Below are 144,179 nucleotides of genomic sequence, written 5' to 3' on the forward strand. Positions count from 1 at the left end.
TTAAAGGGGTGGATCCCCTTTAAAAATAATTCGCAACACCTACCCCAATTAAAAATCTTAAATGGCAATGGTAACAATGGATTAGATTACTTGACAACCCAAAAAAAAATAGATTTTAGTTTAAAGAAAATTAAAATCCGCACACCCCCTTCGCTCAGTAGGTACAAAAAACTATTTTGGATAGAACTTGTTTTAAATTTTAGTCTAACAGAAATAACTATAAAATTACGTGATAATATTTCTTAAACCATTTAAAATAATCATAATGGTTTAAAACACAAATGGTTCACAGTGGATTAAAACTGTGAAAATTATTTTTTAAATTACCAATACAAAAGTTTTGCCCTTAAATGTTTTCTAAATTTTCAAGGGTTGAAAACTTTAAATGAGATGATATAGCTTGTGACTCATTGGAAGGCCCTTTGAATGACAAGTAATTTGGTACAAATAAAATAAAAATTGGTTTGTTAGTATTGAAGTTATGGTTAAAATGTTTTTTTTTTTAATATTAATTTTTTTAGGTTATGTTGGAATACAGTGTTACTGACCCAAAGCATTAGGTCTGAAATCATCTGTTCTTTTAAAAAAATACGGGTTTTATATTTCTCCAACATTGAAATAACATACCAATAAACACAGCATTATAACATCAGTTAAACATACGAAAAACCAAAAATAAGGTACCTACTTTCTTTGCTAGCAACATGTTGAAAACTTGATTACCAGATAAACTAATTAAATAAAAACTAATTCATAAATGAATAATTTTTAGTCAAAAAATAATTAATGCTTAAATTCTAATGATTATTTATACCATCAAAATCAGCTGTCATGCCACAAAAACTCATAAAGAATGAAATAACTTCTGCTGCTACAAGTGGCGAAAATTGAAACTAGCACTATGGCAAATGTAAAAAATAGATTCCTATGAAATCTATAAAATAAAAATTTTTTAATTTATAAAATCTATAAAATTAAAATCGATTCCTAAAGTGCACATATGGTACTTGTGTACTTTAGGTGGGACCACAGTTTGAAAAGTATTTACATTGGGTTCAGCACATAAACTGGAACTGAGAGAACATAAGATAAGTCCATAGGATACAGCTACGTGCAGCGCTGAATGTATGTCATATGTCCATAGGCCTGATTGTGTTAAGTTCGTTCGCCCTTCTTTGTCTTGAAATCCAAAATCAGAATGTTTCCAATTTTGAAGCATTATTTTTAAATGGATGTCACAAACATCAGATCACTAATTTTTACCCTTTTCTTTTTATATGCTTTTGATGAATTTGTAATATTTCTGCATCTACAAATCTTCTTGGATGTAGAACAAACTCTGTTGCCTTCATTACAAATTAACTGTCATAATTAAATAGCAAACTTAAAATTTAGAGTGAATCTGTATATACACTTTAAAAACTTAGGGACCACTTTCTTACAGGCTTCACTGAACATTTAAACTGATTTTAACATCTAAACTGAACATTTTTTAAACTGGTTTAAAATATTCAACCTGAATTTAGTTATATTTATTGACATCTCAAGTCTCATTGAAAAATACTTAAAAAATTAGTATTTCTAAACACAGTATATCAGTATTCTTTAACTAAAAAAAAAAAAAAATACAATTACAAACATTTAAATCTAGCTCAACCTAACTCATTATTACCAGATTTATGTGATCAACTCATTTGGCTCAAATAATTTTGTGCTTGGCATCATCACTTTGCCTCATATGAGTAGGAGTTTCCCACTTTGCATAAACAGAGTGAAACAGAACATGTTTCTCAGCCTGAAATTCAATGTTTCTCAGTTGAATTCAAGTGATGTAGATTTATTGTAAGCATCTTTTGCTTTAAGACTGAATTGCTCTTTTAAATTTTTTGTTTATTTTTAAATTCAGATGAAGTTTTCTTTGTATTGGTTTACTTACAGATTTTTTCTTTTAAAACTCTATTATTTTTTTAAACTTAATTTTTTATTAAAAAGAAACTATACAAACATAATAAAGTTTGGATAAACATTGAACTAAATAAACTTATATATCCCTTACATGAATTTGTTGTGAAATCATATCTAACTCTCAACATAAACAAATTCAGTGTTGGAGCCATATGTAACAGGAGCCATATGTAACAGAACAGTCCTACAACAAAATAAACAACTTTAGTACACCCACAGAAAGCTACTTAACTGACGCATTGAAATTATTGTCAATCACATTAGAAATTCACTGCTACAGAATTCAATCTAAAAATATAATTATCTTTTGACTAGAAAAGCAGTGCATAAAACTGACAACTTTAAAGAAACATTATTTGTTCATAAATTTATTTATAGTTTACCAGTTATATAAAAGGTAGATTATAGTAATCTTTATGGTTTCATATTTGAGTTACTTTAATAAATTTACTTATTTTAATTCAATCCATCAATGCAAAATATAAGGAAATTACATTATGACATACTAAGATTTTAAACCTCACATTCTAGTGCCCTTAATTTTTAACAAAGGGCATAGGAGTCATCATAGAATCTGTATACATTAACATAATTTGATATTTTATAACCTTCTTCAAAAAAAAAATATGGAAAATTTTAGTTTTAGTTTATAAGATTATCATATTTAATAGATAAACATTGGAAATAGTTAACAAAAAATTTTGATGTGGATATCACATGATTTTCTTGTACACCTATTACATATACAGATTTTTTGTCACACTTCATTTCATCTGAAAGTGAGATACAATCCTTCAATACTTTAATAAAGTGGACAATTGCTGAAATATTAGTTTTTATTTACATAGAATAATTTATACAACTATTTATTCAACAATCGTACATGAAATATTAGGATAGAGTAAAAAGTCCCTTAACCCTTTATTACTCGTATTACTAGATCAGTATTATTCATATCTTCGTGAATTGCTGATTGACAAAAGTTTTAGATTTCTGGTGTGTTGTATAAATTAAAGTTAATAATAATTAAACTATTCTGTTTAGTGAACTCCTGTAAATGGTTACAAATGTTAATTTCGACCTTATGGAATAAAATATTCAGTTTTTATTATTAGATTATTTGGTGACTAATCAAAAATGAAAAAGAAACAAACACACAGGAAAAAGAAAGATAACATGAAGAAATATATCTCAAAAAAATGACAAGAAGATGAATATGAAGAAAATATTAAAACCAAAGAAAGAATAAAAAGGAAGAAAATGTTGCAAACAAAGAAAGAATAAAACCATTAAGAGATTTTTTTGTTGTCTTCAGTCATTTGACTGGTTTGATGCAGCTCTCCAAGATTCCCTATCTAGTGCTAGTCGTTTCATTTCAGTATACCCTCTACATCCTACATCCCTAACAATTTGTTTTACATATCATTAAGAGATGATAAATATAAATAGGAGGAAAACGTTAAGACCAAGGAAAGAATAAAAAGATTAAGAGAGGATGATATATATAGAGACAAAATTTGAAAACTAGAGAAGGTAAACACAAATTAAAATCAGAGGAAACATAATACTTGGAAACATATTTCTTCTGACACCTTGACTACAGAGAATGTGGATGGTGTAGAAGAGATGTGAAGAATTTTCTGAAAATGTAAATAGGAGATGTACGAGAGCTAGTAAAGGATAAGGGAAACTAAATGCATGGAAGAGAAATTGATCAAAGTCTTGCACAGTGAAAAGTCAGGAATATTACAATAAAACACAAAAGTGGTTCCAAGAAATTTGTGAAACGGCATTTAAGACAGTTAAAAGAAATATGCAATTCCAATACATGCTTAAACTCTAAAGATAAAATGGAAGTGTTCATCTACTAATGAAGAGCAAAAAATGTAAATACATTAATAAAAAATAGAGAAATAAGGGATTTTCTCATCAAGCTCCCAACATTGCAGTCACATTATTGTAGGTCATCTTCCAGTAAACTTTATTCAGAGAATGTTTTCCAGTCATACAGTGAAATTTATATAAAAAAGACACTGGAAGTAGCTGTCCCTGTAAAGATGTTTTCATATCCTGAAATGATAAAATTGAACATTGATATTTTTCAACCAAAGAAGGATCAGTGTGATCTGTGTTTTAGTTATAAACTGGGTAATATTGATTCTCACACTTATGAAATACCTCTAAAAGACAGAACATGAATAGAAAAAGACAATGGCAAAGAGGAAACTAAGAATGGAAAAGTTTTAAGTTTACTGTTGGCGTACAGGCTACACAACTGGTTTCATGCTTGCAAGCTGGCCAGATATATTTAAAGTATAAATTAATCACCCATAATTTTACAGTTTATAATTTAACAAATGCTATTGTTTGCTATGCCTGGCATAAAGAAGTGGATGACAACTCTTTTACTGGAAAATGAAATTCAAGAATACAAAGGGACAACTAAAATTAATTAACAGTGATGGGAGCTATGCAAAACCTGCAACACAATCTTATCTAATGCTTTGCTGCACTTCTGCAAAAATAACAATGAAACCTTCATTCAAAAGTTTTTGATGACAAACCCAAATGGAATGTGAGTGTCCATTCTATTACTGAAAGAACTAAAAAACATAAAGAAATATATTCATCATCAAATTACATCCAAATAATTGAGCAAGCAAGGAACAAAAATTCATGTAAAGTTAAATACATCAATCATGACTATTTCACTGATTTTACCTAATTACAATACTGCAAGTCAATTTGGCCTGGTGCCGAAGGTCGTGACCCTTAGGTTACTGACATTGGAGCTATGAAACATTCTGACTGGAATTAATTATAAATTTGATTTCAATTATGAGTGGTCTGTTCTACCACGAAGAATAGCACATAATAATGTCAAACTGTACTAGTCTCCCTAGCCTATTACAAAGGGCAAGTACAAAGATTTACAAGACATACAAAGTATTATTCATAAACATTAAAACAGTTTTTTAAGATTTTTTGGATCACTGAACTTGCTCTTGAAAACAGAAGAGTTCTTCTGTTTTCATTAGGCTATGAGTATCTTTGTTCAATTAGTGTCAAAAATATATAGTGTCATATTTTTTTTTTTAGGAAAGAACGTATCTTTTTTATCTTTAGTTCATTAGTTGTTGAGCAGTTTTTTTTAATAATTATAATTTATTTAATAACTGAACTTCGTTTATTATTACATTGTGAAAAACAAAATGATATAATATGATAAGGTAATTTCAAGTATTTTACAGTTTTGATTTCACTTCATTGCTTTAAAAAAAAAATATATATATATATATAATTATTTCCCAATATTTTTTTTATTAATTGTGCATTTTTTTATTTTTTTTTAATAATTATGATAAAGGCAATAGGCAGAATAGTGTATTTATTTTTTTATTCTGAAAGCCAAGGATGATGGTGATCTGACAAGGGGTAGTTTTAAGTTTTACATGAGAATTAATATTTTGTTGATAAATTCATGTTTTATTTTTTATAAAATCTCTGAGTAATCACAGAAATGTACTTTTTTCAAAAGCAAACTACTAATATTCTCTTTTATTAGTTTTTGAGCCAACGTTTGTGAATAAATGAAATAATATACCTTTTAAGATAGCATAGGTTATTAGGTTTCAGATAATTTAGTAAGCCTTTCTGTTCATGACTTCAATATCTTTTAGCAATATTTTTCAAGTATTTTTATACTACAACAATTATTTTTTATTACATTTCTAGAGTTTGGTTTTGAATAGTAAATGAATTTTATTAATTTACTTTACACAAAACTGTCATTTATTCATTTCCTTCACAACCTTGTAAGTGATAATAATAATAATAATAATACAGTGAAATGCAGAAACTTGCATCATATTCTTGCCTCTCTATAAATAAAGTAAAAATGTTATTATGGAAATATACACTATATTAGGCATAAGTATTTAAATTCTTAGACAAGATGAAAATTATAGAAATCACACTTCTAAGTTTTAACAGTCTCCTGAAAACCTTTGACTTAGTTCGAAGTTTTGACTTAGTACCAACAATATATAACACAATTTTCTTATCAGTAAGAAAATTATAATGATTAAATAATGACAAAACTGGTGCTATAACAATTATTAACAGTGACTACTGATGATTGAACACAATACATATGATTGAGATCCAAATCTTATTTTTCAATTTATTATGGGGATATAGTATGAATACAATAGATATATACATATATATATATATATATATAAGAACAACTTATTCTCATAAGCAGAATCACAGAGCTAGATTCCCAACTATACTCTGTAATCCACTAACCAGCTCTGATAAGTAAAATAAATATCAATAAATAATGATAAGTCAATAAATATCAATAGATCATAAAATGATCAACAAAAAAAATACCCAAATTATTTTACATATAATTTATAAAAATGATATACTATTATTTTTACAGAATTATAAATATACACCTATACATACTTATAAATATACATAAATATATATATATAAATTATCACAGTCATCCATCTTCTGGCATGTCAATTTCTTCATTATCACCACCGATAGCTTTCCAAAAAGCAAGAACCACTTGTTCAGCACATGCCTTCCTCTGATCATTCGACAATGATGACACTCTTTCTTTCATTTCTTGTAATTGACCAAACAGTGTTGAAAAATCCATGTCTCCTTCAGATAAATCACCTCCTCCAAAAAGCTCCTCTAAATAAATAAATAATATCAATAACATTCCACTGACATAATTTCAAATAAAAACAAAATTTTAATTTTTAAAGATTCAACTAAATGACCTCTGTACCTGTACCACATAGTATTTATATTTGATAATGTTTTAGTGCAGCCACCAGACAAAATGCGTGGTGTAATGTTGGTCCTAGGAAGTTTTAATTTTTGGTACTATAAAATAATACATCTGTCCTCCTTGATTTTTTTTTAAATAAGTAATTAATGTAGACATTAATTTTTAGATAAAAAATTTGTTATACCTATTTGTTATACTTATATAAAAAAATAAGAAATTTTTTTCAGTGGGTTGTGTTGAACACCTATAATGGCTACAGTATAGTGCATGATATAAATTTAATTCATTTTTTACTCTGTAACAACTGCAGTTGCTATTACAAAACAGATCTTATATTATAATGTTTATTAGTATGAAAGCCTTATGTTTATTATTACAAAGCAAAAGCCTTTGACAAGAAAAGATGACCCTACTTTTCAAATTAAATGAATACAATTATAAAAATTGTCATTATACACATCAAAATAAATTCATTTTCATTCATACCATATCTAATTTTATAATTTCTGAGAATTTACTTAGGACGGTGTATCAATAATAATATAATTTACTGTTTTTTTTTCTATCTGTAACTGAACTGGTAAAAATACCTCTACTTTAAAAACTGTTTTTTATCATATATTTATTTTTCATAAAAACTGACAAAGCAGAGCTCTCTGCAAAAGTGCTCAACATAAAAAAAAGAAAAAAAACAATTTTAATAAGTAAATTGAGAATTTTATTTTTAATAATAAAATAATGTAAATTATTAATAATTTACATTGTATTATTAAAAAGAGATATTTATTTTTAAAAAGGTAATATTGACAACTTGAGAAGTGTTTCTTTTAAACAGTTACATCTTCCATTAGTTAAACATGAACATAATAAGCTAAAATTAAAATTAAATAATGATACTACAAAAAACACTGCATACATAGGACTTAAAGATCTACAAATAAATGAACTGATAAAAATATCTGAATGATGTAGGAAAATATTTGTAACCTGAAGAAAAAATACTGTAACTAGAGCAATGCTTGATTTGCTGACATATAATAATCCAATGAAAATACTTTAAAAAAACGTTTATTTATTAACCTGCATTTAGAACAAGTCGTTTTAGTACAGATTTCAATTAAAAGAGGATGATGGGATATAAAAACACACAGGGATGACAAAATGTAGTGCATATCCAGCACAGCAAAATACATTTAATGAGGTAATAATTCAGTTTGCTAAAATCAATACAATAAAATAAACATATTAGTATTATATAAACACTCTGTACAACACAAATTCCTATAATTATAATAATAATTATTATAGCAACAATAAAAACATACCAATTTTTCCTTCTATATTTGCCTGGTCAAGACCAGTGCCTAAGTGAAGATCTTCCAGTTCTTCACTTAAATTATTATCATCAGAACATGTTAGACCACCGTGAAGAAGGCCATTAAAACTTGTGGGTTCTTTTCTATCTATAAAAACAAAAATTTAAATCATAATTGTGACATGTAAACATTCCTTACACAAATCAAGTTGCACACCTCAAATGCATACTTGTAGATTGTGTCCAAGCAGAAAACTAGAGAAATAAATTAAGAAGAAAAGACCACAAAAAAAATTGTCTTTTTCAAAATAGTTATTAAATTTAAAATTGTTAAATCCGAGTTTTACATGAAATATAATTATCAATTTTCTATGTTTAGGATGTAATAGAAGTCTAGTGATGCCTTCCTGCTGACTTAAATTTGTTAAAAGGCAATTAGGAAGTACGGAATGTTCAAAGGCTTTTTATCATAGAGAACTTTTTCATAAATCGTTTTTTTAGTATCGTTTTGGATAAACTGTACAAAATTTTGGAAAATTTGCCATTCAATTTAATATAAAATGTAATTTGATGTAGATTAGAAGGTGTAACCAATACAAGAATAGATTTGGAGGTATAACCAGGGTGAGCAAAACCTTTTTACTTTCCTGCTAGTAATTTACCTTATAACAACTGTATTGGACTTCATCATATCTGAAATTAACAAAATTTTGATGAGGTACAATAAAAATGATCATGCAGTATTTAAATACAATCAGTTCTTATTGCATTTTTACATTAATAAAATAATTTTATTCATAGTTTTTAACATTAGCAACTTTGAAGTTTACATTTTTCTGATATATGTTAATTCATTAATAGTAGTCATTAACATAAGTGTATAAGTCTATAAATTTTAATATTGCATTCTTGCTTTATATATATGGTTTTAAATTAAGAATTATTTATGAATTTATATACATTTGTAAAATATGTTTTATAATACATAGTTTTTTAATTTTAACATTACCAATTCAAATATGCTGCACATATGTTTAATGAGGACGATGAGATGGATAAAACCTACATAAAAAATACTGTGAGTATACTACACAGCATTTCCTTGCTGTGAATTAAATCAAAGATCAGCTGATCTAGGAATTAACATGCTGACTTCTACCCAATTGGCTGGTCTTAAACCACTACAACTCCTCACATGTAAACAAACACGACCTAAAAATGAAGATACCATCTGGGTAGTGTATTCATTCTAACTCATATCAACATCTCATTTTCTGAAATGCATATAATTAATGACAGACCGCCTGCAACAATTATAAACCTGACTATATTATAGTATCAAAGAAATATAGTGTGTGTAGATATATATATATATATATTTATGGCTGGTATTTACAGCTTTAGCAGTAAATTCCATTTGTGAATCTATTTTATATTTACATCTAAATAATCTATTATGTAGTATACACATTTCCTCTTAATACTTTCTCAGGTAATCAATTTCTCTATTATTTTGGTTTATAGCTGTGATTTTCCATAACTTTTTCTCTAGTAATCATAATCTTAAATGAACCCTTTTTGATGGTTTTATTAATTCACATTTATCATCAAATTTATAAATCTAACACCTTTCCTGGCAATTTGTGTTTACTTTGCTTTATTTCTATGATATTTTTTTATTATAAATGTAAAATAATATTATTCTCCACACAGGTTGTTTTTACATAAATAAAAACGGTTTTTAATTTACAAAAACACAAAATAATATTAGCAGAAAATATATAGAAAATCTTAGAAATAAACCAAAATTTATATAAACCAATAGAAATTTAAAGATAAATATGAAATTATAAACTATCAAACTGAATTCAACTATGAAGGCTATAAACCAGCAAAACTATAATACGTATATATAGGCTTAACTCAGTCTATTTCAAGTTACGACAAGGTTTTGCCTATTTCAAGGTTTACACAGAACCTTTTAATAAATGAATACTACTTTTATGAATTAGATAACTGTGTAACAAAGGTATTTATTTAAAAAAAATTAAAAACATAGTTCTATATGTATATACTAAGTTCTTGATTTTTTTTTAAAATATGATATCTGTCAAATATTTCATCCTCTGTAGATAATCTTCACATGCACATGGAAATGCATATTATGTATGTTATCACACAATATGTCACAATTTAATCTGCAATCGAGATTTCTTCCTTATAGGTTTTATTACACAGTAGTAAGGTTTAAATTTATTAACAGAAATAATTGCTTATATCCAAATACTCTCAATAAATGCAATAATCACCTTTTACATAATACAAATTAAGAAACAGAATAAGTAACACAATATTAATTTACTACAAAATTATAAAAAATATAAATAAGTAATAAATGGTATAAAATTACCTTTCATAGTCAAAACTGGCCAAACATGAGCATGAAGAGCCTGAATAACTCTTTTAATGCCAGTAGTTTCAACAAAATCTTGTTCAGCTTCCCATTCATCATCAACTTCAGGATCAAGTTCAACTAACTCAAAACCTTTTTTGACACACCATTCTTGAGCTAAATATGACAAATATATATTCCAATACTTAGCAAAACAGTTACACGATAAATAATAGGTTAAAAATTAACAAAACCTGATTAACTTTAAAAATAAATTATTCATTAAATATGCAAGCCTAATCTGTGGACAGAATCAACACAAAAAATCAGTCATACAGAAGCTTTTTAACAGCATTCAAAACAAACAAATTTCATTAAAATAAATAAAGCCAGAGAATCCAAATTTAATAAAAATAAATATAATAAGCACAGAATATTCAATAAAATAACCTGTATACAATGTCAAATAATAGCACGGATCAGAAACTCATTATTACAAAAATATTTTTGTTTGCACATACATATGATGTGAATTCTCACCAATATTACAGTGATGAAAAAACACATAAATGAAGCAAATAAATGAATGTACACACATAAATAATTTCATTCATTTAAATGAATGAGATCACTTAAATGAATGTAAATAAATGAAACTATAAGGCAGTCCTATTTAGAAATGCCTCTAAAACAATACGGAAAAAATCATCCTGCATTATTGTATACGTTGAGCTTGGAGAAATCATAAATGTAGGACACTGATCATACCTTTATACAAGATATTATATTTAAATTCTTTAACTACATTTTCCCAACTGCATTTTCAAAATTCACATTTCCAAACTGCTACTTGACTGCATTAAAACATTTTTTTGAAAGTTTTAAATTACAGGTTTAAATGTTTTTTGAAAGGTATTAAATGCATCTATTCATTTCCACACCTATGTAGCAATATTATACAATATATCACTAAATATAAGATAGATTAAAATTAATTACAGAACTCACAAAGAATAACGTGTACTTGTTTGACAACGATCAGTTTTTTATTTATTTTTTTTACTTATAAATAATGGTTAGTCAGAACATAATGGAGGTATTAATAAATTTTGTCTACATTTTTCTGACCTAATAGACCAAACTGATGATATACCCTTTTGAGAACAAAAGGATCTAGACATTACTCTCAGCTTAGTACTGTACAGTAATGGTTCCTGGCTTTGTACAACAGATCTTAATAACAATAGTTTAGACCAAACAAGCTGATAACTCAAAATTTCACAATTTTAAAAACCAATTTTTATTTCATTGAATAATTATTACGGCTTTAGGAACAGATGAGCTATTTATAATCTATATAAAAATCACATAGCAGCGGTAAGGGAAGAACATGAAGAAAGGTTCTGGTTCTGACACAGCTATAATTTGGAAAGTGAGAAAACAATACAGTCTATCATGTGCCCATATGAGTTTTTAACTTTTACATAAAAGAAGCTAACAGAAACGAAAAGGAAATGAGAAAAATACTAAATAGCATAAATCTGCTGCTAGGAGAGAAATTCAGTCTGAAAGTAAATCATTTTAAAACAAACATAATCAAATGAGTCAAATAAGGATGAAGAATTAAATAATAATTTAACAGAACAACACAATACAGTGGAAGCAGGATAAATTTGTTACTTTGTTACTGTCTTTAAAAATTATATTACAGAAAGTTTTTGAAAATTAATGGGGAAATCTGATAAAAATTTAAGTTGACAAATAAGGAGAGGAGAGAAATTTATGGCAGAATCTTCTAAGGCAAACTAAGTAGATTTAATAAGATGTCCAAGTTTAATTAATTCGGTGATGGAGGGACATATAGAGGAAGACTAAGACTGGTAAATATTGAACAGCACACAGAACAGAGGGGAGAATGGAGAATAGCACAAAATCATTCAATGACTCCAAAAAAAGATTAATAAATAAAAAATGTGAAATTATTTATTACAAAAACTATAATTTATTGCAGTAGCACAATAACTATCTATTACAAGCCAAATGGATTTGGAAGGGGTTATTTAATGTTTCACATGTGACCAAAGATAAGGCAATACAGCTATATTTGAAGATAATGCTCATCAACAGTTAAAACTCATAAAATTAATTAGCAGATTCAAAAATTAACACATTGACTTTAAAGTGACTAAAGCCACACCAAAGAAATACCAACGTTAAAAATAAAAATAACAGAAGGTCCGTGTAATTTAAATAGCAGACAATAACAGGTAAAAAGTTAGAAAATCAGAATTTTCTACCCATATGTGTGTGTGTATATATATAATTTTTTTGTTGAAAATTCAAATAATTCATCAACATATTGACCACTGTAATAATGAAATTCAATAATTTAACCATTAAAACTGTGCAACTTAACCACTAAAACACAATAACAGATAAAACCTAAAAAAACTAATACCAATAGTTGATTTTAGCAGGATCCTGCATCAACAGTCAATACACAAATTCTATATTTACAGAAAAACAAATATTAAAAAACTTAAACTTTAGAAAACATAACATTATTATCACAATATCTGTATAAACAACATAATTTCACTGCCACTATTAGAATGATGTAAATCTAAAACATCATACTTTGCTTTGTTCATAAAATCATTGATGCAAACCACTAACCCATCTTATCTTTAATTAAAACATCATCCTCAAGTACGATCTGATGGTTTGTAATTTCATACTTTTTGTTTAAATTGATAAATATATTTTTCAATTTTAACTATAAATGTGTTGTAAATGAAATGGTTACAAAGTCATAAATAACTTAAATTCCATTAAAGTTAACTTAACACTAAAATGGTAAGTTATGATATCACTAACATACCAGTTAATAAAACAATAGAAACATTAAGAAATAGTTTAAAGGAAACCCCCAGGATACACTAATGCACTAATCACCATTATTAGGAATATTTGTCTTCAAAATTTCTTTTCTAAGAACACCTGGTTTAAAACCTTATCATTGCCGGATCATCATTGCAGGATATGGTGAATGTTTCTTGATAATTTAAATCTACAATGTAAGGCTGCATAACATATTCATTCCACAAGGATATGGTGCACAGTCAAGGAGTAGTTACATTGTACACAGAGGGATGTGTTTTCTGATGACATCAGATACCTGTGAGTGGCTCTGGTATGACCTAATTGCAATCGGCAAATAACTACTTCCTCTCAAAGAATTTTTCTGTATGTTTTAAAGAAAATTAATAGTGTGTTTTATAAATTAAACAGCAGTAGTAACACGGGTGATGAAGTACAGTTGACTAAATGCATCCTTAGCAGCAGAATCAGCACATTCATTATCCAGAATTCCAATGTGGCTAGGGATCCAGCAGAAACTCATTTGTGTGTTGACGGTTCAACTCAGTGACTGCATTGTAGATTTCATTGATAATAGTATGTCTAGAAAACAAATCTAAAGATTGGAGTGCACTACACAAGTCGCTACAAATAAGGACATGACAGTACTTTGGGTTAATGATATTCAAAGCTTTATTGACAGTATACAGTTTGGTAGTGAAGACACTTGTGATACTAGGCAGACTGAATATACAGGTTCTGTCATTAACAACAAATACACATTTAGGTGTCATTCTATTTCAACCCATACGTGTATACTACTGCATCTGGATTTGTCTTGAGAGAAATTCTTAAAACATTTGCTGAAAAAGATAGTAGTTAATTTTTTATTATATATGGTAAGGTGAAAATTAAAATTTAAGGTGTAGAGTCTCCATAGAAGGATATGAAAAGTGATAGGTGTAAAGTGATAGAAGGTGTATCAAAATTTAAAAGGTATAGTAAATGTCAGGTACAGACACCTATTGGTGCTGTATAACGTGGATAGTCTTCATACCATTGTAAATGAAGTTTGTGAAGACTGCTTTAAAAATAGGGTGACTCAGTTGTCCTTAAGATGGGCAGAGTAAGATGTTAGTAACTGGTTCTGTCTATCCCCAAAATGCAGGTTCACCACAATGAACAAGTATGGTTTCCACAAAGCAAGATGAAGGTAAGTGTGATATAAACCATCCAGCATCTTAAGCATGGTATGACGTGTTTAAGAGTAAGCAATGCAACCGTAATCCAAACACGACCGAACTAAAGAATAATAAAAACGCAACATACATGATTGATTGGCTCCCCACTTCATGTTGCTAAGAACTCGTAGAATATTTAAAATTTTTAAACATCTTGTCTTTAACTGTTTTATGTGTTTGACCCACATAAGAAGGCTATCAAAAACAATCTAAAAACTTAATGTCTGGAGAGATGGCAAATGGCTCTGTTGAGAAAAAAGGGTCTCGCAGTCAAGAAAAGATTACACATTTTGTTTTCTTAGGCGACAAGATTAAGCCAGTGAGATATAGTATAGTGTAGTATATATTGAGATATAGCTTCAAGGCAAGATATAATATTCTGTAGTAGTCTCTCGGCTATATATATATATATATATATATATATATATATATATATATATATATAAAAAGGCCCCCAAAATCCAGGGTTGTCTTATAAGACAGATATAAAAAAAAAAATTAGATTGAAATTTATATAAATTGAAACTATTATAAAATAAAACAAATCACTCACCAATGTATTTAAAATCCTGCAAAATCCTCACATTCAATTCTGTACATTCAATTCAAGTACATCCTCACTTTCATTGTTGAGAAGCTCATCATATAGGTACCATTCTGTACCTAGCAAGTCATTTTCCACTTCATCATCAGTATCCCATAACAAATCATCCTTAGTACCATCCACAGCATTAGAAATCCCACACTTTTTGACGGACTTTATCACTGTTTTTACTTTCACTTTTCTCATGATGTGATCATGAAATCATACAGCACATCAAGTGACGCAGCTCGCACAGCTCCACCATTCATATAAGAGTTCTTGCCACTTATCATCCAGTTATTCCATTGTTCACACATGTGATCTTTGAATAGTTTATTCAGAAAGACATCTAAAAGTTGTAGCATCGAAGTTAAACCACCCGGTATAACAGCAATCTTAATATTGTTAGTACTGTAAACCTGGTCTTTTCATTAACTGTACTTCTGCTTTAACACCTTTTATGCCTTTTTTCCACATTTCTATTGTTTCTTATGTCAAAGTTAATCAGTGTTTCATCCATATTTCCAATATTAGATAATGGAAAGTTGTATTTCTGCCTCATACGAATAACAAACTTGTGAAAAGTCGTGACTTTATGGTCAAGATTTTGTGGCAATTTCTGAAGAATTATTGTTTTGTCGTATTACCAAATTTTTTCTTTCATGAAACGAGTGCACCAACCTACTGTTGCTTTAAATTCTTTACTTTTTTCTGGAGTGACTCATGCCCACTTTATTATTGCATAAGCCCTAATCGCATTTCTTGTAACAACATAACAAAAGCCTCTGTTCTTGTACCCATTCTGCAATGTTATTTTCTAAATCTGGCCAGCAAACTATTCCTCTCCTCATGAATATTTTTTCATTGGTATTTTTTTAACAGCATCTTCATTCTTTCTTCAATTGCTTAACATCTTCTCTGTTATATTGAAAGCCCCTGCTGCAACATAGTTGTTCAATTCTTTAGCCTGTTTTATGACTTTTAACTTGAAGCTTGCTTCATACTTTCTTCTTTTGTTGGTTCCATGATTAGGGCCACACTTAACAAAGTTTACGCTGATTACACTTATAGTACAAATTGTTCGAACACACGACATAACCTACAATGAAACTATAACATAACAATGCTAACAGAGGCTTTTCCTTTTTCCGTGCAATCACCGACTGCAATTGATCTTGATTACAACTTATTGAAAAATCTATCATATTATTTAAATACGCTGTATGATAATACATCACATTGTAATCGTAAAACAATACTAAAATAAAATAAAATAAATATTAAAAGTTATGTTTATTGAGCTATTTAGGAAAAAACAGACAAATCGTAATTATTTTCTAGTACAGGGTAGGGTATATCCATAAAATAGAATAGCACATATGACGCTTTTGTGAAGAGTCAAGGTTATTACCCAAAAGATCAAATCAGTCTAAATAAGACATAATTCCATACAAGCTATACAGTATTATTATCCAGATGATGATTGCCGATCTAAACTAAATTCATAGGCTGCTGATAGTTTAGGGGTCATCTTATAGGACAGATATATGCTAAAACTAGAAAACTTGGATGAAAATGTATACCTCATCTTATCTGAAGGTTGTCTTATCTACAGAAATATACAATAAGTTTAATGTCTAGCATTTGAATATTCATTTGAGCAGGTTTAGGTTATTATTGTTGGTCAGTCATCCACAATACTACAAATTTGTTTTTATTTGGAGAGTTGATGAACATGTTGTTCATTCATGGTAAAGTAAATAAAAATGGATTGGCTGCTGTGCGTGAATACCAGGAAAATTATCCAGATCGTAAAACATTTGATGCTTTGGAGAGGCGAGTTCGAGAAATAGGTATGCTTAAACCACAACGATTTGATGCTGGTCATGAATGTTTTGTGAGAAATGCCAATCTGAACCTTGCTTCATGTAACTTTTTTCTGCTCTCTTACCTGAAATCAACACTGCAGGAATAGCATTTCAACTTCTCAATATCCAATCTGAAGAAGATGGAAGCGGTTCTGAATACAATATAAAAAAACAGATTCTAGCATCTCTTCCAGCATTGACAAACAAATTTGGCCTAGTGCATATATACCACAGGGGCTATTTAAAAAAGAGTCATCAAATCAGACTCTGCCTAATATATCTTTCTTTCTTTCTTTTCCTGTTTAGCCTCCGGTAACTACCATTTAGATAATTCTTCAGAGGATGAATGAGGATGATATGTATGAGTGTAAATGAAGTGTAGTCTTGTACATTCTCAGTTCGACCATTCCTGAGATGTGTGGTTAATTGAAACCCAACCACCAAAGAACACCGGTATCCACGATCTAGTATTCAAATCCGTGTAAAAATAACTGGCTTTACTAGGACTTGAACGCTGTAACTCTCGACTTCCAAATCAGCTGATTTGGGAAGACGCGTTAACCACTAGACCAACCCGGTGGGTACCTAATATATCTGGAACATAACAAATTCATTCTTACTTATTTTTTATCATAAATAGACCCTGGTAATAAGCAGACATCACTTTTAATACTCGCATTTTGATAGTTATCACTTCTTACTCTGTGAGCCTTTTGTTATGAAAAAAAAAAATCTGATGACATACACAGTAGGTCTGGAAAGTTCCTGAATTAAATTTCTGTAGTTGATACAAGTAGCGCCATCTCTCGGATAACCAAGGAAATATGTAGTATGATGTCTAACAAGTGTGTGTACAAAATTTCATCACGCTTTGTCACTCCAGTCTAGTTATATTCGGTTGCTTAAGCTGTGTTCATGTGACCTTATGCAAGCTCACCACATGAAACAGAGAAGCGCAATAAAATTTTGTGTTCGACTTCAAAAATGTTTCATTAAAACTTATTCTATGATACAGCAAGCATTCAGTGATGAAGCCACATCTTGCACTACAACATAAACATGGTGGAAGTGTTTAAAGACATTACAAAGTCACTGGATGATGATAAACAAGTGGTAGGATGTCAACAGCTATTCACGACGAAAACGTTGCGTATCTTACCCTTCGAGCCATAGCAGAAGAGCTAAACATTGGTAAAGACATGGTACGTACAATTCTAACAGAAAAAATGAACCGCTGAAAGGTGTGCTACGTTGAAACTGCCAACAGCAACCCAAATTTTTTGAAAATAACTGTAACTGGGGATGAATGCTGGTGCTGAATGTATGATCTGCAAATGAAGCATCAATTTGCTGCTTGGTTGTGTCCTGGAGCACAAACACCAGCGAAAGTCAGGCAGCAAAAATCAAGAGTGAAAACAATGTTGATTCCTTTCTTCGACTCAAAGGGCCTGATTCATCATGAATTTATCCCAATTGGTCAAACCATGAATTTTAAGTTCTATTTGGAAGTAATGAAATGCCTGATGTGTTGCATTCGTCAAATCCGGCCCGAGTACTGGGATCTGGGCAGTTGGACTCTCTTGCACGACAATGCTTCGGCACACATGGCAACAGTTTTAACACTTCATTATGCCACAAATCAAATCACTGTCTTATCCTACTTACCCTATTCACCCAACTTGGCTCCAACAGACTATTTTCTGTTCCCGAAACTCAAGTTGAAAATGAAAGGCTGTTTTTTCGACAACATTTCAGCCATCCAAAAGCTTGCACCGAGCAGTTGAAGGCGATCCCACAAAATGATTTCTCCAGAGCATTTGACAGGTTCTACCGGTGCTGCAATGAGTGTATAACTAGAGAAGGCTTCTATGTAGAAGGCTGATATGAGTAAATTTGTTTATCTTTAAATCTGTATTTTTATTTAATTTAGTTTGGGAATTTTTCAGACATCTGTCAATACGTTTAATGATATGAACAAGATGTGATAAAAAAAATGAAACTAAATTTTAAATTTTATTAAAAATCATTTACTTATTCTTCTACAGAAGCATGAAAATTAATTCAAACACCTGGAATTTTTTGTTTATTTCTATGTTGTGGATACACACTTGACCACACCCATTCTTAAAGTTGCCTGTGTAATGTGAGGTTATTGTTCTTTGGTTATTTAGCAATTTTCATGTTATAAATAGTGTTTTACAAAACTTTATTTGATTTTTTATCACAAAATCATATTTTTGAATTTTTTGTTCTGTATGCCTTGAATATGTAAATGCCAAGAAAGTGTTCAAAAACTGTTTCTCTTCCTGAATATGCCAGTATGATGCAACGACAAATAGCTTCTCACTGTGGTGTTGGACTTGGGGCAGTGAATCCCATTATAAAACAATTTAAAGAAACTGGTTCTTTTTCATCTGAAAGGAAAAGGAGATGTGGCTCTAAAGAAAAACTACTTCCAACACAGAATCAATTTATTAGTGAGAAAAGTAAACTTTATCCTAAGTTATCTGCTGTGAACTTAAATTGAGAATAGCAGCCAGTGGAACAGATTTACACATGACAACTGTTATACGTTGTTTTCTTGCAGATGAACAGAAAATGTTATAGTTTCCAACAAGTCACATTTTTAACTTCAGAGGAAAAGGGTTCATATGTTAGAAAAGCAGCAGATAAAAATACATCAATGGGCTCATACCCAACCATCAGTAAAACCACCCAGAAAAAACGTTTTTAGGGTTGTTGTTTCACATTTGTAGGCCCTTGTTCATTACTTCCAGTAGATAGAACGTTGAAAGGGAATGGATACATCAAGATTCTGAAGGAAAGGGTTATTATAACTTCAAAACAAACTCCCAAAAGGCAATGGAGTGTTCCAACAAGATTTGGCAACATGCCATACAGACAAAAAGTGGAAAAATTTTTCAAAGAACACAACATTAAGGTGTTCCATGGTCAAGCAACTCCTCAGACTTAAATCCAATTAAAGGTTTTTTGGCAATAGTCATAAAAGGACTCTCAAAAATGAATTGTACCACAAAAATTGACCTCAATAAAGCAATAATAGCGGTACAACTTCATGATGATGAAATCAAAAGTATGTGTAGTGCACTTGAATATTTTTTTCTTTTAGAGGGCAAAAAACACTTGCACTGATCATTGCCCAGATTAAAATACTAACTAGGCTCAAAACAAAAAAAGAAACAAACAAAAATTTACAACTAATATCACATATAAAATATCACTTAAAACAGACTTAAAATTAATATCACAGTTGTAAACAAAAAATTAATATAAACGTAAACATAAAAAAAAACATAAATAGAACTTAACAAAGTCTGAGAGGGGTGTAAAGTGCCTCTTCTAGGATAACACACTGATTAAAGAACAAAAATAAAAACTGAAACTAGGTTAAAAACTAAAAATATTTAAAAAAATAAAACTTAAAACTAAAAATTTATAGGATTCTTCACAGAGGGTATGAACATGGAAAAATAGGTGTCCAAATTTAATGGGTATGGTAAATGCCAGGTATGCTGTATATCATGGATTACCCTCATACCTTTGGAAATGAGCATTTTCTAGGGTTGCTTTAAAAACTGGGTGTTTTGGTTATCCTTTAAGACAAGTAGTGTAAGATGCTAGAAGCTGGTCCTGTCTATCGCAAAGTGATGGTACATCACAATCAACAAATATGCTTGCGAAAGGGCTTGATTTAAAGGCACCTGTAGCAAAAAGGAAAGCATGATGTACAGCATCTAGCATTTTTAGTGGCAGTATGACGCCCTGAAGAGTAGGCCACACAACCATAATCTCAACGGGAACAAACTAAGGAATAATAAAAACGCAACATACATGATCAATCAACTCCCCAACTGATACTGCTAAGGACTCATAGAATATCAAGAAGTTTGAAACATTTTTTTTTTAATTGTTTGATGTTTTTGTCCCACATAAGACAGCTATAAAAAATAAACCTAAAACCTTGAACTCAGGAGAGTTTTTCTAAATAAAATTAGTTTTTATTAAATAACATCTGTGTTCAGATTAATTTACACACTACTGTATATTAATACTGTTCCCTTCAAAGTAGTCCTCCAAAGCTGCATCACACTTATGTTTTACACTTTAGGTTTCTTCCAATTCTCATAAAATTTATAGAAAGCATTTTTTTATGGCTTTAAGTTCACTTAGCATTTTCTTCTTTATTTCACCTACAAAATTGTTGTTCTTTTAATGTTCTCTTCAGTAAGAACAAGAAAAAATTGTGGGATGCCATGTCTGGAGTATACAGAACCAATGACATTAGTATGGTGTTATTTTTGGCTACAGTGTAAAATTGCTAAGTAATACTTTTTGTGACTGCACAACCTTGTGATAAGAATTCATAATGGAAGAAGTCATTGCATTCCTAAAAACCAGTAAAGAGAACCTTAATATTTGATCGAACTTAGCATGTTTTTTTTTCAGTCTTTGTTATTCAGGAAGCTTCCATTGTGATAATTATACCTTTGTTTCAATATCCTAACCATACACCCATGTTTCATCACCTGTAACAAAATGTTTCAATAACTCTGAATCATCAGCAATATCAGCTAACAACAATACAGGTCAACAAAAATTAATAATTTGGAACCAAGATAAAACTAGATGAATTAGAATGTATTTTTTATACTAAATTTTAAAATCAAATCAGTTTTTCATCACCTTCAGATTTTTAATTATGACCCTATAAAATATTGAGAAACTTCTTAAAAACATAATACAAAAATAATAATAATTACAATTAAAATTCCTATCTTCTTTTTGCAGACATTTACATTTATCTTAAGTTCTTTTTTCTTATTTTCTTTTTGTGTTCACTGAAGTCTTCTCTTTAAACATCCAGCAGTAGTAACTAATCATAGATTTATCCCACCTGACTTGATAATGTTGTTCCATCTGCAATATATCTTGGTGTGGAACCATCCTCCATGTTCATTGCTGATGTCACACAAATTTAAAGAGAAAAAGTCCAAATGAAACTGTAAAAAATGAATTTTCAATGACATTCTGCAGTCTATATTTTTATAGTTCACTATAAAAATAGCTGATCATTGTTTTCAGCTTTTTTGTTTCCAAGAAAACCAATAACGACATCTTGAATGACTTCCATGCTGCTAGTTCTTTAGGATTCAGTTTGCTGTCAAATATATTTCCATGAATTAGTTTTCTTATTTGTGGCCCAATAAATAATCCCAATGTGTGTATGTATATATATATAGAGGCCTAATTTATTATCAGCTCAGACGTATTATCAGTAGCAGCTCAGACGTCAGCTGGAGCACAGTATATGAACGCACTGGTAGAAGCATCACTTCCACCACACAGATGGCCCACCACTGCCACACTGTAGTGGGGACCCAACTGCCACTGATGGGTAGTCCAGTCTGATTTCAATAGACAAGTTGCAACTCCCCAACTTTGCTGGAGACCAGCTACCAGACCCAGCAGCTCTTCTGAGACCTAATGCAAAAAAACGGCCCTTTTCAGGGCTACCACAAAGTTATAAATTATGAGCCATCGAAGCCATTCGACGACAACAGCCCTTCTCAGGGCTACCATAAGGTTATAAATTACAAGAAGCCATTGAAGCTGATCAACGACAAAAACGGCCCTTTTCAGGGCTACTATAATGTTATTAAGTGCCATCAAAGGCATTCGGTGACTATATATATATATATATATATATATATATATTCACAAAGTATATGAGGTGAGGTTTAGTAATTGATTCCTCTGGAATATAATTAATATCTATTGAAGTTGAAGATTTAACAGTTAAGCTATCTAGGAAATTAAAAATTTCTCTCCAAGAAGTTGAAGCAATCGAGATCAGTAAATCAACACCATGAAGTACCTGAACAAACATTTGGGTGTGCAATACTGATTTTACTCTATGAATTGAAACTAGTACAATTTGTTAAGAAAAAATAGCAGTATTAAGCATAATGGTTAGTAGGGTCTTGCCAAATCATAGGTAAACCTAAAGGCCCTTTTTTTCCTTTTAACCACTGGATTAGTTTAATCAAGCATGTTAGATGTGGAACACAGGATTTATCTTGGATAGTCAAAATAATGTTTGTAAGCAGTTTTCAGCAGATTCAATACTGGTATTTGTGGACTTTTTGTGGTAAATTCTCTGCAAACGTAATAAAAAATATTTGGAAAATTTTTACAAGCCTGATTTTAATTCATTGTAAAATTCAAAATGTTTTAACGAATGAAAGTAAACAGATATACTACAGAAATACTTATTTAATTATAAAAATAATTAAGTTTTAATCTATAAATACTTAATTACTTAAAATACTTCATAAAATTGTTTCACCCCGGAGTGGCAATAAAACACAGCACAAAACACACACAACATAACAAATCTTGATGTTCAATAAAATAATACCAAAAGTTGTTCTGTCATAAAAATCTTTCATTACATCTATGGTATCACTTATGAAACATTCTTTATAATATGTGTATGATAAATGCACTACCACAACTAAAGAACACAACAAGTCATACCAATAGCTGAACTCATAGTGAAAAAAATTTATATATGTTATAGACAGTGCTGCCATCATGTGATGAAATACAAAATCAATGGAAAAGACCTAGCGCACAAAATTAAAAAATTCTCTTTTTTTTTACCACATTGTAACAATTTAAATGATGGGTGGATTTTAATGACTGGATGTTTTTCATAACATTAATCAACTCAAGGGAATAATGTTACATGTAAATTTTTATAAATGTTATAAAATGCTATGCCCAATTAGCATTTGTATCCAGAACCTTTAGATAAAAGATAAAGATGCAACCTCTTTTTTACAAAGGTTGAGTTTTTGGAGAATACTGCCCAGTTAATACATTTTTCCAATAATCAGTCTTATAAACAACATTTTTTAATGATTTATCACTGCTGATAATGTAAAAACATTTATTCTACATAAATAGGATTTCTGTACAGAGAATATGAAATTAATTACTTACCAGACAGTTTAGTTATTCCATCAACAGGTTTTTCATGACACCTATTGCATAGCATGATTTTGACTTCAGCATCATATTCATTCAGGAATGGCAACCAACCCTCTGCTGTTTCAAGACCATTACTCTATAAATACCAAAAAGTGCCATGATGTACATAACTTCTCACTATATTCTAAGTACATTTATATATAATAAATAATGCGATTTAAGTGTAAAATAAATATAGCACTATGGTTTTTGTGTATGTGATGCTTGTATGAGGGTTATTCTTTAAGTAAGGTCCATTTTTTAATACAAACAAAACTAGTAAAGATATTGTCAAAACTTTTCTTTATTTCAATCTTTACATTTTATGCTACTTTTCTACATAGTTACCTTGTTTGTTTAAAAATTTATCATAGGGTTTTACTAAATTGTTTATGCCCATATCATAGAAATCAGCCGCCTGTGCAGACAACCAGTCTTCAATCCTTGTTTTCACTTCCATATTGGTGTCAAACCACTGATCGCCAAGAAACTCCTTCAGGTATCGGAACAGCTGACAATCGCTTGGCAAAAGGTCCGGGGGCTGTACAGTGGGTGGTCCATTTGCCATTCAAAAGATCTGATTACCTCTAGAGTTTGGGCAGATCTTTGAGATCTGAGTTTGAGCCTCATTCTGCGGTTTAAGTTGCAGAATCCTAAACTCAGGTCTAGTGGTGAACGCGTCTTCCCAAATCAACTGATTGGGAAGTCAAGAGTTCCAGTGTTCAAGTCCTAGTAAAGTCAGTTACTTTTACACGGATTTGAATACTAGATCGTGGATACCGGTGTTCTTTGGTGGTTGGGTTTCAATTAACCACAGATCTCAGGAATGGTTGAACTGAGACTGTACAAGACTACACTTCATTTACACTCATACATATCATCCTCATCCATCCTCTGAAATATTATCTGAACGATAATTACCAGAGGCTAAGCAGGAAAAAGAAAGGCTTATTACAATGAGATATAAAAAGTCAAAGGTCAATATAGACAACTCCCGTTAAAGCCCATCAGGGCTAGGAACGGGGGAGTGGTATGGCAACCGGAACATCACTAGGCGGGTCTCTTCCCCTATGGGGTTGGGATGTTGGCACTGTCTGTTTGGCTTTCACTTTGACTGGAGATGTGTGTCAATATTCAATTAACTGCTGCTTTGATGCTGGAGTGATGTCTCATCCTCTGTGACAATGTGGTCCAAAAGATCATCTCCTTTCTCACTGTATTGGGTCAAAAATGTTAAAGCACTAGCTACTTTTCTTTTTCGGTGTTCTTCAAAAAGAAGCCTGGGTCCCATTGCAACCACAGTTTATTGAACTGCAAGATTTTAAGAAACGATTTTGTATAGCACTGACCTTGAAACATGTGGGAATATCAGTGATGAAGTGGAAATTGTGAATTGCCAGTCCTCTTAATTTTTGCATCAACTTCGTGTACCAAATTGTGTGATTTCAGAAGGTTACCCAATTGCGATTCATCATTGATATTGTCCCGCCCATCCTTGAACAGTTTTAGTCATTTATGCACTTTGCTGTCACTCACTGAAGCAGGCCTGTAAACCAACACATATCTGGTGATGAATGTCCACTGCTGACACGTTCCTTGTGGTCAAAAATTGATCACAGACCGTATTTTACACAATCGAAGGGCCACTCAATTTTTGAAACATTTCAACTTCACAATATAAACCATAGGCAGTGACGCTATAATTGCAAATGCCATCTGCATTTGTGCAAAGCATGCCAGGAGCAAACGCAAATACGCATTTTGACAGCCATTCAAAATTTACACAGCTACAGCTATTTTTAATTTGTTAATATCCAAAAGATTTTACAAAATAACACAAAACAGATTAATTAAAAATACTTATTTTATCTATGGAAATAAATGTAATAATGTGAGTTGGAAGATAAGTTTTTAAACTCCCTCCTTGATAACGTGATATTCCATAAGAAATATAAAAACTCATAAAATAGCATCCTGTATAAACTGAAAAACATAATTAAAAAATTGTTTGTTCACTTTTTCAAAAAACACAAAACTTACTAAAAAAAAAAAAAAAAAAACAGAAACCTAAAATTTTACTTACTAGTAGATAATAATAATGTTTTATTTAATTTTTTGGGCATTAAAATCTTTTAATCTTAAATTGCTTGTTTAATTTGTACATTCAATCATTCATTTAAAATTATTTCATCCGATTAAATACAGGCATGAAATACATATTCTGACAATTAACATCAAAGATTTCAAGTAGTAAGCACTGGTTTAAATAGAAAGTAAATTCAAATTAGCTTGTAAAAGGATCATGCTCTTTGATTCCTTCTTTTACGTGCATGCTGATAGTTTCTTATAGATTTAACATATCTATATTGAACTGAATGAACAAAAACAGATCAAAGAATATTAAAATTTTTTATACTGAAGAATCTAAAAGCACCAACAGCAATGACAGAAATAAGCTACATTTGAAAAAAAATGGTGAACAAGACTTAGTTTAGTAATTTAAAACATAAATGCAGGTATAATAAAACAAATTACGAAAACCGGTTACAATGAAGAATAATTTGTATTAAAATTCAAGGTCTACTTCATAGACTAGTTATAAATAAAAATTCTAAGAAACTGTTACCTAGTCAGAAAGTGCTAGCAATGACATGACTAAACAGACACATATTCCTCATGCTCTGGAAAGTAATCTACTTCTTATTGATAATTATAATTAACTGTGACTTCAAATTCACATTCTGGAAGGGTTGTAATATATTAATATATTTAAGTTATGGAGTATATTGCAAAATAGTTGATTGCTTTTCAGTTGATACATTTAAATTACTCAATATTAAGTTACTTTGGCAATGTTGATTTTTACATTTCAGCTACAGCTGCTGTAATTTATACATCACCACAGTACAAGTGTTTTATTGATAAACTTAATTAAATTTTGGAAACCGATTTGATTTTCCTTCAAATATATTTGTGGGAGAACAATAATCAAGCAAATAAGGATATATAAACAACAGGTCTGTTTACTCCCTAAACATAGTCTAAACTCTAAAAAGACAGACAGTCAACAGTTTTATATTAACGGATCTTGTTTTTCAAATGTTAAATAATAAACATTGTCATACTGAAAAGAAAATAAGTGATCACCAAGGTTTGAATATTAAAAAACAACATCTTTAGTGCAGAAGAAAAATATAAATATATTCAGTTACAGTAAAGAAGTGAAGGCACACATACAAAACTACATTAAATCAGTAAATGAACATCTTTCAGGTAATGACAGTGAATACAACTAATTTGCATTAACACATTCATAATTAGATTTAGGTTTTAAACAGTGTAGCTGCAAAAAAACTGTCAGGTCAAGTTAAATAATGAAGTGGTTTAATGATAAAATTCAAAGAGGTGTAAATAAAACATTGGAAGGTTTTTGTAAATCTAAAAAATATAAATGTGTTGTAATTAGTAATTATATAAATTAGAAGTAGGTAGATTACTTTCAACATTAAAAGGTGTGTATAATCAACAAAAATTGTAAAACATCAACATGATATTAAGAAGCTGTGGAAATCAATCTAAAAGATATATGGATAACAAATGAATTTCCAAAGGTGCTTGAAACAAATGGTCAACTGTTTCAACATTCTTGAAAGAGGTAAGCTAAATACATTTTTGAAGAAAGAAAGACAAATATTGTTGAATCAATTGAGAACACTTTTAACATAGTATAGCATAAGGAGCAACCTGTCAATTTAATCTGATAAAATTAGAACTATAAAATCTTAACAACAAAAAAATCATTCAATTTTCACAGTATTACTTTTAAGCTGATAAAACATAAATTCTGAATGTTTTTCAACAGATTACTATTTTACTAGTAGATTTCACTTTAATAAATTTAATAACAATAATATGTATCTCTAAAAATATTGTGAATAAATTTAGAATGCAACAGTACACATTTAATACTGAAATATTCACTTGTTTGTATATGATATATCAGGTATAAATAATATTGCTGAATTATTTAGCAACATAAACAAATTTAAGGAACATTTGACTTTGTAAAATTCTAAATAAATGTTTGAAACTGATAACAAATATAACTTTCCTTACACGTGTCATAAAATTTATCTATATTAGTCACATTAATTTATTTTCATTAATATGAATTGATTTATATTAATTCCTCATACCGTTTAATTGTATGATTATACAGTTAAGACTTTTTCAACATCCTGACCCCATAGGGGAAAACACCCTCCATGTGATGGTTTTGGTCACGACACTACCCCCTCTGTAACTAGCCCGTATGGGTTTTACCAGAGGTCAACTTCAGTACCTCAGCAATGACATCTTTAGTCAAGCCACAGCCAGGATGCCACCGATCCGAATGCCACAAGCAACGTTCCCATCTGTGTACTAATAACAGACTTCTCGGACATAAATGATTTCATCTGTTAAAATGTTTTAGTCTTTATTCACAAAATAACAAGACTGTTTGAATCATTCTATCTGAAGATATGGTAGCAAATATAGAAATATAGTTACAAAACCAGAAGTAAAAAAACTATTATAGATAAAAAACCAGTTAAACTTAAAAAAAATGTTTGAATTAATATTATAAAGAATTCTGCATAAAATAATTGATTCTAAAAAGATTAAAAATTGGTTGTGATACTTCTTTTAGATTAATAATAGCAAATCAAGTGATTAATTATTAAATTCTTGAAAAGTTATATGCAATAGATCGTAAGCATAAGTAAGTAAAAACATAAATAATGCTACGTTACTGAATATTTTCAATTACCTGATTACTATCAAAATAAAACACGATGGCTTGCACAGTAGATGCAAAATGTTGTGGTGCTAAACCTTTACCAGCCATTGAACACAGATGTATATCAGCTACATAATATTTTGTATTAACATGCCACGGATACGCAGCTATGCTGACACCATCTTCAATATGATATGGTGTATTACAGATTCCATCTCCAATAATTACTGAAATGATGACGATATAATTAAAATGAATACATAATTGAATGTAACAACTTAACTGAGCAATGATCTTAACTTTTTTTTTTTTATAAATCTCTATTTGTTACATAATTTTAACATATATCAGACCCTGAATATACACAACAAAAAAAATACAATTTATGAAAAGAAGTTTATCTATTTTATTTAAACAGAACATATTATTTTTACTCATTATTATTATTATTTTATTATTCATTCTATTCCTGCCATTCAGATGCATATTCATATATTATTTGTATTCCTTTTAAAAAAATGATATTACATCACTTACTTTCTCAACATTCACAACAGCTCAGCAGTTCTGGAACAACAATGATGGAAGATTAAGAAAGTGAAAAAAAGTTTCAACTATATCGTTTGACTTGAATTTTAATGACAAATGTTTACGAGCAATGCACACATGTCAAAAAAACACTACTAGTAGATTTACCTTTTAATGTTTCTGCTAATATGATTCCTCTAACGTATTACCAAAGTGGGCTACCAAAAGAAGTAATAACTTAATGTAATAATAATAATAATAATAATAATAATAATAATAATAATAATAATAATAATAATAATAATAATAATAACTTTAAAAAATTTCCTAACAGAATGGTGACATTATTTCAAATATACAGAATTACAATTTAAACAAGATAAAGGTAAAATGAAAATTACGTTTTCATATAATATATTAGTAAGTGTTGAAAAATATGAATGTTCATCAATATATATTATGTACTATAAAAATTAACATGAAAAAATTTCATGTTTTAAAACAAGCAATATCAAAATTTATATAATTTTATACTACATTTGGTGAAACTGAACTTTTCATTTAAGGTATGTTTTTTGTACTATGAGAACAAAAAAACACAGACAATATTTTTTTTATAATTGTTGGGTAGCTTGAATTTGACAGCTCCCTAGTAAAGAAGTACAGCACCAACTCCGCTCAAACTTTTACACAAGCTGTTGTCTACTAAGCAATAAGTAATCAAACAATTGCTGTATTTATTTTCATAACTTTTTTTTGGACAAATGTAAATTATTCATACTAATACTAATTCATTCTCCTGTCACCTTTTCCTACGTGAATTCAGTTATTATTTATAATAAGAATATGTATGTTAAGCATAAAGTGATGCTCCAAACATATACTTTCAAAAATCTTTTCCTGACATTTAAATTAATTTTTGATGTAAACAAATTATATTTCTGACTGAAAGCTCGTTTCGCCTGTACTATTCGGCATTTTTAATGCTCCTGCTTCGTCCATCTTTAGTAATTCTACTTTCTAAATAACAAAAGTCTTCTATTTCCATAATCTTTTCTCTTCCTATTTTCACATTCAGTGGTCCATTTTCATTATTTCTACTACATTTCATTATTTATGTTGTGTTCTTGTTTATTTTCATGCGGTAGTTCTTGTGTAGGATTTCATCCATGCCATTCGTTGTTCCTTCTAAATCCTTTTTACTCTCAGCTAGAATTACTATATCATCAGCAAATCATAGCATCTTAAATATAAAGATAGCATATATTTAGCATCATATTTCATAAATATTACACACAAGTTTGTATAATCTATCAATCGCTTCCTCACCTGCACTGCGCAGTAATTCTAAAGGTATTCCGTCTATTCCAGGAGCCTTTCTGTCATTCAAATCTTTTAATGCTTCTTAAATTCAGATCTCAGTATTGTTTTTTCCCTTTCATCCTCTTCGACTTCCTCCCTCTTCTTCCTCTATAAAACAATTTTCTAATTCATTTCATATGTATAACTCTTCAATATATTCCACCCACCTATCGACTTTGCCTTTCATATTATAAATCATAAGATGGTGTACCATCTTTGTTTAACACATTATTAGATTTTAATTTATGTACCCCAAAATTTTGCTTAACTTTCCTGTATGCTCCGTCTATTTTACCAATGTTCATTTCTCTTTCCACTTCTGAACACTTTTCTTTAATCCACTCTTCTTTCGCCAGTTTGCACTTCCTGTTTATAGTATTTCTTAATTGTCTATAGTTCATTTAACTTTCTTCTTCAGTAGCATTCTTATATTTTCTACGTTCATCCATTAGCTGCAATTTATCGTCTGAAATCCCAAGGTTTTCTACCACTTCTCTTTGTTCCGCCTAAGTTCGCTTCTGCTGATTTAAGAATTTCCTTTTAACATTCTCCCATTCTTCTACTTTATCTTTTTTACTCAGACCTCTTGTGATGTCCTCCTCAAAAATCTTCTTTACCTCCTCTTCATCAAGCTTCTCTAAATTCCACCGATTCCTCTGACACCTTTTCTTCAGGTTTTTAAACCCCAATCTACATTTCATTATCACTAAATTATGGTCGCTATCAGTATCTGTTCCAGGGTAAGTTTTGCAGTCGACGAGTTGATTTCTAAATCTTTGCTTAACTATGATACAAAAAAAACTAAATCTTTGCAATCTATCTGATACCTTGCAGTATCGCCTGACTTTTTCCATGTGTATATTCTTCTATTATGATTTTTAAACTGGGTGTTGGCAATTACTAAATTATACTTTGTAAGTTGGTTCCCTCTTTCATTTTGCCCTGCCCATATTCACCTACTATATTTCCTTCCTACATTGCCTAGCCTTTTTTAATTTTTATACTGGCTACTTGCACAACCACCGAAATAAATTATCTTCTTTCTGTCACAGGCCACATCTTCAACCGAACTATTTTCAAATATATGTTTGGTAGCAGTATTGCAATCTAAATGGTGTAAACCTTGTTTTCTTCTGCAGTTGTATTGTGTAAAATTTTAAGTAGGAAATCTTTTCCTGCACAAGACTGACAATCTTTGAAGATATTTTCAGTTGCAAGCAAGTAAATTTAGTAAGTCTTTAAAATTAACATTGAGTTTTGATCTCTCAGTCATTACTTTCACATCTGATAGTATTTGCCTATGCATACAGTGAATGTTCCAAGCACACCAGGAGGTACACACTACTTAGGCCTTATAGTGTGTGTGTGTGTGTGTGTGTGTGTGTATGTGCATGCGCGCGTGTATATGTTTAATTAATATCTGCCTATTTTATCTGACAATAAAAAATATGTATTAATCATTTTTCAAGATGGTAAATGTGACAAGAAATACAGAAGAGCTTATGTGAAGCTGGGAATTGTACAATAGTAGACCTCCACATAAAATGGTATAACATGCAAATCAAAATGTTTTACCTTCAGTGATTACTGATGTTCCATTTTATTTTCAAACATGTATTCAAAAGTTATTGCAAGATTAAATACACCAACTAATGAAACCTGAAATTACAACAAAAAAATAAAACTATTTTAATTAAAGAGAGTGAACGCCATCCACTTTGCAAGAAATACTAGAATTTCCAAGGTTTTATCATTGGAATCATCGTAATCTTCACTGTCACTTTTACTATCTTCTTGTAAAGAAATATTAAATGATTCCATAATACTGTCAATAATTTCTTCTTGTCATAAGCTTCTATTTCCTTAACTTTATCACAATATACCTTACAATTCACTTTTCATTCATGACGACCAGCTTATTTCCACACAGCCCTTGAGCATCTTTGTTACGACTTGCTACGTATCTTTTAACTTTTGACCAAACAATTTCAATAGGATTTAAATCCGGGTGGAATGGAAGTAATCGGAGAACATTATACTCTTCTTTTTTTTTTAAAACTTTGTCAAACATGTAGACATCCCAATCCCTTAGGGAAAGACACCCTTGTGATGCTTTCTTTCCTAGCCTTGATGGGCTTTAATGGGAGTCATCTTTCGCCCTTTAACTTTTTATATCTCATAGTAATAAGCCAGGCCTCATTGGGATGCCACTGATGTAAATGCCTCTGTAGACATTTACATCAGTGATTTATTTCTATGCTTTTGTCTTTGCTGCAGGCCTCATCCGGACATCTTGAATGCCTTGCATCATTCCCCTCTGAACTAGTAACCGAGTTCGAGGAAGCATGAACCCCACGCCTAGTTATATACTTCACAGAGCCAATTTGTGTGTAAATGTCTCATATTATTTGAGACAATTGAATAAATAACATACCACCAAAAATGTTATACGCAAAAATGAAATTTATTCCTAGTTCCCTTAGTGAACTCAACTTTCAGTTCATACCCCGCTGACTTTCATTTATGGATTCCGGTCTGGTCTACCAGGGAGAGGCGGACACTCCCTGGACATTCCTACTCCCACTCAGCTTCATTGCAGAGTCCCTTGTGACATTTGCTTTCACTTACTACCATTGTTGAGATGCCGCTACATCTCACGGCTGCATGGGAATCTATGCCCTTGGCAGTGTAGTCACTATCTCGCCGACAGTGATGCTTGCTCATTCAAAATTGCCCTCATCAAAACGACACTACATCTCACGGCTGCATGTTTACCCATACCCTCAGCAGTGCAGTCGTCGTTCCACCGACAGCTAACATTTAACAATAGTCACCATTACTTTTACAGACTAGTTGTGGCTCGATGCCAACACGCCTACTTCCGGCCAATCAACTGTCCAGGCGGTCTCTAGCCACCTGGGGTGCTACTCTACTTATACCCGTTCAGTCGTTCTGCTCAGGGCGAGGAAATGAAGGAAGCCAGGCCATTCTCTGCGAGTCTTCCAGTTGACTCGCAGATCAAGAAAGGAATTTACTCTCTTGAGCTTCCTAATGACTCTGGTACATTCAGCCTTGTACCGGGGACAAACATAAAGGACATGGTTCTCAGTGTCATTGACCCTACAGTCCAGGCACAAGCCCGAATCAGTCAAACCAAACCTAACCAAACTATTACTAAAAGCACCATATCCTGAAATGAATTGAGTTGTGTACCGGTTGGGGGAGATCCACCTAATTGCTCGCAGCTCCCAAACATTTTGAAATCAAACATGTAGCCAGTAGACTTTTGTTTGTTTGCTTTTATCAGTTCCTGCAAATGTGGCTTCAATATTGAAAAAGAATAAGAAACAGAATGTTTCTGCAGCAGCTTTATCATAACTTTTTTTTTTTAATTGGAAATTGGTAACTTTTTAAAACGGCTTTGTGATAGTGTTGTTCGAAATTACGGCGGAATTATCGGGAAGGCTTGGCATTAACATCTTTTCTGACCATATGTTTAAAATGACTGATATAAAACAGCATGTTAGTGTGTTTTCAATAATGTTTTATTCATCAGTTATTATAAAACATGATATATTAAGTAATTTTATATGAAAAAATGCATAAAAGTGGGGGCATACCAACTTAAGTTCACTCATAATTACAAATACTAAAAATTCACAACCGATTATAAAATGTGATTGCTTTTGTCAATCAAAATTCGATTAAAAAGAAACGGAATTTGCACAAATGATCTTACAGGCTCAACAAATACAGGACAAATAGTAATTTGATTATATTCAACCAATCACTAACTAGGCTTATGAGTAATTATTTATTTTTACATTGGCCTGCTGTATTTGAAAACTATGAGCATATAGCAAACAGCATAGCTATATTGTTTCGTGGTGTGGTTCTAAGAAAGGCGACTCATTTCCTGAGTTATACTTGGCTGTCTTGTCCATTTTGATTTTTACAATAAATAGAATCACAGTAGATTATAAACTATGTTTATATATGTCAAACAATTATAATGATAATTAATTTATCACTTAGCGTTGTCTGCGACATAATTATAATACTTGTTGAGAATAGGCCTACATTTTTATAAAATTAAAAATATACCATAATATTTCTCTTTATGGCAAAATATTTAATTATTTGTAAACTATAAACAGCAAAATTAGAAACTATTTAAAAGTAATCCCCAATACCATCCAGGAACTAAAATATTAAGTTGTTTTTACAAGAAAGCAATCTACTTCTGCGAGTGAAAACTAAGCTGAATGTTTTCAGTTTGGTTAACAGGCACTGTACTAGTCTTTCATAGTCCAACCTTCAAGATCCAGTGCTGCAGCGATACAAACTTCAGTGATACAAAAAGTAGTGGTGTATTAAAGATATAAATAGAATTTAAAAAAATAAAAAGCCAGTACTAATGTTATTCAGACAGTAAAGTTTACATATCTTTCTTGAATTCACTGTCAAACTGTAAATAGAGAAATTATGATTTCATAATTTCATTGGTAACACAAAAATCAGCTGACCAACAATACATTTTTCATCGTGTCATCTGTGCATTCCATGTTCTGTGTTACTGCTGTGAATTGTTGCCAGTACAGTGTAGTGCAATTAAGTGTATGTGCTTATTTTAATTGGTGTCATACTACATCAATGCCTTTGTTATTTATGACTGAGGAATATGCCAACATGGTATTTATCTTGAGGGTGTGTGATAAAAATTCCTACCAAATGCATCTGCTGTTGTTTCTGCAGAATATCAAAGTCATTTTCCCAACCGCAGAGTTCAAAATCCTAAAGCAATTAGTGGAACATTTCATATGCTTAAGAAGCAGGGTCACTTCCCAGCATTAGTTCTCACTGCAACCATTCTGCTCATCATGATGCCAATATTGCTGAAACCATTATCAAGGCTATTTAACGCAGCCGAGGTGTTAGTAAATAACGCTTTTCCAGGCGGTTCAGAGTTTCCCAGTTCATGATATGGAGGACAGTTTGTAACAACAAGCTGTATCCTTTGCATAATAATTGAGTTAAATCTTTAACCAAAAGATCCTCCTCTTCGTTTGCAATATTACAACTGGTTGAATATGAACCGCTGATTGCACAGGTTCATTGTATTTTCTGGAAAGTCTCAGTTTACTTTAGATGGTATCAGTAATCTTCACAACGAACATACTTGGACAGAAATCTATCCAAATCCACCAATGACAGTAGAACTTTATTCCAACAGCAATTTAGTGTTAATTTGTGGTTTGGTCTATTTTACGATCAACTAGTTCGACCATTCAATCTCCCAGGACATCGAAATTTCAACATTTAGTTGAAATTCCGTAAAAAACAATTGCTACTGCTATTAGAAAATGTTCCACTAGCATCAAGATACCATATGCACTTTCAACATGATGGTACACCTCCTCACTTCTCTTATGCCGTATTGGCATACTTATATGAGCAATTCCCACAGTGATTGATTGACTGGGATAGGCCACAGTCCTGGCCATCAAGATCACCTGATCTAAATCATTAGATTTTTGTGTATGAGGTGGATGAAAATATTACGTACAAGAGAAAAAAAGGTCATACGAAGAGTTGAGCTGGTATTACAGATGCCGTCACACAAATTAAGGAAAGCTTTGCCGCCTTGCAGAATTGTGAAGATTAATGCTAGCAATCCAAAAGCGTGTAGCCAAATGTGTAGAAATAGGACAGATTTTTTAATGTAAATTTTATTATTAAATGTGTCAATTAGGTTTTTATATTTTTTAACATTGTATCAATTGTATGTTAACTTCATTTTCTGTAGTTGAACATTTTACATCAATTTTCTCAAAATTAAATAGCCTACTAGTGTTTAGATAATAAATTTTATGTATTTATTATTCATTCATCAAAGTTTTTGTATTACAAATGTAAAAAAAAACATGTGTTTAGACAGCACATTTTTTCTGTTTTATGTTGAATGTTATGAAAACTACCGAAGATATGGTTCTGGAACCTGTTTCATTCGTCAGGTCAAAAACCATAAGAAACTATCAAGTCTGCCCCTTAATTTGGGTTCCTAGAATTTCAGTATGGTTTTATTTCACTCTTTGCTCAGGAATCAGGGTGAAATCTTTCGCTAGCTTGTAATCGTTAATGGATTGTTTCCAGACTGATGTTAATATGAATTCTTTTTCATTACTTTCACTAGTATATTGACCTCAGAATGTAAACACTATGTGAATTGCTCTGTATATACTACTTTTTTGGGATTGTAGTTAATTTTTAGACCAATTTTTTTATTACTTATTTTTTTTAAATTTAAAGTGTTTAGCCTCCTCTATGAATCATGAGATCTTGCCGTTGGTGAGGGGGCTTGAGTGCTCAGGGATACAGAGTAGCTGGACCGAAGGTGCAACCATATCGGAGAGGTATCTGTTGAGAGCCAGACTAAGGAATGATTCCTGAAAGAGGGCAGCAGCTCTTTCAGTAGTTGTTAGGGGCGTGAGTCACAATGACTTAAACGGCCATATCAACATCACTCAGTCCTCTGAGTACTGCCCAGCTGAAAGCAATGGAAAACTACAGCTGCTTTTTTTTCCAAGAAAATGTGGTTCTCTGCATTTTCATATAGCAATGATGGAGGCGCCTTCCTTGGTAAAATATCCCGGAGGTAAACTAGTCCCCCGTTTGGATCTCCGGGTGGGAACTACTAAGGAAGGGGTCACCAGAAAATTAAAAAATAACATTCTACGAGTCGAAGCGTGGAATGTTAGAAGCTTAAAAAAGGTTGGTAGGCTAGAAAATTTAAAAAGGGAAATGGATAGGATAAATGTGGATGTAGTAGGAATTAGTGAGGTTCGGTGGGAAGAGGAAGGCGACTTTTGGTCAGGTGATTTTAGAGTAATTAACTCAGCTTCAAATAATGGGCAGGCAGGAGTAGGTTTCGTGATGAACAAGAAGATAGGGAAGAGAGTAGAGTATTTCAAAACGCATAGCGATAGAATCATTTTAATAAGGATAAAATCAAAACCTAAACCGACAACGATTGTTAACGTCTATACGCCTACAAGCGCCCATGATGATGATGAGGTAACGTGTGTATACGAAGAGATTGATGAAGCAATTAAACACGTAAAAGGAGATGAAAATTTAATAATAGTTGGAGATTAGAATGCAAGCATTGGAAAAGGCAAGGAAGGAAATATAGTGGGTGAATACGGGCTGGGCAAAAGGAATGGAAGAGGGGACCGACTTATAGAGTTTTGCACGAAGTATAATTTAGTAATTGCCAACACCCAATTTAAAAATCATAATAGAAGAATATACACTTGGAAAAAGCCAGGCGATACTGCAAGGTATCAGATAGATTATATCATGGTTAAGCAAAGATTTAGAAATCAACTCGTTGACTGCAAAACTTACCCTGGAGCAGACATTGATAGCGACCATAATTTGGTGATAATGAAATGTAGATTGGGGTTTAAAAACCTGAAGAAAAGGTGTCAGATGAATCGGTGGAATTTAGAGGAGTTTGAGGAAGAGGAGGTAAAGAAAATTTTTGAGGAGGACATCGCAAGAGGTCTGGGTAAAAAAGATAAGGTAGAAAATGTAGAAGAAGAATGGGAGAATGTTAAAAAGGAAATTCTTAAATCAGCAGAAGCAAACTTAGGCGGAATAAAGAGAACTGGTAGAAAACCTTGGGTTTCAGACGATATATTGCAGCTGATGGATGAACGTAGAAAACATAAGAATGCTAGTGATGAAGAAAGTAAAGGGAACTATCGGCAATTAAGAAATGCTATAAACAGGAAGTGGAAACTGGCGAAAGAAGGGTGGATTAAAGGAAAGTGTTCAGAAGTGGAAAGAGAAATGAACATTGGTAAAATAGACGGAGCATACAGGAAAGTAAAGGAAAATTTTGGGGTACATAAATTAAAATCTAATAATGTGTTAAACAAAGATGGTACACCAATATATAATACGAAAGGTAAAGTCGATAGATGGGTGGAATATATTGAAGAGTTATACGGAGGAAATGAATTAGAAAATGGTGTTATAGAGGAAGAAGAGGAAGTTGAGGAGGATGAAATGGGAGAAACAATACTGCGATCTGAATTTAAGAGAGCATTAAAAGATTTAAATGGCAGAAAGGCTCCTGGAATAGACGGAATACCTGTAGAATTACTGCGCAGTGCAGGTGAGGAAGCGATTGATAGATTATACAAACTGGTCTGTAATATTTATGAAAAAGGGGAATTTCCGTCAGACTTCAAAAAAAGTGTTATAGTCATGATACCAAAGAAAGCAGAGGCAGATAAATGTGAAGAATACAGAACAATTAGTTTAACTAGTCATGCATCAAAAATCTTAACTAGAATTCTATACAGAAGAATTGAGAGGAGAGTGGAAGAAGTGTTAGGAGAAGACCAATTTGGTTTCAGGAAAAGTATAGGGACAAGGGAAGCAATTTTAGGCCTCAGATTAATAGTAGAAGGAAGATTAAAGAAAAACAAACCAACATACTTGGCATTTATAGACCTAGAAAAGGCATTCGATAACGTAGACTGGAATAAAATGTTCAGCATTTTAAAAAAATTAGGGTTCAAATACATAGATAGAAGAACAATTGCTAACATGAACAAGAACCAAACAGCAACAGTAACAATTGAAGAACATAAGAAAGAAGCCGTAATAAGAAAGGGAGTCTGACAAGGATGTTCCCTATCACCGTTACTTTTTAATCTTTACATGGAACTAGCAGTTAATGATGTTAAAGAATAATTTAGATTCGGAGTAACAGTACAAGGTGAAAAGATAAAGATGCTACGATTTGCTGATGATATAGTAATTCTAGCCGAGAGTAAAAAGGATTTAGAAGAAACAATGAACGGCATAGATGAAGTCCTACGCAAGAACTATCGCATGAAAATAAACAAGAACAAAACAAAAGTAATGAAATGTAGTAGAAATAACAAAGATGGACCACTGAATGTGAAAATAGGAGGAGAAAAGATTATGGAGGTAGAAGAATTTTGTTATTTGGGAAGTAGAATTACTAAAGATGGACGAAGCAGGAGCGATATAAAATGCCGAATAGCACAAGCTAAACAAGCCTTCAGTAAGAAATATAATTTGTTTACATCAAAAATTAATTTAAATGTCAGGAAAAGATTTTTGAAAGTGTATGTTTGGAGTGTCGCTTTATATGGAAGTGAAACTTGGACAATCGGAGTATCTGAGAAGAAAAGATTAGAAGCTTTTGAAATGTGGTGCTATAGGAGAATGTTAAAAATCAGATGGGTGGATAAAGTGACAAATGAAGAGGTATTGCGGCAAATAGATGAAGAAAGAAGCATTTGGAAAAATATAGTTAAAAGAAGAGACAGACTTATAGGCCACATACTAAGGCATCCTGGAATAGTCGCTTTAATATTGGAAGGACAGGTAGAAGGGAAAAATTGTGTAGGCAGGCCACGTTTGGAGTATGTAAAACAAATTGTTGGGGATGTAGGATGTAGAGGGTATACTGAAATGAAACGACTAGCACTAGATAGGGAATCTTGGAGAGCTGCATCAAACCAGTCAAATGACTGAAGACAAAAAAAAAAAAGTGTTTAGGTAATTTTTTACATTCATAAAAAAATTAAGGTTTTTAAAATTTAGGTGAATTAAGGTTTTGTTCTTATTTTTAAACTAAAAGTTTTGTATTATTTAAGGTTTTTTATATTTAAAATTTTTTTTGCTTGTATTTTTTATAATTTTGTTTAAAGAAAAAATTTTCTTTTTTTTGTTGTTATGTTACTTATTATTCAAAAAAGAAACATGATAAACCCATTCAAAAGTATTAAAGTGTACCAATATCTTTATTGTACGTTTTAAATTCTATGAGCATCTTAATGAAAAGTAAATAGATGAAACACAAAAACATAATGCACATGATGTGGGATAATAGCAAAATAAAATCTAAAGTGACTACTTTCAAACAGACTAAGAAAGTTACTGGATGGTGCACAACACTGATAAAAAATTTGGACGATCAGAGTACCTGAGAAGAAAAGATTAGAAGCTTTTGAAATGTGGTGCTATAGGAGAATGTTAAAAATCAGATGGGTGGATAAAGTAACAAATGAAGAGGTATTGCGGCAAATATATGAAGAAAGAAGCATCTGGAAAAATATAGTTAAAAGAAGAGACAGACTTATAGACCACATATTAAGGCATCCTGGAATAGCCGCTTTAATATTAGAGGGTCAGGTAGAAGGAAAAAATTGTGCAGGCAGGTAATGTTAGGAATATGTAAAACAAATTGTTAGGGATGTAGGATGTAGGGGGTATACCAAAATGAAACGACTAGCACTAGATAGGGAATTTTAGAGAGCTTCATCAAACCAGTCAAATGACTGAAGACAAAATGAAAAAAGAAAAAAAGGGGCAATGTTTGCCACCAGTTTGTGTTGAAACAAGGTAGAAATAAAAAAAAATCTGTAGTGACCAGATTCTAACATCAAAAGTTGGTGTACAAATTTTACTGCAACAATATCTCAAGGATAATTTTTCTTTATGACACAACAGAATAGGTATTGTGCGATGTAGAGCTCTGTGAATATGGGTAGTGAGTAACAGTATGCATGATGTAACACATTATAATGACATTCAGCAAGTAGTAGTGCATTTGTGAAAACATGTTTGTTACTGTACAGTTGTATTTTAAAGTACTGTTAGCTTTCATGTATTATAATACTATGCTATCAATTCTTTGCTCTTCACTGATATATATGCTAAATCAATCAAATTTTATTGTAATTATTATTATTAAATTATTCAGCTTCAGTTTTCAGCACATGAATGTTTACGTGTGTTATGTCAGTTCTTTCATTTAATATTTAATTTTTTATTATTGTGACATGTTATTTTGAGTACGAACAATGGTTGCCCAGCCTGAACCAAGTATGATACCTAAGAAAAAAAGAAGCTTTCACAATCATAGTGAAGCTCAACAGTTAGCACAGCAACTGAAAAATGTGACTGTGAATCAAACTGTAAAACCTTTCTTAATTACCTGATCTGTCAGGCAACTAAGAGGGCAACTGATAACTGTAGAAAATCAGGATATGTTATTATTAATGTCCATAAAGAAGCAAAACGATTGCAAGAATAAACACTGATGATGCCACATTATCTTCTACAACTGGACAAAGGTTATGCAGTCTGACCAAGTAATATCATCAAAACACACTTTATATACCCAGAAAAATAAGGGACACTCGAAAAGAAGCCCAGAAAATCTATGTCAATGATATTGATATATGTCAAATTTGCCAAATTATTCAAGAATCGTCGTAAAGAAAGTAATAACAAGCATCAAAAAATTGCTTCTTTTAGTAAAACATGAATTCACTTCCCTTGGGATCTAGATTCATTAATTAAAATTATGAAAAGTATAGGATTCAGATGGTGAAAATATCAGACAAAGAGAAAGATTTTAACTGAAAAACTGAATATAGTACTATGACAGTACAAATATTTGATCGAAATAAAAGCTCTCCAAAAGCTATTTTATTTAGATGAAATATGGTTGGATATCAATCTCACAGTGACTAAATGTTACAGTCAAATGATGTATGTGGCATAGTTGGGAATTGTAGTGCAGGATATAGGCTGATTTTGTTACATGCAGGCAGTAAATCTGGGTTTGTGGAAGATACAATGCTCTTGTACTAAGCTGGTACCACTAATGGAGATTATCATGGACAAATGAACAGTACAAATTTGGAAAAAATAGGTGAGAAAAACTTTTATTAAAACTTCCCAAGTCATCTGGTATTATCAAGGGCAATGTGCTCTAACAAACCTAATTAACTGAAAAAATTCCCACAAAATATTCAAAGAAAACATAGGCAAATTTAAAAAATGCATTTTGTAAGATGTAATTATATATCAATTTATAAACCAAAAGGTAAGTTGTATAGAATCAAACAGTACATTAATAATTTAAGTCACATGATTGTTAGACTTCCATTATATATATTTAACTTACACCCAATTGAAGTAGTCTGGACCCAAATAAAAAAATATGCATTAGGAAAAAACAGAATTACTTGCAAAAGAAGGAATTGCAAATTTTACACCAAACAACTGGAATACATATAGTAATAAAATATTATGTATAGAAAATGAGTACTGGAAAAATGATGGAATAGTTTCGTAAATGATGAATTAATTATACATCTCAGTAATGAAAATTATAGTGATTATGAAGCCAGTGAAAACTGTAATGATTCTATAAGGATAGTGATTTAGCTAAACCATTAAAATTAAATCGTAAGTAGCAGATTTTAATACAACTTGTAACATAAGTTTTAAACAATCATTTATAATGAATTCTGTAATTTTACTTTAATAAAAAATTAACCAAAGTAACAAAAAAATGTCTATTTACCGCAAACATAATTATTAACTACTAAGTATTTATTTTAACTGTTAGGAAGTACATAACAGATGCTTTTAACTACTAAAGTAGATTTAGTGTATAGTAATTGCTGTCCTCACCCTGCCTACTCACTTAATGTTATCGACCAGATTCATGGTGCTTATCATCAGAAATACAAGCAAACAGCTTGAAATTAGCTTTGATATACGAAAGAAAATTTCATGAACAAAATCTAATCAAGGATTTCCACTTCAAGTGCAACAGAAATTAAATTTTACAGACATTCAAACTTTTTACAATGTGTAGTACTGTATTTCCAAGAACAATATATTTTCATTTCAAAACACTGAAAGTGGTTTGGAAAAATGGAGGGTGAACGAGAAAGAAAACAATGACTTGTTAACACACTTCTTTCACCCACATGGTCATAAAACTTAATTCTTGATCTCCAGAAATGATAGGGTGTAAATACCAATTATAGTAAAAAAAAAAAATTAACACTAAAAATTCAGTATTTCTAGTAGCCATAAATTTAACATAAGCAACAAATGATATACTGAAATAACTCAGTTGTTTACTTGATTTAAGACAGAAAAGGTAATCATAATGGTTTTTATTTTGAATATAACTGTTTGTTAAACAAAATAAATTACTGTCAATTGTGTGATTTTTAACTTTTTGGTATGATTTAATAATTATTTAATAATACTGGCAATACAATTTTTTTTTTAACCTCCAGGACCATTGTTAGGTACTGTCTCTGAGGATGAGATGAATGATTTGTAGCGTGTGTGAAAATGCCATAGCTGACTGGGATTCAAACCCAAGACTTCCAAATGAAAGATCGATTCCATTCGCACCACGGAGGCAAGCTAGCAATACAATTAAAATGCGATTTCACCATATTTCAAACATATGCTGCTCTTATAAGCTAAGTGCCAGGATTCAAACTTAAATTATTACACATATAAAATGGGACTGGTAAAAATGTGATATTTATGTAATGTTAGACTTTTGAGATTTTAAATTTTAATATGTTCAATTTTAGGCTATTGCAGTATTTGCTCAAAGAAATTTGACACCTATGTCTCAGACTTTTTCAGTAAGAACTGTACTGAAAAAAAAAACTTGAAGATAAGTCTCCAAAATATTTTGTTCCAAGGTTGAGGTTTTGTCTTGTAAGTTTTAAATTAGTTTTTTAGCTATTTCCTTCAGGATAAGCAAAAAATAGATCCCGGACATAAAATACTTCACACTTAAAAAAGAAGGAAATTTAGTGTTATTACAGAAGGAAAATATTAAATTTATATAATAAACCACAAAAAAGTCAAAATTGATTGTTAAATAAAATTAACCCTATTTAATTTATTATTTATTAAATGTACAGTGTATTCCATTACATGATGCGTCCACTTTTACAGTTTGTTTATTTTATCTTGAGATAAGTGTGCATTAATCTTGTTTTAGTTTATGATGACTTTAAATATATTGATAACTGCAATTCTTACTGGCTGTTGACAAGTTGGATCTACATGAGCCAATTTGTTTCATACTTTACCAAATTATGGGCACTTATCTAAATTTTAAAAATTCTTCGTAACTTATGAAGAACACACTATACCTGAACATTTTTTTAAATATACATATATAAACAATATATTTACTTATAACTGCACGTATTATTTATCATAGATAATTACTAATAGAAATAAAATTCTCAATATACTTCCTATTTTTTTTCTTTATGCACTTTTTAAAAAAAATCTAATTTTACAAATTCAAGGAATTGTATTTTTAAACATATATATCTATATTTCCATATGTTCCCATGAAGTAGAGAACACTAAGAAAACATTTAAAAAATACATTACTGAAACGAAACAAAAAACATATACAATGAACAACATAACCTATAATAGCAAATTACCTACATTTGATTATTTCATCAGGATGTTTACTAGCAGAGCTAACAAACAGAGCAGACTGACTAATGCTACTGGGATTCATTTTCGCTTTTAAGGAGTAATTAGAAACTTAAAAGAGTTCTTACTGTACCAGATTACAAATACATCACGCCAACGCACTACCTAGAAACGACCACACAACTCCCGTTTAACATCATGATATCGATACCGCACTACTTTAATCGATACAATTACTCTAATATAATATACATTCGTTCGAAAAGTAATCAAATTCTACACTTTTGATCTATACGGTTTTACAAATAGGTTATTAAAAGTTTTAAAACAGGTAAAACTTACTCACAATGTCTTCGCGTTAATAGAATGTATTTAAGTTTTAAATATTTCATCGCTTAACATCATACCCTTTACAAATGTCGTCATAATCGATAAAACTAAAGTAATTACCAATCAAGTAAGCATTGAAACGAAACTTCTCAAAATTATAAAGACCACTTCTTTTGTAGGTGTGCTGCGAATTGGTTCGTGATGTCCGCCGAAGAGCAAAACTTGCATAAATCATCTGGGAAGAGGCTGGGGATTTTTATTAACGCATTAAAAAGTAACACCATAGAATTAAACAAGGATAAAAACATCCACGGTTTATTTCTGCTAAACTACATTCATTGAATGAATATTTAGAATTTCTGAAGGAAATGCAGCAATAGAAGCCCTCGATTTCAAAATCATCTCAAGTTATCATCTGGGGAAAAAGTCTGTATTAACTTAATCGGCGTCTAATAAAAATGTCTAAATGTAAAGTAGAATTTCTGGAAGGAAATGTTGGAGCAGTTGAGAAAAACTTAGCAATAAAGAGAGTTTCATTAAGAATAATAGATGTAAAGATGATTGCTACAGAAAAAAAAAATGTTATCTGAAAAACAAATGTGGCAGTAGAGCGAGTTACGTGAAATTCAAATAGAAGTTGATACCATATCCCAACCTCGTAGGGGGAAGACACCCACCTTGTGATGTTACCGGTCGCCACACTACCCCCTCCGTTCAAGCCCTGAGGGACGTTACCAGAGGTCGTCTTTAGACCCTCTAACCGATTACATCTCACAGTCATCAGCCAGGCCTCGGTCGGGATGCCACCGATGTAAATGCCTCGGCAGACATTTGCATCAGTAAAATACATATCAAATTTCGCCTTCACGTAGGCTTCAAACGGACATCTTCACATCCAACCTAACATGATTCCTTCAAACTAACTGACTGAAACCGCGGAAGCGCAAACCCCGCGCCTAGTCCAGATTTGACGTCACCATTCGTGACTATGAATGCCCCAGAAAACGAACGAGTTTAAAGTTAAATCAGTGCTACACATACCAATCAAAATTATGTCATACGCAACATAGAAATTCAGACCTATACCCAAACAAGTCAATCAATTTAGGTCACCTAACATGGGGAACGCAACCTCATTCCGGTCCACCCAGGAGCCGGGGACAAACCTCGCACCACCACCCGGTACCATCATGGTATCTCGCGTGGCATTACCAAGTCACGATCAGCCAAGTCACCGCCACCGGCGGAGGGAAGCCACGCCCCCGGTCGCACGGGTTAACATATCCCGTCGGCGCGGCCACCTCCACCAGGGTAGCTCCTGGCCTACCCTGGTGGATTGGGGTAGCCCCAAATCGAATCACAAACAATACCGGTATAATCGTGGCATGATGCTAATGTGCCTACCTCCAACCAATCCAGTGCCTAAGCCGGAACCCTAGCCTCCAGGGATCCTACCATGATCGAGTACCTCGATTAAACTCCCTCTGCAGACCTGCACACCCCAAGGGTGCGAAGAAAACCAGCCACTATAGACCACTTTTTGCAGATTATCCAGTTAATACAGAAATCCAGAAAGGAATGTATTCTTTCAAGTTCTCTAGCAGTTAGTGGACGTTCAACCTTGTATCGAGGACAGATGTAGAGGACGTGGTCCACTGTATCATCAGTCCCACAATCTGGGCATTGACTTCAATCCAAGAAATAAAACCTAGCCAATCTCACCCGAAAGGCACCATGCCCAGAGAGAAACTGTGTGATATACCGATTGGGGGAGACCCATCCAATCGCACCTAAATCAGACACTATAGGAAATATACCACGTATGTAGCGACCTGTGGGGGATTCATCCCACCTGACCTGCCAAGACGCGAGGTCTTCAATCTCTTGCTTTCGTTCTGATGTCAAAATGTAGCATTCCTTATGCTCACTAGCCAAGATATCTATTGGTTTGACTCCGGCTATAACATAGACTGCCTCCCGCAAAACTGTTCTGTAACCGCCTATAACAGCCAGCAAGAGGAGTCACTGGCCCTGCAGAAAAATGTCCACACAATACCTAAAAGCCATACAGTGAGCCCAGACCGGCACAGCACACAGCATAATAACTTCGCTGACACCTTTGTAAAGGATACTCATGGTATGTTAATTTAACCTCCAATCGTGATGAATGAGTCTACGGGTTCCATAAAAGCATCAGTGGCCTTTTCTGCTACAGCAAAACAGCATAAACAGAGTAGCTAAAATCAATCAAGAATCAAATAAAAGTTGATGGCTCTTATTACTGAAAATATAAATTCAAGCAAGTTCAAAGAAAGAAAAACACAATTGTACAAAAATTTTTATAATAGATGTAGCTAGCTAAAGAATAAAGTTTAGATAAAGAGATTACAGAGAAAATTACATTCATTACTATTATCCTACAGAATCTAGCAAAAAAATAATAATTTAGGTATGACTACAACTTCAGTATATTCTACTAGCAATATTACACATGATTGTTATGTAATATTATAGCAACTCATTAACCCTTAGTTTTTATTAATCTAAAATTCTTTTCTTATCCAACTACATTAACATTTTAAAGGAAGTTTATGAGTGATCATGTTAAGTAGATTCATTTTAAAATAGAAATGCCCAGCAATTAATTTGTTTTCATCTATTTTTTTATTAACTTTAAAGTTGCTCCACGTTGGTGGTTGTGGTGGTTAAGAATAAGCAGACACAGTTGAAATTTTTGTATACCAATTTATGTATAATAAATAGGCTGTTATTAAATATGTATGATGTTGTTCCTGTATGTTAGATATGATGCAACAAATAAGGAGTTTATTTTGTCTTTTTCTTTAACAGTTATTTTATATAATAAATAGGCTGTTATTAAATATGTATGATATTGTTCCTGTATGTTAGATATGATGCAACAAATAAGGAGTTTATTTTGTCTTTTTCTTTAACAGTTATTTTAAAGTTTTTTTTTTTTGCCAGGCATGGGAGGGTTTGTTTGGTTAACAATCATGTTTTTTTGTGAGCTACTTTTCCAGAATTTTAGAATGTGTAATTCACATACTTTTTGTTTCCTTTGCTTTTATTTTTTAATCGTGAATCAGTGTATGGGATATTAAGGTTATTGCCAATCTCTGTTGCGGAGTGGTAACATCTCAGCCTTTAATCCGGAGTTTGAATTCTGGTCAGGGTGGTATTTTTCATATGCTACAAAATTTCCATTTCCATATCCCACAGCTTACTTGTATGTGGCGAAATCATCAAGCAAAAAAGAATAAATAGAATGTAATTCATTTCTTTTTATATATGATTTAATGGTTATTTAATGGATTAATGGTTTTAATATGTAATTAATGGATTTTATGTTTTTTGTTTTTTTTTAATAAAGCTCTACTACAACAGATTGTTACACTAAATGTATGATAACTAATAATAAATTGCAATACAATTTAAGTAACACTCAAGTAAAACAAAAAAATATGAAGCTTAGTTAACAAAACATACTTGAAGTTAAAAAAAGATACAGTACATAGTCATTTACTGCTTTCAAATATATTTACAAATGTTACGTGATTAACAATGTGGTTGTAGATATGTTAAAATGAAACAACAGCCACTTCTGAAAATCAGAACTGAAAAAAATTATATTACTCACAGAAAAAAAAACTCTAGATCTGGCTGTAAATTATATACTTACAGGCATCACAACTATAAGATTAAACAGATATTATAAATCAACAAATGAAGTACTTCTTTCAATCATAAAAAAGAATAATTTTAATTTTATGTGTTTTTCACTGAAAATTAGCTACACAAATAAATAGATACCATATAGGGAAGAAAACTAAACATATACATACAGCCAATCAGCCCTGAAGTTCTATAAATACTCATAGGTTTATGTATTTATAATGTTATGCTTCCACTCCACATTGCATGAATTTTACCACAAACCTCTTTCCTTATCTCTTTTTTATCCTTCCATTCCATCAAAAAGAAGTGACGACTCTGATAAACATACTACTTTAGAGAGGAAGCTTTAAGAAGAGTATGATGAACCAATCCCTTTTTTTAGAGAAACAAACTTTTCCCATAAATAGAAATGCCAGTTTGGGCAGATATAAAGACCACAATGGATTATTAGTTAATGATATCAATAGTTAACAGTTATTAAAGAAAATTCCTATCAATGTGAAGAAAAAAACAGATGTGATCAGGTTTTCTTACATCTTTGGCTTGGACAGTTTTCAGTGTAATAAATGAAACAGAAAAAAACTATATTATACATGTATAAATTACAAATGGTTTTTTAACTTTTATTTTTTAGAAGCTACTGTGCATGTACAAATAACGTAAATGATACTTTCATTCAAAGTTGCAATGAAAATTAGTCTGTTAAAAAAGTGTTGCTCTACATGATGACTAAAGCCTTAACCCTTGAAATTTTACTAGTATATCACCAATTGTTATACATATTCAGATGTTATAATTATTATTTTACTAAAATTTGAGTAAAGGTACATTAACTTTTATCAGAATTTGAATGTTCACATAAGCAGTCTGCTTATTGTGGTTCGTGTAACAGCACAAACTACAAATAATTTGTCTCATGAAACTATATCATGAAACCAATATATAACATTATGATGATTCTAATTTAATTTGGTGCAATCCATCCAAGAAAAAACACTTCTCTTTATTTGTAACATAAAAATGAAGTAAAAATAATTTTTTTTACAAAAATGAGAAAATTGTGATAAAATGATATGTTTACCAACCATATTAAAGTATATAACCAACCATATTAAAATTTCATCAAGTAAAACAGAAATAAATATTTGTTATCTCAATTTATTTCTTCAATACCCAATAAATGCCGTCTGTTGAACTATTGTCATCATTTCCCAAATTTATCACAATATCTTCAATAATATTTTCACACAAAGTGCTTTCCATACTTTTTTTTTCTTAATTATAAGTTGAATACAAATTTTCCAAGCATTTACATCTCTGAAAAAAATTATTAACATTACCAATAAATCTTTTACATCACTTAACTTAAATGTAGTGTTATTACTACGGATTAGCCTTCAACTTGTGTCCATATTGGGTTATTGGGTTATATTGGACTTATTGTCCATATTGGGTTAACATTGCAGTATTATGGAGGAGACACAACATTGCACAATTTTTTGATTTTCTCATAGCATCTACTTGATAATAAATGTATTTTTGTTCAATTAATATTACTATTTTTAAAAGTTTTACTTTTAAGATGTCTTTGGTGTATGCAGTTTTTTCCATTCAGCATCTGATTTTCAGGTTAAAGTGTTTGGAAATTTTTCAGATTTCAGACACTGGTGCGGCACATTATCCATTACTATGACGGACTCTTCAGCTACATTTCAACAATTTAAACTGCATAAAAATGTCACCATTCATTTCATCATGATACTCTTGGAAAGATCTGGATTCAAATACCCATAAACCATCATTCAAAAAACACATTTTCACTTCCCATGTGTACTATTAATTGTTTACCTTTTCCAGCCAGAGTTTGCACCCCAGTTGACAAACCTTTCATAAAAGCACTTTTTAAGCTTTATTTCTTCATCCATAACACCTTTTCCTATACATGTCTCATGTTCCTCATTAACCCATGTTTCATCTAGATAATAAATTATAAAATAAAATCACTTATTTTTCTCTTAAATATTCCCTATGCTTTGAAATAACATGTTCATGTTCAGCTAATAAGAATTATTTTTTCTGGACATGAAACAACAATTCATTGATTTAAAACATGATGTAACACACCAGAAAAATTAGGTAGTTCTGAATCAGTCCTCACTGCATTTAATAATTTGTTCAAGTTAGCAAGCTCGTTACTGAAATAAAATGAATGAACTTCTTTCTGACAGTGGTTTTAGGTAAAATCATCAAACTTTTCAATCTTTTTCACATGCTTTTTGAGTCTTTTTAGGGCTAACGTGTTTACCATCAATTTTTTATTTCTCTATAATATTAAAAGTTATTTTTTTGTGAACACCTGTTGCTCTACTTGCTTTCTGAGCAAACTCAAGTCAAGACTCTGAGTACAGTTTCAAGGTTATCTTGTTTTAATGTTATATACTTATTTCTAGTGTACATTGCTGATTTTTTTATTCAATGCTACTAAAGGGTTATCCTGGTTTATTTTCACAACAGAATCACTCATTGTTAAATCCTGATTGGCAAAAAATACAGGATAAATTAAAATTAATGAAAATAACACTGAAACAGGCTGTTATAAAAATGAACTATATCACTCTACTGTCCTGTATAGAGTAACACAATAATGTAGGCTGAAATACTTTCTTTCACCGAACTGAATAACAGTGTGAAGCATTACCATGATGTTGTCGTTATTAAACATCAATAACAAAGGCTCATCAAAATTTTTAATAGCATATCATTGGCATGCCATGGCACCAGATAAATGATAACTTAACAGTTCATTATAATACGTATAAAGCAATAATTGCACTTGCACATAGGAATGACATAATGATTCAGCCTAAACTACTGAGTTATTACTCATATATGCTGAATTCATAATTATATCTGCTGCACAGTTTGGTTAAACAAAGATTAGTTCCCCTTAATAGTAACATAATAGTGTCAAACCACCGTATGTTATTTTGACACAGTCTTAATTACCAGAAGTTGCAAATGCAGTGTATAAAGGATTAACACATTTCTACACGTTTATAATACTCCAAAAAAAACTTAAAATAAATTTAAAAAAAAAAATACACACTTGATTTATAGAACACGAACTTCAATCAATTCATTAAAAAAAATCATATGTGGACAATAAGTCTTATTATGACTTCCTTGTACGTAGATTAAAATACTTTACACATTTAAAAAAAAATGAAAAGTACATCAAATTTTATTTCATTAAAAACTTCTGACATTTTTTTATAATTTTTTAAAAATTATTATTGAATTTATATTCATTATAAATTTATTTTACAATGAGATGTTGATTTTTACAATGAGAGAAGTCTGATTCAAACCGATGTGCCTTCCCCTAAGATCCAAATATTTCATTAATTAAAATTTTATTTGGCTATAACTCTGGAACCAATGAAAATAAGTAACACTTATGATATATCGTCGAAATGCTCTCTCAATGAGGGCTTATTACTACAGTTAAGAAAAAGTCCAAAATCCAAATGTTTCAAAATTGAAAACCCGCTTTATTTAGAGGTCTGACTGTAAACACATTTTTGGCCCAGTCGATTGTAATCAAAAGGGGATGTGCATAACTAGATCTTACAACATACATAAATACAAAGTTTTAACATTCTACGGCTAATCGTTCTTGAGTTATGCGAGATACATACGTACTTACGTCACGCCGAAATTAGTCAAAATGAATTCAGGGGTGGTCATATTGGATATTTCCGTTCAAATCTGAAAACCGAAATTTTTTGCGATTACAATACTTTCTTTGTTTCGTACAAGGAAGTAAAAAGTAAAAAACGACTATTATGTAAATAAACATTACAAGCATGTGATGAGAAATACGGCCAACATGTACGTCATACCGTGGATAAGGAGGACACAGCAGAGACTATAATTTTTTTCCTTTCTAAACGTAAGCAATTTCGTAGAGAAATCTACTTCATAAGAATACAAGAAAATATAAATAAAAGATTAGAAACAATTAAAAAATTTTAAATCTCGTATGTTCGATGTTAACGTTTTTTTATATCACGGTTTATTATATATTTATCTTTTCATAAATTGTGACAGAAAAGATCACAGCAAAAGTTTTTAACGCATCGGTAAATAAGATATTAAAAAGTACTGAGAATTAAACTTTTGAAATAAAGTAACGAACAAGTTTGTTGGTCACTTTTTAAGCGGCTCCAAAGCTAAATGAAAATCTCACACAGCTCCTGATGGTCATCATGATATCATTACCGCACACGACTACATAAATAAAATCTATTAAGCGTTACCTTCGTCAAAAAAGTAACAATTTTTTTCTTTAGATCGATTCGATTAAAAACATATTTTAAATACAGTAAATGAAAATAAAGAGCTAAGACGTATTAGAATGTTATCATATTTCTAAAATGATTTCAATGCTTCAATATATCACATCGCATACCGTAACATAATACTTCCTTCTTGTGTCGTATAAGTTTTAAAAACTAATGTAATTACCAATCAAGTAAGCCGTGAAACAAACCGAATAAACTTTACTAAATATTTGCGACCAATTCTTGTGCAAGTGTTCCGCAAATCGTATAGTGATGTTCATCGTAGAACAAAAATTGCGTAAATCATCTACGAAGAAGGAAATGTTTTTAATTAACGCAATCAAAAGTAACACCATAGTATAAATTATAAGTGCTTTTATGAACAAACGTATATTTAAAATGCCCAAGTATGAAGTAGAATTTTTGGAAATGATGCAGGAGTATGATAAAACCTTGATACTAAAGATAGTTTCTGAACGAATGATAGATGTGAAGATACTTCTTACAGATAAAGAGGAAAGTTATATGAAAAACAAAACTGGCGAATGGACCAAAAACCTCGGCGGCGATATTGCAACCATAACGTAGCAGATAAAATCAATCAAGAATCAAATAAAAAATTGTGGTCTTGTTACGGATATTATAATTATATTATATTATAATATAATTATATAATATAATATAATTATATTATATATAATTATATTATATATAATTATATTATATAATATAATTATATTATATTATAATTATAATTATATTATATTATATTATAATTTTACAATATTTCAATAATACATGTAGCTAAAAAATATTGTTTAAATAAATAAATTATGTAAAAAATTACATTTATTATGTTTTCCTGATACATCTAAATCCAGAAATAACAATTCAATTTATGCCCCACTAGCAATATTTCCCAATAACAAAGTGAATAATTTTATTATTATTTATCATTGCAGGCTACTCGTATTAAATTTATTTCCGCACACTATTAAAAACAGTTTCTGACGCTTTCCTGCTAATATTGAATAGCAGTTATTGTAATTCCATATTCATTCCTGATATACTCAGAACTAATTAAGTTATTATTTTATTATAATAATTAAATTATAGCATCTTACTAGTATTACTTTTTATTAGTGTAAAATTATTTTCTTAATCGACTACTTTAACATTTTAAAATAAGTTCATTAATGAACTAATATTAATTTAAAAAATGAAACAGTCAACCAGTTTGTTTTACTCTATTTTTTTTTCGTTTAAATTTGCTTCAAACCGGTGTGGTTAAAACTGAGTAGATACAACTGTAATTTTTCTACACCAGTTTATGTAGAATAAATATTCTGTTGATCGAGTATTTTTGATGTAGTACCTGTGATGCAGCAAACTGGGACCTTATTTATTTAGTTCGTTGCCGGAAATCGAATTCTTTTTGTACTTTTTCGGAATCAGAGCCATTTTTTTTAGACCCATTCAAACATTGTTCTTCCAAATGTACCTGAGAGAGGATCAGGATAATCATTATTACTTATAAGTAAAAATTTTAAATATAATCTAATTAGACTTGGTTAGATTGTATTTATAATTTCTCTGCAAATGGTAAAATTATTAAAAATCTAAAAAAATTAAAATTACCTAAGCGTACTTGAAAAAACAGGAAAAAAGTGGTTATTCGATTCTGAAAAAGAACCATTCTTTTTGATGAGCTACTTTTCTAATATTTTAGAATATGTAATTCACGTGCTTTTTGTTTCCTTTCTTTTATTTTTTGAGTGAATCAGTTTGTATGAGATTATAATACAAATTAATTCACTTCTTTTACATATGATTAATAGACCTTTTTTTATTTTTTTGGTTGCAAAAGTTTTTATACATTAATTTATAACAATAAATATGAGATAACCATAAAGAAATTGCAACATAAATTTAAGTATTCACTTCTTGCATTCAAGTATATCCGTATATATATTAAGCTTAGCTAACAAAATATTACACTTAATAAAGTGTACAAGTTAATAAAATATGTGAGACATTCACTGTTTTCAAATATATTTATGAATCACATGATTTAATAGTGTGGTTGTACGTGACTTAACATTGAGACTCCAGCCACTTCTAAAAAATCCAACTGCTATTTTCCAAAATAAAATCCTTTTCGTGGCAGGCTTACTATTCTCGGTTTGTCTAGTAAGCCTGCCACGAAAAGGATTTGTCACTGAACTGTGTTTAAAAAGTGTTACCCAAGTCTCTGAAATTTGAATCAGCTGTATTACTGATGATTGGAAGTAAAAAGTGCAAACTGCCCTTCTTATTAGTTGATGAAGTGGCATAATGATATGTGGATCTGTGTTTTTTTTTTTTTGAGAATTGTTTAACAATGTTTAGTATCATTTCGTGATTCTTTGATGAAGTGATAATTAATTACATAAATTAGTTATAGCAATGAATTTACATCAAATTTTATTTTAAACAGAGCAAGTCATCTGTACATTCAACAAATAATTAGGGAAGCATTCAGTGTGTGTGGGCACGCATGCGTGTTTGTTAAGCTGTACACAATGTACAGTTAGTAAAGATCTTTTTAACAGTCAACAGACAATGATGTTCAAACAAAAACATCCTTCAAAGTAGCAAAAGTACCATGATGCCATTCTACAAGATGGAGAGAAATCCAAAATCAGCAAACTGTTGTGGGATCCTAACATCCAATGCTTTAACAAATATTTTTTATAAGGCTGCTCAGTAATGAACAAAAACAAATTTGTGTTCAAAGAAATTGATCTTAGCATTCCATACCCTCTCTAACTTTCGCCCATGCAATCTCCTCATATTTCTGAAGATGGAATTATGACCACACATTAAGGATATCCATGAAGGAATTGTGGAGGTAATGACCACTTAATGAGTACAACTAAAAGTAGTAAAAACTAGCACACTTTTAATATTAATCTACAAATTGTACACATACTATATATATTTAGGAGGGTGAGTAAAAAATTATCTACACTTCTCATTCTACAATTTTACACAAAGGAAGGGGTTCAAAATGTACACCATATTTCTACATAGTCATCTCCCTTGTCAATGCACTTGGTCTAGTGGTCTACAAGCTTGTATATTCTTTCCAAGAAGAATGTTTTCGGCTAGTTGTGAAGATGCATTTGCATCACTTGCTGCATGTCTAACCCTGTGGAAAATTGATAACCTCGCAAAGCATCCTTGAATAGCCCAAACAGATGAAAGTCAGAGGGAGCAAAATCTGGACTGTAGGGAGGGTGTTCCAGTACCTCAAAATTCAACTAGTTGTTGATTTAAATGGTATGGTGAGCGGTGTTCAGGCAAGCATTTTGTGTAATCAGCTGATTTGGAAAGTCTCGAGAGTTACAGCGTTCAAGTCCTAGTAAAGTCAGTTATTTTTACATGGATTTGAATACTAGATTGTGGATATACCAGTGTTCTTTGGTGGTTGGGTTTCAATTAACCACACATCTCAGGAATGGTCGAACTGAGAATGTACAAGACTACACTTCATTTACACTCATACATATCATCCTCTGAAGAATTTTCTAAACGGTAGTTACCGGAGGCTAAACAGGGAAAAAAAGAGGCATTTTGTGCAAGAACATTGTCTTGATACCCATTGTATGCAAAGTTTACGGAAGTGAGCTCATAATGGATGATTTGATGGGCAAAACCATATCTGATGTTTAAAGAAGATACTACTTCATGGTAACATTTATCTAGACAAGTTACCATTGGTAACTTGTGAAAATCTGCCAGAACCATCTCTCAAGCTTACTGAATGTTGTCCATAATGGAGGTTGACAGGCATCCTGCTCCTCTTTGTGTCACACTTATCTGGCCACATTTAAAGTTATCAATTCATGGAAAAAATACTTTTATTTGAAAAAGCAGTGTGCTCGTATTGTGATAAAAGTCTACAATGAATTTCAGCCTCTTCCATGCCTCATAAATAGATCACTGCTTGGTGCAAATTGCTAGTGGAGCAGATATGATTACACTGTTTAGCCGAAAGGCAAATGTCATGATCGGGATCAAATTTCACACATGTCATCACAATTGTACCAACTCAAAGCATGCAGGCACAGAAGGCAGTACACCAGAAGGCAAAAATGTAGATAATTTTTGACTTGTCCTCATGTACATGCTTAATGCAAAAGCAGGGGAAAAGTTGCAGATTTAGAGGCAAAAGCCATAGACAACATTTTAATTATCTTAGGTTCTAATGTTATAGTATAACATTAAACCTGTTAGTTGTATTTAATCCAAAAGTTCTAAATATATACTAAGACTTAGTGTTAACAATAGTTCTTTAACAAAAATAAACATGTATCTTCAAAGGTTACAAAGCCGTAATACTAAAATGAAGCCAAACTAGAGAGTCATCCTAATTCAGTTTTTCTCAAGAACCACTGGGTTAAATGTTTTTAGTTATGTTTATATAATCAAATTTTTTATGCGAAAGATCCTACTGAAGAATTGCCTTATCTCAAAGAAATAATTTGTCAAATCCAGGTTATTAGAATAATTTGGATTCTTTCAAATGGAAAGACTTTCAATTTCAACAGGCGATCGACAACAATCTTCGGCGAGGTTCAGGAATAAGATTGTTCTTTCCTCTATGAAAATATTTGAGAATATAGAACCAATCTGTTGCAGACAAGCTTTAGATCTTAGCAACATCGACATGTTGGTGAATTTGCTCTTGGTATTTTCACATACCAAAGTATTCCTTTCTCATTCAAAAATAATGTATATGGTAGTTCCAATGTGCATCACCCTATAATTGTGAAAGTAAATAAATAAATAACTGATAAAGGATGAGTAGATTTAAAAAAAAATTATTATTAAGTTAGAATATGTTGGAGAAGATGCACTCATGTTTTAATGATTTTTAATTAATTTCCAAATCAAAAGTACGAAATTCCGGTACGAAAGTACCGGAATGATCTTCATGAATGTTTGGTAATTTTGGTGTAATATAACTACAGGAGCAGTTTTGTTTACAAGATCTATACATTTTTAATCATAAAAATAAAATTAAAAGCGACAGAGAAATATAACAAAAATTATTCTCAACAATTATTGAAATAAATTTCATTAAAAAAAAATTTGTGTGGCCATTTAACTTTAAATAATCATTTCCTGCATATACTGAGATAAACCCATATATTCAAAGCTCATCATCTCACTGTAGGATTTTTATTGACCATCTAAACTTGTGGTGAACTACAGTTCACATAAATTTGAACCGTATTATCTGAAGGTGTGATAGCCAACAAAGAAATAAACAGTTATAATACCAGTAACTGAATTAAACTGCTATCTAAAGAAATTAAAAATTGGCTGTTATGCTTCTTTCACATTAGTAACAATAGTCCCAAGTGAAAATTTATTAAATTATCAAAAGGTTAGTACCAGTAGGTACAAGTTTTTATTTATACGCTTTTATCAAACAAAATATGCAAGATATTCAGTTTCCTCTAAAAATACAAATAATACTATGTGAATAGATTTGATTACCTGATCACAATGAAACTACATTAATATGGCTTGTACAATACATGCAAGCTGTTGTGTGATCATCCAATGAACACAGATGTATATCACTTACATGACTTTTTGTGTTAAATGCCGTGGATATACAGCTAGATACTAATTTTTTTTTATAAATCTCTATTTGTTACATAATTCTAACATATATCAAACAATGATTTTAAAAATTGAAAAAAAAATTACAGTTGCAGTTTGTCTTTTTAATTAATTGCATGATATATTTATCCATTATAATTTTTGTTTTTTATTACTTTTTCTTTTATTCATTGTATTCCTCCCATTCTGGTGTGAATTTTTGTATTCATGTACTACCTGCAAAAAAAAAAAAAAAAGTCATTTTTTTCTTCCTATAAAAAATGACATTACATTATTTTCTTTCTACATTCACAACTCAACAAATTTTCTAATTGTGGAAAATTAAAAAAGTGAAAAAGAATGGCCAGCAAATCGTTTGTTATTTGAAATTTAATAAAAAATGGTTATGAGCAGAGATGCATGCAAAATGCAAAAGGCTACAATGTAGGTTTAATCTGTTTCTGCTAACAAAACTGCTCATGCTCATTAAGAGTACAGTAACAATTCTAAACATAATGATCTTAAAATATCTTCAAATAAAATGAAGATACTATTCCAACTTCGTAGAATTACTCTTTAAGCAAATTATTTAAAATGAAGATTTCACCTTTACTGGAGATTTTTTATGGATACATTAATAATGAGATTTTTACAATTGATGTAAAGAGAATGAGTGTTCATCAGTAAATACTAGAAAACTTAAATTGAAGTAATCACAGCGATTATTGATTTAAAGAAGTACACATAAAAAGTATATTTATATATTTCAATACTCGAAATCAGTTTCACAAATTATTAACTTTTTATATTAATTGCTTAATCAACTGTATCCAGTATAAATGCAGTACAAACATTACATAATCCTTTTGCACATAATTTGGAGCATCCTAATTAATGCTTGTTTTTATAAATATGGAAAAACAGTTTGGTAAATAAATACTATTATGTTCAAACTGATTTCAAAATAAGTCACAACAAAATATGAATAGGTTTGTTCCCAATTTGGTGTTACTGAACTTATAATCTTTAAGATATGCTTTCACAGTGGGATAGAATAAACACCATTTTTTTTTATAAATCTTATGTTGATGGATGATAGTATGAATTTGACTGCTAGCCATTAACTAAATATTTTATTTATTTGCAAAAGTACAAAATACAATACAATAATATAGAATTAAACTTTGCTATATATTACTTAATTAATCAACTAATGATGAGGAAATTCCTTGGAAGTGCTTTTGATTTATAAAAAAGTAAAAGAAAAACAATAAGATAAGGTAAGAGCTCTTACTGATTCTGTACTTTGGTGGATTGTGCTGAATTTTGTTTATATTTTTGGTATCAACTGGTACAGAAGGAGATATGGAAAAAAAAATTTTACTAAATTAATAAATATATATATATATATATATATATATATATATATTTATACATGAAATAATTTGTTATTAAAATTCTATTACTGAAACAGCTAATATAATAGCAGCTTAAGTTGGAAATATGATGAATCACATTTACACTTTACCCTCTCTTTTTCTGTTTATCTTCCGGAACCACCGTACGGTATTACTTAAGAGGATGATGTGTATGAATGTAAATGAAGTGTAGTTTTGTACAGCCTTAGATGTGAGATATGAGAATTGAAACAAAATAACCGAAGAACACTGGAACCTACGATCTAGTATTCAAATCCGTATAAAAGTAACTGCCTTTAGTAGGATTTGAATGTTAGAACTCTCGACTTCAAAATCAGCTGATTTGTGATGATGAGTTAACCAGTAGAGCAGCCTGGTGGGTTCTGAAGTCTACTGGCTCAAGTAAACGCACACTCATTAGACAAGGAAAATGGTTACCGTTTTTGAACATTAAGGATTTTAGAAAAGCTTTGCAACAAGTTTTCCTTAAAGCCTTGTTGCAGACAATTAACATGAACAGGGTTAAAGTTGTTAGCTCTTAAGAAATTTTTCAGGTTGGCATAAAGACTAGATTGCACATAGAATAACTCAAAAATTCAATAGAATGGAAGGACATCCAGATCATTTCACTTTGAGGATTGATCTGGTGGAAAAGCCTCACTTTCCCACTTTTGTAATATTAGTGCTTATGGATCTTCTTTGATAAAATGCAGAACAAATTTGTATTATGTTTTCATTTGTATTTGTACGCTGGTGCAGCCAAACACAAGCAACAAGTTTCTAATCAACTGAATATTCGATCGTGACTGCTGTATTAACTTTATTTCTTTTGCTGTTTATTTCCGGAACCACCATAAGGTATTACTTCAGAGGATCAATGAGGATATGTATGAATGTAAATGTAGTGTAGTCTTGTACAATCTCAGGTCGACCATTCCTGAGATGTATGGCTAATTGAAACCAAACTACAAATGAACTTTGGAAGTCGAGAGTTACAGCGTTCAAGTCCTAGTAAAGCCAGATATTTTTACGTGGATTTGAATACTAGATCGTGGATACCGGTGTTCTTTGGTGGTTGAGTTTCAATTACCCACACATCTCAGGAATGGTCGAACTGAGAATGTACAAGGCTACACTTCATTTACACTCATACATATCATCCTCATTCATTCTCTTAAGAATTATCTAAACGGTAGTTGCCGGAGGCTAAAAGAGGAAAAAGAAAAAAAAGAAGAAGAAACTACAAATGAACACCGATATCCACGATTTAGTATTCAAATCCGTTTAAAGTAACTACCTTTACCAGGATCTGAACTTAAGAAATCTCGACTTCGTAATCAGCTGATTTGCGTTGACGAGTTCACCACTCGACCCGGTGGGTTAAATTACCCATGTACAGAGTTGCTGTATTAACTTAACAATGCATAAAACGAATTCTAACTGCACATGAGAAAATCACTCAAATTCTAACAAATATTGTACTTTGTTGATTAAATAAAAGCAGTGATTAAGCTTTACCATCACCAGATAACATAAATGGTAATTTCACCACGTTAACATTTTCGTAGAGAACTCTGCATGATTAGAAACAAAAATGTAAAATATCGTTGTTTACAACCTGTCATAGATTTAAAAATTTGATTTTTTATGATGTATTAATATTTTCATATGTTGTGACGAAATCTTTTAAAATAAATAAAGTGAAATATTAAAAAATAATGAGAATTAAACTTTTGAAATGAAGCAAAAACTGGGTTGTTTACTTTTTATACGACTCCTAAGTCGTACGAGAAACCCCACGTAAATAGCTCCTCACGATCATTATGATATCATTACCACAAATTTACAGAAATAAAATCTATTATTTCGGTACATCTGCGCGAAAAAAAATTAAATTATTTATTTTTAACAAATAATTTTAAAAGCGTGCTAAAAATGGATACACTTTAAAATACATTGCATAATATCTTCTTTTGGTGTTTCAATGCATGTAGCAAAAAATAAGATAATTAGTAACTGATCAAATAAGCCTTGAAACAAAACGTATAAAAATTTATGAAATATTTGGTTCATTTCATTAGTAGGCGTTCTGCGAGTGGTATAAAGATGTGCATCGGAGAGCCAGAGTTTCGTATATCATCTATGAAGAAGGAAATGCGTTTAATTAATGCGATAAAAAATGCTATTGTAATAAAGGAAATATTTCTTATTAATGCAATAAAAAATAACACCGCAGTATTAAACACGAATAAATCACCTACGCTGGATTCTGCTAAAATACTTGCATGGAATGCAATATTAAGAAGTTTTCAAAAAAATACAGGTATAAAAATAACCACCCGTAAACTGAAAAAATATCTTAAGAAGATTAAGAATCGTGTAAAGAAAAAGGTAATTAAGGCCATGAACGGTCATCGCAAATTAAAATTTTCCAATTGGCAAATAGAATTTTTGGAAATGTTGCAGAAATATGACAAACTATTTCAGCTAAAGAGAGTTTCTGAAAGAACTATAATTATAAAGATGCTTCCTACATTAAACAATAAGAAAAAACACAGTCATCCAAAAAACAAAACTGTAAAACCCAACGTTTTCTAAACTGAAGAAATTAATAACTCAAACGAAATTGTGATCAAAAACCAGTCAAGAAGAAAAAAAACACAGGACAAAAAATAGACAGTTAAGCAAATTTTAGTAACATAAAACAATTGTACAATAATTTCAAAAATACATGTAGTTAAAAAATATTTTAATAAAGTTTGCTGGAAAAAATTACATTTATCTTTTTTCTGATTTAAACTAACACCAAAAATACAGTGCAATTTCATGTTATGCCCCAATAGCAATATTAGACAAAAAGTTCCTAATGAATAATTTTGTTATTACAACTGCAGAATTAATATAATCACACTGTTCATAATTGTAAATAAATTAAGTTATTTAATTATATTAACTCATTATTAAGTCCTATTTACCTTTTAGTCTTATTTCATTAAGACTCAAAACAATTTTCTCTCCAATTACATATATATTTTCAAAGTTGCTGACAAATGGTCATAATAAACAGAATTGTTTTTTAAAAAAGAATTTGATACTTGCTTGCTGCTGGTTTAGAACTTAGAAAGTACTGTTGTAATTTTTGTTCCAAAGTTTATTTAGAATAAATAGCCTATTAATTAATGTCTTTGATATGGCAAATACAGATTTGTTTGTCCTTTGTTTAAACATTTAGCCATCATTAAAAATATGATGGCTTTTGTGAGCTACTTTTCTGGAATTTAAGAATGGATATTTTATATACTCTTTTGTTTTTATTGTTTAGTAATGAAACATTATTACACAAAAAAATTATTCAATTTTTACATATGAGTAAGTAGGGTTTTCTGTTTTCATATATTACTTTCTTACAATAAATATAAGAATACAGATATTATATTTTTATATTATAATAAATAATATAATTATAATTGGAACACAATTTAAGTTATATTTCATTTACTTCTTATACTCAAGTAATAAAAAATGAGGGGCTAGTAACAAAATATTATACTTAAATGTAAAATGATGAATTGTGAAAACTGTTAAAAAATTACAGATTAACACAGTTCATCAATTCATCAGTAACAAATTAAATTATTGAATTTCTTCTTATTAAATTACTTTTTATATAATACATTTATTTTTCAAAATAAAATACATTTTAAAGAATGATTGTTTGATTCTAACTTATTTTGATTTGATTTAATAATAAACTTTTATAGTAAAGTGTAAATGAGATTCATCATATTTCAGACTTATGTTGCTATTATATTAGCTCAGTTTTAGTAATTATGTTTTTCTTTGTTGCTTCTTGCTTGATTATATATTTTCAGCAACAAGAGCCATCATTTTATATTTGATTCTTGATTAGTTGTAGCTGCTCTGTTATGGTTGCCGTTTCACTGAGGTGTCAAATTCTTATGTTTGAATTTTGTGAAACTCGTTCTACTATCCAGATTATTTTTCAGATAACATTTTTCTTTTTCTGTAGCAATCATCTTTACATCTATTATTCTTTCCAAAACTCTCTTTGTTGCTAAATTTTTCTCGTATTCCTATAACATTTCCAGAAATTGTACTTTACATTTGGACATTTTTATTAGACACTGGCTCATAGTTTTTCCTCTGATGATGTTTAATTAACTTGAAATGTTTTTTTCAATCAAGTGATAGTTATTTTTATTCCTGTATTTTCTTTTAAACGTCTCAATACTGTATTCCATGCATGTGGATTAGAAGAAACCACTAATGTATGCTTTCTTCTTTGATTAATTCTATGCTGTTATTTTTTATTGCCTTAATAAAAATCACCAGCCTCTTCTGGTGATTTATGCAAATTTTGTTGTTCGGCAGACATCACAATCCGATTTGCAGCACCTTCAAAAGAAATGATCTTTATTCAAAATTTTTGATGTGTTTTGTTTCAGTGGTTACTTAATTGGTAATTACTTTAGTTTTTTCCACACAATGTGGAAAAAAAGCATTAATTACAATTTAATAACACAAATATATTTTGATTAATATCCTTAATTTAACATACTTCCTGACATTGCCTATTGATGAAATTTTGCACAGTTACTACTACAGATGACAATACAATATTCCACCATTACTTTTGCAAACATCCCCCTGTTATGAGGTAAATTAAGGATGAGGTGTAAAAAATTGGAAAATCTGCTAAACGGCTATGCAGGGTTTTTGGGGTTGTAGATGACACAGCTGTTTGACATAAAAAAATGACAAAAACTTTGTATGGGAATTTTTGTGGTTTTGAATTTGACATTTTGTCATCACATATATATATACATATACATACAGATTACAGATATATATATATATATATATATATATATATATATATATATATATATATATAAAATCAGTTATATAATCTGTATATATATATATATAATCTGTATATATATATATATATATATATACAGAATATTTTTGGTGGGCAGTATGTTGAGACACAGCTCCTGACGGTTCACTCGGCTCTATACCATTCACACAGCTTCTGGCGATTCACTCGGCTCTGTATGATTCACATAGCTCCTGACGATTCACTCGACTCCACACAATTCACTTGGAAGTAAATGAAATAAGAACTTCACTATTTTGTTACTTTGTATAGTAAATGTTTCATTGAAAATTTGTTTGCTATTTTATAAATACATTAGAAATTTCAATATATGATATCTTTTGAAATTCAAATTAACTTAATACAATGTACAATAATAATTTGGTTACATTATGACTAAAGAGTATAAAGTAAGTTTTTAAAAATGTTTGTAATATTATTTTAAATTAAATCAGTCAGAAGTACAGAATTTGACTACTGTTGGTATGAATGTACTGATAGATTTTATTAACATAGGTGTGTGGCAGATCATGATCTGTATGAAGTTTTTCTTTAGCTCTCTCTGGAGCCATAAAAAAATGAGCATTTTTTCTTTGTTTTATTTCAAAAGTTTAATTCTCAATATAGCTTAATATGTTATTTTATTTACTAAAAAGCTTTAGCATAGATCTCTGTTTCGCCACGTAGTATGTAAACATAAATATATAATAAAATATTTTTTTTTTATATTTCAGGATTTACACATATTTATTTGACTCATGAATCCACAGAAGCTTTCAAAGAAGTTTGTACATAGTAATGTTGAAATTGAAATTTATAGTGCATGAAAAATGTTATGCCTGACTGAATGAAACCCAGGACCTACAGATGAAAGGCTGCAATGCTACTACTACCCATCAAGATCAGCAAAAGTAAGAAATCGATAATAAAAAATAATCAGCTGCTTTTATTTTCTCAAGTAAATGTAAGGTATGTTAGAACTTATATTATTTTTCTGTGTTCAATGAGTAATTTAATCTGTACAGTGTTAAGTCAATACGGCAGACACAATTCCTTTTTCAAATGAATAGAAATTTATTGTTTGTGTCTGGCTGCTTGAGTGTACAAACGCAAATGAAAAAATAAGAAATTTGTTCAGTGTTTTGGTAAAGAAGCTTACTCCTTCAGTAGTATTACAAAAATGGAGAAAAAAGTTTTTTCCATCGAGTCAGTTGTTGGATTGAAACAATCTGGTTGTCCTTCCACTTGATTGAATTGTTAAGAAATCCCATTACAATCTCGTTTTAGTCAACCAGAAAGTCTTTGGAGCTAACAATTACCCGTTCAACACTCCAGAAAATAATGAAAAAGGAGGTTTTTAAACATTAATGATTTGCCTAATGACACAAATTAGTTTTAGTCTCTGTTTACGCCAATGCGTGAAGCAGTTATAAGTCAATTCAACTGGTTTGGTATTTGACTTATTTTCATCTAAAATTTAACAGTATTTCGATGTAATGAACATTTCAGTTATAAATAAGAAATTTTTCATACACTGAAATTTATGCGTTCCACTCAACATACATATAAATATATGCTCAGCTGATTTTTATTTATGCCTTTTGTATTGATTATTTATTAAGATTTAACTCTGTATTATTTCATGTTTATAATGTTTAAAAAAAAAACAAAAAACAAACATGTTGCGTGAACTCGGCTCCATCTACACTATATAAGCTGGCTCCCTGCTAGATTCGGTCAGTCTCTCTGACCATCATTCGAAGAATCATTAGTGCATCTTACAATTCTAATATTGTTTAGTCAAAATTTACACTTCATGCAGTTAACAAGTAAATTACACATATTCTTCAACAATGAATCTTTGTTGTATGTCAAAAATCCTTTAAACATTATGTTTGTGTTTTTTCTTCTCTATATTTGTATGATAAAATACTAAACTTAAAGGAATTTATGTAGACATATATAAAATCCACGATTGTGAGATTATATTTCGTGCAAGTGAATATCAAGATGTCAATGTTTTTCATTCTACAGTAATCGTCCGTTAAACTCTCTGTTTTGATAATTCAGATTACATCCTGCCTAAGTAAATATCTAGATATTAATGTTTTTCATTCTACAGTAATCGTCTGTTAAACTTTCTATTATGATAGCCAGATTACATTTTGTGCAAGTGAATATCAAGATGTCAATGTTTTTCATTCTACAGTAATCGTCCGTTAAACTCTCTGTTATGATATTCCAGATTACATCCTGCGTAAGTGAATATCAAGATATTAATGTTTTTCATTCTACAGTAATCGTCTGTTAAACTTTCTATTATGATAGTCCAGATTACATTCTGTGCCAGTGAGTATCAAGATATTGTTTTTCATTAACAAAAAACAGTAATCTTCTACTAAATAATAAGGTAATCCTCTGTTAAATAATAAGATATTATTATTATACTCTGTATTGTTATTATATACTGTGTATGTAAAAGAAATATTTAAGATAATAAGTTTACCTATACTTTACTTAAGGATTGTTATATATAAATATCGCGCAAGGAGATTTTGTGCAAAGCATTTGTCTTAACAAAACAATAATGTAATAATGTATTTATGCATTTTTTTTGTTTTTATGAATATGGTTATATAATTCTGATTTTCATTCTGTTAAAAATAAAGTCCAATTTTCTTTCCAAGTTTCAAAAACTAGCTATGTGTAATTTTATTTTTGTAACTAACCCCAACAGTCTCAATATTAAAATTATTTCTGTTTCTTCTCATTTATTTATTTTTTTGTTCTGGGTAGTATATTGAACTTTGTATAGGTGGTGGTGGTGGTTTAGATCTGGGGAGGCACTGTTGCAGTAATTTTTTATAAAAGTTTATATAGAATAAATAGCGATTTAATTCATGTATTTGATGTTCCTTTGAAGTGACAAATGCAAATTTATTTGTTCTTTGTTTTAAGGCTTATATTTTATCATGTTTTTTGTGAGCTACTTTTCTGAAATATTAGAATGGAAATTTTGCATACTCTTTGTTTTTATTTTTCATTAATGAATCACTGTTTACAATAACATTTTATTCATTTTCTGTAAAAACTGTATTAGTTACAATAAATATAAGATAACTTAATAAAGGGAAACACAATTTATGTTAAATTTTATTTACTTCTCACTTTCAAGTATAAAAAAATATAGAAAATGATAGGTTTAATTAACAAAACATATACTTAAATGTAAAATTGTTATAAGATTACAAATTTTCAACAGCTCAGCTCATTGATTCATCAATAACAATTTAATTACAATTCTTCTTGTTAAATTACTTTTGAAAGAATAAACTATGCAGAAAATGAGTGTTTATCAAGAGCTCTTTTAAAAGAGAACTTTGAATGAGATGATTAAAAGTTTTTTTAATGTGTTGTGTGAAGTTTGAAATTAAGCACATTTAAATTTTTCAATATTGTTTTTTGCTTATTAATGTAATCCAAAAAGAAATCTCTCCTTTAGTGACTGCCTCAATAAATAGCTGAGTTAATTAATAAGAGACAGATTATCCATTTAACATAACAAAGCAAAGGAAACTTTTGTCTTCATTGCACAATATATATATATATATATATATATCTGAAGATTTATTAACTGCTTCAAACCTTACTCTCAATAGTTGAACAACAGTATTTGGTTTTTATTTCTCCCTCCTAAATAAAAAACAACTGTCCTATGTGAGATTAATATTTACTTTTATTCAAGTCAAAGGCTTTGTTTTTTATAACATCGGAGCTTTTCTAAACTCTTACAAAATGTTTCCTAATATACCAGTACATCAGTAAAATGCTTTCACCATTTAATGCTTGTTCTACAATTTTCAGAAGATTTTTGGAGGCAATTTATCCAACAGGAAATTCTAATAATGAAACAATTCTCTAAATGTAAAAAGTAATAATTGGCCTACTCTTGGATGGGCAAATATATATCATGAGAGATAATTTAAATGTAATAGCATTTACCCCATACTTCCTAATAACTGAAATAAAAAATGTTGCTGTCAAAATAGCAGATTATTCAATTAAAATTTACTTCATTTACGCTTTTAAGTTCTATATAATCTTATGTTGTCCTTTGTTTTTTAACCTGGTACAAACTGAGAAAATTAAGTTCAAGTTACAATTTTACATTAACTTCAATAATAATAGCACAAAATAGTTCTTTTATTGTCTTTTGATGGTGTAAATTCACGTTTTCAGAACTTAATACTTATAATTTTGACAAAATCATCACTTAATGAATTAAAAAAAAATTGTCTTAGAAAAATTTTTCTTCAGTTTTGAAATATTTTTGAAGTTCAAATTTAATTCAATTTACATTTCTATTTAGAAATTATGCTTACTCCAGAAACAAATCAATGTATATCTCAAGCGTAATTTTTAATCAACAAATAGGATGATAGTGAAAACATGAAACTGGAATAAATCACTTGAATTAACATCAGTCAAATTCCGAGTTGTACTTTTGTCACTTTCACATTAAGTAATGATGGGAAATCACTAAGCAAAGTGAACAAGATAATATAATTACATTTATTTCATGCACAATAGCTCTGACTACACTTAAAATACAATTCAGCATCCTGCAAAAATAATGGGAATTCTGGAACATTATTATAATTAAGAACTGTAAAATAAATAAGTGCTTGAGTACAAATGTGATGTTTGGTTGACTGGTATAACATATTTACATAAATAAACATACATTTAAAATGAAAGGTACACACCAGCAACAGTATGAGTATATTGACAATGCAAGAGGCATCTTTTAATTATAAGAAAAAAGTAAGATTTTAATTTTACGTCATATATTGTAAAACCAATCTGGTTTTTCAACTTCAATTACACATTATAGCAAGTTGTTACAGGTTTTTAACAGCACCGCAACTATAAAACAGGGTGAGAAAGACAGTAAAATAAATAACTATACGTCTTTCAGTCAGAAACAATATTCTACATGCTCTCCAGATGCAAATGGTTTAATTATATTCCTCATCTTACAAGATTTACTTTGTCTCATTTTTTGGATTAAATTCTTCCTAATAAAATTTCACCTTTGATACATTTTACACTGAAAATAACCTATACAAATCAATGGATGCCATAAAGGCAAGAAAATTAAATACATATATAGCCCTAAAGTTCTACAAATACTCACAGGCTTATATATTATATAATGTTTCTTCTCCATACTGCATGCAATATATGTGAACCACTATTCTACTTTTTTTTTAATCGTTCTTATTCTACCAAAAAGAAATGATGGGTACTCTACTCTGTTATCTTACATATAACCTCATCACTTCTGTTTATTTGCTAATATTAAAAGGACTTCTCTTTAACAACTAATAACTATTGATATAATCTCCTACTTATTCACTGTTATCATATTTATATTAACTGGCATTTGTACTTTGAAAAAGTTTCTTTTCCTAAAAAAAAAATTAGTTCATCATACTCTTGTTAACAATTTATTTTTTAGGCAACTACTGTGCATATATAAATTGTATGAAAATTATGTTTTGATTCAAAGTTGTTTTGAAAAGAAGTCTGCTACAGAAATATCTCATATGATGAATAATGCTTTAAATTTGAAATTTTACTGCTAGATTACCAGTTGCCAAGCAGAATCAAACACTACAATTATTATTCCACCAAAATTTGAGTAATGATATATTTACTTTTATTAGAATTGAATGTTTACATAAGCAGTGTGAAAGATTATTGTGGTTCAGTTAATAGCCATATTTATACTACCATTTTATGGTAATCAATTCTCAAATCACCATATTTATTTTAAGTGTTATTTATCAGAAGTTCCAAATTTAGCATAAAGGATTAGCACATATCTTCTTTACAATAAACTTGATAAAATAAAATATACACACTTGAATTACTAAACACAAACTTTTAATCTTATTTATTTTAATTAAATAACATACATTTCAATGTCTAATCAATATTACAATTTTTATTTCTTAGATTAATGTTATTCATACACAGAATTACAAGTATGAATATTTCTTCTAGCATACAATGTACAAAAAACAACTTTATAGAAATATAATACACATCTATAATCTATTTTAAAATTATTATTTGTTAGCAAAATACAATTCATAGTTAAAATCACACAATAAAAAACAAATTTACTAATCGACTATTGCATTTTAGGTGGAGGTGGTGGCGGCATAGGCATCATTTCTCCACCTAATTTTGGAGGAGGAGGAGGTACAGGATTAAACATAGGTGGTGGTGGAGGATTGATCATAGGAGGTGGCGGTGGTTGTTGCATCATCGGAGGTGGTGGCAGCATATGTGGAGGTGGTGGAATCCCAGGAGGTCCAGGTGGTAGGCCAGGAGGTCTTAAACCTGGTGTTGGAGGAGGTGGTGGCGGCCTTATAGGTGGTGGTTTAGGCTCAACTTTAAATGCAAATTGAAGAAAAAATTGTTTTGTATCATTATTCCAATGTGTCCAAAACTTACCCTCTGATTTATCAACCTCACGGCTAGGTACCTGCAAATACAAAAAAAAAAAACAATATAAGCATCAATAAGAAATCTTAATAGATCTTATCTTAATAGAAATTAAGATACTTAATTTCTATATCTCAAAAAATTAGGATCCTTTTAATATTAATCTGCAGTTCCCCCCCCCAAAAAAATATTAATTAGAACCACATGCATATATCCAGGAGAAAAATCAGGGACATAGGTGAAGATTTATAGTCAAGAGTCAGGACAACAGTTCATAATTGTCTTAAGCTCTATTATTTTAACATACTACCTATTTAATTCATAAATTGGTTATCTTGATCACCTAATACAGAGTATACTGAAATAAGACCTTAACTTTATTATAAAAGTACTTTTGTGAAAGTCCACATCCTCAGTCATGATTTACTTCATATAATTAACTGCACGTTAAAAATATATTAAAAACTATAAATAATAAAGTAAAGTTGCACATGGTTAATGTTTGTTATGTGACTGTAATATTATCATCATATGCCAATATTATATGTCTTATCTTAATATTCTGTACTAGGTGGTTTATATTAATAGAATTTAAAATGTAATTTAACAGTAAAGAGGAAAAATATGAATCTTAAAAATACTAATTTCAATAAAATTACAGTGCATTCAAAATGAAAGTTCATAACATATAAACAGTGAAAAAAAATTTACAGAACTACATCTATTAGTGTCAAGCAGTTGTCGCATCTAATAGTAATAACAAACAACTCTGTTACGTTTTCAACCCCTCTTGCCGTCAGGTGCTGAAACCTAGCGATGGCTAGGGTGCCCACGACAAACTATGGTTACCAGACAATCATGCTACTCTATGTTACAAGCTGCTCCCTCGAGCAATGTACATAGCATCTTCTAAGCAGTCTGCACTCATACCTGACCCAAGGCGGTCACGTCTGGATGGACTCTCTCAATTCTTGTTCGGATGAACATTACTTTAAGTTTTATTTACTTTATGTTTGTTATCTTTAACGTTAAGTTATAAGTTACAAGTGTTGTGTTACAAAATTATTTTAAACTGCCAAGACAGCATACAAACAATCCTTCAATAATCAACAAGGTCTTTAATTATTGAAGGTCTTCATTCATCAACTATGAGCAGATACAGTCCACCCTGGCTCTAAAATCTACCACAATGCTGTTAATCAAAGCCGTCTCATCGATGTCACAACACACTCATATCACTCATATAATTTGATAATTCCATTAAAACTGAATTTTTTTACTGAATAAACCATATTAAACAGTTGAAATAACACAACAAAAGGACTATCCTTGCACCTTCTGCATCCACTAAGTTCTTATCAATGGAATATGTATTCTGCAAATCACAGTCTCAGGTTTCCACAGTTTAGCTTAGCTTTAAAGCATGCTAATCAGTGAATTCACTCTTTATATCACTATAAACAGGACTCTGGGTTCAAATTCTGTTTACATGAAATTTTTTAGCTATCCTAGCAGTTATTAAAATAAATTTAAAAGAAAAAAACAATTAAAAATTAGTTATATCACCAAGCTAACTAAATAATTGTTATCTGTATGTATTGTGGTAAAGACAAAACTGTCAATTCAAAAAAAGCTTAACATCCCATTTTAGGATCTTTTTTTGGTGCAACATAAACTAATATCTAATGGTATTAGTTTTCAAATGGAATAAAAAATAAAGCACTTCAAACTTAATGGATTTTTTCTTTTCTTTTTTCTAACAATGTCTCATAGAAATGGAAGATTAAAATACATAGTAATATATACATACAAAGTAATAAGAAAAATTGTTACATATCTGTAATAATAGTGATAAACGTACAATATTAGTTAATGTAACAAAGAAATTTGAAAATAACATGCAAGATACAAACCTTAAAAGCTATTGTTTCATATGGTTCTGCTGCAAATAGAAGGTACTGCCATTTCCTATCAGGTGGCTCAACTCTTTGTTCATAGGCAGACATAAATCTATGTCTAGGTGTTACACCATCAGCAATTTCTGTAAAGTATAATCTAAATGATTTCAACAGTATATTTGCATATATATTTATTATCTATTATACAATATATTAATGAAAAATTAGATATAAAAAATTCACTTTGTAATTTTTACAACTAAAGATTTAAAATTGTAATAAAACAACTAAAAAAAATTCAATGTAACAGTTTATAATGAATGATGAATTACCAGGATAATCAATTTGAAATAGAAGACTTTGCTGCCCGCTCTCCTGTTCTCTTTGTTTAGTAACACGATAACCAGGACGACCAATTTTCACAAATTTTTTAGGTTCAACTCTAGGCTTTTCAGGTGCTGGCTATAAATAAAATAAAACATTGTTTTAAGAATAATTAATAAACAAATAAAGGAAGAACCTACTAAGGTCCTTCTAACAATGAGACAACAATTACATAGATTCTATTATCACAATCAAGTAGCAAGAAGCCTGCATGTTTCATAACTACAGATATAAATTATAGAGAGTGATTCACGAATTATCAGAGCTTTCTGAATTCATTGTACTACTGAAAATAATGAAAAAAGTTCATACATACATATGTCTTGTCTGTAAAGGCTCCATTAGCAAATTACAGCTACCAAAATATTTCACCCCGATTCCTGGGGAAAGTGAAAGAAAGCCATACTGAAATTCTACGAACTTAAATTAAGGGGTAAACTTGATGGTTTCTTCTGGTTTTTGACCTGTAAATATTGAATAAAATAGATTCCAGAAACATATCTCCAGTACTTTTCATAATATCAGATGTAAAACTAAAAGATTTGTTGTCAAATATTATTTTTTTTTTACTTTTGTAATACAAAATCTTTGTTACATGACTAAATAAATGCTTAAAATTTATTATCAAAACTTGCACATAATTAAATTCAGAGAAAATTGATGTAAAATAGCCCAATAAAAAACAAATACAAGTTCAAGAAATTTGATTTTATAAACTACAGAAAATGAAGTTAATATACAATTATAAAATGTTAAAAGAATAAAAATGTAATTGATTTTAATAAAGTTTACAGTAAATTTTCAAAAATCCATTCTCCTACTTCAATACATTTGGGCTGCAGGCTTTCAGATATTAGCTCTTCCAAATTCTGCACGACTTTCCTAATTTATACGGAGACATCTGTAATACAAGCAACCAACTCTTCACACATATATGAACTCTTCTCTTGTATACAATACTTTTCATCCAACCCCAAATGCAAAAATCTAGCAATGTTAGATCAGGTGATCTTGGTGGCCAGCAGTGTAACATGCTGCACCCACCAGTTTGGTCTAGTGGTTAACACATCTTCCCAAATCAGCTGATTTAAAACGCGTTAAAGCCAGTTATTTTTACATGGATTTGAACACTAGATCGTGGATACCGGTGTTCTTTGGTGGTCGGGTTTCAATTAACCACACATCTCAGGAATGGTCGAACTGAGAATGTACAAGACTAAACTTCATTTACACTCATACATATCATCCTCAGTCATCCTCTGAAGAATTATCTAAACGGTAGTTACCGGAGGCTAACCATGAAAAAGAAAGAAAGAAAAGAAAAGTGTAACATGCTGCACTGCAAAAATCTAGCAGTATTATTAGATCAGGAGATCTTGATGGTCAGGAGTGTGACACGCTGCAGCCAATCTATTGTTTTGGAAACTGCTCATTTAAGTATGCCAATACAGCATGTGAGAAGTAAGGAAATGCGTCATCGTGCTGAAAGTACATGTGGTATCTTGATGCTAGTGGAATGTCTTCAAATAATAGCAAAAATGGATCCTTAAGGAATTCCAAATTAATGTCAGAATTTAAATGTCCTGGGAGATTGAATGGTCCAACTAGCTGATCACACACACACACACATGCGTAAATGCACATGCACACACACACACACATTAATGCTCAATTGGCATTGGAAATTACATTTACTGTCGTATGTGGATTGACTTCTGCTCAAGTGTGTCCACTGCAAGAACCACCGGGAAAGGTGTTGTGATTTCTGATTACTAACTGATTTCTGTTACAAACTTACAAAATTATAATTTCTCATTTTTCAATTTGAATTCAGGAAAGATATATAAACTTTATTTTCTGAATAACATTAGTACTAATTTTTTATTTTATTATTTTTTTATCTTTAATACAACACTATTTTTTGTTTATTGCACTATGTAGGAAAGCAAACATGCTTTGGTTGTACAATACTGAGATCTGAATTTAATAGAGCATTAAAAGATTTGAATAGCAGAAAGGCTCCTGGGATAGATGGGATACCTGCAGAATTACTGCGCAGTGCAGGTGAGAAAGTGACAGATATACAAACTGGTGTGTAATATTTACAAAAAAAGAGGAAGTTCCGTCAGACTTCAAAGTCATGATACCAAAGAAAACAGGAGCAGATAAATGTGAAGAATGCAGAACAATTAGCTTAACTATTCACGCATCAAAAATTTTAACTAGAATTCTGTACAGAAGAATTGAGAGGAAAGTGGAAGAATTGTTAGGAGAAGACCAATATGGTTTCAGGAACAATATAAGGACAAGGGAAACAATTTTACTGCTCAGATTAATTGTAGAAAGATTAAAGAAAAACAAACTAACATATATAGCATTTATAGACTTTTGTAAAGGCATTTGATAACAGACTGGAATAAAATGGTTAGTGTTTTAAAAAATGTAGGGTTCAAGTATAGAGATAGAACAATTGCTAACATTTACAGGAACCAAACTGCAACAGTAATAATTGAAGAACATAAGAAAGAAGCCGTAACAAAAAAGGGAGTCTGACAAGGATGTTCCCTATCCCTGTTACGTTTTATCTTTACATAGAATTAGCAGTTAATGATGTTAAAGAACAATGTAGATCTGGAGTAATAGTACAAGGTGAAAAGATAAAGATGCTACAATTTACTGATATAGTAATTGTAGCTGAGAGTAAAAAAATTTAGAAGAAACAATTACTGGCATAGATGAAAAACTACTGCATGAAAATAAACAAGAACAAAACGAAAGTAATGAAATGTAGTAGAAATTTTGTATATGGACCACTGAGTATAAAAATAGGAAGAGAAAAAATTATGGAGGAAGAAGAATTCGGTTGTTTGGGTAGTAAAATTACTACAGACGAAAGAAGCAGAAGCGATATAAAATACCGAATAGCAGAAGCGAGACAAGTTCAGATGGGTGGATAAAGTGACAGATAAAGAGATGTTGCGGTAAATTGATGAAGAAAGAAGCATTTGGAAAAATACAGTTAAAAGAAGAGACAGACTTATAGGCCACATATAAAAGCATCCTGGAATAGTTCACTTTGATATTGGAGGAACAGGCAGATGGGAAAAATTGTGCAGGCAGGCAATGTTTGGAATATATAAAACAAATTGTTAGGAAAGTAGGATGTTGGGGGGGGGGGGGGGGTATACTGAAATGAAATGACTGGCACTAGATAGGGAATCTAGGAGTGCTGCATCAAATCAGTCAAATGATTGAAGACAAAAAAAAGAAAAATAGTAATTTAACAAAGTTTTTGTATTACAAATGTAAAACAAAAATTTTTTTTTAGACAACAAATTTTCTATTTTATGTTGAATAGTAAGAAAAGTACTGGAGATATGGTTGTGGAACCTGTTTTATTCAATTGGTCACATCAAAAACTATCAGTTTAAGTTAAAACAATCAATTTTATCCTTAATTTAGGTTCCTAGAATTTCAGTATGATTTTATTTCACAGTTTGCTCAGGAATCAGTGTGAAATCTTTTACTAGTCATTTCTCATTACAGGAGTGTATTCCTAACTATTGTTTGCATGAACTTTTTTCATTTTTTTCACTGGTAAAATGAGCTTAGAAAGCGCCAGTAACACTATGTGAATTACCTTGAGTATAATGTGCTGTTACATACATCTATCATAAGTAGAAAATTGTTTTTTGTATGACAGATGAGAAATTTATATTTCAGCAATTAAAAAAAGTGCCATTGGATTTTAACCCAGAAACACCACACTGCCAGAGTTATCAGCATATAATGTACACTCATGAGCTTAAAAACAAAAAAGTTAAAACACCTAACCAGACGTGTGTGGGAATAGATACATTTGAATTGTACACTGCAAATCATAAATTGAGGAAGAGAGTGTTTTAAATCATTTTGTTCCCCAGTTAATGTCTAACAGTGCATTTATAATTATATATCATTAATCATAATTATATATACTGAACATTATAATTTATGTAAAAAGCATCTGATAAAGGTGACTGTTATCATGTCTATTTAGTCATGCCAATAGCACCTTGGGCCACTTTCATCAACTCGTTCTACAAAGACAAATGTTGGAAATTGTGAAGCTACAAGTTCAGTGTTGAGTAAAAATGCCTAGTAAAGGCAGTTACTTTTATACGGATTTGAATACTAGATCATGGATAGCATTGTTCTTTGGTGGGTTGAGTTTCAATTAACCACACATCTCAGGAATGGTCAACCTGAGACTGTACAAGACTATACTTCATTTACATTCATACATATCATCCTCTGAAGTAATACCTTATGGTAGTTCCAGAAGCTAAACAGATAAAGGAAGTCCAATAAAAAAACACTGCGATGCCAGAAACTGCCAAAGCAATTTGTGCCTTATTCCTACATTGTTGATAGTATTCTGTAGAATGATATGATGGATAAATCGACTTGTTTTGTCACTCTTTGTTGAGAATACTAATATCTAATTTAAATTTTCATCCAAGCATCTTAGCTGGCCCAGATACCAAAAACATCAAATTCATCATTTCTTTTACAACTATCTTTCACCCTTTCCAAGAATTCCCTTCTCTTTAACCAGCTTTCGTCTGGGCACTATACTATTTGTTTTCTCAAGGCCTGTGAAAATTATGAACAATATTTACAGTTCTTTGATTCTCTATTATCTTAAAACTAAAATCACAAATTGCCTTCTTATCCCCCTCCCTAGCATAAATTCGTCCTATTCCTCTCCTATTGTTGATTTCACTTTGGTTTTCTGTATAATTTTTTTCCACATTTTCACATTTTAATTTTATTTGCCTGCAGTTTAGTACAGTCCTTCATAATTTCTTTATAGTTTGAAACAAATACTCTTCCTTCTTTAGCACTGAGTAAAAATAATTAAAAAATATACATCATCTAAATATTTATTCATATCATCAAACCTGTTGTGGAGAATCTTTTGCTTCCTTTGAGGCTCTTCTGGCTAAATTAGCTTGATGTTTTTTGCCTTGTGTATGTGCTAAATAACTACCTTCATTGTTATGTAAAGTTAAACACAACTTGCACTCATATGAACCTAGAAACATAAATATTTACAATCAAACAAAACAACCATTCCATTGTAAATAAATAATTATAGCTTTAACAACAAAATCAAAACCATTAAAAGATAATAATCGATTACTTTTACACATTAGCTGAAAAAGAGCGTGGAAAGAGGAGAAAGTCTATACTTACAGTGATAGTGTTTATTTTTATATTAAGGAATAAATGTTACCTATGCAATGATTTTCTAAATCAATTGGATATAAGCTAACAAAATTACACCTTATAATATTTCAGATGCCTGCCTGGCTGAGGCAAGAAGAGCATATATTTCAAGTTTTCAGAGATGGATTTCAAGAGCACGTAAAAAGAAACTTATGATAGATTCTAATCTACCATAAGTTTATTTTTTCTTTCTTTTAATCTACTAAGAAGTAAAGGATCATCAATGAGAAATATAAAGTAAAGAGTGCCAGGAAAATATACTAAAGGAAAAGTTTTACAAAGTTGGATAAAAATATGAGTAAAAAGAATAAAAAAATAGAAGTTGAACCTTCTTCAAACCAAGAAAGTTGGAGAAAAATTGATTCATTTAAAAGTTATTAAGAAAAAAATAATAAATCAGAAAATGATACCTAGGGGACTGATAACCAAAATAAAAATACTATTAAAAATTTATATTTATACTTAGGTAAGGTAACTGAGAATGCCAATCCTAATTAAAAGTGCAATCATACAGAGAGAAAATAGTTTAAACCAATACAGCTTATCTGTTTAAATAAAAGTGAAGATTAAACAAAATATATACAGAGAATGTAACAGGTCAGTTAAAATGGAACTATTTTAAATAGCACAGGTAATACATTAATTAGTACACAGAGGTTTTATTAATACCTATGTGTATTATTACGTAATACACAGAGTTTTCATTAATTTAATTATTAAATGCCAAACTTTTACAATACAAAAAGTTTGTTTCAAATTTGATGAAAATTGCATAAATATATCCCATTATTATAAATAGATACCATTTAATGTACAAATAGAGTACATTTTAACTAAATTAATTACCTTATGATTTAGTAATAAATAAATTAAATAACAAAGTAATTGGTTAATTTCTTTAGTTGAAATATAATAAACATCCTGATTTATTTAGTATGAACATACTTATTTACCACATTTGGTATTTTATATGGTAGTATACATCTACATCATACTTTAAAATACATGAAATTTTAAATTATAAGTAAAAAAAACCAAAATAATATTATCATTTCAAAATCATTACCAAGATAATGAAAATCTCAAAAAATAAAAGTATATAAATACTAACCTAAATGATTTTTCATAAAATATGGATCCTTATTTAAATCGATTGTTTCAAGAGCAAGTTGCCGTAATCTCTCACGACGATCCCTGTTTGATTCAGACCATGACGCTACACCACCTCCCCCTGTTTTACCACCAGGACGATTCTGGAAATCCATCTTTTTAATGGATGATTGAAAATGAGATCAAACAGCAAAACTAAAACAAAAAAAACTGAATAGTATTTCCTTACAAATTATACCACACACATATATGTGAATTCACAAGTTTCATTCTCATGAAAGGATTAATCATCACTAGAGAAAAACCTAGCATGACCTTGAAATAAAAACAAAATGAATACATCAATAACTATTGATAAAAAAGGCAATATACAAAATTGGTACAATAAATAAAGTTTAATAGATTAAAATTATAAATTTTCATGCCAAAAAACATCACAATAATAAATATATAGGTATTCATTAATAGCAACAGTATTTGCAAGCGAATGAGTCGATGAATAAAAAACATCAGGTCCTCACAGGGAATTAGACAAAAAATAAATTGTGATGCTCTCTTTCACAAACTGTTAATGTTCTTTTCACTGAATACACTGCTGGAGTACTCCAGTGACGATTATATACTCCATAAGAATATATAACCATATATTTCCATTTCATATTTTAATGTGGCTTTGATTAATTTTTTTTTTTTTTTTATAACTTTAGATTATGAGATAAAGTTACAAATAATTACGTGTAACAATAATTACATGTAATTATGTGTAACAATAATTACATGAAACAGAAACAGATGAGAAGACAGCACAGCACAAGACCACACAAAAAAGCAACAGAGGTGCAAATGCACAAAGGAATAGCTTAGCAGATAAGTAATATGTAATAAATATTTATTGTATTACTAACAACAGTTGATAAGCATTAATATTTAAAACTCTTATTACACCTTCATAAATAATTAATATGTTAGCTGTCATGAGGATCATTGGCGAACCTCAGAAAAAATAACTAAACAGCTGTGAGGGTTCCTCAGGCCTTGTAGTTTATTAATAATCATAAGAATTTGTGGCCTCTCTATAATGCAGCTCTGTAAGTGTTTAACAGCATATTAGTAATGCAAATCAATGTTACTGACATTCTTTGAAACCCCTTAGATAATTTTGTTGTAGATAGATGACTTTTAGGTTTTAAATAATTTTTAGTTTTATCAGTATTTGTAATACACAAGCCTACAAGACTATGGTTATATAATCAACTATAACAAAGGGAAGCAAGGTGATGGTTTCTCCAATCAAATGGTAAGTTATTTTAATCTGATCAGAAAAACTACTGAATGATATCATAAAGTAACATTTTAATTACTATTCAATAAATCAGTTATTAATATGTGGCTCATCTACAACTTTCACTTAAAGAAAATAGACGTCTTAATTTTGGAAACAACTGTAATTATAAATATCGGGGATAAATAAAAATGGAAATCCTCATCAAGAACAAGAATATGAAACTGAAATGCATACTTTTGTTTATTTGGAGTAAAAGACAAAGAAAATGAGGCCAAAGTGTTGTGGCTCTTATTCAAAAACCACTGAGAAGGGCAGAACAAAAAAAATCTGTAAACTTGTGTCTATTCAGCATAGTGAATGTGAAAAAATTTATGAATGCTGATTTATTATTCAAAAGAACATTGATGATAAAATATAAATAACATATAAAAGAGTAAATTGAAAACAAAAATAGATGCAACAATATAATTAAGGGTAAGAACATAAATAGTATTAATCTGTGTTTATTATTGGAGTTGATCTTTCAACCCCAATAATAAACACAGATTAATACTATACTGTTTATTAATACTGATAGATTAATACTGTTTATTATTGGAGTTGACCGGTGATCTTTCTGGCACTGTGGATGTAATAAAACTGTTTGTAATACATATTTTGTATTTCAAAATTCTTTGTAATACATTACTTGTGAGATGTGGAGGTTAATTTCAGCATTTGAGCTTTTTTCTGTATGAACATATAGTAGCACCAATAAATAATATCTTAAGGTTTTTTCTTTCACAGCCCCTAGGGTAATGTAGAAATTTTTAATAAAAGCGTTTAACAGTATGTTAAACATTATTATAACATAATGAAAAATTACATAGCTTACAGTATACACAAGGAAACGCGAACTATTAATATACTAAAAACCATCCTTCACAAACAACTGACTTCTTACTAACATTAAGCTTACTAAGTATGAAAAATTAGTTGTTTCTTTTTTATTAAACTAAACATTGTATAAACAACTGATGTTTCTTCCCAAGGACTGACAAACTGAGCACAAAATACCTCTGACGCGATTTAAAAATAAATCAACAATTAAAATATATGTGCATATAACTGAAAAATTAAAACCATTTCTGTAAAAAATTTGAAAAGTCAAGTTAAAATTGTAATATGCTGGTTAACAGAATATTAACTACACGAATAAATTGCTAAATTAAGAAGCTTATACAATTCTATTAAATTTAATATGAATAATTGTTTTTTTACCTGATTATAATCAATAATATAACTTAAATATCCTCAAACTATTCAGTCTGTAAACAAAAACGTAAAAGACATAAACGAATTTCGGTAACGAACAAAATAATCCAACTAAGCGTTCACCATCCCGAGAAAATCGTTCGCGTGGATCGATTTCGAGCCGTGGAAGAACTACATTATCGATACTGTGCATGATCGATTTAATAAACGAATTCAACACTCAGCCATCACCATTCATAGAAACAAACGAAAAGAATACTGTTACTGTTAACTGCAGTGGGTTGAGTAAAATACTTTATTTTGGGCCTAGATCAAACTAACTGAATATGAAGTGCGTTTTGGTTCTATTCAACAATTTTTTTGAGCTTTTCAAACATATTTTACACAGGGTTTTTTTTGTTAATATTCCTTGTGACCAGTTTTAGACTTCGGTTCTCAGGCATTCTTGATACGTGGAAAAAAAAGTGAAATCCTAAGTTTTTTCGTTGTACATAGAATCAGGTCGACTTGTTTGTATACCATTTCATATGTGGCAATTCGCCAGACTCTTTTAATAACTTTTATCTAAACAAGTTCTGATAATTCGCCTTTCTGTTTTAAGTAATTGGTCCGCTTTACTTTCATTCTTAATCTGAAAGATAGTCTCACAAGTATAAGGTGCCAACGTAACAACTACTGTGTTATAATGCTGAATTTTGGATTTTATAGAGACGTTTTTTATTGTATTTTTGCCAAGTTAGAATTTTGCTCTTTTAATTTTAGTTATTCTGTTTTGCCATGAATGTTTTTTCTTTAATCTGCAGTGAATGATTTCTTCTAAGTAGTTAAATTGTTCAACTGTTTTTATTTCTTTATCGATAACTTTTTTTTTTGGTTATATAGAGGGAATCAAATATCATATGGCCATTATTTCCGTCTTTCCATAAGAAATTTTCAGGCCAATCCATTGGGAAATTTTCTCTAGGGTGGTGATTTGTTTTTTAACCTCTTCCATATTTAGTGCTAGTAGGGGCAAGTCATCAGTAAATCCTACTACATTAGTTTTTATTAAACTTTTACCTGTTCCTATTATTGTTTTAATGGCATTTTCCTTTTGCCAAATTTTAGTTATGTAGTCCAGTGTATTACTAAATAATAGTGGGGAGTCCATCACCTTGCTTGAACCCGGTCTTTATCGGAAACGGTTCAGACATCTCCTCTCTAAATTTAACCTTGGACTGCATGTTTGTTAATGTTAATTCTATCATTTTCACCAATTTTGGCTGAAGCCCATAATTTTGTAGGATCTCTAGCAAAGTTGGTCTATGAATACAATAATATGCCTTTTTAAAGTTATAAATAATTGCTTATTGCTTATTCTAAATTTTTCCTTTATTATTAACTTTAATACAAGTATCTGGTCTGCACAACTTCTATAAGGCCTAAATCCACCTTGATATTCCCCTAATTGGGGCTCTAATGTATTTTTAACATTGTTTAGGATTATTCTGAAGAGAATTTTATAGGTGCAGTCTAACAGCGTTATACCCCTGTAGTTGTCTGGGTTTGTCTTATCTCCTTTTTTGTAAATCAGGTGGATTATACCAGTCGTTCAATGTGCTGGGAGTGTTTCTTCTTCCCATATTCCTATCAAATGTCTGTGCAATTCTACCAGTGTGTTTTGACTGGCATTTTCCAAACTTTTGCAAACACTTGATCCTCACGACAAGCTTTGTAGTTCTTCAATTCTTTTACTGCTTGTGTTAATTCAATGTATGGGATGGAGGATCACCTTCTTCGCGTTTAGAAAGAACTTCTGGATTGGTTTCTACTAGGAGCAATTCTGCAGGTTCTTCATAATTATAAAGTTTTATGAATGCTTCAGCCAGGATTTTAGCATTTTCTGAACTACTGTGGGCTATTTTACCTTCTTCATCTTTTAGCATTAGTGTAGGGGGATCAAATTTTTGCAGATATTTACCAAATTTTCTGAAGTAATCTCTCATTTTATTTTTGTTAAAATTTTCTTCTATTTGACTTAATATGTCCTTGTGGAAATTTTGTTTAGTATTCTTTAAATCAATTAATAATCGTGAACAATAATAGTAATATTTGTACGGGAAAGTCTTATTAGACTTTTCATTGATAACTGATTCTATTTATACAACTGCCCAAAAAGGTATGTAATATTTAGTGCATGTTTGTTCCACCGTAGCAGCTCAATGGCCAAACCGATTTAGATGAATGACCCCATGTTGGAATCCTTATGTTATCGAGAATGTCATAGGCTATATAAGTATACATATATAGTAGTGGAGATTTTCTGATTGAAGCACAAAGTGTAATGAACTGTGAGCCTCTATCATGGTGATAGCAGGGTTTGAACTGAATGATTAAAATCAATTAAATGAATAATATTACAAAAATATAGAATTAAATTTACATTAAATAAAATTATATTAAATTTCTGTTTAATAATAATGGGCTTCCCGTGGGGACTGCATGTGCGGCTAGAGTGATGAGGTGATGCAAGCACCTCGTGCAAGGCTAGACCAAAATCATCACCATCAAGTGGTAACAAACAGGGTGTCCCTGGGGTGCTGTTTGGGAGGTGTTCTTATAATATCTCTGCAAACAATCATCCGATTTTCATAATTCAATTTGGATATTTGTTAGTAGATTGAAGGCTAACTTTTGCAGTCATCAGGTACACTCTCGATCTAACAGATCGTGGTTTTTCGAGAATGTTGTTATATCTTCGCAACCAATCTTCCAATTTTCAAAACCCAAACGGGGTATTTGCTAGTACAATACAAAATCACGATGGAACCAAACCAGAATAAAGATTAACTGATATACTCAGAAAAATCAAGTGGCCTGCGCTATACCGAGCTGCCACAAACAGTCTTTGTAGTTTGATGACCGAATGGTTAGAGGTAATGGTAATACTGTCTGCATCGAATTGAGGATAGAGTCCAATATTGTAGAATTTGATGTGTTAGGAGGCTAGAGCAAAATGGAATAGCGTGTGCTGCCATTTATATTGTGTTGGGTTGTGGTGGTGCATGAACTACAAGGCACTACCCTCGATAGAGCTGTCATACATCTGAGCACTCACATCATTGCCAAGGGCCAAGCTTATGTAGCACTGAGTCGTGCAAGACAATTGCAGAGTTTAGTCATTAGTTGTTTGGATCCCAGAAAATTAATGTGTGATCCATACAATAAAAAGTCTCTCGAGGAACTCAATTGCTTGAGAAATCTGTAATTTTAGACTGGTATATGCTAATTAACACTGCAGTGGTCATATGGAATACTATTGTAATCTACAAGGAATCCTAAATTTTTTTAAAATGAAATTTTTTGGAGTTGGGGGTTGTATAAAACAAAGTAAAACACAAATTTTAAAATAACTCAACTATTCATACCGAAAATTATAGTTATTATTAGCCAAAAACAAATCTTATGATGTTTAAAAACAACTGTACTTGTAAACTCCAAAATTGATTAAAAATTTAAAACACAAAATAATACATATTACATATTTAGAACACAAAGTGACAAACAATTCTATTACATATTTAGAATAAAAATAAAAATCTGATGAAAAATGCTGTCATAATTTATAAAAATTTAAAATACTTATGTTGAAAATATTATAATTATTACTAAAAACCAAAAGTAGGTGTAATATTGAAATGTGGTGTTCATGATGTAGGTGGCACCTGGAGTTCTAAATACCAGTGAGTTTGTTCTGAATTTTTTTGCCTACCAATATAGAACTCACATCTATCAAGATGAGCTTAATGACTTTGCTCTTCTATAGGAGTGCTTTCTTCTTCTATTTTTATATATTGAGTGTCACTATCCTGAACTGTTTCTTCAACAAAATCTTCCTCAACTTCATCTGGGTCTTTGACAGCAATTATACTTTCACTGTTACTTTTAGCCTCTTACAACTACTGCTGTATCTGTTCCTGATCACGTTCTGACATTTTCAATGCAAGTACAACACTATTTATACAAAAATAATGAAAAATTGAAAATAACTGATTTCTTAAACTGAGATTTGATTATTGTGTAATTGGTCACGCGAAGTACAATGGTAATCCAAGGGCAAACAGAAATACTCAACACATACACTATGACAGCAAGAACCCTGAAACTGCACTGACACATCTGGTGGGTAGCGACAGAAAGGTAGATGACTGCTCAAAGTCATATGTACTACTTACTGTTCATGGAGACTAAAACAAAATGTATGGATTACAATAGTAATTTGCGCAACCACTCCAATGTTAAATAAATAAATTTAAATGTTTATAGTTTCCTCATTTGGCTCAGTATGTTAAGTACGTTATATCTATAACTTTTTGAATTGTAAATTTTTCTTGATGACCACTAAAAAGTTTTAAATAATAACAAAATGTAAAAAATACGGCTGCCTAAAAATAAAAAATAAAAAAATGGAACTATTAAAACAACAATAAATTGAACTAATAAAAAAGAAAACAAGGTGTGAAAATAAAGGACTAAACACTGTTTATGCATTTAATTAAATAAAATAATGGGTGACCAGTCAACTGTCAGTTTTAATTTGTTTAAATATATTTTTAATGTAGAAATAGCAGCCATTTCAAGTTGTTTAATGATTAAGTTCTCACAAGCTATACTGAGAGATTGGTTGTTTTCAAACAGTTATTATTCTAGGATGACTCATTAGTTAAATTGTGGTTGGGATGATGTCATTGTCAAAGTTGGGGTTGTCTATGTGACTAGTTTTGAGGTTTTTTCACTATAAACTGGTCACTTGTAATTGAATAACTGAACAGAATACAGTTATTTGTTGCTACACTCTTTGCCTATCATCAACACATACTATAACTTTTTTCAAGTTTTCTAATATGAATAAATTTTAATTAATAATTGTTAAAAATACACCCACTATGCAAGATGACTTTGTGGCATGACTATTTCCTCATTAAGATGAATGGATAAAAAATGCTCTCACAAAGTAAACCACTGAAATATTTATCTTAATAAAAATTACAAATGTTGAACATTATATTACTGCTATTGTTCAAAAAGATAAGCAAAAATGCAAAACTGGAACATAAATTTCAGCATTAGATTAAAAAAAAACTTAAGTCTAATCCTAATGCATGAAAACATCCTTGATTATTCATCTGTTTTCGTGGTTGTATAGAATCTTTTTCTTACAGAATAGCATCTGGTTTGCTAGGCCATTTCCAACTGTTTCTGTTATTTCTCCATAACAGAGGCAATGTATCCATCTGGATTCACTTCCATAATCTTCCCAGTTGCTGTTCATTATACTATTTGGTATATGTAAAACAAGAACTACATCACTGCATCCAAAATCAGATGGTATGGTAGAACGCTACATAAAATCTATAGCACCTAAGAAAGGTCGTGTCTGCTAATCAGTATGATTGGGACAAGAAACTTCCTCTAATTCTAATGGCTTATAGAGCAGCTGTACATGAATTGACTGGCATTACAATCGTCAAGATGATTTTTGGAAGAGAGTCGAAGTTACCGCTTTGCTCTTTTGATTGACCGCTTGGAAAACAGCAACCCTCAAACAAGTACACAGCAGAATTGGTTAATCATCTAACAGAAGTACATCAGTATGCCCAACATCTGAATATGGCCAGCATCCATATGAAAGTAAGATACAACTTACAGGCCAACTCATCTGGGTTTCAAGAGGAAGATCAAATTTGGCTTTACCGTCCATGGGAAACAGTTGGAAGATGTTCAAAGCTTCAGACAAATTGGGAAGGACCTTTCACCATCTTGAACAGAATCAACAATGTGGTTAAAAGGATCCAGTACAGTTCAACAATGAAGAAGAATGTGGTTCATTTGGATTGCCTGGCGCCTTATCAGGGAGCTGTTCATGATGAACAGCTTTAAAGAGGGGGCAGTGAAACAAGACCAGTATAACAGACCTGAAATGGACCTGAGTAACAGATTCCTACCAATTAAGAAGAAAGTAGCAGAAAATATAATACTGAGAGGAATCCAGAAAGGGGCTAAAAGGAACCGTTTTTGTTTAGGTAACAGGTCTATTTAACAATGGTCCTTTGTAATAATATCTACTGACACATCTAAATAGATGTTGTTCCATGAGAAGAGTTACCAGACCAGGGTAGGAATTTCATAGAAATGTGTGAGAGTGAACGATCATTCTTGCTTCTAGTTGGGTCTGTTCTAGCAGGTAAAGAAGACAGGAAAATAAATATACCAGGGAAGACCAGTTGAAATCAGTCTAAGTGAGACGTTATAATGTGAGTTCTGTGAGGAGTCTGCGAGAGTGCTACAATAGAGTTGTTATGCGAGTTTGACGGAATTAAAGTGACATCACAAGTAATTCCGGTATACAAAAACAAAAAGTTTTTTACTGTAAGACTATAAGTAAGAGATAATGTACTAAATTTCATTCATAAATTGTTAGGTTAGTTTTATTTGGGAACAGCAAAGTTACTTGCAGTGAAAAACTTTATACTTGTCTTATCTGTTGTACTACTGTTGTTAATAAAAGACTAGTGATTTAAAGTGTTCAGACTAGCGGTCATACTAATGTCTTTTGTTAATGGGACTGATTTCTGCTTTTCATTATTTATCTACCTGTGAATAAATTCTGTTTTGCATGTAATAATTGTCTGTTATTACTATTAATATTGTTGTTGTGATTACTATTTTTATTATTGTCGTTTACTACTACTATTACTACCGTCATTATTTGATTTGTCTTGTTTTGCTTATGTTTTCAAACCAATAAATTATAATTATATAAACATTTTCAATTGTCAATCTCCCAATATCCGGATAGAACTGTGAACATAACTGTTATTATATATCTTAAAGTACTACAATAACCATTCTTTAGAAAGATTTAACATAAAATTCATAGCAATTATAAAAAAAAAATTATAACAATATTAGATACTATATAAAATACTAATATGTCAAAGGAGTAAAAACACCTAATCTAAAACTTTTTTATCATTGTTCAGGATTTGACAAACGATCCTGGGCAATTTAAATTTACGACTCAAGGCCACATAACATATGCAATCCACAAGGATGTGGTGCACAGTCAAACAGCAGTTGCATCGTACACAAATTGGTGCGTTGATGGCTGACATCAGGTATCTGTGAGTGACTCTGGTATGACCTAACTGCAATTGGTAAAGGATCACTTTAATGTGCTGAAATTTAACATCTACTGTAGCAGTCCAGTCACCTTACCACTTTGTTTGATCTATCTGTGTATACTATTGCATCTGTGTTTGTCTTATAGAGAATATGGTGAAATATTTACTGAAAGATGATGGTGTTGATTCTTTATTGTATATGGTAAGGTCAAAAATAAATTTATAAAGTTGATTCTCCATGGAGGATATAAACAGGGATACGTTGGAAAGATAGAAGGTGTGTCAATATTTATAAGGTGTAGTAAATGCTGGGTACAATCACCCGTAAGTGCAGTATAACATGGGTGACCCTCATACCTTTGTAAATTAGGATTCGCAAGACTGCATTAAAAGCTGAATGATTTGATTGTCTTAGACGTTGGTCCTATCTATCCCAAAGTGATGGTTCACCATACTCAACAAGTATGCTAGTGACAGGACTTGATCTAAAATCACCTGTAGCAAGAGGAAGAAAAGCATAATGTACAGCATCTAACATCTTCAGTGCGGTATGAAGTGTATGAAGCGGTATGAAGTGTAGGCAACGCAAGCATAATCTAAATGGGAACAGACTAAGGAATAATAAAAATGCAACATACATGGCTGATCGGCTCACCAATTGGTGTTGCTAAGGACTTGCAGCATGTCTAGAAGTTTGGGATATTTTGATTTTAATTGTTTGATGTGTTTGACCCACGTAAGACAGCTATCAAAACAAACCTAAAACATTAACATCAGCAGAGATAGAAATTAGCTTTCTGTTGAAAAAAATTTGCAGAATGAAAAGCCCCTGCAGGCGAGAAAAAACTACACATTTTGTTTTCTCAGGTGAAAAGGTGAAGCTGGTACCTTAGTCAAAGCTTCAAGTCGAGATATAGTTATCTGTAGTAGTCTCTATGCTATGGCTGTTGAATGAATGTATACAACAAAATCATCACCAAATAAGGAACATGAAGCAGGTGACTGTACATATTTAGTAATACTGTAGATGGCTATAACAAACAAGGTGACATTTAATATACTTCCTTGAGGCACTCCATTTTCCAAGATGACACCAGATGATCTGATAAAGAATCTCCAAAATGAACATGAAAAGTTTGGTTATTTACAAAAATTTTAATAAAAGCAAGTATGATGCCTTTGACTTCCCATTTGTTAAAGTGTTTACAATACCACGTCACCTGGCCATGTTGTATGCCTTCCTGATATCAAAGAAAATAGCAACGATGTGCTGGCGCAGTTAAAAGCATTTTGAATAGCTGCTTCCAGTGATACTAAATGATCAATGGAAGATCAAGGAAGATCTTCCATCCAATAATGTTCTGGAGAAACAAGGATATGTCTGTCTAAGTACCATGTAAGCCTGCGGTTTACCATTCTCTTCATTAGTTTGCATAAAATGATTGTCTAGGAGATAGGGTGGTAGCTTGAGGGACATGCTTTGTCTTTACCAGGTTTGAGTACTGGTATGACAAAGGCTTCTGACCAGACCAGGGGGAAGATTTGTGGAAAGAATAAATCATTATAAATATACAACAGGTGTTGTAGCATCGAATTGTGAGAGCATACTGAGAATGAATGTTATCAGGTCCACGGGAGGTATCACTAGAGTTTTTAAGTGTGTGTAACAACTCATTTAATACAACTGGAGCATTTAATTCAATATTTTATTCAACAGTAATATTTCCAAAAGAATCTTGTACTTCAGACGTCCATTAGTGTATGAAGTGAGAGACACCGGGCAGAAAGAACCTGCTAAGGTAGTTGCCACTGCAGAAGGTGATGAAAGAGTCCTGAATGAGTCCGAGAATGGATTGATTCAGTGATATGCAAATTGCACAAAGCTTATTCTACACAGTAACTTAGATGGGTTACTGCCAGCTGTATTTACTCCTGTCCGTAAAGGCAAAACGTTAGGGACAGCAACTTTAAGAGGGATCCCACTAGCAATAGTTTCACTAGTATAGAATGTTGTGTAGTTGTATAAGGGTATACGGTTGCAATTTGTATGTGTATAGTGTAGAGTGTGCTGCAGCTCTGTGTGAAGTGGGAAGAAAAGCTGCAGTGGCTAGGCCCATGGGGATGCCAACCCCCAAAGTCTTAATAAATATGACTCCCTGTTGGGATTTTTAAAGCATAAGCAGGTAGTCAGAATGTTAACATAAGTACCTTCGTAAACTAATCTACTTATATTTGTTTCTTTAGATAAAGCTTTCCCTGATTTTTCATTTGCTAAAGGAATAGCATCAATTATATTTGAAAATAATTTAAAAAAACTTTTTGCATTATCAAAAAAATTCAACTATAGAAAAATTATACTGTGGAAACACAAGTATAAGTGTTCAAAGTTAAGAAAGCGTAAACATACAAGTCAATGCGCAGTGTGGGGATGGATCGGTATACACCAGAGGGAGGAACAGAGGGTCGGCCATACTCGCACACATGAAAGTATGTATTATGTGCATGCATGTGTATACTCAACAGCATGCCGAATGCTCAAGGATACATAAAGTCTGACCATTTCTCTTTGGTTATATTTATTGTTTGTTTAATCTGCTAATTATTTTTGTATAATCTTGTTGTATAACTGAGCATTATTGATTACAAAAACTGATTGACATGGAAGATTTGGGATTAGCATTGTTCTCAGCAATTTTTCATAATTATCAGCATTCATGTTGTTCTGGTATTCTCCATTCTTTTGGCCCAATGTAGAGATTAAAAGAGCACTTTGAATTTCGCCTGTTTCTCTGCCAGCATGAACAGATATCAGCTTCAATTCTTTGGATATAGGTGTTTTAGCCTTTATTTGAGCCATCAGTCCAACCATAACTTTTCCTGTGTGTCAAGTGAATATAAGATTCATCTGAAAAAAATTATTGGTCTTCCTTCCCGTATGTAAATGCTCATTTTTTTTTGATAATTTACTCATTTAATACATATATCTTGATTTTTCTACTAAACTTTTCCTGTTATTTTCAGTTTTCTTCCATCTAAAACCCATACTTCTCAAAATTTTCCTTAGAGTTTTGTGCAGTAATTCATCTGCATATCCGGGTGTTCAGTTTTTAAAACGAATAACTTTTTCAATATCGGCAGGGCTTTACTATTTTTATTACTGATACATGTGTGTGTACACTCCCTGTTGTTGCTCTTTATGCATTTGCTTTTTCCTTTGTAATGTATTTTTAAGATACTGTGTACCAAAATAGCTGTCCTGATTTAAAAAAAATTAATTTTGTGAATATCAATAACATATTTTGTTTATTTTCATTTTGTGAAGTGGAGTCGTTTGTTAAATAATTTGCATTTCTTTTCCTTATTGCTTTGCATTTACCAACATTCTTTCATTTATACATTGAGTTAATTCATACAACACCAAAAATAGATATAAATATTAGTAACAGTAAATATAAAATTATTACATTGACATGGTAGTTCTTGCTTTGTCTTGTGATCTTTATCTCATATTTGCTGGTCATTTATTGTTGTCAGTATTTTCAGAGTTAAACATATACTTCAGTATAATTATTCTAAATGGTTTAGTCTTCTTTTTTTAAAAAAATTAAAAAAAAAGAAATCTTTTACTTTTGGTTTGTTTTTCTGTTAATTGTTCTACAATTCATTAATTTGAATTGCAAAGAAACAATATTTAATATCAATATTATTTATACACTTTTTTAACAATTATTTTGGAATAATACTATATTATTAATGTTATTAACATATTTATATTTTAATTTTTGTATTTAAATTGTTTGCCATTTATAAATATTTTCAAGATGAATAAAGTATTATTTTATTGTTTATAATTTCAAGTTTTAACATTAAAAGTTTTACTATACTAGTTAGTGATTACTACTACATTGTATATGATTAAATAATTTAATAATAGATGATTATGAATAATAAATGAAATAATTTAGTGTAGTAGTCGTCGAACATAAAAAGTTCTTAATTAATTTTAACTTAGAGAAACTCCTTTCGCCACTTGCTACAGTTATTAGTATCGTTAGCAATAGTAAGGTTTGGTGCAAAATTTAATTTTGTAATTAAGCTCTGTACATTGCATAGGCTTTCTTTATTTGCCCAAAATCACAGATACTGGTGAAGTTTCCTCTGCTAATTCTACTCCATTTATTTATGTCAACAGAATCACCATCAGCTAAAATACATTCTAAATTCTTCATGTGTTGTAATAACATTTCTTTGAACATGGTATTTAAATAGTATATATTAAATTAAATTTTAAGTTGAAAATAGTTACTATGATTAAGTTGTTCAAATCTAGTGCATTTGATACTTGATGGATTGTGAAATAAAAAAAATTATTTAAAATTTTTCTTTTTAATCTTCGATGGGTTCATCTCGTGCTTCGTATGAGAGTTTCTTTTTCTTCTTCTTACGCAGTGTTGTGTTATTGTTTCTATGAATTAAATTTCCTTCTCAATTTTAATTCACCATCGATGTCCTATATCTATACAACCAAATATTCTCATTTTCTGACGTTTACACTTAGACTTCACAATATTCTTCTCAAAGCTTCTGCACTATGTAGTTACAATTTTACTCATCTTCAGATTAAACCTTGTTTTCATTAAAATCACAAGCACACATTTTCTTGCATATCTGTATAATTTCCAGTGTCATTTTTGTAGAAAACATAACAGCATTAATAATATAGCTGATACGTTTTTACATGTCTTAAGAATAACTTTAAATGTATTTAATTTACATCATAAAAATAGATGTGTATTTGAATCAGAAGTTTATTATTTATTGGTTTTCTCCTGCTGCTCTGCATTTAATTTATAAAACTAAAAAATGATGAAAATGAGTGAACAGGTTTAATAACTTCAGAGTAAACATCTGTTTTATGTTTATTATGTATTATTTTTTTAGGACAGACCAGACTTAAGACTTCTTCAGTTCTTATCATCGGAGCTGGCGGTTTAGGTTGTCCTGCTGCTCTTTACCTTGTAGGCACTGGAATTGGAATATATATCCTATATGGATATATCATATATTATTCCAATATAATATCATATATGGAGTATAATTGGAGTATTGAGTAATTGCAGTATATATCTGTTACTTTTTTTTAATGCTCATAGGTTTTATGTAATGTATAAAACTACAGCCCTTAAATTTTATTTCCTTTCTTGCCATGGTGTGTGTGCATGTGTGTGAAGATATGAAAATGTTTTATTAACTATTTTCCACTTCTTTTTACTACTAATAATGTGATAATTAAACTAAATAAAGAAAAAAAATAAGTTCTACTTAAAAATGGTTTATTTATGAAATAGTTGAATTTTAATCAAAGTCTTAAAATTGTAACATTGTCACAGTGCTTCCTGCAGAACAAGTAATCAATCAATTTATTGAATTATTTAAAGGATTTTTTTTTAGATTTATAGTGTTATTTAAAAAAATAAATAAATAAATACACTTCAAATTAATCTAATTTACTAATCATCTTACTTTCATTAAGATTCACCTATACTGCTCATAACTAAATTTCTCACAGTTTTAGTTAATATAATCATAAACAGTGCTGATGGTGTTTCAATGATTATTTTGTGTCCACTTTGTAGCCCTCACCATAACTTTTACTTAGTAATTAAAGACCAAACTTATTGAATTGAAGGACTGGTTAATAGCTTAGTTCAGTATGTTCATTCCACTCTAGTAGTGTGACTTCATCATTATATTAATCTTATGAGACTGTGACTCACTGCTGAGAATCCCACACGCAAACAGTAAAATTTTAATTCATGTATTTTATGCATATTAAACATATGAAATATTCTCTGCTTTCATAATAATTTTATAAATAATATTTGAGTTTCATACTCCCTTACATTCTGCATAATAAAACTTAGGTATTTTTCATAACTTTCTGAATTGGAACATTGCCTGTTATCCCACCACTAGGCAAAAAGTACATCATATCTTTCATATTATCTAGTATTTGCTGTTGCTTTAGACAGACATTCAAAATCTGTTCTAAAAAATTATCCTACTTTCAGCAACAACTTTCTATTAGCAATAGTGTTGCTAATTGGAGAGGAAAGACAGCGTTTGCCAGACCTCCTTTTTGTTTATGTTTTCTCTAATAGTTAAAAATATTGGTTTCAGTTTCTGGTACTTATTAAATGATTCTTCTTCACTTTAAAACCTCCAGTAATTTACATCTATTTGTATATTATTAATATCAAAGATTTGTTTAAAATATCAAACGTTAAACACTAGTATAGTGCATATGATAAAAATAAAAGCTTGCTTGCGTGAGGCAGACAGTCACTGTGCAGGGCCATTATATTACTCTTTTCTCATAATGATAGGTTCATTCAGAAACTTAGTATTCTGCAATACAGTGTGTTTAACTATTTTCATAAATAGCAAAAATTCTTTTCACAATTAAAATTTATTATAATTTTGTTTAATTTCAGACAATAATTTTTAAAAACATATTTAGCATACTTATAAATATTTCCTACTGCATACAGTATAAAAATGAATGGTTTATACTTGTATTGATATATTATTATTACACTCCCTCTATCAAATGAGTTATAAAATGAATAACCACTTTATGCGAATAAAGGATATCAAAATATTTAATTTGAGTTTTATTTATATATGCACTTGTAATGGGTGTTGGTATTGTTGATGATGTGTATAATAATAAACATCATTATTAAATAATAATAGGCCTATACCCTATAAATTATAATAATTTATTAATAGCTTAATCATTTTATATATATTCATAGAATAGCTAAGTAATTTTTTTTTGCATTGTTGACTAATATTCATTACTAATGTGTACTTTTCATTTTCAATAATCTGATTTTTGGCATTTCGCAGTACAAATGGTATAGTTGTTTCCTTCTGTAATCTGTAACATAATGGTTAATGTTTTTTGTGTATTAATTAATTCGTATGTTAGGAAATTTTTTTTGCATGTCGGAATTTAAATCCATAGTTTAGAATAAAAAGCTCCGTAATTAAGCTTATGAAGTAGTTATAATAATGTATAAGATTTTGTGAAGAAAGAATCTATAAAGTTAGGAAAATTAGAAGATAACAAACATTAAATATGCATTCAAAAAGTGAAGGAAGAACTGCTGCAACTTGTGAGATTTCAAATCATAAGTTGAAAAACTTCTAAAAGAAAAGCAGGATCTTCTTAAATCTAAATCACAGTCGTCCTCATTCAGAACACCAAAAGATATAAACAATGTTCAAAACCATTTCTGGGAAAGTCAGTTTTGATCAAGGCATTTTAAGAACAGTTAACGAGCTTCATGAAAACATAATGAACTGCCTAAATTAAATAAATTACGTGAACTTCTAAAGAGAATTAGATTTAAAGGTTCTAGAACTACACTAGCAGCTATCCTGAAAGAGTTAGGGTTTAAGTTGGTGGTGTAAAACTGATAATAATAGGGATCATTTGTTGAGAAAGAAGACATCTGGTGAAAGAGAATAGGATATTTAAGAAAAATGATCGATTTCAGTAAAGAAAATTCTTCAATTGCTTATTTTGACAAATTGTATATAATAACGTCCCTTTCGACAACAAAATCGTGGTCAGATGACAGTGGTGCAGGAATAAAAGTGATCAGTTAATCATAATCCATGCTGGATGAGAAATGGGGTTCATTCCAAAAATGAGTTCAAAAAGTGATGACTATCCTAACAATTTCTACAAAAATTTCATGAAGTGGCATCTGAAAAATTAATTCCTGGTCTTTTTCCCCAGTCAGTGGTTGTTATTGATAATGCGCCATACCACAGTTCACTTCTAGAGAAGCCTCCGAATTCAAACGATAGGAAAAGTGGCATGATTAATTGATTAGAAAAGAACAATATTCTGTTTAATAAAGTAATATTAAAACTGCAATTGTATGACATAATTAAATCACGTTGAAATTCAAAAATAAAGTACCATTTTGATAAATTATTAAAAAAACATGGGCATCAGGTTTTGTAACTTCCACCTTACCACCCTTATTTAAATCCAGTCGAGATGGTATGGTCGGCTCTGAAAAGAAATCTTGGTAGTAATAACACAACATTTTTAATGTCAGATATTAAAAGATTAGCCAAGGAAAAGAATCACTGAAATGAATAAGTTAAACGTTCTAATTGAAAGTGAATACATGTGTTTACTTTGAATTGTCTCTCATTGAAAAAATAACGAATTAGAGTAGAAATATAGGGCAGTGAGGGAGCTGAGAAAACGTACTGGTATATAAGCCAGCACACTCAACTAAATTATTTTTATTTAAGGAAAAAGTTCATTTAATGTCTTTTAAAGAATTAGAATTTTCTACAAAAACCATCTTAAGAAGCAAAACTTTTACAGTGATAAAATTAAATATTTTCAAAGATGTATGTGTGCACAAGGATCTGAAGAACTATAAATGGCAATTTTTATAAAAAAGATTCTCATTTATGCAACTTTGGACATAGGAGAGGCAGTTGATTTTTTAATCTAGCATTCAACTGTATAGTTGAAAATTTATATTTTTTATTAGTATTATAATTAACATGAAATTCTTGGATAACTTTATGAATAAAAGTATGTGTTTACAGAGAGATTTACACTTAAAGTTTTTGTTTGTTTTCTTTCTTATGTGTAAGTAATTTAAATATGGATTTTTAAATTGATCTTTTTTTGTGTTTACTGTTTACAAGTTTAATTTATTAAAACTTACCTGATTACTTTTTATAATTTAAAAGATTTGTGTTTTTGAGTATTCATTTTACAGATGAAACTAATTTTTATATTGTGAATAAATAAATTTTAGCTGTTTAAAATAAATATATTATTTACTTTTCAGGTCATATTGGTCTAGTTGATTATGATGTAGTTGAAGAAAATAATTTACATCGTCAGTTGCTACATGACGAAGGAAGTATTGGTAAACCAAAGGTTACATCTGCAGCTGAGGCTCTTAAAAGGTTACATAAAACCTTTAATTTATTATTAAATTTATTAAATAATTTAAATTTATTATTTAATTTTTTATGTTAATATAAAATATATCAGTGGAAATAAAATTAAATTATATCTACTTTATTAGATTAAAAAAAAATAATATCTATTTTATACAATTGCCTTGGGTTGATTTGCAGCTGTTATTGAAGAACTCAACAGTTTGAATTTGGTAATCAAAGTCAAATTCTGTTAATAAAAATTGTCATAAATCTTTTTTTTTATGATAATTATTATTGTCATTTTATAATTTTTAATGAAACTTTCCTAATTTAAATAATTAAATAATGAACTTTCCTAATCTTTTCTTCTCAACCTATTTTCTTTAATCTTTCATATTATTTTTCTTAATAAATTGTTGATCAGGTACGTATAATCAAAAGTCTTTATTGTGAAGGTTTAAGCAATTCTTTTTCAACAGCCCAAGATATTATCAACTTGAAAATTTAGTATTTTTAACTAACTTTATAATACCTGAGAATAAGTACATGGCTGTATTTGCTCAGGTGAATTTTTGTGATCTTTTACAACTTTTACTGGTTTGGCAAATTTAATTATGTTTTTGATTAGAAAATAAGGTAGGTAATAAGTATGAAAGTGTGGGACATATTTTCTTGATTTGTTCATTGTTCTACATTCTTACATACAATATATCATGCAATGATCAATTTTTAGTTTATGCTGTTCCATTTTTCTATGGAATTTTGTATTTTCTACTGTTAATTTTTTTTATGGAATGTTGTACCTTTAGGATTTCACTAAACGTTTTAGTATTAATACTTTTTTCATGCTTTATTTATTTTGAATGTTTCCAGTTTATAATTGTAACATGATGTAATCAGTTTTAATTTTTTATTAATTTCTTCCTTTTGGGGGGGTCCTAATAGAAACTTGCTCTTTCCCTGATATGTCACTGCTCTCATCTGCCAAAATACTGTAAGCACATGCTTTCTTTATGTCAGTAGTGATGTTGTCTCTTAATGACATTGCCTCATAGGCCAATTATTTCATTTTGAATCCGTGGTGACAAGAAGTGGTAGTTTTTGTACCCTTTTCTATGTGTTCTTTTAAAATGTAGTCACAGTGTCAATTTTGAGTTTGATCAAGTCTTCAAAAATACCTTCATGATTTTCTTTGCCTCTCAAAGGTAGGTCATATGTACCACAAAACATCACGGTCAAAATTATTGATGCAACAGTTTTCTTGTTGTCTTCCATTCTTTAATCAGCGGGTATATTTTCATCAAAATATTTTGCTGCCTCAGAATATGTGTGGCTGCTGATTTGTTCCATTGAGATGATGTGTGAGATTTTGCAAATTCGTACATGTCTTTGTAGCGAGTAAAGGGCCTCACTATGAAAGAACCCAAAACACCATGCACATTAGTTGGTGAAAACAACACACAGTAAATGCACACACACCCTTTAATTTCTTGGTAGGTACACCAGCCAAGGGCCAACCAGCTGTATTTGAATTTTCTTTTTAATTGCACACAGCATCCTTAACAAAGTAATAACTTTGAGTTGGTGACCAACAGTTTTTTAAAACTTTCATTTTTTGAGATGAGGTCATACTAAACAAATGCCCAAGCCAATGACCCGCATCATTATCAAAATTCATTTGATCCCGTATACCAGAACCAGATGGTAGCGAAGAACCATTTGATTTTTCACCGTCATTCTGCTTTGATTTCTCTTCTCTGTTGTTATCACTTTTGCTCCTACTTTTATCTAATTGCTTCCTCTTCTGTCACTTTAAAAGAAAGTAAGTAACTATTACACTTCCCAAAAAAAGTAAATCAACTAAGAATTTAAGCTTCTGAACAGACTCCTCTACTAGAAACTTTAAGCTTAAAAATGTTTTTTATCATCTTTATACAATAATTTTTCAAAAAATTAAACGTTTTGAAAATCAGTAAAAAAATGATTTTTACTGATTTTTTAAATGATCTTAACCTAAATATGAGTTGAGTCAATTCATATTTAGTCTAAGTAGAAACAAGAATATTAGAATAAGTAGAAAAAACAAAGAAACAGGTGGAATGGTGAAGTCTAACAGCCTGTGGCTGTGTACAGAACAAAATTCAAGTGAACAAACATGGTTCTGTTTGAGGTTAGAATGTTTGTGTTTAACATAACTTTTGTAGTGATTGAACTTGATCACAACAAAAATTGGACTATTATGAATTTTGAACCATTCACTACTTATTAGCTGTCAACATTTTAATGTTTTTTTATTATTGATTGATATTAATTTTTATAAATGTTTAATATTTTGTACAAATTTGTTTTATTATTTGCAACTAACAGAAGTAGCTAGTAGCAAAAACAAAAATTTCAAAATTCAAAACCCTCTAATAAAGCAAAAGTAGCTAATTACAATTTTCAATCATTTTTTTTTAATTATTGGAGTGTGGTGTACTAGTTAGTTATTACTTCCTTATTTAGTATTGTATGATTTTTCCTTAAAATTTTAATAATAAAAACAATATCAGAATCACTATTATTACAAACAAAAAAAATAGTCTGTGCATTTCTTGAACATTTAAGGTTGTTTTAATTAGATGCTTTTGCAGCTCAGACTCAAATGAAAATAATATAGATATATAACTTTTGTGCTAAAATCATTTCTAATATTCATTGTAGATGGCTATTGTTACAGGATTGCGGTCTGAACTAGCTCAAATTAGTCAATTCACCCAACTGACTTACTTGCACTGACTGCAGTTCTTAAATAGGGAACTGAAGGTACTAGAACTTTCCCTTTAAATTCAACCTCAAACATTCTGCTTTGATTTCTCTTCTCCATTGTTATCACTCATCTTTGAGTTTTACCACTGACCATCCAGACCTTGAACTGCTAGTTCCCCCACTCATTCACCAGAGAGCGCTTCTGCCACGATTCAAACATGCTTTCTTGCCACGCAGTACTATTATACCCTGTTGATATTGACCTATAATTTTTTGTTTGACTAAATGATCCAGGGAGGGCAAGTGCTCCACCCACCCCACTGTGGTTACGCTTATGTGCAGGATTAATTTCTTCAAAAACATTTTTTATAATTATTAAAAATATGTTTATCTCTAGAAAAAACTCCTCTCTTTCAATTACACACACACACACACACACACACACACACACACACGCGCACACACACACACACACACACACACACACACACACACACACACACACACACACACACACACACACACACACACACACACACACACACACACACACACACATTTAGCTTGACACACTCTCAGACTTAATAACAAATCTCTGTACTATTAACAAGCTGCTAGCATCAGTATAATACAAAGAACTTACATCCCTTATTTGTAGTATAAATTACTCTGTTATAGGTTTTCATATTTTCTACAATTACTGTGTGTTTGTTTTAAAATGAACTCAAGCAAAATACTTTTTAGAAGAGTTAATACAATAATTTTAGATGAAAATGTTGGCAGCTTTACCTATTGTTGTTGTTTTATAATCAGCTGATATAATTTTCTATTTCTTTTTTGTGAACAGTTAGTTATTTTTGGTTATGTTTTTTATTAAGAAGGAATGCTTTTGAACATGGAAGAAAGGATTTTTATCATGGAGAATTATTTAACAACTAAATCTTTTGTTTTGTGCCAAGAAGTTTTTCAATTGCAGTTCCTGGGTAAGAATGTACCAAATAAATCTTCAATTCATCATTTGATAATTAAATATAGAGGGACTGGTTCTGTTTGCATTCAGAGATATAACCGGAAACATTCAGTTCTTAATGACAAAACATTGGAAGATGTTAGTGCAAGCTTTTCAAACTCGCATAAATCATTACAAAAATTTACACAACAAAATGGAATATCTCTGTATAGTGCATTTAAAACTATCTAGCTACTTAACTTAAAGCTGTACCAAATTCATATATCATATGAATTACACCAGTTGATTTTGCTGCTAGGCTTCACTACTGTCAGTGGTTTAATCAGTTTGTTTGGGAAAGCATAAAAGTGTTGGATAATGTATTTTTTACAGATGAGGCTTGGTTTCATTTGAGTGGTTACATTAATAGTCACAGTGATACTACTAGAGGTGCAACAATCCTCACATCATCCATTCATAACCTCTACACCCACAGAAAATTGTTGTGTGGTGTGCAATTTCCAGGTGAAGAATAATTGGCCTCATATTCTTTAAAAACACTCTTAATGCAGACCTCTACCAAGGAATTGTAATGTAACTTATTGCAAATCTAGAATTCAATAAGAGAGATTCATGGTTTCAACAAGATGGGGCACATCTCACATGGCAAGAGCAACAATGGACCTTTAGAGAAATTTCTTTGATGAAAGAGTAATATTGATTGCCTTATGGCCAGCTAGGTCAGCTGAACTTTTTCCTGCAGATTTTTTTTTTCTCTGGAGATATCTAAAAGGTTGTGCATTCAAAAATAATCTATATACCACTGAAGAACTGAAAACCAACATAACTAAAGAATTACGGGAAATTGGAAGAATTATACTTTGAAAGGTTGCACGGAATATGAAGAAGAAGGTAAAGGCTTGCATTAATGAAAATGGTGGACACTTTCAACGTTTATTATAAAAAAATTTGATCTTAATATTGTTTGGCACAAATAATTATAATGTTTATAACTAATCACATTAAATATAGCACGTTATTTTTCTTTAAATTGGGTTGTGTTTTAAAACAAACACTCTATAACGGTTATTTTATTATATTCCTTATATACTGAATAATGTTCAATTAATATTTTGATATTGTTATACTATCTTTACCTTATAAATTTTAAATAATCAATAATATTTTCACCTTGCATGTTAGAGTAAATACATTAAGCTGCTAAAAATAATGAGTATTTATTTTTAAATTGTTTTAATATTATAATTATTGCCATACCTAAATTACTTATAAAAAATATTTTTCAAATATTAAGATATTATGTTAAGATAAAATTACAGAAATAAATGTTGTTTAGTTACCTCATTTGATGAAATGACCAACTTCATGCACCAAAGCATATGTTAGATTAGCGACAGGGCAAGAATCTCAAGAAATTGGAACCGTTTCATTTACCATTTTTCTCATTACTTGTAAACAAAAGGTTATGCAGAAATTATCTCATAATCCAATTGATATATGTTTACTGGCTTCAAAAAAATATTCGTGGTAGCTTATAAATCACTGAACCATTCTTGATGAGACTGGAATTTTATCAAAATTTTACCCAAATTGATCTCATTTATTTAAATTTAAAAAAAAAAAATTAAAAAGAGCCAGAGTCCATTTTTACAGATTTAACTATAACCATTTTTACAAATGAAATACTTATTTGATGTCTGTATTTTTTTTTGAAAGTTGATATTTTTAAAAATTGGTTTGAATAACACAGTATTGTTCTTGTACTTAGAAAATTAAACTGTAAGTTTAAGTTCTCCCATTTTACCAGATGTTTTCCTGATGCGATTCATTATTTGATTTGAGTATATGTAGAGAATTACTAAAAACAAAAATGGACCGTTAAAAAATTACTAAAATGTTAATGGCCTGTCTGTTTTTAACTTCTGGAAATGTCTTTCATACTAACAAAATAAAAATGACAGAGGAACTGGTAAAATATGATTATTGTAAGATGTGTGAACAGTTATTGTTCCGTGTAATATTTTTATGTTTCATGTTGTTTGTTGAACTCACTTTTACCTTCTACAGGTAGGTAGTTCAATTCCTTTGTTTAGTTAGGTATTTTCAGTCTTGCTTAAGACTCAGTGAGATGTGTTTTGCTTTGAGTTCATTAAATAGTAGTACACCGATGGGAATGTCACTTGTGGCATTTGCATCGGTGACATCCTGGCTGAGGCAGACTGGAATATGTCAAAAGTCGAGGTTTCGAAGATGACCTCTGATAAAGCCCATAAGGTCTTGGAACAGAGAGGGTGATGAGGGTATCTTTCCTCAAGGGATCAGGATGATGAGTAAACAGCATGCCATTTGATAAGTTCAGTGTTAATATTATTAATTAATACATTTAGGATCGACATGGAATAGTTGTTGAAAGTAAAAATAAAAATACATTCTACTGTTAGTATGTTTCTCTTTATTAAAATTTCAGTAGTACATTTTAATAAAATATATTTTATTAAAATGTACTGCTGATATTTTAAAATAGTTCAAGAAGTGGAAAAAATGTCTTATGGTTTTTTTCATACATATTTTTTTTATGTGTTATTTAATTTAAAATAATCGTTAGTTTCTGATTCTTTTTAATGGATGGCTTTAAATTCTGACAGTTCTGTTTCTTGTTTCAAGACTTTATTGCCTTAAAGTGCTTACCACAATTTTGAATCTCAGCCATAAGCCAACTATTACTGAGACTATTTGTTAATTAATAATGACTTCATTAATTAACAAATATGATGTTAAGAAATTTGTTCTAAAATAGTAAAAAGTTCCATGAATTAACTGCATTTAAATCTTAGTATAGCAAAATCTTTAAATAGCTGCCATAAGAGCTGATCAGCAATTTTAACATTGTTCCATTTCATCCAGTTAATGAATTAATTGAAATAGGAACTAATTCTAAAGCTTTTATGACTTTTTAGACAAAAGCTTATTCTAGGTTTTTTACATATTATTTCTATTAGTTCACTTTTTTTTTAGTCCCTGCAGTAATTGGAGTATTACAAGCATTAGAAGCTATCAAAGTTCTTCTGGGTCACAATGTTACTTAGGACCACGATTGTTATTATTTGATGGCTCTTATACACAGTTTCGCAATGTAAAATTACAGTCAAAGAATGGTGACTGTGTTGTATGTGGAACATCACCAACTATCACTGAATTAATCGACTATGTAGAATTTTGTGGATCATCACCAAATGACAAGGTAAAGATGTAATCATAACTTATTTTTGGGAATTAAAAATACTTTTCATATGAGGAATCATTCCTTCTAACAAGCAGGATTTTTGTTTTGAAAATTTTTGGTATTTAAATGGTTAAGTACATTTTCAAAAAGTACATTGACTCTGATACTAAATGTATATATCAGCCTCCTCACCTTAAAACATCTCACCAGTTTTAAACCCTGAAATGGAAACATTTTCCTTCTTGTCTGGTATTTTCTATAAGATTTTATTTCATTTCTTTTGGGTTGAACATAAAATTTCATTTAATCACTCAACATCTTTGCTATCCTCATCCAACCATTTTCATATGCTAGTCCTTATATTCACATTGATATCATAGAAGATTGCTTGTTTATTTACATTAACATGACAAATTACTATAAGTGTATTTTATTAATTCATTGATAAATTTTGAAAAATGTGATAGTGTGTAAAAACAAAATTGAAGTCTGACTTATAAACCACTTATTTGATCTGTAAGTAATTATAAAAAAATGGATTCATCACTCATTTAACAATTTTTTTTTTCTTAATTAATTCTTATGTACCTGTTAATATCAGGTTTCTCTCTATATCAAATTCAGTTAACTTATATAGTTGAAAAAACAAACTGCACGTATGAGAGTTCAGGCGCCTGATTCACAAGCATCTCCTGTAAATTCTGATGCATATAAAAAAAAACTATGTTATTTAATTTTCAGTAACCACATGCTATTATATTTTACAAAAATTGTACATATATTTTAAATTTAAATAAATAAATTATACAGTGACTAATATGATTATTGTGTTGTTTATAGATACAATCACATTATGAATCACCACTGATACAAAGGACATGACTCAGCTGAAACACGATGAAATCACTAACACAAACAACATTTGTTTATTCTTCACTCTACAAACTTACTGAAAACAGTATAGTTGTTAATGAAAGAAAAAGTACCCAACTTTAACTAAAGCTTATGCATAATTGTGAGGTAACACTCTTATCAAATTAAAGAATGACATTACCAGTTTAAATAAACTTCATTAAATAGTGATCTACATATGAAGACTGACAAATAACCAAAATCTGGTTAATAAAGTGTACTGTTTGATCATGAAAGACTATTTTACTTTGGCTTGACCATTCAGAAAATTACTAATGATGCAATTTTCACAAATGGTTTGGACACCCTCAGAAGTGGTTGCAGATCTATTTCAAATCTGTTTTGAGATGAATAGAAAGACCTCTGTTCACTTTTCAAGTGAACATCCATTATTGATGTTGGAGTACATCATTGGTGATCATGACTTCATGGAGACTATGAGAGTCTATATATATATATGTTAGACATGATTTCAAAGTAAGGTTTGTTTTGTTTTGCCTATGTACTTGATATAAACAGATGGTACTGCATAGCTCAGTTATTTCAATCAATAGTCAGCTGGTAGTAACAGAAGTTTAGAAATTATTGGTTGTTTATATTCATCAATGAGTGCTACAATTCATGATCCTGCAAAATGTGAAATCGAGAGAAAATGTAGGCAATTATACATCACTTATAATGTTGAAGAATTTAATAAATATATAACAATTTATTAAATATACCGGCACTTTACATATTCTCCATATTAACATGTTTTACATACTAAAATAACTCAACTATAAACGGTAATTACTGAATTTATTATTTAAATAATCAAAACATTATTGTTAATTAGTCATGGTTAGTGAGCTAAGTGAGCATAGGTTGTGTTTGGTTAAATTATATTGATAGTGAACATTAAATAAACAAATATATATGTTTATTGTGATATATTTATTAAATTTTCAAAAATTGAAGGCAATTATACATAATCAGTGATTATGCATAATCACCGGATTATTCATATTTACCGTAACATGTATATATTATTTTACTAAAATTAATGTTTTTAAGATTCATGTTATTCCTCCGTACTGTTAAATTATATTTAAATTCTATTAAATAAACCACCTAGAACAGAATATTGAGATAGACATTCTTATATTAATTTTACATGACAGTACTTTCATGGGATCCCAAATCCTCAGTCATGATTGAAATAATTCTGCTATTGCATAATAAAAATTTAAAAATAAAAATACTAAAATAATGAAAATTTTGTTTTAGTTTACATGAGTGCTGCTATTTCTTGCACTTATCTGTTTTTTTATCTAATAGAATTTAAAAATAATTATATATATATATATATATATATATATTTTTTTTTTTTTTTTTTTGAAAATTCAAATAATTCATTCACATATTGACCAGTGTGCTAATAAAATTTAATATTATTTGAAATATAAACCAGAAAACACACTAATTAGTTAACCTACCATATTAATTTCCAATATAATCAATTTTTCCAGTATCCTGCATCTTCAGTTGGTATTAAATTTTATAACTACATTAAAACTATTCTTTTGTCACTTTATTTGACATTGTTTTCTGTTTTGAAATTTTGAATTTTATTATGAATTACATATAAATTTTGCTGTCCAGTACTGGAATGATTTAATTTTTAAAACATAGGATTTTTCCTTGTTCTATTATCACCATTGCCAACTGTTAGATTGCATTTTTATTAAGCTTTTATTTAAATCATCTTCGAATGTGATCTGGTGGTTCAACATTTTATATTTGTGTTTATATTTATAAATATAATATTTCTTGAGTATATTCATTTTTCTAAAATTATTTCAAACTTCCACAATCTCTAAATTATTTATATATATTTTATTTTATGTATGTATATGTATGACACAGATACCAAAGATCACTCATCATAGTGATAGTCTACATGATCCCCAAGGAAGGCCAAAGAAAGCAAAATCAGTACAGCACAAAATGAAGATGTTTGATTTTTTACTGCCGCAGAGTTGCAAGTCATAAATTTATTACAGAAAAGGGAACTGTTAACAGACACTATTATTAAGAGTTTTTTCTTCATATATGTGATGCATTTTGGCTGGAGGGACTAGACACATGGGAGCTAATATTACATTATGATTACATCTGTACCCATGCTACAGATCTGATTCAGAAGTTCTAGGTCATGCACAAAATTGTCCTGGTTCATTTAGCTCCATATTTTTTAGTCATGGCTCCTTAGATTTCTAATCATTTGCAAGGTGAAGTTGCAGCTTAAAGGGTCATATTTTGAGAGCTAAATTAGTTTATAAAGAAGAATATGTCAATATAACTGATAGCCAAACCAAAAGAGGAATTCTGGAAATATTTCCATATGGAAAAACCACTGGCTTAAATCTTGGAGTCACAATAATAGAGAAAAATTAAAAACCAACAGATAAGCCTTTTTTTCCCATGATTCCAAAATGTGGTCATTTTAAGTTACACCCCCTCATGTGTACATTTTTAATTAAAAATCTTGTCATCTTCAGTTGTTTAAAAGGATTTATAAATTTTTATTTTAGGATAAAGGAATTAAACTTTTGAATGATGATGAAAGAATAACTGCTCAAGAATTAGCTAGGAAAATGGAATCAGATGAAAAATTTGTTTTATTAGATGTAAGAAGCAATAGCGAATTTGAAATTTGTGCCCTACCTGATTCAGTTATGTTCCTTTATCAATAGCTGAGAAAGAGATTGGATTAGACATGAATAAAGAGCAAATAGTTAAAATACAACATAACAGTGATCATGAAAGAATATCTGTAGTAAAAAAATAACATTTTTATAATTTGATCATTAAGGTATTTTATAATCAGGGTGTCTAAAGTTTAAGAATGAGTTTATGAAATTCATTCAAACTTTTTTTTATAAAATTCAAAACATTTTACTGTAATCCCATAATTTAAATGGGGGTTATAAATCAATAAAGCTCCACATAAAAAAACCACATAAACTAAAACATTAGCTTAGTATGAAATTTGAAGTAAGATGACTAAAACCTGCTCTTGTAATTATTATAGAATGTAATTAAAAAAATAAATTAGTTATTTAAAAAAAAAAAAAATTATTTTGAAATAAAAATCTTGCACCTTCATTCCTCAATCATTTTGAAAACTTCAAAGACAGTTGTTTAGATAAATTAGCTTCAGTTTTTTTTCTTTCAGTTTCACTATCACACTCTTTGTTCAATTTTTGAAATTCATCTTTGTCAACTTCAATATCATCTAGCAATAGATCATTTTTAGTTTTCTCTGATTGCTTACAATCAGACACTTTCTGGTGTTTGGCTTACAGAAACCTTCTGGTGTTTGTTTTTATATTTTGGGTATTTCTCATTATGTGGTTTCATTTTAAGCATAACTTCTTTTTTTAATTATATGTGGCCTAGTCTATTTCTATTTCAGTTTGGTCTAATGGTTGTTCATGTTCACAATGTTACTAGCAATTAAAAAAAACTGTTCCAAAAGTCACTCATTTATTTTTTATTTTCCATATCATTAGAAGTCTATACTGACATGAAAATTAAATTTACTGACCAAATAGTAATTTAATGTAAATAAAAATACTTCTGCTTATAATAGCCCTTTCTATTATTTACAAATACATTTTTCTACATTAATAAATGTATATTCCCTATTTACTAATGTATTATTTAAGGGACTACTGTACACTTTAAATTCAAATTTTATAAGTGCATTTTGTAGTTTAATAAATTATCAATGAAGCATGAAAATGAAGTAGAGTATTTTTGGACCATATCAGGATAGAGTAGTTTACTCTTAAATTTACATTACATTTCTATGATTGCTCAAGTTTCTTAATTACTAAAGTAATTTTGTTTTAAATTATCATTATAATGTAACCTTATCATTAAAATTGCACCTTGGAAAGTTAATTTAAATTTAACCATGCTCTAATGGAAATTTAAATTATAAAAGATACATACTTAAGATTAAAAAAAAATTGAATATTATATTTTGTAGATTAACATGATGAAATATGGCTTAATCACTTTAAAAAAATTGCTTGGAAATATGATGCTAGAATATTTTTTTAAACTTATCAGTGACTGGTGTTTTTTAGTTGACATTATGACTGGATAATGCCAATTAGCATTTGAAGTACTTTTCTGAATCTCAGAAATTCTGTTGCTGACAACTACTTTCCAATTAGATGGTTGTCCATGAATCCAATGTAGTACTATTATAGAATCTGTGTATATCTCATCAAAATATATACTTAAGGCAGTAACTACCTTTAATAATATACAAGTAAGTAGTAAACAACCACAAAGTTCAAGTCTTGGTAGTATAATTTGTTTTAAGGGTACTGACTTTGATTTAGAACAAAGTAAATTAGAAGAAGTTGTATGGTTGGCATTTACAATTCTTATGTAAATGCAACAGCCATAGCCTTTCATAGAGGCATCGAAGAATCAATGTATTTGAATAGAATTAATTTTATTGTCAGTGTTAGATTTGATGGAATGATTTATTTTAATTGATTCAATCAAATGCAACTGGTTGTATAAATTGAGCCATAGTGTAAGTAATGTGTTGGGTAATATTTCATCCCAATTAATTTTAAGTTGCTACAATGGCATAAAATGTGTATGTGAGAAAACAATAGGACCAGTGAATCCTAAAGGTTCAAACACACCTGCTATAATGGAAAGAATATTTGTTTTAGTGTGTTTTTTAGAATCATTAGAATGAGTAATTTGAAAAAGTAATGTGTCTGAAGACTTATTCCAAAGAACTCCTAAAGTATGTAAATTCTGTTCTTAGTTTGAGGCAATGGAAGAATTGTGTTCAGAGAAGAAATGGTACTATTTCTGAAAACCATTTATGAAGTGAAAAATCATATTGTAATAATTTAGAAATATCAATTTTCAATTTTCAATTTTATAACTTCATTTAACTTATCTGAACACGTTATGAGATCAACCCTAAAGTTATATCGAATGGCCTTAAGAGGGTTGTGGGAAATCATTCTCATTCTCATTCGCTATTTGAATTAGACATCTAGTGGCTAAATATGGTGCACAAGCGGTCCCGTATGTTATGGTTCATAGTGCGAAGAGTTTATTTCTTGATCTGGAGAACCACGCCAAAGAATACATTGTAAATTGGAATCATTAGGTTTAACTAATACCTGATGATACATTTTAGCTATGTCAGATGAAATGATGTAATTATGGATTCTAAATCTAAGCAATAGGGAAAATAGGTCTTTTTGGACTACAAGTCCAACTAATAAAGTATCATTATGGGATAGGCCATTAGTGGTTTTAGCTGGACATCAAAGACAACTCAAATTTTAGTAATTATACTAGAAGGCTTGAATATTGTATGGTGGGGTACACATTTGATTTGTTAATTAAGAAATTATTGGAATTGAGTAATGATCAAATGAGCTCTCCCATTTCTTGTCTGCCGCAGATTCTTTGCGGTTTTCACTAATCCAGTTATTAAAAAATGCGAAGTTTAACTGTGTTTTGGCTGAGTCAAGAGAAGTAATGCTGGCTGAGGCAGAGAAGTTCCCAGCTTTGCCAATTTGTCTGCCATTTCATTACCATGTATGTTAACGTGACTGGGAACTCATTGGAATTTCAATTGCGAGCCTTGACATCCCAGTTTGTTTAAGATCTTTCTGCACTCCAAAGTTCTTTTGCAGACAATTATAGTGTTACATGACAAGTTCTGAATGGCTGCTTACAAATTGACAAAGAAAAATACCTTTGGTGTGGGTAGGATTTCAAGTTGGATGGTGGCTGCTTGAATTGTGGCAATCTCTCCATCATAATTGTTCCTGGTATTGATGATTTGTCTGTATAAATGTGTAACCATTTTTGTTCTGGATAATCTTCATGTGAATGGTTTGGAGTGCAGCCTATTTTAATTTCACTTCATAAGAGGCGTGTATTAGCAGTTGGTGGTATTTTAATTTATATTTGGCTTGCGGCAGGTGGTTGAAAGAATCTTGGTAGATTTTAAGTGACGTTACATCTATAGATGTCAAGCCGTACTTCTGTTACAGGTTCTTATATGCAGTGAGTGGTGCAATTTGGGTTTTGACCCTGCTAGTTGCTTGCTGGTAACTGTCCCACTGTTGCTTATTCACTCTTCTTGAACGTTGCTAGAAGTGCACTGCACTTCATCATGGTGAACATGAAGAGGCTCCAATTGTGTTTGAGCTTCCCTAGCTGCTATCAGGGTGGATTTAGCAGCACCGACTATTAGTCTCAAAGCAGTCTTCTGGACAAGGTTCATTTTATATGTAGTTGTGATGCCGGCAGTGACTGTCACTTCGCTTTTGTATTCCAGGACTGGTCTAATGTATGTTTTATATGTTGTCATTAACACTTCTTGGTTAGCTCCCTATTTCACAGCAGTGAGTTTTTTCAGTAGATGAGTCCTTTTCATTGCTTTTCCCATACATTGTTCGACATATTCCAGCTGAGTCATCGGTCCAGTGTAACTTCCAAGTATTTATAAATGTTGCTTTCTTCCAGTGTTTGACCCTAGTAGGACAGACTTATTGCCGGTGCTTTTGTGGAAAGCATAAACAGTTGAAATGTAGATTTTGTGGTACTAACAGTCATAACATTGCATTTTGCCCAGATTTCAAGATTCAGCAATGCCTTATTGAGGTATTCTTCCAGTGCATTTATGTTACTACTAGTAGCCCAGATGAGGAGATCATCTGCGTTCAGGAGGGCTTTGACTCCTTGTACTTCTTTGTTATTGTCCACGATTCCATGTGTTTCAGTAAACTGGTGTTTCAATAAACCATCTTCTCTGCCACTTTACAACAAGAGCTTGTTAGGGATATAAGCCTGTAGCTTTCAGCTAGACTGGCTTCTTTACCATTTTTTAACATGGGGATAATTTCTGCCCTTTGTCCATTGCTGTGGAATATGTCTCTGATATGTCAAGTTTATTGTGCCCAGTAGGGTTTACTTAGCTTTTTCCTCAAGGTGGATTAGTAGTTCTGGGAAATTCAGCCAGATCCCGCTGCTTTGTTTTCCTTGGTTAGAGACAGAGCATCGTCCAATTCCTGGATGTTAAAATCACCCTCAAAAAGTTACATAGTTTTCCTATTGTGACATAAAATCTTTGGATGCTTCAGAAGTGTTTTTGCCACAAATTTGTCTCCTCTTAGATAGCTAATATTGGCATAATGCTTACATAAGCACTAGCAAAATCTCTGGGATCACTGTGGGATTTCATGCCACATTGTAATGGTTGTTGTACTTTCTGAATATTATCGTTATTTAGACGTGATATGTATCGATGCGCTTTTATTCCGTCTTTTCGTTAGTCTAGTGTGGATAAGAAACTCCTAAAAGCAGAACGCTTGGCGCTAATTATTTCTTTCTGTAGTCCTGCTTGGTCTCTTCTAAGGGTTATAAGGTTTTCATTGCCCTTGGTTCTTTCCGCTTTATGTCGGCTTTTGCCTCGTATTTTTTTGAGATCAGTAAGCTTTGAAGCCCAAAAAGGTTTGAATTTTCTTGTTTGAACCCGGGGGATACACTTATCAGCACACCAGAGGATGGCCGAGTTTAAAGCTGCAATGGTTATTCCAGGGAAGGCTGCGATAATAGAGTCCTGAAGCTGAAGCACAGAGTCAGTAAACTTTTTATATTTATTCCAGTCTGCATCCGTTTTAAAGTTACAACGTGAGATTCAGTTTCATTGTATGGCACTTTTTTCGTGGCCACCGTGACTAGAAGTGTGGGCAACAACCAAATCAGGTCATGATAGTTGTCCTAAATATGAGAGGAAGGTAGGTGGTGTATGCACAATATCCAGAAGGTTTGTATCAATCATCTTTTCAAGGCACTTTCCGGACATTAATTGAGTAACCTCATCTTGGAGAAGGGCTGTTGAAGTTTCCAACAAGAATGGTATTCGGTTGAATGTTTCTCCAGGGGTTTGTAGGAAGGACAATTTCCTGGAGGGTTGTACAAATCCTGTGAAGTGTTGCCGATTTTTCCGTAATTTAACCATGACTAGCTCCAGTGTGTCATTTTCCTCCATCTCCTGCATGATACTGCATTTCGCAATCAGGCTGCTTCGTACTCTCACGAAGATTCCTTCGCTTGGTGGGATCTTCTAAGCGTAGTCACAGCATAACCGTTAGTCTGGTAATATTCCGGGGGCACCGCGAGCAGGCAATCAACTTCACCACCCCAATAAAAAAAAAAACAAACAAACTATATGTCCTAATTTAGTTCTTGAATAATAGGATATCTGGAATTTCGAATGAATTTCCCAGGCAAGATTAGACTCAAGTAGAATTGAGCTCCAATCAGCATGTCAATGCTATTTGCTATGTTCAACTTGGGGTCTGCTCAGAATATATTACGAGGAAGATAAAGATTAGAAATGTCAATTGTGGTTGATGGAAGGCTGTCTGATATATCAGATGAAATAGCATATTGCTCTTTGAATGAAAAGTTCTTATATTGAGAGTGTAATGTAAGTGTAATTCTGTTTTTGAATTGAGATAATGAGGTATTTATGCCTGAAATGGGGAGATCAGTTTTAGTAAGTTTAAATCTTAATTTTTGGGCAAATTTATATGTGCAAAATATGCCTGGCTACCAGAATGTAATAAGATCCTAAATGAATGCTGATTACCATATATATCTTTGCTGTTGATAAAAGTATGTTTTCGTTTGACTGATTATTAAATGAACAATAGGTATTACCTTCTGACTTATTGCTATCTAAATTATAATGATTAATTTTGTCCATATGAACGAGTGTATTATGTTTTTTTTTACATATCATACATAAATGTTTGAGTAACACTCATGAATAGAATGGCCTTTATTTAAACAAATAAAACAGCAATTACAATTATTACGCCTCAAAGAATCTCTACGTTCATTGATGGACAAATTTAAGAATTCTTTACATTGTTGTAATTGATGGTTTAAATTACAAAATAAACATTGTTTAGATTCCTTTAAATTGCTTATGATTTAAGATAAAGCGTATGTTAAAAGCTTTGGTTAAATTGTTATAAAGCTGTCACGTTTTGTTTCTTTTTCTGTTTTCACTTGCGTTTTTGAAGTGAATACATTAATATTTTCTAAAAGTTGTTGTCTGGAATTAAGAAATTCAACGACAACTTTACAAAATTTTTAAAGGTGGGAAGGTTTTGATTTACAACTTTTTCTTGCATAATATTGAGGTATTGTAGTCCAATTTTGATGTTAGAAATTGGACAACAATATATTCATATGTGTTAATAGGAAGTTGCATTGATTCAAGTGAATTCACATATGAGGAAATTTCGTTAATAAATTTGGATAAAGTATTTACGGAATCCTTTTTATAGAATCTGACCTTAAAATGCGCACAACATTATGAAATGCAATTATATATTTGTTATCAAATTGTGTTTTTAATAATTGTAGAGTATTAATATGATTTTTTTTTATTATTGGCGGATTTTTAATGATAGCTAAGGCTTCATCCTTCAAAAAGGATTGTAAGTAATGTAATTTTTGAATATTAGATAAATCATCTCTATTATGTACTGAAAATAAATATATTAAAGTAGTGCTACCACTCTTAACACATTACCTCTAAGTAAAGGTATATTAGTGGGTTGTAGTTGTGTTTGTTTAAATGTAATATTTGAACTAAATTCTTGATTAGATGATTTCTAACTGTTATTAAATGTTGTTGCAATTTGGACTCTATAGCACACGTCTTCTTCGACTTGTATACTATCCGAAGCTAAAACCTCATCAACAAATTCAAATTCAATTTCTGATTGAATGGTGTCATATTTGCCTCGCAATTCAAGAAGATTCCTTCTTTTAAACTGTGAGGTGGAAATATCACTTTGTGAAGGATTATAATTATGAGTAAAAGTGCCAGTCCTAGTTATAGCGGCCTTTACTAACTCTCTTTGTCTAATTAATTGTTCCCTATCAATAGTAATAACTTAAATTAACAATGTGAACTATTAACAAACAAGTAACTATTAACAAAGTAAATTAAATATGAAATGAATCAAATGATATATAAATGATGAGACAATTAAATTAAATGTAATAATAAAAAATATATTACGTAAATGATGTAGATCAAATTGCTGTGAGCCCTATTAATATAGTAATTCATTGAATTACTATAATTCTTGAAAATTTTAGATTATATTCGCGATTCTGGAAGATCAACATGATGATTCTTCAAAATTTCAGATTTTATTCGTAGTTTTGGAGACTAAAAATGATGATTCTTCAAAGTTGTAGATTATATCCGCGGCTGAAGGACCAAAAATGTCGAATATTATGTCGCCTTGGTTCAATACCTCGGTTAGGTTTAATTCTAAACCTATTCGCTGGTTCAATCAGATAAATAAAATTCTTTATTTCTTTTATAATATAAATTATTTTTATTATATCTTCGATCTTGTAATTCATATATATAACATTATTGTATTAATTAATTATACATCGCAACAAACACATGTTCAGTCTTTGAAGGATGGAAGAGACTAACAATACAGCATTAGACAAATTTATTTAATTAGAGTTTTATTTCTACCTCATTGAGAACTTTTCAACAATATATCATAAGTGGTACTTATTCTCATTGGTTCCAGAGTTATAGCCAAATAAAATTTTAATTAATAAAATATTTTGATCTTACAAGGGGAAGGCACATCGGTTCAAATCCGGCTTCATCTCCTTTTTGCTTAACCTTTTTCTTTTTTTAATTTAAATATGTAGGTTTATTAATAATTATTAACCTCGGATTGTAAAATTTTTTATAAGTAGTAATTCAATAATAACAGGTGTTGTTAATGAAATGAAATTTTATGTACTTTTCATTTTAAAAAAATGCATATATGTAACTTAATAGGGGTACTAGGAAGTCATGTGGTGTCCACATCAGATTTTTTTTTATCTTTTGTTAACGAAATAAATATTACTACTATTGAGTGATGAATAAAGGAAAACATTTGTTTTTTAAGTTAGATCTTACCTAGTAAATTTCATTTAAATTATATATATATATATATATATACACACACACACATTACGGAGGCTGACCATTTTTGGATGATTTTTTCATTTTCTATCTTGTCTTATATTCCAACTTTATTCTTTTTTTTCTATCCGAGTAAGCTGAAGTATGCCACTAGAGCTCTCGAGCTTGGCTTCTGCTAGTTTGTTTTTTACCACATAAAATGAGAAATCATTTTAGAGTAAATAATGAATTCGTGTAATTACGATATCAAACATTTTGTTTCTTGCATTTTATTTTATTATTATCATTATTTTTTATTTATTTATTAATATATTTTGGAAAATAGAAAATAAATTGATAGGTAGCAATTATTATTTATAAATTGTAACAGAAGTTTTATAATTTAATTTCTGAAAAGATTTTATAAAAATGTTCATTGTCCATCGCATTTCTTTGTTTATCATCTAAGTAACTATTTACAAGGGAGTTTGGGTATAAAGTTTCTAACCGAAGGGAAATTCTCATTCAATGAAGGGAATTCTAAAGGGAGGATTGGGGCTGTTCTCCAGTCTTTCACTGCTTTCTATAGAGTTAACACTGCACGCTATACGTATCGCTTCACTGTTATCATGTGCGGCCGTAATTACACAAAGTTTTACTTCACCTTTGTGAACTTTATTAATTAATTTAAAGTAAAAAAGGTTAGTTCTGCTTCGTTCTTAAAATATATTACGTTGAAAGTTGTGTATCGTTTTTATTCTATTTAATAATAAATTACTTGTGGTATCGTAAAATGTTTATATTTACAATTAAAATATATACTTAATTGGTAATTTTAAAGTAACTGATAGATGCAGTTTTCTTTTGAGATCGGTATTTTTCTTTACGAAAAATTGGTTATCAAAATATATATATGAAAAAACTTACGGAATATAGACGAATTAATAAGATTTACTTATTTTTGTAATAATTATGTTAAAACAATGAAATATTTTCATTAAATCATGTGAAATAAATTAAAGCCACAATATACTACAATTACAATTTTTATCCAGTTCCTCTATATGTGAGTGCGTACCTTATAATTTTAGGTTAGTAAAAATCGTATTTTACTCTTTGCAAAGTTCTTAAAAATAAGTTGGTTTAAAATCTCACGGAACTTTTTCGTGAGTTACTTTCGGAAACCCGGTTACGTATAATTTTTATTTTTATTTTAGTATCCAATTTTGGAATTTCTTAAATCTTATTTTATTTAATTATATTTTTGTAAAATAGTGGACATTTTAAAATATTTTTCTGTAACGTCGTCCCTCTTATGAATAATTCTAAATTAGGAGAAAACAGTGTTTGAAAACTGAGCCTGAAAAAATATTTTTTTGTTATAATTCTGTAAACGTCGAAAAAATATGCTTTACATATTTAAAATAATTAAAAAGTTTATATTACATAATAATGAATACATTTAAATTATATTAAACTTTTATTATTGCAGCGTTATTTTTAAATTAATAAATAGGATTATTTAATTTCAGCAAAACAAAATAAAGAGTGAATGACCCCGACGGAGCAATCTGTCCTGAAATCTAAATTAAATACAGGTTAACTGATAATTAACATCAAGTATTTTTTTTTTTTATTATTTTCTACTAATAAAATGGTAATTTCGTCCGGATTACACAAATTTAAAACACGGTGCCTTTACGGTTTTCCTACTTCACTGTTGTTATCAAGCGGATTTAGTACCAAGTGACTGGATGTTTGTCGTGTCTCTATAATTGTAATTAACGGTGTAACGTATTGCTTTATAAACATGTGGATAGGTTTTTGTGAATCTCACTGTTCCTCATTAACTTTTTTTAAATTGTAATCGTTTATTTTTAGGTTACTTTTAATTCCCCATAACGAATTCATAGATCTAAATCGGTTCCAAAATTATTTATTAAAGCAATATTTTGTCATCGAGTAAGATAACTGATTTCCTTCCCGGTAATCAATACCTATTTCTGTTTATACTCCGTATTACATATTTCCTTAACGTTCTGTTTTAACATGATTTTTCCAATTAAATTTTACTTTCTTATCTCTAGAACTATGTTGCCAGAAGGAAAGTTTAGTAATCACTCAACAAATTTGGTATGGGATTTTTGCATTTCTTAATGTTTCATGAAGCCAGGGTTACCAAAAAACAAAAAAAAAGTGGGGTAATGTTCGTATGTATATATGTACGTGCGTTAGCGTGTTTGAAACTTAATAACTTTTGACTGGATAAACCGATTTTGATGAAATTTTGTACACAGACTGGTGTATAAAAGGCAGTTTGTTTTTAAAATTTTTAGATCAATATCTTCAAAGGGTGGGGTAGTTGGGTCAATTTTATCAAAATTTTGGTTTATTAAACACACAAGGATAAGTTTAAAATAAAACTTCATTATGAATTACTCCCAGCCTAAAATAGAAATCTTAGATAACTTTTTTCATGTATAATTTTCTTCCACAGTATAAAAATAAATAACCAATACCAGGAAAGTAATACAACTTTGTTATAAGATTTTTTTGAAGTCGTTTTTTAGGTATTTATGTTTACTTTTACTTTTCCGGCTTCACAGTTATATTGTACAACCCTTTCTACTCAAAATCACAATTTTAGCGTTGAAAAATCCCGTAAGGATGTATGTACGTACATTTTTGCCTCTTTTTGCTTAATATTTCTATAGACTGGATATACTGATTTAGATGAAATATGGTACAATGATTTCTGTACAAGGGGCATTGATGCTATTTAATTTGGTCAAAATTGGTCAAGGAAAGAAACAAAATACGGAGCTTATGTATCCCGTATCCGAAAATATTACTTAAATGTTAGGTAAATTTGTTCACCTAATCTAATGTCCTTTAGGTACTACGATACTTTCTGATTTTGTTTGATAAAAATCACTTCTTTTTTTTTCATCATTTCTTCACATCTTTATACTAATTATATGATTCCATTTCATTAGTATATCTCATTTCGGGGATTTAACTTGGTGTGGAGAATAATGAGCGTAATTATTTTGATTTTTATGCCAGTTATCGCTTTGCTTGATACCATCAAAATAGACCAATTTTTATGAAATTTTGAACGATAGCTTCTGAATATGGATCGTTTGATGTTATTTCATTTTTGTTTAATTTAATTTTGTACACGAAGGGAGACAATACGGTCACCGTAGATGACTATATCAAAATTTTACTCCTAAATTGTAATAGTTTTTTCTACGTAAGCTTTTACTTATTATTTAATTATCTGCTTAATTTTCTTCCTAAGTAGTTGTCTGTCGAGGTTGAAGTCCTCTGTAACCAAAGTTAAAGTAGTTTTTGTTACTATTACTGAGTTTATTTTACATTGTTTAGTTTTATAGTACTCTTTCGGAATTTACCCCCTAAATTTTTTTTTTTTTTTCTATACGATATGTTTTTGTACGTATATCAACCTAACCTAACCAAACATAACCTACGCTCGCTAACTTTCATTAAATATTGCATCATTGTATTTAATTTATACATTTATCGTTAATTAGATGATGTTTGCGAGCGAAGCGAGCATAGATTATGTTTGGTTAGGTTATGTTGATATACGTACGATTCATCATATCGTTTAAAGAAAGTAGAAAACTTTTGGGGGAGAATTTATGAAAGAGTACCCTCCCGCTTCTCCAAAATAATTTTATCTATCATTAAAATACAGGCATTTTTGATAAATTATGATATTGGACAATATTACAAGTATATATTGTTAAAAGAAAATTAAAAAACCTTTGGGCGAGGGAAATTCCGAAAGAGTATCAGTTTTGTTTTATATCTAGAAGTTAGATAAGCCTAAAAAACGCTTTTTGTATGATAAATAACCAAGGGCGAAAAAACAAGAAATCTGAGTTTTGTTAAAATAAGAAAAAGAATGCATATAAACGATTAGTGTGAGCGCGGTCTCTCTAGATCCGAAAATATGTATTATTTTTTTAGTCTTAAGGTTTTTTAGAATAATTTTCTTGAATTTTGATTGAGAATACTTTAAATATCAGCATGCTGTTTTCGAATATAATGTATTGTAAATAATAAAATATTAACAAATAACTATACATTTATGGGGACCATCGTTTATGTAAACAATATAATAATATTTAAATAAACATTAAATTGATGAAGACAAATTTTTCAACACGATCACCAATAAAGAAAGTTCCTCTACAAAAAAATCTCCGAACTGATTCGATTACCTGTTTCTTTTATTGAGTACGGGTAATAATATTTGAGTAAATCCTTTTAGAATACCCAATATGCCCTAAACGTCATCACATCCCTCTAATTAATTAAAATATCCATAACACATACGAAGTAGTGAGGAGACCTCAACAATTTATTTGCTCATTTCAAAAGACAACAGACTGATACCTAATTTATTATCTTGATGTTAGATGAATTTTATAACTTATAAAAAATGTTTAACCTGATCGAAATTCAAATACATTCCGGATGAATGGGAAGTACGATACCACTACGGCACAAATAATAACCGTGAAAATAATAACTCGACTTACTTTAATAAACGAAATGAGTGTATTTGTAATTAACCGTGGATTAAATTTAATTTATTCTTTATTACAATTCTACTTCTTATTTCTGGTGTAAGTATCACGGAATTTATTAGTTAAAGAGTAATTATAATAAAAGTAAAAGCCTAGGATGAAACTATTAAAACAATAGTTAACATGCAGTAATTTATTATCTAAATAATAATTTTAAATAAAAATAAGAATTCTTTATATCTTATGCATTTTACTGTTACACAGATTTTTGTTAATTTTAAATTAAAAAAAAATCATTGTTTGATCGGTGTAATACATTTCTCAATTACTTTTTATTCTATATTAGTTAAATATTTTACCGTTAACAACTCTTTTACATACTAAACCTCTAATTTTATCAGTTTAATACATTTTACATACATTATTTTTTATCTGTTTTGCATGGTTGTTATAGAATAGATCATTATAATGAGTATTCTACTTTCGAACACCGGTTAAGCTTGAATTTTTTCATTCTCAATAGAATCATTTCTTATTCAAGAAAATATAAAAAAAGGGGAAGAGTAAATGTAGTTTACCGTATTTCTGTTGTTACTGAAGAGCGGGAGAGACAGAGAAAGAGAGAGAGAGAGAGAGAGAAAGAGAAAGAAAGAATGAGAAAGAGAGAGAGAGAGAGAGAGAGAGAGAGAGAGAGAGAGAGAGAGAGAGAGAGAGAGAGAGAGAGAGAGACAGAATGATTAAAAGTAATTGAATTTCATGATGAAAATGAATTATTAAAAAAATAACATTTTCCTATATTGTAACATACAAACATATTTTACAACCGTTCTTAACTTGTTTCATCAAAACAAAATTCAGGGACAAAGGTTAATTTAATCTTTATGCAAACATTTTCCCGAGGGGCCATTCTTTGCATCATGAAGTTGGTTTATTCTTCTCTGTACTATTTTTTTAAAAAATATTTTTAATTTAATTTTTATTTTTACCCTTATAAAAGTTGTATTTAAAAAAAAGATTTGTGTAAAAAAATTCTTTTTTTAATGTGATATATACGACATTCCGTAAATCAGTTTTTGTTTTACTTTTCCGGTTATAATTCTATTAATTATATCTCAGGTGTGTTTTTAAAACAAGGTTCGTTTTAAATTTTCCGTTTATTAGGTGATGTAAACATATGTCACATGTGTAACTCAGTTATTTCACTCAACAGTCAGCTGTTAGCAACAATAATATATTCACCAATTATAATGAGTGCTGCTACAATTCGTGATCCTGTGAGTGGGAAGTACAAGGAGTAATCCGATTTTTAATGTCAAAAAACAATCTGCCGCTGAAATTCACAGCCATATGTGTGACTTACGAGCAGAATATTATGAGTGACGCTGAAGTAAAACAGTGGGGCCGGTCATTTCGAGAAGGGCAAACGAAAGTTCATAATGAAAAATGTAGCGGTCCCGGTCATCGGTGATAACGGATGATTTGATTGAAAAAGTTGACGAAAAAATTCAAACTTTGATTTATGAAGTTATGGCAGAAAAATTGGGCTATAAAAAATTTTCTGCCGACCGGATGCCAAAGAAATTAGCCGACACAAACAAGGAAAAATGTTTTGCTGCAGCGCATGAATTTTCGTGGCGTTACGAAAACAAAGGTGATGAATTGTTTGATAACATTGTTACCGGAAGATAAAACCTGGATTTCACAATGCAATGGCAACATTCGTCATCAACAAGATCGAATAAGTTCAAACAAGAACGTTTTGTAAGGAAGCTTATGACTATTTTTTTTTTGGGGAAAAAAGGGTGTCTTGCTTGTCGAATTCAGTGATAAGGGAACTACTGTGAACGTCGATATGTATTTTGAAATCTTAAAAATCTTATAAAATCAAACGACATCGGATCCGGGGATGCATGACTATTACCGGCTGCACATGGCAAATCAGAATGAGGCAATTGGAAAAACGTCGTTAGAAGTTACATATATATATATATTGCAACTTTGACCTGAGTTTCGACCCTATCAGACAAGGGGGTTACATTTTTCATATTTTATTTTTTTTTTAGTAAACCATAATTTATTTTAGCTTTTTGAATTACTCTGCATCAAATTGGAACGAATTATAGAAATAAATTATTCTTTCAAGATTAAAAGTTTATTGAACTTTTCAATCCGTAATGTGTTATACCGCTGATTAAAAAAAAATATATATAAATTTATTTTTCAAAAATTGAAAAATTAAATTGAATCTAATATTAATCTAGACGACCTAGACACTTAAAAAAGGGAATCCCATTAAACCTTAATAAGAAATTCAAACAAATTTAAACATTTTTTAAAATTTCTGATACTATTCGTTTTTCAAATTGTTACCGATATTAAAAATGTTATATGAGGTAGATATCGAGAAAAAAGGGGGGTGGGTCATCAAATAGGACCCAAAAGTTTTTTATTTTTTAACAATTATTCACTAAAAGATTATAATTTTGATTATAAAAACGTCATTTGATCAAGGGGGTTGACTAGGTTCAACATTTTTTACTAAGAATTATGATTTTTTTTTTTCAATTATACTTTTAATACTGAATAATTTTTAATGTAAAAACGTGATTCGGCCAACGGGTTCAAATCAGACCCAAATTATTTTGTTGAACATTATGAAATTTTTGCAATTGTACTTTATATATTGCATAATTAAGTCATTCTCTAAATATATATGCAGTATAATTTTAATATAAACTTCATTTGGTCAAGAGGGTTAACTGAAAAACTGATGAAATAAGAATGAATTATAAATACGTGGAAAGCAATAGAATCTGGAACAATTTCAATCGCCGCCATTGCGCTATTTCAAATAAATTAGGTAGTACCGATGATTGGATGCTGTGATATATATATATATATTTTTTTTTACACATAATATTAATATAGGGATCATCCTATATTAAATCCATACTTAAATATACTTCCATACTTAAATATCAATTCCATACTTAAATTGATATTTAAGTATGGAAACAGCTTTATACTGCATATCTGAGAGGTATTTGAAGGCAGAAACAGAATTCTATATAGCTAAAAAAAAGTTGCATATGGTGGGTTTTTAATTTTGTCCGCTATTTTGGATCCGCCATATTAAATCAAACTTAATTCTTTTGAATAGGAAGCTGGGCATATTATATATATGATTTCGATTTTAAACTTTACAAGAAAAATAATGGTAAAACCCGTTTTTATTTGAATGCCTTCGTTATCAAGTTATAAGCATTCAAATTTGCAATGACGGAAAAATCGTGTTAATAATAAAACGAGGTAAAACGCGCTACATGAACAGTTTTATTACATTTTATATTCATAATGCATACAGCAACGAACTTTAAACAGTGCTATAACATTGATAAAAATAATTAACAACACAACAAATTAAACGGCTATTAATATTAATAGCAAATTATATTAACAAAATATCAAGTGATATTATTTACTTTAAATATTACAATATTTATTTTAAAATTTTAATTAATTGTTTTCGATCGTAAGTTACTAATGAAATAAACTTTGAAAGCATACCATTCTGCTATAAATGTTTAAAATGTTTCCCCTCTATAGCATGACAGTGTGCTAACCTCAAGTAATATCTGTTTATAACTTGTATTATGTCTGATGGTACACGAACAGATTTGTCAATTATTCTTCTTTTCAATTCGTTAATGTCTGCAGGTTTTGTTTTGAGACATTATGTTTCAAGTAGCCCCAAAAACGTAACCTAGAGGAGACCGATCTGGCGACCCGGCAGGCCATTCTACGGCTTCTCTACGATCTACCCAGCGATTTTGAAATTGTTCATTTACAATTTTCCGTGCCCTTAGATAGTAATGAGATGATACCCCATCTATCTTAACTCATACGCTATTATTTAATTCTTGTCCAATTTTTTCCTGGGTATTTGATAAAACCCTATCGGCTAACAAGTTGCAGTAAGCATCTCTTGTAAGATTGTCATGTAAAATAAAAGGCCCTACAATAGAACCAACGATTCCTGTCCAAACGTTCACTTTCTGACGGTCCTGTGTACGAGCCTCTAACAGCCATTTGGGATTATTAACGCTCCAATATCGACAGTTTTGCTTATTCACATGGTCATTTAACATAAAAGCCGCTTCATCAGTAAATATTACTGAATTAGAAAAAAAAAATTGCACCTGTGTCTAATTTTTGCATTATAATTTTACAGTGCTCAACTCAGCAGTCAAATTCATCTTAGGAAAGTTATTGCACCAGGTGTTGCATGTAAGAGTGAAAATTATTTGTTTTCAGAATTTTTTGAACTGAAAAATAACTGAAGTCATGTTGTACAACAACTTTTCGAATCGATAAATGAGGAATTTCAACAAAGGTTTGAAATACATTTAATGACTTTGCATTAGTTGTGACAGTTCTTGGACTATTCGTGCAAGGACGATTCTTTACATACCAGTTTCTTCGAATCACTGTACAGTCTTGATCACAGTCGATTTACTTATCGGTTCTCTGTTTGGAAATCTGTTATTAAATAAATCACAAACCTCTTGTAAAGGCTCAACTCTGTTACCATACCAGTACAACATCAACAAAGTTATTCTTTCGGTTTCATTTAAAGAAGGCATTGTTATCTGAAGATTTAATATTTAATAAAACTAAATAAATGAACGAAGAAGCTCATAAAACCTTCACAAAAAATTGATAATTTAAAATTATTATCAATATTATAGCACTGTTTAAAGTTCGTTATTGTATACATTATGAATGTAAAATGCAATAAAATTATTCATGAAGCGCGTTTTACATCTTTCTATTGTTAACACAATTTTTCCATCATTGCAGATTTAAACAGTTATAACTTAATAATGAAGGCATTAACAGAAAAACAGGTTTCATTGTAGTTTTTCTTGTAAAATTTTAAATCAAAATCATGTGTCATATTTACATCTTCCTATTCAAAAAAATTAAGTGTGATTCAATATGGCAGACAAAAATTAAAAACCCACGATAGTACAGATTTTTTACTTGTACGAAGTAAAGAAAGTATTTTGATCGCGAAAAATTTTGGTTTTCAGATTTAAACGGAAATATTTATTTTGACCATCCCTGAATCTATTTTGACTAGATTTGGCGTGACGTCTGTACGTACGTATGTATCTCGCATAACCCAAAAACTATTAGCCATAAGATGTTAAAATTTTGGATTTAGGACTGTTGTAATATCTAGTTGTGCACCTCCCCTTTTGATTGCAATCAACAGGACCAAAAGTTTCCAAAAAAGCCCAAAATCAAAAAAATTGGATTTTGGACTTTTTCTTGACTGTAGTAATAAGCTCTCATTGAGAGCTTTCAACAATATATCATAAGTGGTACTTAAAGAATGGTTCCAGTTATAGCCAAATAAAATTTTAATTAATGAAATATTTGGATCTTACAAGGAGCACATCTTCTTTTTTTTTAACTTTTTTAAAAGTTTAATCATATTAATTTATTAATAATTAAACCTCACATTGTAAAAAAATTTGTACAAAAAAATAATAATTCAGTAATAACAATAAAAAAAAAATTTATGAAAAAATACCAGGAGTTATTAATGAAATAAAATTTTATGTACTTTTTATTTTAAAATAATGTGTGTATGTAATTTAATAGGCGTACAAGGAAGTCATGTAGTGTCTACATCAGACGTTTTTATCTATGTAGAACCCTATTTCTTTCCTATAAAACTGCACGAATTACACGCCAAAGACCAAACACTGGGTGGGAACAGATAAGAGTATATCAAAGAAGAGAAAACTGTTCCATTTGCAGAAAAATGTCATAGCTATAATTTTTTTGGGATTCTCGTGGTACAGTGCTCATAGAACACCTTGCAAAAGCAACATCATCACCGTAGAATATAACGCTTAATTAGTGGGCTGATTGAAAGGTGCTATTCAGGCTAAACGTCACGTATGGTCAAAAAAAGCCCTTCTTCACTGCGATAATGCCACTGTATACACACCTCGAGTTTTTGCTGCAAATCTAAACGACTTGCGATTCAAAGAGTTTCATATGCACTGTAGATTTGATCCTATTCTAAATTTAGCTCCTAGCGATTAATTCCTCTTTCCAAACCTGAAAAAAAATGGCACGCTGGACGAAGATTTACTTCAAATGATTAGATTAAAACTGAGACGACCGCTTATTTTGATGAGTTGGACAAACCATGTTATACTGAGGGGATTAAAAGAAGTTGGAAAGTCGTTAGTATAAATACATTGAATTACAAGGTGACAATGTTAAGAATAAACTTCTGAAAAATCCTTTTTTTTTTTTTTTCTTTGCGAGGCCAAGAACTTTACGAACGGCCCTCATAGTAAAAAATAAAGTGTTTGCAATGAGAGATCAGTTGAGATTGAGGGTGGTTACTGTAACGTAATAGGTGATATGTGAATTAAAGATTATAATACTTATTAATGTTTACATTACTGATGTGTATGGTAGGTAAATCTTTTATTGAGGATGAGGGTATGTTTTTAGCTTTACTCCAAGCTGTTTATCTTAAAAGATATTTACTTAAGTTACCTCAAAATTAAATACATAAATCTAAAAAAAAAACAAAAAAAACACATTAATTGTATAGTTATGCTAACTAAATAAATAAATTGACTAATAACAATAATAATAATAATAATAATAATAATTAATTTTTTTTGCCCTGAGGTAGGTAATCCCCTCGTCCGGAACACAACATCTACGTTCCACGTCCAGGGCGGTAACAGCCGTACTTATGTACAATACATATAGCTGGCTAACGGGGCTCCGAGTAAATTCCTCGGATATGCTTTTCTTTTGACCTGTTTCCACCTTCAGGTCCCCTCATGGATTGGATTTTTCGGCTACCAGCAGGATATGAACAATTTATTGATTAGGAAGTGGACATATACCAAACTTAGAGCTGGCGATGTGGCGGCCACGGTCGAAGTTATTTGCAGGTGTAACGGAGACCTTTCGTTGTCCACATGCTCCCCGCGATGGCAAGCATGTAGTTAAGGTGCCCATGTTGTTCGGAGCATGGGAGCCCTGAAAGCCTCGGTGTGTAAGGGCCTGGAGTCAGTGCAGAGACTGCGCATCCGCTCTCTGCCAGGACATATGCCGGTTCCACCGGAGTACCGGAACGGACCTCCAGGGTTGGTAGCCCTGGAGTGGGGGTGTACCCCGGCGGCTAGCCTTACTACAGAAGGGATTTATTGTTCATGCAAACTGAACAATTAAACGTGGAAGAGGGTTCACGCAAACACTCTCGTTTAGAACCAGCCGTTTCGCCTGAGGCAAAACGGAGAAAAAGTGCGGAAACTAAAAGGATAGAGATTGAGGCTAGAAAAAGCTTACAAAAAGCTTTTTTCAAGAGCAATAATGCACCGAAACCTAAATATTTGGTTATTACCAAGGAGGATGGAAATTTTTCGAAGATGAGTCCTTTTCTCATCGCTCGGGAGATAACCAAATGCGCTGGTGGCCCTGTAAAAGAAATAAGGAAGACCTTCATGGGACTTCATGTTGAGACTGTAAATGATGTCCAGTCTCAAAAGATTTTAGGGCTTAAAACGATTGGAGAACTGGCTGTACATGTCGATCCCCACGGTACGCTCAACACCTCAAGAGGTGTGGTCGTCTGTCGGGATCTTCTAAATTGCACGAAGCAGGAAATTGTTGAGGAGTTGTCAACGCAGGGAGTCATAGAGTGTCGCCGATTGAACATGAGAAGGAATGGCGAAGTCCTACCTTCAGCCTCTCATGTTCTCACATTTAACCGGCCTACCTTGCCGGAGAAGATTAGAGCGGGGATACATCGATTGGATGTGCGGGCATTTATCCCGCAACCAATGCGATGCTTCAAGTGCCAACGTTTTGGCCACACCGCCATCAAATGTGAGAGAACGCAAATATGCGTGTGCGGCGAAGAGGTGCATGAGGGAGAGCCGTGTAAAGAGCCCCCTACATGCATCAATTGCAAGGGACAGCATTCATGTAGATCCAGGAATTGTCCTGTCTACAAAGAAGAAGTAGCTGTGCAGGAAGTTAAAACTCTGCAGAAAGTCAGCTACATCGAAGCCAAAAAGATTGTTAACGCCCGCAAACCCAGAGCAACAACATCTTATGCTCAAGCTGCGGCTACTGTTTCTGCTCCTGCTCCAATTGCTATAGATGAAAGTCAGCTCATCAGTAAACTTGCTCCGACCTTGGCTAACATGATTGAAAGAATTATTGACAATAAAATGAAATCTTTCAATATTAAAGATCCAATAAAGCCAAAGATATTAGTACAGCCTCCTCCCGAAGATAAAACAGCGAAAGCTGCTCTCGCTCTGAAGAAAACGGACGCCAAAGCAGAATGCCAAGTCCGTCTTAGTGAGATTCTTGATGACAAGAAAACGATAATACCTACAGAGACTGTTATGGAGGCTCCCAAGCCTCCTACAACTGAAGTGGCCTCTAAGCCTCAGAGGCCACAAAAAATCACACAGGGGGGGCGAGTGTCCCCCCTCCCACAGGCGGTGACCGGTGCGCCCCCCGTGTTAGGGAGTGGCCAGGGGTTGCCGCCTCTCAATCGGCGCCAGAAACCGGCGCCGATCCATGCCCGTCGTCGTCGGCGGCTTCGGTGGTCTCCGATTCGGAGACCGGAAGCTACACCGGCGACGACATTCTCCGCGAACATGATGCCGTTCGCAATATGGAGAAGAAAAGAAAAAAAGGATGGCCGAAAGGAAAACCTAGGACATAATTTAATTAAAAATTAGCGAGTCGATTGTACAATAGAACATCAATGGATGTTTTTCAAACATCCATGAGCTCCAACGCTTGGTACATGACGTAGACCCGATTTGTATATGTCTGCAAGAAACGCATTTCCGTCGAAATGAAAATTTTAAATTAAAAGGATTCGATACATTTCGGCGAGATCAACCGCCAAATATTAGAGTTAGAGGTGGAGTAGCCATACTAACATCGACCAGAGCTACCGCCGAAGCTGTTGATCTAAATACAAACCTGCAAGCGGTCGCCATTACAATGAAGCGTTCGTTTCAGGTCACTGTCTGCAGCCTACACTTGCCGAATTTTGATTGGAATAAGGATGACATAGCAAGACTAATTTCCGAGCTTCCCCCACCTGTTTTACTGGTGGGTGACTTTAATGCTCATAATTCTCTTTGGGGATCGGAACGAGTAGATCCCCGCGGAAGAGAACTGGAAAGATTCATGATGAATTCAGAACTTATTATTTTAAACGACGGATCAGGAACCTTTTTCAATGCCAGAGATGGATCGACGTCCTGTATAGATCTTGCACTTATAAGCGGATCGATAGCACCGAGGTACAGCTTCCATGTCTTAGACGATTTGCATGGAAGCGATCATTTCCCGGTGCAAATTGTAACTGATGTTACAAGAAAAACATATCCCATCTCTAAAAGATGGTTATTTGATAAGGCAGACTGGACGAGCTTCACAGCTAGAACGATACTCCCCGAAACAACTGGAGTTATCGGAGACGATGTCGACGCCATAACAAATGCAATAATTGAGTCGGCATCGAGATATATTCCCAAAATATCTGGGAAACTTACGAAGAAACCCGTTTCATGGTGGAACGATGAAATTAGTGAAGCTATTAAAAGAAAGAAAAGAGCGTATAATGCCTTCAAGAAACGTCCTACCCTACAAAATCTTATTGCCTTTAAAAAAATATAGGGCGTATGCAAAACGTCTTATGACTGACTCGAAGAAACGATCCTGGCAGCAGTACGTGTCATCCATCGAAAGAACCACTACTGCGTCAGATGTTTGGAGGAAAGTGAAGGCGATTTGTGGGCGTAAAATTTTTGCGCCCATAACTAGCCTTCAAGATGAAGATGGAATTAAGGACACTCCAGATCGCAGAGCTATTGTCCAATCACTTCGAGAAGGCCAGCAAAACGGCCAACTACGAGGAAGGTTTTCGAACCAAAAAAGAACTCGAAGGTCTACTAAATTTTAGAACTGAGTATAATTACTCATATAATGTACCATTTAAAATGGATGAATTCGTGAAAGCGTTGGAAAAAGCAGGTAACACAGCTGCTGGTCCGGATGAAATCCATTATAATATGATCAGGCAGCCGAATACCACTGCAAAACGCAGATTATTAGAAATTTATAATCAAATATGGCGGGATGGAATGTACCCGCAGCAGTGGAAAAAAGCTCATGTTGTTCCAGTACCAAAGAAAAATACAAATTTAACAGATCCCAATAGCTACCGTCCTATTTCCTTGACGTGTGCTATGGGAAAAATACTGGAAAAAATGATTAATAATCGACTCGTCTGGGTTTTAGAAAAAGAAAACCTGATATCACCATATCAAGCAGGTTTTCGACAGTACCATTCCACCAACGATCAAATGATCAGCTTAGAGGACGTTATATATAACAGCTTTATTACAAGGAAACATTGTGTCGGAGTCTTCTTTGATCTTCAGAATGCAAGACTGCTATGGTGAAATACAAATTGCAACGAGCGATCAACGCTCTAAATGAAGTTGCGAGGAATAATGGATTCCAATTTTCATCAGAAAAAACGTGCTGTGTACACTTCTGCAGGAAGAGAATTCCTCATCAAAGTCCTACGTTGACAATCGGCAATGATCCAATACAATATAAAGACAACGTGAGATTTTTAGGACTAGTATTGGATAAATCCCTTACATGGGGATTACACATACAGAACTTGAGTGTTAGATGCAAAAAAAGCCCTAAACATTATCAAATGTTTATCGAATATTAATTGGGGCTCAGATAAAGAGATATTGTTGAGACTGTATAAGGCATTGGTTCAATCGAAACTAGACTACGGATGCATTGTATATTCATCCGCTAGGAAGTCGAATTTAAGAAAGTTAGACGTAATTCATAATAGCGGAATTAGATATGCGACAGGTGCTTTCCGCACAAGTCCGGCAACAAGTCTAATGTCCGAAGCCGGAATAATGCCACTACATTATAGAAGAGAGATCCTTTTGTTAAGATATGCAGCAAACGTATGGGCTTTTCTTGCCCATATAAATAATAAATTTTTCATGAATCATCCAATGGCTGCAGTATATGAACGTCGTGCTACCTATTCCAGACCAGCAGGAATTAGGTACCACGAATTAAGAAGAAAATACGAAAATACTTCAGATACAATAGCAATTTCCACAAGAGAAATACCGCCATGGCTTTTGCCAGCGGTAAATACAAGGTTGGATCTCTCTCAGGGAGAAATAAAAAAGAAGCCAGCAGTGATCGTCCAACAGGAATTTTTGGCAACCGTCAGTAGTTACGAAGAACATATTAGAATTTATACTGACGGTTCTAAAACCGAACATGGTGTTGGATGCTCCATATATGTAAATTGGGAAGCCCATTGTTGGAAACTGCCAGATATGGCCAGTGTTTATACGGCAGAACTTACTGCCATTCAGCAAGCTCTTCGCTTCACAGAACATTATTGCGAAGAGAGAGTGCTAATTTGTTCCGATTCTCTAAGTGCACTTGTTACAATTCGGAACAACAACATTAAGGATGTCCTAATTTCAAACATCCTGTCTATTTTATACGTTTTAAATCAACGAGGACAGCGATGCGTATTTGTATGGACTCCAGGGCATGCTGGTATTACAGGTAATGAGAGCGCAGACGATGCTGCCAGAAAGGCAACAGTCTGCGATGATTTGGATGCATTTCCTGTAAGAGTGGCAGATGTTAAAAACTGTCTATCTAACGTAGTTAAAAACAAATGGAATACTGAATGGAGGAGTTAAATACAAAATTAAACTCTGTTAAAACTTCTCCATATAAATGGAAAAGCGACTTTAAGTTGACTCGCCGAGAGCAAGTAGCTGTGACCAGACTTAGAATCGGTCACACGCGATTAACAAATGCATATTTGTTAACCAGCGAAGAGAGACCAATGTGCGGTGTTTGTAATAAAACACTGACAGTCAAGCATCTAATAGAAGAGTGTACCATATATGAGGACCTCAGAAAGAGGTTCCGTCATAGAAAAGATATTACTGCTGATCTGGATAATGGAAATGAAGAAAAGATAGTTGCATTTTTATACGCCAGTGGACTTCCTAAAAGTCTATAAAAATGAAAATAAAGCTGTGATAAAAGAATCTCTAGGCGGTAGTTTTATATAGATTTATATATAAGAGAGTCTCGAAGCTTGGCACGTATAGTAACGGGAGGTAGCCCTCTTGCCTAGGCCATCCTGGTTCGTCTGCATTCAAGAGCAGTGAGTCGGGGTGTGTCCAATGATGGCATGGGGGATCCTCATGGGTAAACTGAGGGTGCGAGGCTATGGGTAAGTGCAATGGATGCCTGTAGCCTGTTTATAAGGAGGAGTCAACTGCCACGACACCCTGGCGCGACTGATATACTGCTCAACGGCGGTTCTGGTCGCCCCGAAGGTGCTTAAACAAACTATAAACGAGACACTTAGAAAAACGGAAATGGTATTGATATCTTGTATTTTTAATTTCATGGTGTTTTGAGATAATTATCTCAAATTTTAATATCGGGGCCCTTTACACCCCGTAGTTTGTCCTTGTCTTTTGTGTCTTAATGTTTCGTGTAGTTTGTGCTTTTAAATAAAATGAAAGGGCCCCTTTACACCCTTACATATGACGATCCTGATGGTGATACTAATTTCTTTCTAAGAACTTGAGAAAGAGGACTTGAGAAAATGACCTTAGTAGTCGATGCCCGTAAAAATTCAAGAAAAAAAAATAATAATGATAATTTATTAAATTGTTACATAAATTATAAATCACTAAAATAATTACTAATTAGTTAAATATTTCGTTAATATATTAAGATTAATAATAATAATATTATATAAAGATTAATAAACGAGAATAGTTATTCTCGTTTATTAATCTTTGATATGGATGAAAAAATAAGTACTTTTTTCCCCGTGACTAGTATACCAGAGTTTTTAATAACAAGAACATAAATTTGTCGTTGTTCTATTTCATATGTACTTTCTTTTGTATATGTTTATTTTTAAACTTATTCTATTGATTTTTGGTAATATAGGTCGTGTAAAAGATAAATAAATATTTTGGAAAAGTTCTTAGGTTTGTTTTCTTTTCTCTGGGATATTGTTTTATATTTTGATATACGATAATGGTACGTGATAATGGTACCAGTTTGATACCTATTTTACCTTGTTTACCGCATTAAAATTCTGCAATATATTTTAATAATACCTATTTTTCTCACCGAAAATACTTTCAAGAAGACCTAATGACCTTTAATATTTTAAATTTGTATTGTTACGTATATATTTGTAGATAAAATCTTTTACATACAAAAATATGCCAATAACGAAACCATTTTTAAGCGATTTCAAAAACTAAGGTTGTATATTCAAACGTATATTATATTTTTATGTTCGCGCATAACTTTTTTTTCTATTAATCCACAAGGTTATAAATTACAACGAGCCTTCGAAGACAATCGACGACACAAGGCCCTTTTCAGGGCTACCAAATTATAAATTACAACGAGCCGTCGAAATCATTCGGCAATATATATACATTCTTGAAGACGTGTGCCAAACTCATTATGACTAATAATTAAAATAACATTATTGATACGTCTCATTGTATCCATGGTGACCGAAATATCTGATTATAATGATTTCTGTTTAAGTGATTTTTTTACCTTCTGTTCCCAATATTTACTTAACAGAATTCGATGTACTGCACTCAGAACAAATGATATAAATCTTATACGTTAAATGTTAAAAAATAACTTACAACTGAGTACAAGATTATTACAATCAAAACGAATGAAATATATAGTAGTTAAAATTATCTGACATGTAATAACATCAAATTTTATTATTCAAAGTTCAAACCAGAATTAAAAAATTTGCGTTAAGTATAGTTAAAGAACCGATGAACATGTAACTGATTTGTTACAATAACTTGACACAAGATATTACTCTTTCATACAGCTGTAAGTCTGTTTATATAAGTTTGTTTACATCGGCTTATTTACATTTGTACATAGAAAATTTTACTGTTGTCAACATGGCCGGTCCGCATAGGTCCAAGGAGATGTGAACCCATCCTCTTCCGGTGGGGCCACTGCGATAGCAGTGGAGCCAAGAGTTTCGCTGACATGGCTGTGGAAGAGTTACGGCGTGCGGACCGTTTTATCTCCAGGTGTTTTGGGAAGAAGGCGGGGGATAAGTCGATTCGGCGTCGGCGGAAGACTGTCAATTCGGTAGTCTCGACCAGTGGAGACCTTGGGGAAGGTTTTCCGTTTCTCCCGACTACGTCCAATGGCAGTGTGGGAGAACAGCGACACGTTCCTTTACAACTTGGGGAAGCGGACAGCTGCATGGCTCCTCGCATACTGGTAAAGAGATGAAAAAATGTAAGGCTGGTGGTTGTAATGATCTTTATTTGTCGGATGACCCCTTTGACTTGGAAGGGAGTGAATCCTTCACGGACATCTCTCTCACATGGAGCAAGATGTACCAGAAGGGGAAATTGGTGCTGTAGGACCCGCAGAAACGCTTTCGTCGCGGAAGAGATGCTTTCAACATAATCTGATGCTTCTGTTGCGTGACGTTAAGGAGTTCAGCACTTTGGTTAAGCAACACACGACCACCAAGGTAGAAATAAAAGAGTGCTCTTACGGACTGAACAGGAGTACTTGAATGGAACTTATTTGAGGGTTTTTTGGATGCAGTACCTCGGGAATCGCAGGCGGGACTTTCTACCCGGTCGACGACGACGAAGAAGGCTACTCAAACGTATCATATAATCAGCGATATGGCGTCACAGATCCCGGATGGGAGCTTGGAGCGTCCCGTGTCCTGGAGACATGATGGAACTTCGTCGGGCGGTTGACAGTGGGGTGGTGGATGCGGATATTGAGAGGCTGGTTTTGAGAGGCTTGCCGGAAGACGTTTTCCAATTCTCTACTCTATTACAGGACATTACTGATTTGGCAGAGGGAGTGAGCTCCGGCGTTTCATCTTCGATGATCAGGTGGGGACTCTCTCTTGCAGTGCCGTTGGGGGGAAAAAAGTAAGTCCGTAGTCCCAGCGGGGAATCTCATTGGGGTTCCTCGTTAGAGGCGAGGCGTTAAGATCGGAGTCCCGGTGAGGGGAACCCCTCATTTGAGGCATGGCAAGCAAGGAAGACAGAGTCCCGGCTGTCTGGGCGGGGCCTTGTGCCCTTCCGAGGTAATTTGAGGCAATGGCACCCCTTTGATGTTGAGTTTATGCTTAGTCGCTAATTCGGCTCCAAGGGGCGGGGAAATCGATGGAGAACCAAACAAAAGAAAATATATTACTCATTGCGCTAATTAGAAATAATCAATATATTATTATTATTAGATAATTTTTTATTAGATCACTAGATATGTGTTAAGGGGGGGAAAGACGTATTTTATTTTCAATCAGATTGAAAGTTATTGCTCAAGAAAAATGTTTATTGCTTTTACCAAAAAGCATTGATGATATTTAGCTGATGAAGTTTAACATAAAATATACATTTTAATGATTTACAAGAGATAATTTATACTGATGGAAATTTATTTGTTCTTTATTTATCTGTTTATGTTTTAGTTAACTTGAAACCTACTGCAATGTACATTATTTATATAATATTTTATAACAAAGTTATGATTTTATAACTATATATTCATATTTTTACTTTATTTTAAAGCATTACAAATTAAAAATGAAATATATAAATCAAAATTCTGTTGTAGCAGCAGAAAGTTAATAAATATTTTATCATAGATTATATACATTGCTGTTTATTTTATTTCTTTGTTTTGACCGATTTCGAAATGCATTATTAAGTGCTTTTGTATAATTAAACTGATTTCTGATGTACTTTTATATTTTTCCATAAAAATGTGTTGAATAATACAAAAGTTTTTTTTTTTTTAAAGGTGTGCATGACAGTTATTTATGTTTGATTAAAAATTTATTATATATTTACCAAATTAATCTACAGCTAGCGCACTTTACAAATAATCTTTTTCTCATTTTGACAAAGGATGAACTCATTTAACACTTTTTCTAACGCCCCTCCTTCCTTTCCTGCCAGTACTTCGCCTGCAAGTCGCTCACTAGCCTCTTTTTCTGCCACTATTTTATATTTTCAAGCTTTTCCCTTGTAGAGACTATCCTTTCCGAGATTATTTTTAATATTTTTCTTGATCAATACTAGTTAATACGAAATTTTTATTCATATTTAAGTTTTTCTTAATTTTATTGTAATGTAAGCCTTTAGTTTCTATATCGAGATAAAAGAAGAGGATTTCTTGGAAATTCTACTATAACATTCTTAAAATATGATCTATGAAAGCTAATCTCTTATCATGCGTTATTTTTCTTATTTTTAAAAAAAGCTTATAGAATTTTTTACGAGTGGAGAATATATTAATTAATTATAATTAATTCGTCCGTATAGAATCAAATAATTTGCTTAAAAAATCTCTTTTCTTTCTTTTAAAAGACCACCGTTGATCACTGTTAACATTCATTAGCTTACGTTGCCTTTATTTATTTAACAAGTCTTTTTCTCTCTATTATATATATATCATATCGAAAAATAAATCATAGTATCCCCACGGGAATATCGGTATATACTAGTGTTACACTGATGATCGGTATATACTAGTGTTACACTGATAAAATATATCGTTTCAAGTTGCAGCGAGGGTAATTTTTCGTTAATAATTAATAGTTAAAAAGCTATTTAAGTATGCCATCCTTTATTAAACATTATTTCAGTGCTATTTTAAAAACGTTAACGATGATTATTCTCTATTAATTTCTAACAGCCGAGTAAGTAATAAACAGTCTTCTATGCAAAGCCCAAAATTAAGAGCTATAAAATTGTTGGTAATAATTTTTAATTTACTGTAAAAACTTCTTTCCATTACTAACAATTACTATTAGATCTTAATTTGACGTTTTTTTGAGAGTACTTGGTATTTTCTTTTTAGTTATTATAAAACTGAAGTAACTTATACAGTTGAAATTAAAAGAATCAGATATATATTACATCCTTTTTCTTTTTTTTTTTTAAAAACCGTTTTATTATTTTACTAAAGATTATCTTTACTATAAACTATATTTTAATTAAAAATATATAATATTTGAATGTTTTATTAATAATATATAGAATGGATCTGGTGAATTTTTTAAAAAGGTAAGATTTTAATGTGATCTACATGGTTAATTTATCGTATCTGTAAACTTGTGTACATTCTTGAAGATACTACATATTTAAAGTACTTTCAGTTTTTTAATTATTAAAAAATATATTTAATTGCTCGTACGTTTACTGTTTCATAGGTTTACGATATATTTTTAATAGAAATTTTACATAATTCTGTATAGCTAATTTTTAAAATTTTAAACATGAATAAGAAAAAATGTTTTAAAATGTTTTATTTTTAAAATAATGATAAAAATATTGAATAAAGATGTAAAATAAAAAAAAATTGTTGAACAAGTATCAGATCGTGAATTACTGAATGATAAAACAGCAAGTAAATTAATTTAACCGATAAATAAAATGTAAGGATATTATAAAATACGCGTATATACATCTCAACGGGTTTTTTAATAAAAACCTTTTAATTAATTAACATTATGACATCCACATGTAGAATATATTTAACATTAAAATTTGTAATTCTACGTTGTGTAAATACTACATACATTTATACTTACAGATGCGCAATTTTTAAATTAAAATGAAAAATCTGGTATAATTCTCATATAAATTAAAATAAAATTAAAAATTCACGTATTGTGGAACGAATTTTTTGTATTGTAACACGTAATTAAATTGTTTAATTTATTAAAAATATAATTGAAACTTCGTTTAAGGTAATACATTTTATTTTTTGAATGGATGCAAGTTTTTAATGTATATTGAAAATTTAAACGTATTCTATTGTAAATCACAAATGAAATCTGCATATTAAACACACTGAATCACAATCACAAGTGATGGTTACCGATTTAAAACTTTTCTATTTTCTTTTATAAATTAAAACCCTCGTACTCAGTTTGTTTAAATCCTTATACATTTATTTTCTACTCTTAAAAATAATTTTCTTTGAATTTTTATGCTCATTTATTAAATTATATGACAACTTTAACAGGCGTTAATAAATAATAAAAGTAAAAATAAGCAGCTTTTTTTTCAGAAAAAAAATCCTATGAAGAATACATCTGTCTAATAACGTAGATATCCTTTTCAGGAGTAAACATACAAACTGAATATAACTCTACAGCATTGATTCTCAAACTGTTTCGCCCGCCACTCACACTGAAATTAAACAATTTTCTAGCGTCCATAAAATTTTTAAACTTACTATCTGTTAAAAATAATAATTGCAATTGCTGTTTTTAGCTGTTTTTAAATGCGCTCTAAAAACAGCAATTGCAATTATTGTTTTTAAACGTGGCATATCCTATTTCTGAGTTGAAATTTACATTTTAAATAAGAGCAATTAAAACGCATATTTAATTATATTTGGAAGTATTTTTATTAAAATTGCTTTCAAAAAAATTACAATTGTATCTATAGCGTTATATAACAACAATAGTGATAGGATATTCAATATAACAAAACTATAATTAAAACAAAGCTTTCGATTGAAAAGTTACACTTACATTAATGTGAAGGGTGAATCTGATGTGCTTTTAATGAGTTTATTAATATCAGGCTACAATTTACTTAATTGATTTTATTTTAATTTGATGATTTTTTAAATCTGAAGTGTACGGTCAAAAAGTAGAGTATTCAAACTTTAACTTTTTTATTCCTCTCTCTAAGCCTCTCGGTTGTAAAGTTAAAGTAGTTTGAATACAATAATTTTTTAACATAAAATATAGGTTTCCCTTTAATTTTTTTTACTAGTGTAGTAGATATTTGATTTTAGTTTGAAATATCAGGGAAACATAATTTTTGCCTTTTATTTAATCAGCCATCGCCTTTCTTTTTTTCTTTTTCCTGTTTAACCTCCGGGAATTGCCGTTCAGGTATTACTTCAGAGGATGATATGTATGAGTGTAAATGAAACGTAGTTTTGTAGAGTCTCAGTTCGACCATTCCTGAGATGTTTGGTTAATTGTAACCCAACCACCAAAGAACACCGGCATCCACGATCTAGTATTCAAATCCGTATAAAAGTAACTGCCTTTATTTACTAGGACTTGAACGCTGGAACTCTTGACTTCCAAATCAGCTGATTTGGGTAGATCCGTTCACCACTAGAGCAACCCGGTAGGTTAGCAATCACCTTCCTAGACCGCCTGAACGCCCCCAATTTTGTGTGGGCCTTCTACCGCTTCCCTGTAGGCCTTCAGCGCCCACAAGGGAGCGTTATCGCCCGCTTTGAGAACGAATGCTCTACAGTAATATTTAGTTTGGGCAAAGTTTAACACTGAACAACTTTTAAAAAAAAACCGACAAACACATAAAAGCTACCTACAACAATCGAATATAACCGTGTTACACCTAAATCGATCACCACTACCTTATCGAAAAAGATAACAGTTAATAATCTAGAAATTCTTTTAAAAAATAACAACGGGATACACGCAAAAGTATGGCATGTTAATAAACACCTTTATGTTCAGATAAAGGTCAACACTATTTCATAAAAGAAGGTAAGAGAAGTTATTTTTTATTTTATAGTATGGTTTCGTTCCTTATGACTGTAATTGAAGTACAACCTGAGTTATTAGCGGTACTAATCCAGGAGTTTCTTTCTCAGACTGTAATGATGTTCAGCATACATCCAGTCACTGTTGTGAACCACTGCATTTCGGTCAGCTTAGTACGGTGATAATTAACCACTTATATATTTGACTCTGTAATGAAGGCAGCGGGAAATCAATTTACTCCTCCGTCCTTAGTTAAGCTGGTGATTGGTATTGAGAATAGTTATGTAATTCACAAAATTATTGAATGACCCGTGACCGCCTGCAATTAATTGTGGTACTTATTATACGTAGATACGAAAATATTAATTTAATAATTAATAATTATTTTTGAAATAATAATTTGATAACAGATTATTGAAGGAGATCAAATAAAATGATTAGCTTTCTTTGGGCAAAAACGAATAGGAAGAAAATCCTTTACAATGAATTTTCTTTGTAAAAAACATTGAGTTGAAAAACAAAAAAACAAAAAACTAATCAACTACAACAGAAATAAGAATAATAAAAGACTTGAATATTAAGGCAAGAAAACATAATATCCTAAAAATTGCAGAATTATGGTATTTCAGTAGTACAGGATGAAGAACTTAAAACTAGGACCCTGCAGAAGACCCATCCGAACAACTAATCTCATGATAATTTTATGAACAAATTAAAGAAATTAAAATAAAATAAAAAACTGAAATAAATGCTAGCGCATTTATTAGTAAAGATTTACATATCTATTTTTACAAAAGATATTGGGAATGAACGTACTGAGGAACATTTTTTACACGGGTAATCATATTAACTCAGAACAAAACATTACAATCAATGGCTTCTATAACATGTTGAATCTTTGTACTCAGTTTTTTCGAAAGTTGAGTATTTGTTTCAAAAACTTTATCCTTTGAATAGTCCCACAAATATTTTATATTAAAAAATAAATAAATCTTGGAAACGTAAAGATAAAATAAAAAAAGATTTGCTTTTTTTTTGCGAAAACCTTTGTTAGTTTTTTTTTATTGCAGGCTTGTAAGTGCGAGGCATGAAACACGACACGTGTAATACTTTGCTCCATCTTAAAAGAACCAATAATCAAGTTTATTATCGACTGAGCGAAGAATTCGCTCAGTGGATAATAAAAAAATTGTAAAATATATAGCTTATTCGCTAAAAAATTGTAAGGTATACTTCTGTATTGACAATCGTATAAAATAATGTTGGCCCACCTATTCTATAACCAGTCATCAGTTTTCTCTTTGTAAATTAGTTTCTCAAACAATAATTGGTAAGGGTTATCTACAGACCAATATTTGGCTCGTTTTATGAGTTGAGTGCAGTATTTGTGAATTGAGAAAGATGGAATCGCGATTGTCATAAAATCATAAAATGCAAGATCTGGTCTAATTAACATTTAACGATTTTAATGAGGATCGATGTTACCGTAACTAAGACATTTTGGTCTGTGCTTCCTTAAGTTGTTGAAGAGTATGTAGTCTTAAATTTAAAGAACGCAGTATCTTACGGCGCTATGTACGAGTATATTTCACACCAGTCCGTTTTGATATTTTTCGTAAGAATTTTTTCGAATTTGGAAACATTTTTCATCGAC

At 30.8% G+C, this 144,179-nt stretch overlaps 3 protein-coding genes across 3 annotated transcripts; 1 reads left to right on the top strand and 2 right to left on the bottom strand.

Moving 5' to 3' along the window:
• Window positions 1-6,094: 6,094 nt before the first annotated feature.
• LOC142321519 (alpha- and gamma-adaptin-binding protein p34-like) lies at window positions 6,095-45,307 on the bottom strand. Its single transcript, XM_075359671.1, has 6 exons — window positions 45,109-45,307; window positions 28,903-29,099; window positions 24,066-24,189; window positions 10,507-10,665; window positions 8,107-8,244; window positions 6,095-6,681 (listed from the first exon to the last, which is right to left on the bottom strand). Exons 1-6 carry the CDS (start codon window positions 45,182-45,184, stop codon window positions 6,482-6,484), a joined length of 894 nt encoding a protein of 297 aa, XP_075215786.1. The 5' UTR covers window positions 45,185-45,307; the 3' UTR covers window positions 6,095-6,481.
• A 26,061-nt stretch (window positions 45,308-71,368) lies between these two features.
• Sf3a2 (splicing factor 3a subunit 2) lies at window positions 71,369-83,323 on the bottom strand. The gene is made up of 6 exons (XM_075359672.1): window positions 83,166-83,323; window positions 80,622-80,815; window positions 79,183-79,316; window positions 74,188-74,317; window positions 73,871-73,998; window positions 71,369-71,997 (listed from the first exon to the last, which is right to left on the bottom strand). The coding sequence occupies exons 2-6, from the start codon at window positions 80,773-80,775 to the stop codon at window positions 71,641-71,643; spliced, it is 903 nt and encodes a 300-aa protein (XP_075215787.1). The 5' UTR covers window positions 80,776-80,815; window positions 83,166-83,323; the 3' UTR covers window positions 71,369-71,640.
• Window positions 83,324-89,330: 6,007 nt separating this feature from the next.
• LOC142321112 (adenylyltransferase and sulfurtransferase MOCS3-like) lies at window positions 89,331-109,901 on the top strand. Its single transcript, XM_075359104.1, has 5 exons — window positions 89,331-89,382; window positions 95,264-95,425; window positions 99,217-99,337; window positions 106,047-106,272; window positions 109,740-109,901. Exons 1-5 carry the CDS (start codon window positions 89,331-89,333, stop codon window positions 109,899-109,901), a joined length of 723 nt encoding a protein of 240 aa, XP_075215219.1.
• The last annotated feature ends 34,278 nt before the right edge of the window (window positions 109,902-144,179 follow it).

Source organism: Lycorma delicatula, chromosome 3 (genome assembly GCF_047948215.1).
Source record: "Lycorma delicatula isolate Av1 chromosome 3, ASM4794821v1, whole genome shotgun sequence".
Taxonomy (NCBI): Eukaryota; Metazoa; Arthropoda; class Insecta; order Hemiptera; family Fulgoridae; genus Lycorma; species Lycorma delicatula.

Excerpts from the sequence above, each read along its gene's own strand:
- LOC142321112 (XM_075359104.1), top strand. The coding sequence starts at position 89,331 with ATGTGTGAGAGTGAACGATCATTCTTGCTTCTAGTTGGGTCTGTTCTA. Across the intron at positions 89,383-95,263 it reads AGTTGGGTCTGTTCTAGCAG|GACAGACCAGACTTAAGACT; the intron begins GTAAAGAAGACA and ends TTATTTTTTTAG. Across the intron at positions 95,426-99,216 it reads ATATATGGAGTATAATTGGA|GTCATATTGGTCTAGTTGAT; the intron begins GTATTGAGTAAT and ends TTTACTTTTCAG.
- LOC142321519 (XM_075359671.1), bottom strand. The coding sequence starts at position 45,184 with ATGAATCCCAGTAGCATTAGTCAGTCTGCTCTGTTTGTTAGCTCTGCT. Across the intron at positions 8,245-10,506 it reads GCCAGTTTTGACTATGAAAG|ATAGAAAAGAACCCACAAGT; the intron begins GTAATTTTATAC and ends TTGTTTTTATAG. Across the intron at positions 6,682-8,106 it reads AAATATAGAAGGAAAAATTG|AGGAGCTTTTTGGAGGAGGT; the intron begins GTATGTTTTTAT and ends TTATTTATTTAG.
- Sf3a2 (XM_075359672.1), bottom strand. The coding sequence starts at position 80,775 with ATGGATTTCCAGAATCGTCCTGGTGGTAAAACAGGGGGAGGTGGTGTA. Across the intron at positions 79,317-80,621 it reads TTTTATGAAAAATCATTTAG|GTTCATATGAGTGCAAGTTG; the intron begins GTTAGTATTTAT and ends TTATGTTTCTAG. Across the intron at positions 73,999-74,187 it reads ATTTCAAATTGATTATCCTG|AAATTGCTGATGGTGTAACA; the intron begins GTAATTCATCAT and ends TATACTTTACAG.